General features: G+C 28.0%; 2 protein-coding genes across 3 annotated transcripts; one reads left to right on the top strand and one right to left on the bottom strand.

Moving 5' to 3' along the window:
* The first annotated feature begins 31,447 nt into the window (after window positions 1–31,447).
* On the top strand, window positions 31,448–35,852 carry dap (dacapo). The gene is made up of 3 exons (XM_065513917.1): window positions 31,448–32,003; window positions 32,100–32,512; window positions 35,640–35,852. The coding sequence occupies exons 1-3, from the start codon at window positions 31,849–31,851 to the stop codon at window positions 35,819–35,821; spliced, it is 750 nt and encodes a 249-aa protein (XP_065369989.1). The 5' UTR covers window positions 31,448–31,848; the 3' UTR covers window positions 35,822–35,852.
* A 6,460-nt stretch (window positions 35,853–42,312) lies between these two features.
* Window positions 42,313–134,256, bottom strand: sqa (spaghetti-squash activator). 2 transcript variants are annotated; one of them, XM_065510840.1, is made up of 10 exons: window positions 133,530–134,256; window positions 133,040–133,132; window positions 74,502–74,592; window positions 74,179–74,382; window positions 66,212–66,449; window positions 60,559–60,662; window positions 59,598–59,750; window positions 59,282–59,486; window positions 52,628–52,796; window positions 42,313–43,790 (listed from the first exon to the last, which is right to left on the bottom strand). In XM_065510840.1, the coding sequence occupies exons 2-10, from the start codon at window positions 133,071–133,073 to the stop codon at window positions 42,568–42,570; spliced, it is 2,421 nt and encodes an 806-aa protein (XP_065366912.1). In that variant the 5' UTR covers window positions 133,074–133,132; window positions 133,530–134,256; the 3' UTR covers window positions 42,313–42,567. The 2 variants fall into 2 exon arrangements, with proteins under 2 accessions (XP_065366912.1, XP_065366913.1); XM_065510841.1 differs by having other exon boundaries at window positions 133,040–133,123.
* Window positions 134,257–144,179: the final 9,923 nt, after the last annotated feature.

The following is a 144,179-nucleotide window of genomic DNA, read 5'->3' as shown; positions in this document are numbered from 1 at the left end:
AACATTGTTTGTTGTTAAATACACTTGTCAACACAACACAACACCATTCTCATTCTCACTCTCATTATAATTCTTACTTACTTTGTTGTTGCTCTTAAATATAATTATCCTTTCGCCTTGTTAGTTGTTTATCTGCTCAATTGTTTTTTGTTTGTTTATTTGTGTGGTATTTTGCGGTTTTAAACACATGTTGTTGTGGAAGGAGTGGGTCCTTTCAATTTGTTATTCTCTTAGTTGCAGGTAGTTTGAACTGCATGGGATTTGTTGTTTTTGCCACAAAACTCGTGCTATTTTTCTTTGAAATCGTCCTTAGATTGTCCTGTTTGTTGTTTTCTTTGGCACTTGTGCGGATGCCGATGCTGCTGTTATTGTTTTTGAGAGCATTAAGGATGTTTTCTGTCAAGATTGCAGTTTGGGCTTCTGTTTTTTGTTGGTTGTTTGTTTATATGTTGTTTTTCCTGAACATGACACCTTCATTCTCATTTAATTTAATGAAATACTCCCTTTTTTTTTGCTGCAGGTAGTAGCTGTTACTAAGTAACAAAGTAAATTAGTTTTAAAGTGTTTTAGTCACGTACTTGTTTCTTTTTTAACAAGATTTATTTGTTCTTCCTCAGAACAATTTCTTTAATTTAATCAAGTAGTAAAATTAATAAAATTACCTTGAAACTACATGTGTTTTGGAAGGGATTTTAAAGAAATTAAGTTGTTAGGCAACTAAATTATATTCTCAGCTTAAAATAAGGAAGAATACTGTATAAGTTTTATAAATCCTCAACCAAAATGCCAAATTTTTGCACATTTTAGTACAAAATTTGTTTTCTTTTACTAAGAAATACTCAATTTAATCAAGGTTCTCGCTTTTAGTCCCTGTTGCATCGATTTGGTCCATTTTCAATACCATAACTTTCTAAATCACCAAGAATATTTCCAACAAATTTCCGGTTCCTACATGCTTTCGTTTAGTTACGAACGTGATTTAAACATACTGACACTTGTTCAAGCTGAACTAAGTCGGAGCCAGCATAACAATATTTCGATATAATGTGTATCCACCATTCAAAACTGCTAATTTCTATAATTTCACAAAGATGTATTTAAATTTGTATGTAACAGTTAAAAAAACACATTTCTAAAGATTCAGAAGGATTTTTCTGCTTTAGCTAAAGTATTTTCTATAGAAAATCTTCAATATATGCGAAAAATTTTAAAATTTTTAACTTTTAGTTTCAAACATTTGTACAATATAAATTTATTTAAGGTATTGGTCATTGTTAGCTATGACCTTTTCCCATCTTTCTGACAACACATGGATTCCGAACCAAAAGAACTGATCATCATTTGATGATCGCATACTCTATTATAAAGTGAAGCGTATCCCAGAGAGAGCAATCTGCGTCGATCAAAATAAATAGTAGTCCGATGGGGCAAGGTCTGGATTATAAGGCGGGTGAGGCAAAACTTCCCAACCACATTATTCTAAATACATTTTAACATGTTTTTCAAAATGTGGCCGAGCATTGATATGATGGAATATTTCGGTTTCATGTCTGGACGCATATTCTAAGAGTTTTTCGGTCAATGCTCACTTCAAACGAATCAGTTGCGGTTGGTACAGGTTCCCTGTGATGGTCTGGTCAGTTTTCAGCAGCTCATAATAGATAGTACCCTTTTTCTCCCACAAAAGCCATGAATATTTGGCTTTGGTGTCGATTCGGCTGGTTGACCGGGATTCACATACGATCTCTTACGCTTCGGTTTATTGTAATGAATACATTTTTAATCGGAAGTAATGATTCGATGCAAATATGTTTTTCTTTCAAGGTATCTCGACTTCAATTCGTATGGTACCCGATTTCCCTGCTTTTGTATGAATTCTGCTGGAATTGCTGCTTGAGTAGCTCCCAATGATTTTGCAAGCTCTTGTTGACTTTAACAACAATCTTCATGGAGTATTACCTCCAAGTATTGGTCTTCAAACTATTTTGGCTGACCTGGGCGATCATTGTCTTCCGTATCAAAATCACCATCTGTCGAACGTTGAAACCGATGGAATACATTCACCATCAGCTTTGATGTGCTTCAGCTGTACATTTTTCAGATTAAAGAATTAAAGTAAAACTTCCCGCATATGACTTTGTTATTTTCATTATAATGTTCAATAAATAATTGGGAATAAATGACAGATATGTACCCTTCAAATTGACATATAAGCTATTAAAAATAAAATCCGCGTTTAAAAGATACGCCATCTATTGTGAATACCGCATTTTTAAGTCATCATTGTATTTCCTATAGACAATCTTGTGTATAATTTAATTTTCTATCAAAAATCTTGTCTTTAGCAGTATTTCCTATAGAAAATCTTGTGTATAAGAGTATTTTCAATAGAAAATCTTGTGGTTAACAGTATTTTCTATAGAAAATCTTGTATATATCTGTATTTTCTATTAACATTTTTGTGTTTAACAGTATTTTCTATAGAAAATCTTTCGTATAACAGTTTTTTCTATGAAAATCATGTGTATAACAGTATTATAAAAAATTTTGTGTATTTTCAGTGAAAAATCTTGTGTATAACAGTTTTTTATATGAAAATCGTGTATTTTCTATGAAAAATCTTGTGTATAACAGTATTTTCTTGTGTATGTCAGTATTTTCAGTGAAAAATCTTGTGTATAACAGTATTTTCGATAGAAAATCTTGTGTATAACAGTTTTTTCTATAAAAATCGTGTGTATAACAGTATTTTCGATAGAAATCTTGTGTATAACAGTATTTTCGATAGAAAATCCTGTGTATAACAGTATTTTCTATAAAAAATCTTGTGTATAACAGTTTTTTCTATGAAAATCATGTGTATAACAGTATTTTCTATAGAAAATCTTGAGTATAACAGTATTTTCTATGAAAAATCTTGTGTATAACAGTATTTTCTTGTGTATGCCAGTATTTTCAGTGAAAAATCTTGTGTATTTTCGATAGAAAATCTTGTGTATAACAGTTTTTTCTATAAAAATCGTGTGTATAACAGTATTTTCGATAGAAAATCTTGTGTATAACAGTATTTTCGATAGAAAATCTTGTGTATAACAGTATTTTCTATAAAAAATCTCGAGTATAACAGTATTTTCCATAAAAAATCTTGTGTATAACAGTATTTTCAGTGAAAAATCTTGTGTATAACAGTATTTTCTATAGAAATTTTATTTGAAAAAGGTAAGTTTTAAAAATTATTTAATTTTGGTCTTAAATTTAAATAAAACCATTGGTGACCTTAAATAAATTTTAATATTTCAAGTGCCACAGTGTATTTTTGTATCTTCCGTCTAGTTTGTTTCTTCCTTCCTTTCTTCCGCTTTTTCGTTCTATTTTTGACAAACAGGATGTCATGTCATTATAAATATTTACATATTTTTTATTGCAGCAACATTTGTTTATTATCATCCTTAAAACAATGGCATTTACAAAAAAACAAACAAACTAACTCCATGGGTATAAATAGAAAAATAATTAGTATTTTTCTTTCCTTAAAGGAAGGTGCAAAGATAAATTTTCCCCAAAAAAAAGTCACCTGCAATGTCTAAACAAATTTTCCACCCTCAATAAACATAAATTTTCAATTTCATCAAGAAATTCCAAAGACTTTTCCTTTCTTTTAGTTATGGAAAAACTAGTTCATCATTGTTTAGATATCAAAAAGAAAATGATGTAAATTTGTGCCTAAAATAATGATCGTCTGTTGCATTTAAGTACTCGTACTACATCTTACAACATACGTAGTATTTGTTTAAGGGATATTTTGTTTATATTTAAAACCTATTTCAATGTCTAGTAAGTATTAGTTAGTATACACAAAATATTTTCTTATTGTATAACATATAAGAATATGATCACTTTTCTTTATAGTTTTAGGGATCCCTTTTCAAGATTCTCCCTCTCTCTCTTTCTATTTTTATTTTAGTTTTATACTCTCTTTTTCTCTCACACACATTTTTCTTAAGAGTTTGTTTTAAATTTAGATTTTTTCCGTTAAAGATGCCAAGTCATTTTTAAAGGCTGTTGAACTTTAGTATTTTCGAGCTGTTGTAAATTAAATAAATAAAGGATTGTTAGAGTTTTCTTGTAAGTACTTTTCTTTTATACATACTTATTTATAATATTGTTTATAAACATTTTGAGGAAATTTATGTAGTGTGAAAATATTTTAAAAATAAATTTCAAGGAATTGGAAATTGGATTTTTTTTTGGTTTTGGAGAGGTGAAAGTAATATTAATATTGAAATATTGTAATATTTAGGAAGTTCGAGGTATTATTTTTTTAAAAATCTATATTTCTAAGTAATTTGAGAACAAAAAATGTGGTAAAATATTAAATATTTTGTCTGGTGTCAAAATATAATTAAATCATTTTCATATCTGATATTTTTTAAAAAATCGAAACTGTTATACACAAGATTGTCTATAGAAAATACTGTAACACATTTTCTATGGAAAAAATCTGTTATACAGAAGAATTTCGATAGAAACTACTGTTATACCAAGATTTTTCAAAGAAAATACTGACATACCAAAGATTTTCTGTAGGAAATACTGATTAACACAAGATTTTCTATAAAAAAATATTGTTATATACAAGATTTTCTGTAGAAAATACTGTTATACTGAAGATTTTCTATGGGTTTATGACTTAAAAATTCGGGATTTACAATAGATGGCTCATCTTTTGAAGCGGTTTTTGTTTTTAATAACTTCTATGTAATTTTGAAGGGTACATATCTGTCATTTATTCTCATTTATTTATTGAACATTATAGTGAAAATAACAAAGTTCTTTTTTGCTTCGAAAATGTCCAATTTTGTACCAACAAAGCGTCATATGCGAGAAGTTTAGCTTTACTTCCTTAATTTGAAAAAAAGTTTCTCACCAAACCTTATGGTGAATGTGTTTCATCGGTTTCAATGTGCGAGAGATGGTTTGTGTGGTTCAGAAGTGGTGATTTTGACACGAAAGACAAAGGTCTTGGGCCAACCAAAGAAGTTTGAAGACCAAGACTTGTAGGCATTACTCCATGAAGATTGTTGTCAAACTCAACAAGAGCTTTCAAAATCATTGGGAGCTACTCAAGCAGCAATTTCAAAACGTTTGCGAGCAGAGGGATTCATTCAAAAGCAGGGAAATTGGGTACCATATGAATTGAAACCGATAGACATTGCAAGATTTTGCATGTCCGAAATGCTGCTTGAACGCTATAAAAGAAAATTATTTTTGCACCGAATCATTACTTGCGCGGAAAACTGGATTCATTACAATAACCCGAAGCGTAAAAGATCGTATGTGAAGACCGGCCAACCAGCCGAATCGACACCAAAGCCAAATATCCATGGCGCTAAGATATTTCTATGTATTTGGTGGGAGCAAAAGGGTCCTACCTATTATGAGCTGCTAAAACCTGACCAGACCATCACAGGGAACCTGTACCAACCGCAACTGATTCGTTTGAAGCGAGAATTTGCCCAAATTATTCCCAGAATATGCGGTCAGACATATATAATATTCCATCATGACAACGCTCAGCTTCATTATCTAATACTTGTTAAAAACTATTGAGAATGAAGTGGTTGGGAAGTTTTGCCTCACCTGCTTTATTGTCCAGACCTTACCCCGTCCAACTACTATTTGTTTCGATCGATGCAGATTGCTGTCTCTGGGATACTCTTCACCTTGAACAGAGAATCCGACATTGGCTTAAATTGAATTGAAGCCGGGAGAACGTGAAAGACGATTTTGCATGTCCGAAATAATGATTGAACACTTTAAAAGAAAATAATTTTTACACTGAATCATTACTTGCGATGAAAACTGTATCCATTACGATAATCCGATGTGTAAGATATCGTATGTGAAGCCCGACCAACCAGTCGAATCGACAGCAAAGCCAAATATCCATAGCGCTACGATAATTCTTTGTATTTGGTCTATTATGAGCTGTTGAAGACATAAAACCGAAATAAAAAACCTCGCCCGACTTATAGTCTAGATTTTGCTCCTTCCGAATACTATTTCTTTCGATCAATGCAGAACGTTCTCTCTGGGATATGCTTCACTTTGGAACAGAGTATCCGAAATTGGCTTGTTTCGTTCTTTCCCTTAAAAGATGAGCAATTCTTTTGGCTCGGAATCCATATGTTGACAGAAAGATGGGAAAAGGTCAAAGGTTGACCGATATCACCGATCGTGATTTCAGTTTTAATTATATTTAAATATCGTTTTAAATCAAGCGCTTTTGTGTTAATTTTTTTTTTAAATATTAACAGAATTTGATCAGTATTGTATAAAATACCAAACTATATGGGGTCCGACAATAATATTTTGATGTATTACAAACTGAATGACGTAACCCCTAGTTTTTTGAATGAAAATGTGTCACAGTGCGTTGGTGTATTGTAAATTTGAAACAAAAACTCCTGCATGAGTCTGCTTAAAAACCTCTCTTACTATTACAATTACTCCTAATCCCATTGAAACACTTATGGAAATGTTTGTAGGTACTAGACCTATTATTACAAGTAAGTACTTGTATTTGTGTTAGTTTAAGGATCAGATTGTGTGATTTATGTTTGGAATCAACAATATTTATCGCAATAACAACAAAACTAAACTAAAAATGTGGAATACCAGTAGTCATCTAATTTCTTAAATAAACACAGACGGACAGACAGACAGACGAACAGGCCTAAGCATGTTTTCTTTTTCAAAAAAATACACGTGTTTTCCTGGAAGGACTTTATTTGTATATTATTTTTAAAGAATTTTTTTTTTATACACGTTTTTAAAAAAACAACAGAATATACTCAGCTTGTGTATGAATGAGATTTGGGAAAGTAAAGTGTTAGTAGAGGCTTCTGTGCTACTTAGTAGCAAATACTTGGCTGGTGGTTAGCAAGGATCCTTTATTGATCTTATAATCTTAAAGTCATGTTTGTTTACAAAATGTCTACAAAAGGAATTATGTTGTTTTTCTGAGGCTCTATAGATTTTTTGGTTAACTAATATTTAGGCGTCTTTTTTTTTGTTGGTAAAATGATTGATTGACAGACGGGTTAAAAAAAAGGATTTTGGAAAAAAGTAACATTTAAACAAGTGTTTCCTTTGTATTTTAGTGTGGGAAAGGAAACTACTTAGACTGTAACAATCGGTTATACAACTGATGTAATCAAAGCAGTGTCTCTAGATTTCAACAAATATTAAAAACACAAATAAATACCTAAAAAATATGATGTTTGAAAGCCAATTAAGGATATGGCTGAGATATTTGTTTAAAAATGTTGCCTTTGACAAAATAAAATGTAGCCATCAATCAAAAATAAATATCACTTGGGTTATCAAGGTTTCAACCCAGCAAACATCGTGATAATAACTTACAATTGCAGGACCCAGAGAAAATATTTATATGTACATGATTACTGTAACCATTTCAACATTTTTAAAAGCAATCATATATATGATTGTAGCAGGCGCGGATCTAGCTCAATGTTTTGGGTGGTGAAAATGGAATACTTTCTTCAATATTTGTTTTGCTTTGTGTATAAAAGTTTTAGAAAGGGAAATTTCATTTATTCCCTCCCCTTGGATCCACGCCTGGATTGTAATAAATAGTAATAACTTTGATGATCATCATGAATACTTTGAGGCTTGAGCAACTCTATCAATTTATCCAAATTTAACTCATGTACGACTGTTTTATCATGATAAATTTTTTTCTTAAAAATATTATTCCTCTGCACAGAGAAAACGGATTCGTAGTAGCAACCGAATTTGTTGCCAATCGAATGATTCGGCTGCACACATTGAATTTTTCGGTTCTATCAACAGAAACTCAGTTGATAAAGAAGAATTTCGGTTGAAGCAACCAAACTTTTGTTATTCCTTCTAAAGTTTTGTAGCCACAATTGTAAAATTCGGTCACTAAGGTAGTACCATTCGATTGACAACAAATTCGGTTGCTATCACGAATCTGTTTTCTCTGTGTGGTTCTAAGGTTTTCAATAATACCAACCAATTTTATATAGTGCTTATATCTACTTCAGGAGACTCACAAACCTTGCCTTCTATTGCAAGTATTACTACTTCTATGTAATGCAGACGGTATATAGTAGTAAGTCATTGAGTTATTGCGGATGGATTTAAAACTTAATTAATTTTCAATTTTTAATCTCTTTTTCAAGTACAGTAACTTTAATTGTCATACAAAAAAAAAAAAAAAAAACATCAATAACATTTCAAAAATTAAATACTTAAGAAGATTATAAGCTTATCTTATCAATTAAATACTCTTTCTCTCTGTCGCTCTCTCTTTACACTCTTGGGTACACAATGCAAGAGATTAAACAACAATTTCATTACAAACTAAATAGTAAAAATAAAACCCATAGTAAATTTAATTTACTACAATGTTTAACCAGTACAGTATTATCATTATTTACAATATATAAATTTCATAAAAATATATTAAAAGGTTACAAGGAGACGTTATCAAACATTGAAACTCCAAAAAGGAAAACTAATGAAAATAGTTGTTAAACTACAAGAAAACATCAAACTCCATAAATATTTCTGGCTTTAAATAAAACTTTATGTTTTTATAACAAAAACCAACAATAAATCCTTAAAATTAAAAGATTTTTGGATACATTTGTTTACAAGTCTCTAGAATCAATAAACCTTGTAATAAATTGTTACTGTTTAACCATTAAACTCAGGTGAAAAACTCTGCATGATATTAAAGAAATTAGGAGAAAACAAAAAACAAACGATCCTTTAAAAAACAACTCCTTAAACATGCAAGGGCCAAAGCAATTTAACATACAGACGAACGACCGGACGGACTGAATAAATAATGGATGTAAATAATTTTGAAGACAATAAATTGAATTGAAACAATCTTCAATAATCACAAACACCAAACAACAAACAGGTTTTTACTCCTATTATTAGTATTAGCTTAACACAAACAACAATAGAATCCTTTATGATCATTAGTCTTTTCGAAACTCAGACGAAGGAGTCTTAGAGCGTCCCGTGATTTTGTTAAACCATTAACACAGGTTCCCATTAGATAACGAGTAGAGGTTTCAATCATTTTTATGTCAGACATTGTCTTGAATAATTTAGTTTTTTAAGATTTGTATTTGTGTAAACTGACAGCCAACTAGTTTGGGAACAAAAGGCAGAAGGGACACCTTAAAAAGTACCTTTTGTATGAATACAGATGTATAAAAGAATTCATTCTTAAGATTTTGTGTTTCAGATTTAAAAAGAATTTAACTTAAACACGAACTAGAACTGAACTAGAACTGAACTGAAGTAGAACTGAACTAGAACTGAACTAGAACTGAACTAGAACTGAACTAGAACTGAACTAGAACTGAACTAGAACTGAACTAGAACTGAACTAGAACTGAACTAGAACTGAACTAGAACTGAACTAGAACTGAACTAGAACTGAACTAGAACTGAACTAGAACTGAACTAGAACTGAACTAGAACTGAACTAGAACTGAACTAGAACTGAACTAGAACTAGAACTGAACTAGAACTGAACTAGAACTGAACTAGAACTGAACTAGAACTGAACTAGAACTGAACTAGAACTGAACTAGAACTGAACTAGAACTGAACTAGAACTGAACTAGAACTGAACTAGAACTGAACTAGAACTGAACTAGAACTGAACTAGAACTGAACTAGAACTGAACTAGAACTGAACTAGAACTGAACTAGAACTGAACTAGAACTGAACTAGAACTGAACTAGAACTGAACTAGAACTGAACTAGAACTGAACTAGAACTGAACTAGAACTGAACTAGAACTGAACTAGAACTGAACTAGAACTGAACTAGAACTGAACTAGAACTGAACTAGAACTGAACTAGAACTGAACTAGAACTGAACTAGAACTGAACTAGAACTGAACTAGAACTGAACTAGAACTGAACTAGAACTGAACTAGAACTGAACTAGAACTGAACTAGAACTGAACTAGAACTGAACTAGAACTGAACTAGAACTGAACTAGAACTGAACTAGAACTGAACTAGAACTGAACTAGAACTGAACTAGAACTGAACTAGAACTGAACTAGAACTGAACTAGAACTGAACTAGAACTGAACTAGAACTGAACTAGAACTGAACTAGAACTGAACTAGAACTGAACTAGAACTGAACTAGAACTGAACTAGAACTGAACTAGAACTGAACTAGAACTGAACTAGAACTGAACTAGAACTGAACTAGAACTGAACTAGAACTGAACTAGAACTGAACTAGAACTGAACTAGAACTGAACTAGAACTGAACTAGAACTGAACTAGAACTGAACTAGAACTGAACTAGAACTGAACTAGAACTGAACTAGAACTGAACTAGAACTGAACTAGAACTGAACTAGAACTGAACTAGAACTGAACTAGAACTGAACTAGAACTGAACTAGAACTGAACTAGAACTGAACTAGAACTGAACTAGAACTGAACTAGAACTGAACTAGAACTGAACTAGAACTGAACTAGAACTGAACTAGAACTGAACTAGAACTGAACTAGAACTGAACTAGAACTGAACTAGAACTGAACTAGAACTGAACTAGAACTGAACTAGAACTGAACTAGAACTGAACTAGAACTGAACTAGAACTGAACTAGAACTGAACTAGAACTGAACTAGAACTGAACTAGAACTGAACTAGAACTGAACTAGAACTGAACTAGAACTGAACTAGAACTGAACTAGAACTGAACTAGAACTGAACTAGAACTGAACTAGAACTGAACTAGAACTGAACTAGAACTGAACTAGAACTGAACTAGAACTGAACTAGAACTGAACTAGAACTGAACTAGAACTGAACTAGAACTGAACTAGAACTGAACTAGAACTGAACTAGAACTGAACTAGAACTGAACTAGAACTGAACTAGAACTGAACTAGAACTGAACTAGAACTGAACTAGAACTGAACTAGAACTGAACTAGAACTGAACTAGAACTGAACTAGAACTGAACTAGAACTGAACTAGAACTGAACTAGAACTGAACTAGAACTGAACTAGAACTGAACTAGAACTGAACTAGAACTGAACTAGAACTGAACTAGAACTGAACTAGAACTGAACTAGAACTGAACTAGAACTGAACTAGAACTGAACTAGAACTGAACTAGAACTGAACTAGAACTGAACTAGAACTGAACTAGAACTGAACTAGAACTGAACTAGAACTGAACTAGAACTGAACTAGAACTGAACTAGAACTGAACTAGAACTGAACTAGAACTGAACTAGAACTGAACTAGAACTGAACTAGAACTGAACTAGAACTGAACTAGAACTGAACTAGAACTGAACTAGAACTGAACTAGAACTGAACTAGAACTGAACTAGAACTGAACTAGAACTGAACTAGAACTGAACTAGAACTGAACTAGAACTGAACTAGAACTGAACTAGAACTGAACTAGAACTGAACTAGAACTGAACTAGAACTGAACTAGAACTGAACTAGAACTGAACTAGAACTGAACTAGAACTGAACTAGAACTGAACTAGAACTGAACTAGAACTGAACTAGAACTGAACTAAAACTGAACTAGAACTGAACTAGAACTGAACTAGAACTGAACTAGAACTGAACTAGAACTGAACTAGAACTGAACTAGAACTGAACTAGAACCTGAACTAGAACCTGAACTAGAACCTGAACTAGAACCTGAACTAGAACCTGAACTAGAACCTGAACTAGAACCTGAACTAGAACCTGAACTAGAACCTGAACTAGAACCTGAACTAGAACCTGAACTAGAACCTGAACTAGAACCTGAACTAGAACCTGAACTAGAACCTGAACTAGAACCTGAACTAGAACCTGAACTAGAACCTGAACTAGAACCTGAACTAGAACCTGAACTAGAACCTGAACTAGAACCTGAACTAGAACCTGAACTAGAACCTGAACTAGAACCTGAACTAGAACCTGAACTAGAACCTGAACTAGAACCTGAACTAGAACCTGAACTAGAACCTGAACTAGAACCTGAACTAGAACCTGAACTAGAACCTGAACTAGAACCTGAACTAGAACCTGAACTAGAACCTGAACTAGAACCTGAACTAGAACCTGAACTAGAACCTGAACTAGAACCTGAACTAGAACCTGAACTAGAACCTGAACTAGAACCTGAACTAGAACCTGAACTAGAACCTGAACTAGAACCTGAACTAGAACCTGAACTAGAACCTGAACTAGAACCTGAACTAGAACCTGAACTAGAACCTGAACTAGAACCTGAACTAGAACCTGAACTAGAACCTGAACTAGAACCTGAACTAGAACCTGAACTAGAACCTGAACTAGAACCTGAACTAGAACCTGAACTAGAACCTGAACTAGAACCTGAACTAGAACCTGAACTAGAACCTGAACTAGAACCTGAACTAGAACCTGAACTAGAACCTGAACTAGAACCTGAACTAGAACCTGAACTAGAACCTGAACTAGAACCTGAACTAGAACCTGAACTAGAACCTGAACTAGAACCTGAACTAGAACCTGAACTAGAACCTGAACTAGAACCTGAACTAGAACCTGAACCAGAACCTGAACTAGAACCTGAACTAGAACCTGAACCAGAACCTGAACCAGAACCTGAACTAGAACCTGAACTAGAACCTGAACTAGAACCTGAACTAGAACCTGAACTAGAACCTGAACTAGAACCTGAACTAGAACCTGAACTAGAACCTGAACTAGAACCTGAACTAGAACCTGAACTAGAACCTGAACTAGAACCTGAACTAGAACCTGAACTAGAACCTGAACTAGAACCTGAACTAGAACCTGAACTAGAACCTGAACTAGAACCTGAACTAGAACCTGAACTAGAACCTGAACTAGAACCTGAACTAGAACCTGAACTAGAACCTGAACTAGAACCTGAACTAGAACCTGAACTAGAACCTGAACTAGAACCTGAACTAGAACCTGAACTAGAACCTGAACTAGAACCTGAACTAGAACCTGAACTAGAACCTGAACTAGAACCTGAACTAGAACTGAACTAGAACTGAACTTGAACTGAACTAGAACTGAAGTACTGACATTTTAATTTATTTTCTTAAATGTATCCACAATTTAAAGTTCTGTTTTAACACCACCAACTCCAAAAAAAAGAGACGTGTAATTTTGATTAAGGATTTTTTAATGCTTAAGAAAACCCTTTTATTCTTACTCTCTCTATCCTTCTTCTTCTCTCTCATATGATTTCTATATTTTTATTACTTGTTTGGGATAATAAAACTACCCACTCACTGTATTTGAGCCCTGTTCGATTTAAATATAGTGTTTGATTGCTTTTATCTCAAATTCTTAAAATCATACAAGTGCGCCTAGCATGCGCAAGGTAATTTCTTCTTTATTTTTCAACAGAAACGTTAAAAATAAGGCGCGTTTTTAAATCGAAAATAATATTGTCTCCTTTTTCTCTCAAGCCAGCGTTATAAGGGTATTAATTTTCAGTTCTTTTTTTTTACTAAATAAGAAAATGTTTGATGATGTCAGTCAGTTTCAGTTATCAGTTGGAAAATTTACACATTTGTAAATGTATGTGTTTGTGTATAATATTTGACTGTCCCTTTTTTCTATGACAGGTTTTTTAGGTTTTGATGAAGAAAAAAAAGGAACTTTGTTGGCTTTAAGAAAGAAACACGTGCATTTTGAGGCAAATAAAAAAATAAATAAATAAAACGTAAAAAACAAATCTAAATGATGTGTGTTGTATTGAGGTTTGTTTGTTGTTTGTATTCGTATCTGGAAAATGTTGGAAATTTTTTTCTATTTTAGTACAGTACAACGAAAAGGACGTACGTCTGTGTATGAGTTTGTTAGGGATCTTGGATTTTGTAACGTATTTTTTTCTAGATAAATAATAAAAAAGGTATGAGTGTTATAAAGAGATTTTGATAATAATGTATTCAGTTGCTAGTTAGTTATTGTAGTTAGTCTTGTATACTAAGTTATAAAACTACTGGCTAGTTTTTAATCAGTACCAATAATTTGGTTGTCTAATAAATTAGAGGCGTGTTTGTTATTAAAATGCCTACACAATTTGGTTAAAAGAAATATAATTTTTTCCATATTTAAATCATTTCAATAATATTTTGTTTTATAAAGAAAAATGTTCTACGATTTAAGAAAATTTGTTCAAGATATGGTCTAATTATGATATTTTAATCGAATTGTGTATGAATTAATCCAAATGAGTTCAAAATAGAAATTTTTAACACAAATTTTAAATGACCCAGCATTTTTTATTATTATCATGAAAAGCTAACAATTTGTATCTAAATTAAGCAAATACAATAATTTTAGTCCCAATCACAGATATGTTTCAAATACTTTTCCCGCAAATTCAGGAAATCTTTACTAAGCGAGAGAAAGGGGAAAAACTTCGCATCTGGCCAAAGGCCAGCAATGCATGAAATCGTTACTGAGCCGATTTTTGATACATCCGAGAAGTGAGAAAACCTTTGAGCTCAGCCTCAGCTTAGCTGTTTCACTTCTAATAAAAATTTTACAAAATTTATCGAAATTTCTTCAAATATCACCAGAGAATATATAAGAATTCTAAATATTCGAAAATTTTACCTAAAATGTTTAATGTTGTTAGAATGTTGGTAAATTGTTAACATTATTATTACGTTCTGGAACATCACATTCTGAAATGCTTTAAAATTAGTTCTAGTTCAGTTCTAGTTCTAGTTCAGTTCTAGTTCAGTTCTAGTTCAGTTCTAGTTCAGTTCTAGTTCAGTTCTAGTTCAGTTCTAGTTCAGTTCTTGTTCAGTTCTAGTTCAGTTCTAGTTCAGTTCTAGTTCAGTTCTAGTTCAGTTCTAGTTCAGTTCTAGTTCAGTTCTAGTTCAGTTCTAGTTCAGTTCTAGTTCAATTCTAGTTCAGTTCTAGTTCAGTTCTAGTTCAGTTCTAGTTCAGTTCTAGTTCAGTTCTAGTTCAGTTCTAGTTCAGTTCTAGTTCAGTTCTAGTTCAGTTCTAGTTCAGTTCTAGTTCAGTTCTAGTTCAGTTCTAGTTCAGTTCTAGTTCAGTTCTAGTTCAGTTCTAGTTCAGTTCTAGTTCAGTTCTAGTTCAGTTCTAGTTCAGTTCTAGTTCAGTTCTAGTTCAGTTCTAGTTCAGTTCTAGTTCAGTTCTAGTTCAGTTCTAGTTCAGTTCTAGTTCAGTTCTAGTTCAGTTCTAGTTCAGTTCTAGTTCAGTTCTAGTTCAGTTCTAGTTCAGTTCTAGTTCAGTTCTAGTTCAGTTCTAGTTCAGTTCTAGTTCAGTTCTAGTTCAGTTCTAGTTCAGTTCTAGTTCAGTTCTAGTTCAGTTCTAGTTCAGTTCTAGTTCAGTTCTAGTTCAGTTCTAGTTCAGTTCTAGTTCAGTTCTAGTTCAGTTCTAGTTCAGTTCTAGTTCAGTTCTAGTTCAGTTCTAGTTCAGTTCTAGTTCAGTTCTAGTTCAGTTCTAGTTCAGTTCTAGTTCAGTTCTAGTTCAGTTCTAGTTCAGTTCTAGTTCAGTTCTAGTTCAGTTCTAGTTCAGTTCTAGTTCAGTTCTAGTTCAGTTCTAGTTCAGTTCTAGTTCAGTTCTAGTTCAGTTCTAGTTCTAGTTCAGTTCTAGTTCAGTTCTAGTTCTAGTTCAGTTCTAGTTCTAGTTCAGTTCTAGTTCAGTTCTAGTTCAGTTCTAGTTCAGTTCTAGTTCAGTTCTAGTTCAGTTCTAGTTCAGTTCTAGTTCAGTTCTAGTTCAGTTCTAGTTCAGTTCTAGTTCAGTTCTAGTTCAGTTCTAGTTCAGTTCTAGTTCAGTTCTAGTTCAGTTCTAGTTCAGTTCTAGTTCAGTTCTAGTTCAGTTCTAGTTCAGTTCTAGTTCAGTTCTAGTTCAGTTCTAGTTCAGTTCTAGTTCAGTTCTAGTTCAGTTCTAGTTCAGTTCTAGTTCAGTTCTAGTTCAGTTCTAGTTCAGTTCTAGTTCAGTTCTAGTTCAGTTCTAGTTCAGTTCTAGTTCAGTTCTAGTTCAGTTCTAGTTCAGTTCTAGTTCAGTTCTAGTTCAGTTCTAGTTCAGTTCTAGTTCAGTTCTAGTTCAGTTCTAGTTCAGTTCTAGTTCAGTTCTAGTTCAGTTCTAGTTCAGTTCTAGTTCAGTTCTAGTTCAGTTCTAGTTCAGTTCTAGTTCAGTTCTAGTTCAGTTCTAGTTCAGTTCTAGTTCAGTTCTAGTTCAGTTCTAGTTCAGTTCTAGTTCAGTTCTAGTTCAGTTCTAGTTCAGTTCTAGTTCAGTTCTAGTTCAGTTCTAGTTCAGTTCTAGTTCAGTTCTAGTTCAGTTCTAGTTCAGTTCTAGTTCAGTTCTAGTTCAGTTCTAGTTCAGTTCTAGTTCTAGTTCAGTTCAAATGCGAGCCACTCGTGAGATAAAGAAAGGTCTCGGATAAAATTACGAACAGAGTAATCTTTTGATTGACTGGAGCTGCTATTTCTCTCTCTTAGACATTTTTGTGAGGTGCTGTAAAATAATAAACTAACGATCTGGACACTTAAGGCGGGGTATTCGGGAGATAAATATAGGTCTTGGGAAATTGGGTGGCACAAATGAATCACTACGAGCCAAGTCCAGGTAGCCTTGTGAATGAAATCAAAAATAATGGCAAAATTATTTATGATTTTTAAAACATTTGAGTTTCGATTTTGATCTGTTGCTATAACAAATGTATTTGTCTTTTTCAGATCGCTTTAACAATATTCACGTGCGACTTATCACCATTATATTTAGCGTACTGGAATTAAGTTCAACTGGTATGTGCCCATCCTGCTTTCAGTTCCACTGTGTTTTTATCGCTGTTTAAATAACAGCCAAAAATCTATGCATTTTTCAGAGCGCATTCAAGCGGGAAATACGGGATGTATTTGTTTAAGGTTTCGGTTTAATGATTTTGCATTCAAAAAGGGGAACAACAAGTTTTGCATTTTATTCAAACTAATAAATTGGTTGGAAAACAAATAAAAGTATTTCACTTTTTCTCGAATTTTTGGACACAAGTCAGCGATTTTGAATATGTTTTTAAAAATTAAATTCCCAAAAATGTATTTAGTTTTCTTCCCAAAGCCTTCTTAAATCCTTTTATTATTCCAAAATACCATTCTGTTTCCCTCAAATTATTTAAATACTTGATTAATGATTTATTTTTACAAAACTTCAATTTACCAATCAAAATAGTTGCACTCTTTATCTTATTGATCTTGAAAAACCTTAAGACAGTCTTCCAACACACTAAAGGCGTTTAAAGAAATGTTTTTTTTTTAACAACAGGACTCTCAACAAAACGTTTTAATTTTTAATGTTTAGTTTCAGAAATCCCTTCCAAATTGACTAATGACTTTGAGAATGCTCTCCTTGAGTTTTAGGTTTCAATTTGAGATTTCGATCATTAGTTAAATTGTATCCTTGCACATAATTAAAACCATTTTTGTTCGATTTTTCTTTTATTGTCTGTAGTATGTTGTAGTTTTGGTTTTCTACACTAAGATCCTGTGATAAAGCAGTTTTTCTATTATTGTTGTTATGTAACATTTTATAAAATAGTTTAAGGGTCAGTAGTTTTTGTTTCTTTGGCTGGAACAAAACACCTAATCATCATTTAAAATTATTAATTGTACTAAACAATATTTTCAATATAGAATTTTGGTTTTATTTCAAGAGTTATTTGGACTACTTTTTCAATAGTCATCTATTATTATGGTTGCTTTCTTGTTGTTAAATTTTTGTTTTTGGGGTGAGTGAGTAGAAATATATTAATTGATATTTTCATCTTTTATTTTTTTCACTTAAAAGTCCTGCCACACACGCAAATTCTTAGGAATCGTTTAAGGATAAAAAAGGCTGTAATAAATGTCTGAAAATGTTTATTAATTGTTGAGCATTTTCCAGTTTCCCATTAGGGAATAATAAGTTGTTGAAATTAATTGAATTTTGAAATTTTCATTTCAGGACATTCACCTCTAAAAATGCGAATTTCTAAAATATTCAACGTTTCATTTATATTAGGTATTAGATTATATTGCATTCTGGATACATATTACCAATCATAGATTATGAGTGATCACAGATGACCATAATTTTTGTTTAAAGACATCAAAGTAGTAAATTATTAGTGATCGAGATATAGATGATCGTCTCTAAAGCTCTAGGACCTCTATTTAATGAAATATGAATAATTTTAGACTTCTCATTTAAGCTCTAGTATCTCTATTTAACGAAAGTGATTTCTCATATAAAAATCGATTTTTGGTGGAAAATAAGAGTGATCACAGATTATCGTTATTTAAGCTCTATGACCTCTATTTATCGAAATATGAGTGATTTTAGATTTCTCATATAAAAATCGATTTTTGGTGGAAAATAAGAGTGATCACAGATTATCTTTATTTAAGCTCTAGGACCTCTATTTATCGAAATATGAGTGATTTTAGATTTCTCATATAAAAATCGATTTTTGGTGGAAAAAAAGAGTGATCACAGATTATCGTTATTTAAGCTCTAGGACCTCTATTTATCGAAATATGAGTGATTTTAGATTTCTTATATAAAAATCGATTTTTGGTGGAAAATAAGAGTGATCACAGATTATCTTTATTTAAGCTCTAGGACCTCTATTTATCGAAATATGAGTGATTTTAGATTTCACATATAAAAATCGATTTTTGGTGGAAAATAAGAGTGATCACAGATTATCTTTATTTAAGCTCTAGGACCTCTATTTATCGAAATATGAGTGATTTTAGATTTCACATATAAAAATCGATTTTTGGTGGAAAATAAGAGTGATCACAGATTATCTTTATTTAAGCTCTAGGACCTCTATTTACAGATTATCTTTACCTCTAGGACCTCTATTTATCGAAATATGAGTGATTTTAGATAAAAATATAAAAATCGATTTTTGATGGAAAATAAGAGTGATCACAGATTACCTTTATTTAAGCTTTAGCACCTCTATTTATCGAGTGATTTTAGATTTCTCATATAAAAAATAGATTTTTGGTGGAAAATAAGAGTGATCACAGATTATCTTTATTTAAGCTCTAGGACCTCTATTTATCGAAATATGAGTGATTTTAGATAAAAATATAAAAATCGATTTTTGGTGGAAAATAAGAGTGATCACAGATTATCTTTATTTAAGCTCTAGGACCTCTATTTATCGAAATATGAGTGATTTTAGATAAAAATATAAAAATCGTTTTTTGGTGGAAAATAAGAGTGATCACAGATTATCTTTATTTAAGCTCTAGGACCTCTATTTATCGAAATATGAGTGATTTTAGATTTCTCATATAAAAATCGATTTTTGGTGGAAAATAAGAGTGATCACAGATTATCTTTATTTAAGCTCTAGGACCTCTATTTATCGAAATATGAGTGATTTTAGATTTCACATATAAAAATCGATTTTTGGTGGAAAATAAGAGTGATCACAGATTATCTTTATTTAAGCTCTAGGACCTCTATTTATCGAAATATGAGTGATTTTAGATTTCTCATATAAAAATCGATTTTTGGTGGAAAATAAGAGTGATCACAGATTATCTTTATTTAAGCTCTAGGACCTATATTTATCGAAATATGAGTGATTTTAGATAAAAATATAAAAATCGATTTTTGGTGGAAAATAAGAGTGATCACAGATTATCGTTATTTAAGCTCTAGGACCTCTATTTATCGAAATATGAGTGATTTTAGATTTCTCATATAAAAATCGTTTTTTGGTGGAAAATAAGAGTGATCACAGATTATCTTTATTTAAGCTCTAGGACCTCTATTTATCGAAATATGAGTGATTTTAGATTTCTCATATCTCAATCGATTTTTGATGGAAAATAAGAGTGATTAATTGATCAATTGAATTGAATGTAAGTATAGTTTGCAGCAATGTGCTACGTAAAATTTTAATTTAGTTTTATTTGAATCAAATATTATTTAGTCCATAACAAAAGTATATATAAAATAACAAAGAATTTACCTAGTGTTGACATCTTTTACACAGCAACCTTTAACATATTTCTACATATTGCTTTTTTAATTTGTAAGATTTCACAGGTAAAATTGGAAACCAACACATTAATTATTTATTAAACAAAACCAAGCAGAAGAGAATGAGTATAAAAATGATCACATTTGATGATAGGCTCCACTCAAATTTATAAAAAGAAATATTAATTCAAACAAAAGAAAAAAATCTTCAGGTAGCTACAAGATCACGTCTTAGAAAAAATCATCAAGATAAAGAAGAAGTAGTATTCAAATTAATAAGCCACCCAATATTATAAAAACAAACACAGAATACATATAACAAATTCCATATAAATGGGCTTGAGAAATTAATTTGGGGCTGGGATGCTAATGGAACAAGCTCCAGATAATCTGTTAACAAATTCTAAAGCAATTGTGCTATGGATACATACGATCGCAGGGTTTGAAAAAGAAATTGTTATAGAAAAAGAACGTGATCTTTAAAGAAAACATTTACAATGCAACATATAAATACAGATGTATGTAATTTAAATTCTTTGGAATAAAATAATTATAGAAAATATACGTTACTTTAATTAAATATGCAATTTTTTGTATTGTTAAATAGGTTTTTCTTGCTCTGCTTTGACACGCGTTTTCCGCTACTTTGCTTTGAAAATTTCACTGACCAAGCCGTGCAAGAGCAGGGGTGTATTTTATGTAAATGATTCACAAGACATTTCCAATGTCCACTCCCTGTTTAAGGGCTTTTTTGTTGTTGTTGTTAGAATGAATACATAGGAATGAATATGTAGGAATGTATTACTTACATATGTTTGTTATAGAATAAATTCTTATCGCTGCTAAAGAATCATAAAGCGTAACGAAGAAAATTTTTTAATTTCTCAACTTTTAAATACGAGCACAAAACCTAAAGACCATAGTAAAAATTTTAACGCTTTGCAATCGTAACGTACAAATTTAAATAATTTCTTTTTGTTTATTTTTTATATTTTTTTGGAGGAAATTAGTTTTTTTATATGAATTTTTACCAGAAATTAGCATTTCAATACTGAAATTGTGCTGTACTTGTATGAAAAACTAAAACCATAAAAATGCAACAGTCTGTGACCACTTTGAACTTAGTGGGTCAATAACTTCTCTGTGTTGGGGGAGGAGGTGCTGTTTAAACAAAGCCAGCAGCTGATTTAAAGATTTGTGGTGAAACATAAGAAATTTGTTTACTCATTTTAAAGTACCTACTACTTGGAACTTTAATAATTTTAATTGTTCTTTTTAATAACTTGTAGGTTTTTTTTTTTTTAAAAATAAACTTTGATGAAGATAAACAAATTTTACTTTGTTTATGTTTTAAGTACAATAAATTTGATTTTAATTTGTTTAGGGTTTAAATCTTATGAAAAAAATCATAGAGAATTATACATAGAGACGAGACATTCCGATTTGTCAAACAAAAATACAACAAATCATATGTCTCATACAACAACAAAATACATTGAATAGTATGTATTTTGTTGTAGAAAGAGTTAGGTTTTTTACAATTACGTCTCGTCTCTATGTTACCCTATGAAAAAAATGTTTTTAAATTAAACATAAAATTATACTTAACCCTTTTATACCCTACACTACCACAGTGCGTTTGTGCTGATGTTTGTAACGCCCAAAAATATTAATATACGAGGGCGGGTCAATAACTCCGTGACTTTGTGAATGAAATACAGGTTTTTGGATAAAAAATAATTTTCTGTGAGATGATTTCTTCTTTGGAGTCAAATCTTTTAGCCATTTCTTCAGGTTTGGAAACAAGAAATAGTCACTCGGTGCTAAATCCGGAGAATAAGGCGAATGAAGGATTAATTCATAGAATAATTCATGGAGTTTTGCCGTGGAAACTTCACAACAACATATCGTGAATTTATTCAATTGTTTCGGGTGTAGAGACCTCAACAGGGAGACTAGAACGTTCGGCATCTTTCGCACATGTACGGCCACAACGAAATTCAATATATTAGCTATCAGGCTTAGTATTGAGCCTGATAGCTAATATATTGAGTAATGGTTTTTTCAGCAAAAAAATGAGTAGATTAAATTCACTTTTTTCCAATTTGTCCTCAAGTCACGAGGTAGTCTGCTACCAATGGCTGTCAAACACAAACTAAATGAGGCAGCTTGTTCAAATTTCGATAGGATTCTACTGACAGATTCCTGTTGACAGGAGCAGTTTTGCCCTTTCAGTTAAGAGGCGGGACATTCAAAAAGGCACGGACTTATTGACTCGCCCTCGTAATACCCAACTTATAAAAATTTAATGTAACGCTAGCTCACGCTTCATTTTTGTAGAAATAAAGTTTGATGCTGCCAAACGGTACATTTTTCTGGATATAATGGAGTAAGTAGGGCCAGTTGTGAATTGGTCTCACTCCATATGAGGTAATTTTGTTTATTAACAAACCCGTTAAGCCAAAAATGAGCCTCATTGCTGAACACAATTTTGCGATAATACAGTCTTCTATACGTTGCGCGAATCGATGACTGATTTTCAAAGTAAATTTGGATAATTTGGTAGCGTTGTTCAAGCATCAAGATATTGATGATGATTTGCCAAAGTACAATGATCATAAATGTCAAAAAGTGAGCGCAGTTCGTTTGGGAGTTAACTCTTTTGTAAGTTCTATCGGGCTTAAAAACAGCCTTTACAAACTATTTTTCGGAAATCCAGCAATTTTAACCCAAGGTCACAGTCAAAATTTGAAATACTTTATATTTTTCCTAATATTATAACGAAATTTTATGTATTTATTGGAAGATTTCGATTAAACTTGAAACAAATAATTCACTATGATATAATTTATGATAATTTTCAGAAATCAAGTAACTTTAAACAGGGGGTCAAAGGTCAAATTTTGAATAGTTTGTTTTTTTCAAAAAATTATAACGAAATTTTATGTGTTTATTGGAAGATTTTAAAGAAACTTGAGAAACTTGATATTAAATAAGGCCTAAAGACGAAATTTATTTGGAAAATAACCCTTTTAAGAAGTTGGAGTCAAACACTCCATAGAATAAAAATCTGAAAGAGTTAGTTCAATATTATTTGTAATTAAGCCGTATTTACCAAAATATGCATTTTTGGTAATTTAGTCATTCATAAATACCGCCTTGAAGTAATTGTGGGAAGTTTTGCTTTACTTCTTTAATTTGAAAAAAAAGTGCGGCTGAATCACACCGATTGCTCAATAAAGCTTATGGTGAATGTATTCCATCGGTTTCAACACTCGAAAGATGGTTTGTTCGGTTCAGAAGTGATGTGATGTGATTTTGACACGGATTGACAATAATTGCCCAGGCCAGACAAAAATGTTTAAAGAGCAAGAATTGGAAACATAACTCCATGAAGATTGTTGTCAAACTCAACATGAGCTTGCAAAATTATTGGGAGCTACTCAATCAGTTATTTCAAAATGTTTGCGAGCAGTAGGATCAATCCATACGAATTGAAGCCGAGAGACCTTAAAAGACGATTTTGTATGTCCGAAATGATGCCTAAGGCCACAAAAGAAAATAATTTTGCACCGAATAATTCATCGATAACCCGAAGCTTAAGAGATCGTATGTGAAGCCCGACCAACCAGCCGAATCGACACCAAAGTCAAATATCCATGGTGCTAAGGTAATGCTCTGTATTTGTTGGGAATACAAAGGTTATATCTATTATGAGCTGCTGAAACCTGACCAGAACATTACATTGTACCGAACGCAACTGACGCAACCCAGAACTGTAATATTCCATCATGACAGCACTCAGCCATATGAGAATACCTGTTAAAAACTATTTAGAATGAAGTGGTTGGGATGTTTTGGCTCGCCCGCTTTATAGTCCAGACCTTACACCGTCCCACTACTAATTGTTTCGATCGATGCAGAACGCTCTCTCTGGGATACGCTTTACTTTGGAACAGAGTATCCGATATTGGCTTAATTCGTTCTTGGCCTCAAAATATTGGCAGTTATTTTGGCTCGGAATCCAAATGTTGCCAGAAAGATGGGAAAAGTACATAGCTAATAAATAACTTTGAATAAATTTATATTGTACAAATACCCAATAAAATGTGGATAATGCAAAACTCATGCATAATTATACGAATAACTTGTTTCTACAGAGTATTTATTAAAAATTGTAATAGTAGTTTTCCCTGTAAGTTTTAATACTGAATTTTATTTGTGTGATCTTAACATTTTATTGCCAAAAATTTTCTCAATATCCATAAATTTTCCTTTTCAAATTTATGACTATGAATTTATGAAAATTTTATAATAATTTAGGACAAAATGACAAAAACCTCTTGAACTTGTACAAAGAACAAAAGCAAATATCAAAATAGTTATATGATTTTTTTTAAAACGACCATTTCCTTTCAAAAATGTTAAAAAAAAGGAAAAATATTGATTTAAACAAATAATTGTGCAAAATCATAAAAATTATAAATTGCCTTGAAATTTATGAAACTTATTGTGTAAAAAAGCAATTAAAATTTTTTGTAACAAAAAATCCTGAAAAAAAACTAAGGGTCAATATTAAAGATGCTATTTAATACAATACAAAAAAGTCTTAAATTACATAAATAAAATTATGCTCAATAAATTTTCAAAAACCTAAAAACTGCAAAGAAAAAATAAACCCTTATTTTTTACAAAAAAAAAAAAATTAAACAAGAAACAGTTTAGGGTCATAAAGTTATACAAATTTTAGACGTTTTATTTTTTGTGTGATGAAAACCAGCATCATTCTCCTGCTTACACATCATTGTCTGCAATGTAAAAGAAGATTGAATAGAGATGATCTGCGCAACATCAATGATTTTTTGTAGGTTATCAATCGCACGATCAGAATTTCAAATTGAGTTTATCAACCACACAGTAAAAGATCAGCACGTTTTTTGGGGTAAATTTTTTATTATATAACTTCTAAAAGGAAGAGATGCAGTTTAGAGATATGAAGCTAAAGGAAGAACAGAAAAAAAGGAAAATGCCACCACCATCGCCTTGGTAGAGTTGTGAGTTTGAGTTGGACGTTTCCAGTTCGCTGTATTTTGTTTATGAGACACACCCTCAGAATTTTTTATTATTCGTCACTTTTTTTTAGGGTTTCGTTTATAATTTTTTATTTATTTTTCTGCCTTTGTTTTTTAACAAGAAAAACTGAAAATGTTTCAGTTGTTTAAAAGGACTTATTTTTATTGTGTAAGAATTTTTAGAAATTTTATGGTTTATTTTCTGAATATTTCTTTTGTGGGTTTAAAAATTATGTACACAGTAGCTGGTTTGAGTTTTTTTCTACAAAAAAAGGATACAAATGTATTTGTTTTACATTTTTCTTCCTTTTTGAAGCAAGGAAGGGGTTTTGTTTACCGGAAAGATGATAGTTTTTGTTGGTTTTTGGAGTGTAAAAACGTGATCTTTTTATAGAAAAAAATTAATGAAATTGTTGCACTTTTTTTTATTGTGTCATCGTTGTTGTAAGGATTTGTTGTGTAAACATTTCTTTTTAAGAAAAGGAAAAAAAATTGGAATTTATTTTTATTTAGTTCAAGTGGTTTCCTTTTGTTTTATCCAAGTACTCCTAAGCGCGTACTTCTATCAAGGATGAGGATGTGTGTTTTTTATTTGTTGTTGTCACTAAACGTGCATGTAATTGTCAAGATGTTTGTTTATTCTAAGGTTTCATTTACACTTTTTCTCCATAATTATTTTAGGAAATTCCTTTACAGTCTATACAGGATATTGAACGATAAGGGATTCCAATAAAAACGTGCGGGTTTTTATTAAGTGTTTTCAATGATCGTTTTTAATTAGTTTGTTTTCAATTTTCCAAAACAAAAAAGGATTATCGATCGCGTGGAAACATGCGGGATTGTGTTTCAATTAGTAAGGATTTTCTATAGTTTTACAAATTGTCCCCATTTCAATGGAGAAGAGGCTTTCAAAATAGACAATACCTTAAATTGTAAAGGAATTTTTATAGTTTGTCTAAAGAAAAACTAACAATAGCATTTGTATTACGCTGTATTATTTAGAATTCGAAATGTGTTTTAAAATACATATGTACATACAATAAATAAAAAATGTGAATATTTTTTGTAATAAAAAAAATATAATCAAAATTATGCTGGATTGAGAAAAACATGAAGAGTTTTAAAACAGCGGTCGGCTCTGTTATAGACTCTTCACATTTACAGAAAACGAATGTTACGTTCACATTCAAATTATTAAAACTCGAGATTGTGCATCAAAAATATAATCAACGAATTTGTTTTACGGTCATTGTTAGCTATTACCTCTTCCCATTTTTCTTGCAACATATGAATTCCGAGCCAAAATAACTGCTCATCTTATGAGGCCAATAACCAATCAAGCAAATATAGGATACTCTGTTCCAAAGTAAAGCATATCCCAGAGAGAGCGTTCTGTATCGATCGAAACAAATAGTAGTGGGCGGGTTAAGCTTTGGAATATAAAGCGGGAGAGTCAAAACTTCCCAACCACTTCATTCTAAATAGTTTTTAACATGTATTGCATAATTTGGCATGATGGAATATAAGGGTTTCATGTCTGGCCGGTATAGGTTCCCTGTGATGGTCTGGTCAGGTTACAGCAGCTCATAATAGATAGAACCCTTTAGCTCCTAACAAAAAAGAGAATTACCTTAGCACCTTGGATATTTGGCTTTGGTGTATTTTCGATTGGTTGGCTGGTCGATCTCTTATGCTTTGTGTTATCGCAATGGATCCATAATTCATCGCTTGTAGTGATTCGGTGGAAATTTCTTCTTCTTTTATAGCATTCAAGCACCATTTCGGACATGCAAAATCGGCTTTCAAGATCTCTCTGCTTCGTATGGTACCAAACGTTTTGAAATTGCAGCTTGAGTAGCTCCCAATGATTTTGCAAGCTCTTGTTGAGTTTTACAAAAATCTTCATGGAGTAATGCCTCCAATTCTTGGTCTTCAAACATTTTTGCTGCCCTGGGCGATCTTTTAACAGCACAAACCATCTTTCATACGTTGAAACCGATGAAATACATTCACCATAAGCTTCGGTGAGCAATCGGTGTGCTTCAGCGGCACTTTTGTTCAAATTAAAGAAAGTTTACTTTATAATGTTCAATAATTAAGTGAGAATAGATGAGTGGTAAATCAGCTCTATGCAGCCTAAGTTTTACGAGTTTTTCTAAATTCATCCTTGACCAAAGGCAAGTCTCTGTGGATTTCTCATCTCTTTTGTAGCATGGAGCTCCCATCTGTATGAGATTTATAGTAATATTGCTTCCAGTTCCTCATAATTCATCGGACTCAGGCAAATCTGTGGTGTATAATAGGTACATAGTTGGTCCTAGAATGCTTCCCTGAGGTACACCAGCATTGATCGCATATTCGCTTGTTACATAATCGCCGTATTTTATCCTAAACAAGCGTCCGATAGGTAAGACTCTAGTATTTTGTGTGTACTAGAAGGCAGTAGGCATTTTATATTGTGTATTAGACCTTTATGCCAAACCTTGCCAAAAGTAACATCTAGAAATATTGCCGAACAGTACCTTTTTAGCTCGAAAAATTTTCGTATCTTGCTCAATTGTTCCGTGATGCTCGTGGAATCCGAATTGATGATCTGGGATAATGTTTTGACTATTTGAGAATGTTAAAATTTTCCCTTGGATTATTTTCTCAAATAGTTTAGACAAACAAGGCAATAAGTTAATCGATCTGTAGGATGATGCTAATGTCAAATCCTTTCCTGGCTTTCCAAGATGGCGTTGCATAATAATTTGAGCACAACAATTGCCACATCTGGTGGTAAATATTTCTGCAGTAATAGAGTTTATATTTAAATTCCTTGATATGGCAATGTATTCATGATGAATTGCCAGAGTATACTGAACATAAAAGTGAGCGAAGTATGATAAATTTCGTATACTACCTTCAATTGTTTCTTCAAATAGTTTAAACGCCAACTATTATCGTCAAATCGAGAACTTACTTGAAATTTCGGAAGTCAAACTGAATATTTCCTAACGCTTGCCCTTTTTTATCAGATGGTTAATTAATTAATTAATTAAATTTTTATTTTTGTTTACTCTGCAATCGGTCCCACTGTATAGCTGCTCTTGTCAAAAATGTATTGAGTGGGTGAACTTTTCTTATTAAATAGTCTATTAAATTAATGTTTATTGATTAATTAATGTATAATTGATTAAGTTGAATGCCAGTTTCCAATTACAATTTTAAAAATATGTAACAATTAATTTAATTCCCTTTCTCAATGACGTACATACATACGTCCCCCCCACACAAACATTCGTTATGCACAAACATTTTTAATCAAAAAGCTTTGCTCAATGACAATTTCAAAACAATGTGACGCGCTACACTCAAACATTAAGATTAGTTAGTGGAAACGGCAAAGTAAATAACGAAATTGTGGGTATTGTTTGTAAATAAAAACAAAATTAAACAAACAAATATGTAAATTGTCTGTTTGGAATACAAACTGTTTGTAAAAGTGTATTGCGTATTTAAAATTCATAAAAATTTTATTTAGAAACAAAAATGACACAAATAATTTAATACTGACATTTTATTGTCACAAAGTAAACAAAGAGAACAATGAATGGAGGCAAAATTTAAGTAATAATTTAAAGTACATTCTTTGTTATACCACCCTCCATAAGTTTGTCATTACGTTTGTAATTTATACATTTTTCATTTGCGATATTCTGGATCGTTATATATAGCGGAATCGATATAGCCATGTCTGTCTGTCCGTCTGTATATTGAAATCAATTTTCTAAAGCCACCCAATAACTTACATACATGATTCATACATCAATATAACCGCTATTGTCCCGGTTCAACCCAAAAATGGCTGAAATATAAACAAAAAAACCCCGACTACCCCGATTTTTGATATACATATATCTGGATTACTAAGTCATTGATATAGACAATATGGATTTCTATTGATTAGGGTTTATAATTTCCCGACATTTTTTGATGACCGGGAATCAAGAAATTTTTTTTCCCGAAATAGGTATACAATGATACTGTAAATTAGGAATATTATTGCCAAATTTCATATAAAAACTTAGTGTTATAATTATTAAATATCACAGCTTCGAATTAATTAATAAAATTTGAGCTTAATTCACTAAAATCTTAATCCGTAATTAAAGAATGTCAGCCTTTCATTCCATGAATCCATTTCTAATAGGTACCTATTTGATATTTATTTTACACAACTGTATTTTGTTATAAATTTTAATGTAAAAAATTTAGTTTTTAAAAATCTATTACTTCGAGAGTGGCTTTATTTTGTAGATTTAGAACAATATTTTATTTTTATCTTTTAGCTAAAGTACCTATAATTGAAAATACCTATCACATAAATTTAAAGTTGTAGAAACTTAAAACTGCTGGCATAATTTATGAATATTTTAAATTGTGATAAAAAGAAATGCTGACCTTTCCCAAAAAAATTTCTTTTCTTATTTACATATTTTAAATATTTAAAACTTACAATTTTCTTCTTTTGTATTCCTATTACTTTTTAAGTCTTCTGGAACCCGAAAAAACTAACTTGACTCTTTCTTTTGCAATAAGAAATAATATTTTTGTTAAAGGATGCTTGTTTTAAAATAGAATCCAAGAAGAATTTCACCAACAAATAAAACAAACTGTTTAGAATATACATAAGATGCATCAAAACAAAAATAAGAATTTTCATAATCAAAATAAACAGAAAACCTAGAAAAATGTACAACAAAATACTATGAAAATAACAAGTAAAAAAGATACAAACAGATTTTTTGTTTTTATTTTTGATAGAAAATTACACTCTCACACTCACAGAACAAGATAAACACAAGGAAAACTAGAATTAATAAGATTCGAAAGATCGTTTGGGAAAAAAAAGTACAGCAGGGTCAAAACAAAATATAAAATTAGAAGAAAAAAAGAGACAGACCGAAGAGAAAGAGAGGTAAATAGCTAAAGAAAATGTAAACAATTTTTAAATGGACAAAAATATATTTGGGGATAATATTCTATATGTATAAATGTAGATTGTGTGATCAAATGGGCTTGTTTCTGTTAAATAACAGAAAATACTTAATTTTGGTACCTAAACTAAGCAACTGTGCAGGGCACTGTTAAGTTATTACATGATAATCAAGGCGAATTTATACAAGGTGGAGTCAGTCAAACAGCTGATAATTTTTTTTTTCGCATTTTGGTTCTAACAATTGTCAAATCTTGTTTTTATATTTAAATATCTACATATTCTAAGCTTATTAACAAAATATTTATTGTTTACATAAATAAGTAAAGCCCTCATTATTCAATTATCTACACTATATTAAGTTTAAATACTTATTTGTTAAATTTTTCATTTTGGTTTTTTGACATTTGTTAAGACCAATCGTTGTTTTTGTAGAACTAACACCACCTTGTATTAATTCGCCTTGATGATAATGTTAAATTCAAATTGGTCTTCTTTTGTTAAAGATACATGAAAAAAATCCACCACCACTATTTATTTGTTGTTGCCAGGGTGTACGTTTATACGTGTGTGTTAATGTTTACTTTTATTTTTTTTACTTTTAATGTTTATTTTTTCTACCTACTACTGCTCTTTGCTTGTTTTTATTTAGTTTCTTTTATGCTGCTGCTTTGTTTTGCTCATGCTGCCGCTGCTCTGCCTGGTTTTATGCTGCCTTGTGTGTTAGTTGTTGTTGTTAGTAGTAGATGTGTATGTTTTTCATCACATTGCATTAGCTTCGTTCGTTAGCATAGTAGAGCTCTAGTGAGGTCATTATAATTTAGTTAAGAGAGACTACTCAGCCAGTAAACATCTAAACGTCTTATATTCATACGAGTGAAAACTGTGTTTAAATAAGAATCACGCAATATTATAAATACTTTGAAATTGTTTAAAAATTTATATTATTTTCTTGAAAAAAAATATAAACAAATTTATATTATTAACTTAATAACAAAGTGTAGTATAATAAAAATACAACCGTGAACTAAATAAAAACAATTAAAACAACAAAAGCTAAAGAAAAAAGTTTTTATTAAAACTAAACACAAACAACAACACTGTTACAAAAAAAGCTTTTCAACAATTCACAATAGACAAAAATAATAAAAATACGAGTGTATAACATAAACAAGAGAGTGACGACCAGAAAATTTCCTAAAAAATATACATTTTACTACAAAAACTTAAAAACTATTGAATAAATTTAATTAATAATATTAATTAACAACAAATTTAAATAAAATAAAGTCTATAAACAATTTATTTAACAAATAATTAACTCTACCTAACCTCACTTCATCTATTGTTTGTGAGAAGAAAGAAAGAAGAAAATACAACAGAATTTGTTTTTGTGTGTTGTGTTGTTTATTGGAGCAACTGTACTGGGTTGAGGTGGAGCAAAAAGCTTTTATTTTCTACACAAAGTGGGGAAATTGTCAGTTATTTTGGCGCCAAATTTTTGACAGTTGCCATAAGCAAAAGACGCAAATAAATAAAAAAAAAACATACATAAAAGTGAATAAGTTGGAGAACTGAACAAAAATATAGAAAAAAACAGACAAAAACAAGTGAAGGTTATTAATAACTACAAATAAAACATCTAAACAATAATAATAATATTACAAAAAAGATATTAATAAAATAATCATAAAAATGTCGGCTGCTCGTGTTTTGAATCCTATGCTTAATGAGTTCTGCAAAATGACCTCAAGTCCTCATGCCATGAGAGCAAATCTTTCCTGTGGCCGTCAATTGAATCGCATCAAAAGAGATCTCTTTGGACCAGCCAACCCCATTGAAACCAACAAGTAAGTTTTCTTTTCCCATAATATTGTTATAAGTTTTTTAAATATTAAAACCACTAAACTAACTATTTACCTATGTGTTATTATTTTTTATTAAAGAATCTTCAATGAGGAATTAGAAAAACACCAAGAGAAGGCTGCCAAGAAGTGGGGATTTGATTTTCGCAATGGCTCTCCATTAACTGCCAATCCTCAATATATATGGGAACGTGTTTCCTCACAAGAAAGTGGCATTGCTCCCGAAATGTACACTTTAACACGGGCCGCCCATGTCAGACCTTTAGCCGCTACCCCTGCACCCAAAAGCCACATGGAAATGTTAATGGAAGAACGTGCCGATCGTGAAAATAATTTCAATATATCCCAGTCAGCCACCGATACAGATTCCTGCGATGATTCACAAGATGAATCAATGGTGGTTTTCAAAGTTCCCGCTGGTCCCAATAATGCTGAAACCTCATTGGCAGTGCCCCGCAAAACACAATTGCGCAAAAGACAACCCAAAATAACAGGTAAGTGGAGAAATATCCAACTAAAAAAACTATTGTGGCTTAGATTTAAATTTAGTTATGTGATGAAAATGGGGAAATGTTATTGTTAGAGAAAGTGTTTATTCTAGAAGTTTGGGAAAAATGTAGGTTAATAAGAAAAATATAAAAATATTTTAAAAATTTCCACAGAAATGTTTAAAAATGTGTTTAAAATTTTCCTTAAAACTGTTAGATTATGCAAAACATTATTTTTGTTTGTTTAAAATTTATAGACTGTTTCACAATATCGAATGAAAGATTTCGTTGGCATTCTAAGCGAAAGAAAACTGATTTGGGAAACCAAAATTAGATTGCTTTCGCTTAGAATGCTAACAAAATTAGGAAATTTTTAGGTTAAACAAATCCATTTCATAATAATTTTCAAAATTTGGCCAAAAACTGTAAAGAAATGTTAGAAATTTTTAGAATTTTATTAAAACTTTTTGATTAGGTTAAAATTTAGTTGTAAAATTAAAGTTTCTAGGTAATCAAATCAATTTTCTAATAATCTGGAAAATTTCAGTAAAAAAGAAGAAAATATTTTGGAAAATTGTTTAAAAATCTTTAAATTTTGTTTAAAACTTTTAGAACATTATCTCTGTTTGTTAAAAAATTTAGTTAAATAATGAAAATTTCAATTTAATCCAATTTTATTTTCATTTTGAAAATTTGCAGAAAAAACTATAAAAATTCTTGGGAAATATTCGAAAAATATTAACTGTTCTTAATTTTTGTTTGGTGAATTTTAAACTGTTATCAAATCAACTTCCTGTTATTATATCACATTCATTTTAGGAAGAAAAAAAAAAGAATGAAAATTTACCCACTTTCCCACCATTACAAAATGCAATCAAGCCTTAAATTTTAACCATAAAAGCCAATTTCCTCGTTACTCAGCGAAACACTTGTTTCAAATAGAGAAATTATATTGGCCCAGAGCTTCTGGCAATTGTGGGAATTGTACGTTATTTTTATTTACATTTCACATGCAAACACAACCCAACCCAACTATATGAACATATAGTATGTAGATCAATCAATAAATTCACCCCCTAAACAAAGCAAAAGATTTTTCGTCATGGTTTCATACTCATTTTTAACGGACAAAACATAATAAAACTTCTATTTCAGTATGTATAATTAAAACTTGCCATGTAGTAGGAGAGTTTAAACAATTGTTAAATCAAACACGCCTTTTTTAGTCCTGGCTTTAGTTTCAATTTGCGGTTTGATTTTTTTTTTTAGTTTTGTTTAGCTTTTGATTAAAATAACTTCCGTTCTAGATAATTATAGGTATATTATAATGGTTTTGAAAAAAATCAAAACCTGATTTCATGCCAGATATGTTAAACAAAAGGGGTTGATTTCGGCTGGCATTGAAAACAAAAAATAAAGCACAAGTGTTTGATTTTTAGAGGACTAGACGGTCACAGCTGTGATCATTTTGGTTGTAATAAATGAACCCCCATATGTATAAAATATTACCTACCTTTATGGGTTTTAAGTTTTGCGTGTTTAATGAGTTTACAAACATCCCTTGTAACTATTGATGATCTGCATTTATAAATGAAAATTTTGCTAAAAGGGAAAATGTTAGATGTTTGATCATAACAGCTGTAAGTTTTTCTTTTTTTATAACCCATATCTTGATTGTGGATGTTTTTTTCTAGTAATTTGAATGATCTTTAGTTTGATAACACACGTGCCATAAATTTTGTTTAGTTTTTCAAAATTTTTGTCATTTGTTTTGCTATAATTTGGAATAACGTATATTTGAATGTTTTTTATTGACCCGCATTTTAGGAAATTTAAAACGTTTTTTTTCATATCAAATTCGGCTGCTGTTTTCTTTTGGTTTTATTATTTTAAACAAATCTGTTTTACAAGATGTGTCACTTTGAGTTCATTTTATAATGTAATCATTTAAATTAGTTTACATTTCTTTGTTTTTAAGTGTTACAGAAATTCCGTTTAATTTAAATAGTTCTTAAATAATTTAAATAAAAAGCAATTTAGTTATGATTTAATCTTCAATATAAAAATATGGAAATTTCTCAAATGAAAAAATAAATTTTGAGGTTAGTTTTTTAAAAATTTTCAAATTCTTTAGAAATAGTTAAATATTTCTGTAATTTTGCTATTTTTATAAAATGAATTAAATATTTAACAGGATTTGAATGATTTATAATTAATTAGCAAAAAAGGTTTAACAAAATTTTTCTTTTCTTAAACATTTTTATGTTATTTTATGATTTTAATAAAATTTAGGTGTTTAAAATTGTTAAAAATATATTAAACTCTTTAAAAATTGATTTTTGAAAAATTTTATTTTTGAGGTTAGGTTTTGAAATGTTTAAAATTTCATAGAAAATGTTAGAAATGTTTAAGTTTTTACAACTTTGTAATAATAAAATAATTATTTTCTTTAACTGCATACAAAATTAGTTATTGTAAATATAATAAATTATGAGAAATAAGCAATTAATTTGAAACAAAATTTTGAGGTTAGGTTGAAATATTTTTTTAAAATTGCAGTTTTGTTTTAAAAAATCTTACAATTTGTTAATTTAACTATTAATTTAATGTTTTAGAAAACTTTTGGGTTTTTCTTCTATGTTAATAACATTTAGTAGTTATTTTTAATTTGTGTAAGTCATTTCTTTAGTTTAATGATCAAGCAATCCTGTTTTTATCCCCTTTAACGATTTTAAGGGTTTATCTTTTTTTAATTTTACCTTAGAGTGTCTAGCTTGTTTGATTTATTTCCAAAGTCCTGTGCTAAACGCGTGCCACACCAAGATCAATAACAGTTTCAGAAACACCACCTTTTTCCTACATGTTTTTGTTTGAGAGGTTGGGTAAATAATTACTAAAACAACACACACAATTATTTAGGGATGCTCTCCCCTAAGAATCCTGTTTCACAGGGATGAAAACTCAAAACAGAAAAGGGAAAGTAACCAAAAAACAAAGAATAAATTTCTTATTAGAAATAGGAAACAAAAAAGAACAATGACCTTTCTCTTTTATCACATGCTGCAGGATTTTTCTGTTAATGTACAATAACAATTTATTAATTTCTCTATTTTCTCTTTTTGTTTATTTTTAGAATACATGAAAGAACGCAAACGTTTGGCTCAAACACCCAAAAAAGTATCTCCTGCTAAGCGTATGCGTACCTCTTCTGGATCCTCTTCAGCGTCATCATCTTCTGCATCACATTTCAACCATGCTGTCAATGCCAACAGCATAGCAGCGCATTTTTCTGTAAGAACACAGCGTCATAATTAGTTTTTATTACAAAAAAAACAAAAAACTAAAACTGAAATTTATGCTTAATTTTTACTAAATAACTTTGTATTTTTATAATAACTAAATTATAATTTTATATTTCATAAGATTTTTTTAAAAAAAGTAAAGAAAAAAGTTTTAATTTTTTCTTTACTTTTAAACATAACTTTAAAAAAAACACAGCAAAAAAGCAAAATGATTAAACAAAATGCCATAAACTAAGTTATTAGTTATTAAACAAATTAGTATATAGTTTAGTTTGTAAGAGACCCCCCCAGCCCCTCTTTCAACCAACCTTCACTAGCTATCCCTAACTAATTAACCAAAAATTTCTTTAAAAAAAAACATATTGCATTTAATATGAATTTAAATTTAACAAATTTCCAAAAAAAAAAAAATGTCAATATCTTTTTTCTCAAAACAAATAATTTAAAGCTTTTTGAAAGGTTTCTTAAAAAAGAAATGTTTCTTTAACCTTTAAATTGTTTGTAAATTTTATTTTTTAACCAAAAACAAATTGGAATTTTTTTAATTCTATAAAATTTAAAGCTTTTTGAAAAGTTTCTTCAAAGAAATCTTTCACTAACCTTTAAATTGAAACTTTCTTTATATAAAAAACTTTTAAATTTATGACAACTTTTATATTGCCTTAAAAAATAACCACAATTTTACCATTTTTTCTTGCTGTATAGAAAAAAGCTAATTTTGTGGCTATAGATATAAAATTTTAATTAGGTTTAAAAGCTAAGGAATTTTTTTTTTCTTTGCTACAAAATTGAAGTACAAACCTTGTAATTATAACTACATTTCCTTATGATAAACTAACACTAGCCAAAACCAGTGTTATCTCCTTAAGTTTAAACTTAGCAAAGGTTTATAAACAATATTTGTTTTATAAACCTTTAATAAATGTTAAAAACTAAGGCCTCTTCATAAAAACCAGTTTACAGAAATTCTAATTATAAGAATTTCTTTTACTGGTTTTTATTTTTAAAAATTACAAATAATTTCTCATAAATTTAAAATTTATTTTCTTTTTTATTTTAAATTTGACTGGAAATTGTTTGTTGTTGAAAATCTTTCAAACTAAATCTCTGCTTTAAGGTCTTTAAAATTATTTAAAGACTTTAAACCACAGATTTTTATTTTTTTGAAAACTCAAAACTTTTTTTTGTAAATTTTATTTTTTAAACCCTTTAGCGCCCCCACTTAATTTAGGCAGAGCCTTAATTGAAATCATCTTACCTTAATTTATATTTTATATACCTACAACTATTTGTATTTGCATATATAATAATTTAGGTATATAAAAATAACTTGTAATTTTCTTTATATTTTTTTAATTGTATACATTTTATTATTACTTTTGTAAAACTTTATTTTTAGTTTAGTTTTTAAATTCATTTGCATTTCATGTCATTTCACTCCAAAACTTTGCATATATATTACAAATTAAACATACATACATCCTTAAACATACAAGCATCTAATCCATTTAACTACAATTTCCTTTCTCATTTATTTTTTTTAAATCATTCATACATATTTTTTTAGCTGTAGCTTAAAACTTATAAATATATATTATAAAATACAAAAGAACAAACAACCACAAAACAATTCTTAAAAAAAATATATAACCTCAAAATTGAAAAAAGATCTAAAATACATACATTTAAACCATAATAAAAACTTAAAATCTATAAATAATAATAAAAAACTGTTTCAATTTAGGCTAAACCTACATATAATATACAACTGAAAAGAATCTGATTAAGTTCTTAATTCCATTTTCAAAATCAAATTAAATTTTATTTCTTAACCATTCCGTTCCCGAATTCATTAATTCATAGGCTTAATTCCTTTGTACTTCAATTGAGAATTCATTCTTTATAGAATTAATTCCTAATCATTGAAATTTTCTTTAATTTAAATCCTCTACAAAATAACTTTAAAATTGGATTTGAATTAACTAAAATTTAATAATTCAAAGCTTGAATGAATTATGTTATGGATTAAATAAAAGTCTTTGAATAAAGCTTATAAGCACAATTATGAATAAAAATTCCCCGGGAGTATTTTTCCCTTTTCCAATTTTTCCTATTCAAATTCAATAGGAAAAAACACCTAGGAATTTTTATTCATAATTGGGCTGTAAAATTAAATTTTTGGGAATGAATGGCTGACGTTTTTGAATTCCAAATTAAGATTTTAGTGAATTGAGCTCAAATTGAATTAAATAAAATATTTTACAATAGAAAATTTATTTTTACTTACATTTAATTACAGTATTTTGTAAATTTTTGTTATTGAAAATTTTCATTAATAACACATGTAAGAAATTAATAACAATGTAAGAAAATTGCATAATTCAGTAAACCGAATCGTAGAAACGTTTTCGTTTTTAAATCCACGTGATTTACTCGTTTTACTTTCGAGTAAATAAACAAATAGCACGATTTTCTATTAAAAAAGAAAACGTTACTTGGATTCGGTATATAGAACAGGGGCCGAATTACCGCATTCGATACGATAGAGTGTCGTATCGAAAAATAATTATAATATTGCTTGTTCGATATCAAATGCCTTAATTTCAAATATGAAAATAACGATAAATTTTACTGGATATCGAATGCGGTAATTCGGCACCAGGGTGGACTATCTCAGTTCCCATTCGTTTTAGACAACTGAGACGTTGTGGAAGTATGTCTGTTTAATCAGTTGATTCAGAAAAGCTTTAGAAATGTAAAGTAAGCGGTTTTATTATTTTTTATTTTTTTAAACTCAACTTATTGTAATGGTAGCTAAACGATTTACTGGTAATTGAGTTACTAATCACGTCCAAACGGTTTATATTTAAAGAAATACAGATTTTTAAATTAAAATCTACTTTTTGTATAGATTGGCGGCTAGATTACTTTTAAATTCGAATGAAAATGTATTAAAATAATCAACCCATCATTTTTGTTAAAGTAACAGATTAAAAAAGATACATATACTAACAAATATCAATTCTATTTTCACAGAAAACTAAAAGTGATTTCATTGAGTGAAAGAAATTTTTTTCAAACTTAACCTCAAAAAAATATTTTAATAAATTACTTGGATACTCAAAGAAATATAACTTCTCAAGCTTTTTAATGAAAATAGTAAACTGTATATACATACATTAAAATTAAAACTATTATTTTGAAAATATTTCAAACATAACCTCACAAGTATATATCAAAACCCAGGGTCCAAATTACCGCATTCGTGATCGAATGAGCTATCGTATCGAAAAATGATTTCGATATCGAAATTATGATAAAATGTACTAAATTTCTTGCTCGATGTCGAATGTCATAATCTCAAATAAGAAAATTACGATCAATTTTACTAGATATCGAATGCCGTAATTTGGCCCCAGTCCTATCTTCTACTTGATTGCTGGCGTATAGAAACCGATCTCAAAGTAATATGTAGTTTATGTATAATAGATAATATTTGACAAATTAAGTATATAACTAAGGAAATTTTAAGATTTTCTCACTCTACATGCAACAAAATTTTTTATATAAATTTAATATTTTTGAATACTTTATTAATTTTGTATAAAATGTTTACCATTATATTGAAAAATATTGAAATTCTATATAAAATAAATATTTTTTTTTAAACGTAACCTCAATTCTCAAGGGAGCGTCATAAGTAATTTGAAACAATACTCCAACGATTTCCATATAAAAATTGAATAGCAATTCTTCGCATCTCATTTTATGTTTCAAAATTTATATGAAGATTACTAAGTTCATTTTTTTTAATTTGATTTCTTATTTTTCATTTTGAGAACCTTAACCTTAACCTCAAATAAATCAATTTCTTTTCAATTCAATTAATATTTTCTTTAAACAGTTATTTTTATTTTGTTTTTAAGTTTGTGTTGTTTTGTTTTGGTATTTGATAAACTTTAATTTTAAATTTGTGTAATTTTCAAATTGTTTTTTGTTCAAAACTCTTGCTGTGTTTTTGTTTTATGATCTTGTTTATTATTTTTTTTTTAATTTTAAAAAATATATTTAGTTTTTGTTTTTTATGTGAATTTTTAATAAAAACATTTAGCTAAGAAAAACAATGGAATATATCGATGGCTTAATATAAAAAAGGTGTAACTCGAATTTTTGTTACTTTACAAGAGAAGGAAAAAACTTAGACACAAAATAAAATTTTAGACACAAAATAAGTTTTAATGCAATTTTTAATACGAAGAGACATCATATTTTATTTTTCATTTAAAATTTATTTTTTATTTTAATGAAGTTATTTAATATCAGCCTTTTTTCATTGATATTTTTGAAAAAAGAAAAATCAGTTACACCTTTTTTGTATTAAGCCATCGATATGTACTTTAATTAAATATTTAAAAATCAAAAAATCAAAATATATTTGTAGGTAAGTTCCCCATTAAACAAGGCGTTTTCTAGTATACTTACATTTGTATTGATTTCAAAGACCTAATAATTCAAGCACTTGAACATTTTAATGGAATTTGACTTGAATGCAAATTTAATTATGTTTTAAACTTGAAAAATATTTAAAAAAAATTAATATTTTAAATATAAAAAACATATTGCTTGATTTTATGTATCCTTTAGACTGGAGAATTCTATTGATATAAAGTGTAATTACAGCTACAATTCAAGGCTTGAATTACACTTGCTTTCCAGCAAAAATGCTTTTTGGTTAAAAAACTAAATTTTCATTTCAATATTTCGGATAAACCAAAAAAAGGAATTACATAATTCCACTTTCTATCGAAATTAAATTCTGTGACAGGGGGTATATATTAAAGAAACAAGTAAGAGAGCTATATTCGGCTGTGCCGAATCTTATATACCATTCACCAAATTATACTTCAAAATAAAAATTTTAAATATTTTTAGGTAAATCAATTTTTTTTTGCAGTTTTTTCATTTTTTGGAAAAAAAAATTTTTTGAATTTTTTTTTTTTTTTTAAGTTTTCAAATTTTTTGTTTTAAAAAAACTTTTTGTGAAAAAAAAAATTCGGGTTAAAAAATATTTTTTCCGATTTTGACCCATTGTAGGTCCTACTTACTATGGTTTTATATACGTCATTGCGAAGGTCTTTGAAATATCTATCATTAGATATCCATATTGTCTATATTAATGACTTAGTAATCCAGATATTGGTCAAAAATAGGTCAAAAATCGAGGTTGTCCTGGTTTTTTCCTCATATCTCAGCCATTTGTGGACCGATTTTAAATAGCAAACTTCTCGAAAGCATGTCTGACAGAATTATTGAAGATTTGGATCCCGAAGATATCTGGGGTCTTCAGAAAATTGATTTCAACTGACAGACGGGCATGGCTTAATCGACTCCGCTATCTATAAGGATCCAGAATATATATACTTTATGGGGTCGGAAAATTATATTGTGGAAATTACAAACGGAATGACAAACTTATATGCATAACCCTTCTCACGAAGGTGAAGGGTATAAAAAACATCACCAAATATCAAAAAATCTTATAGGATTCATAAAAAACCTTTTAAATACAGTTGCCATATCCAATGTATTCCATTAGAATTTATAAATTGCATATTTGGGAGTTGCCATTCCAAAATAAATGTCATATTCAACGAAATCCAATAATAATTTTTCAAAATAAACAAAATTATGTAGTCAATTCATTAAATATTTTGTCTTTGCTACATTTAGCAGATTCACAAACCATTTAGTATGTTCAAAAGACTAATATGGCGACATCAGGTATGGAAAAAAGAGTACTATAGAAACTACTATGAAAGAAGATTGACCGCTTACGATTATATCGAACTGAATAAATTCAGAGTCTTGTATCTTTAAATAAAATATTGCAAAATTATTTGAAAATAATAATCATATTAGTTGCTGAAGTACGAGTACTTTTTAATATGAAATAGTATCTAAAAGTACTATCGCATTAACTTTTCTATGCCTGGGCGACACAAGGCTCAAATCAAGGCGAATTTACCACCTTGTATGAATTCGCCTTGGCTCAAATGTAAACAATACATTTTTTTTCTCGTTGATGAGCAGAGATTCAGTCAAGGCTTGGTCGTCATTAAAATCGCTAGTGCAAAATCATAATAAACAATTAAATAATTATAATTGCAATAAAATTGTTTTATAAATCTTTTATTTTATTAATACATAAGTATATAAAATGAAGTTTAGTGAGCAAGATGCTGTAATTTGTGACATGGCTTGAAAAAGGTAAGTAGCATTTTTATTTTATAATTTTTTGACGACATCATTAAGAGACCGTAGCCGATATAGATTTGTCAGCCACGGCGGCAAACATTAGATAACATTGGCGGCGGCGGAAAAAAGCGACTAAGTCCGAAAAATCTACTTTTTGGAATGAATTGGAAAAGTAAAATTTGATTCGAACCGGTGGCTTCAATTTAGAATTTCTAATCAAATGTTTTAAATAACAAAACATCGCCACTCTTTTAAATTCACATATTCTTTATTAATAAATCATTCCATTATTATTTACAAATCTAACTAAAATAAATAATAAATAAAATATTTAATTAACAAAAAAATAAAATTGTAAGATTTGCTTAAGCATTAAATAACTTTTTTTTGGGATTTTTTTCTTCATTTGAGCATTATATTTCAATTAAACTATTAAAGACTAGGAATTTATTCATGCAAAATTAATATTCTTGAACAACACGTTGCTGTATTTAGTTTGCTCCATTATGAATCACCAGTTTTTTCCTTTAATTGGGCCTGCAATTGTTTCACCATGTCGCCATTATTGTTGTGTCTTTGAAAGAAAGCATTGATAGAGCTCATGGAACGATATTCCAAATTATCGCGCACATTGCAGTCGACACTGATGCTCTGGTGGCGTCCCAGGGGATTGCGTGTCTTGGTGTCATTATACTTCTCCAACAAATGTAGCAGACAATCTTTGGTATTGTTGGCGGCCTCTTCTAGGTTGACGGTCTGATGAGTGTCGGGCAGGCCAATGGGTACATCACGGCTCATTTGATTGATGCGGAATTTGGCTCTTCTTATGCTGGCTGCCTCATTGAATTTGTGTTCATTAGAGGTTTTAGCATTTCCCGTTGAAATAGTGCTGACTGAGGACTTTTTGGTGGTAGTTGTGGAACTGCTGGCTTCAACTGATTTATTGGACCAGCTGTTGGTATTCAATTTGGGAGTTTCTTCAATGGACTGCTGCAGACGCCACGATAAAGTACTAGTCCGACTTTTGCCGGGATTTAAATTACTAAAGAAACTGCTAGTAGTTGTTGCAGAGGAAGAAGTCGAGGATGATGATGTAATGGTGGTGCTAGTTGTCATTGAATTTTCCGAAGTTTTACTAGAGCTGGTAGATGTGCTGCTGGTTTTGCTGCTCACTTTAGCAGACTTACTCTCACCACTGCTGTCTTTTGTTTTAGAGGAAGTTGAAGTTTTCGTGGATGATTTCTTTTCAGCACCCGTTTCTTTAGGTTTCTTGGCTTTTTTCTCCTCTTTGTCTTGGCCTTCTGCCTCTTCGCCCTGTTGTTTGCCATCTTTGCTAAATTTAGTATTAATTTCGGCCAACATTAACAAATGATCGGATAATTTCTTAATCTCATCCGCCAAATTGACACGTTCTCCCGACGATCTTCTGCCCAGCAAATAATTTGTATCCGAATTTCTACGATCGAATGTATGAAGATACGATTTCAAAGAACGCTGTTGCAAATTCATGCTGCTGCCATTAAATTCATCCAATTTGCTGGCAAATGGATAACCGAAACTAAGATTTTGCGGTGTGGGCGTAGCGGAGCCGCTAGAGGAGGGGAATAGTTTTTCCCGGGACTCATTGATGGGTGTGGGTGGTTCCTCTTCTTCTTCGATTTCGGTGAAATGTGCCGATTCCTCATCAGTAATGGTGCCCAGAGATTCACAAGGCGAAGGTGAACAGACTGTGTTAAATAAAAAAGATAAGAAGAAAATATAATTATTAATTAATGTATAGTACATGGTTTATAAGTTTTGTGTTTGTTAAGCTTATTTAGCTTTATTAAAAATCTTTTTACTAAAAACAGTTATTAGCTTTTATACGTAGGAAAGGACACTTTTACAAAGGATACATTAAAGCATTTTACATACTAAAGAATTAAATACCAAAAAAATATGAACAACATTTATTTTTAATGATATATAGAGTGACAGAGAGAGATAGAGAACAAGAAATAGAGAGTAAACAAAAAGTAAAGTGAAAGTGATATTTTTTATGACAATATTTTTTAACAATTATGATTTTTTTCTTTTTAAACCCCAATTATTTATACCTACAGTGACATTAAAATTGCCTGTAAAATTTGCTATTCTCGGACCACATTTTCTAATTCATATAATATGTATTAGATAAATTAACACATTTTATAAAGAATTATTTAAAGAAGCTTTAAGTTTTAAATTCAAAGCTAAACCTCTCATGTCTTCATGTAAATATATTTACTTTATTTACTAATACCTAGTTTTTATCTGGAATTTTAAAGCTTCATTTTACAATTTCTAGATTTTAAAACATTTATAAAGTTATTTATAAAGATTAATAAATCTTTTTAATAAAATTTTTTAATTTTTCAACATGTAAATTTTAGCAAAAGCTTTTAAAGCTTTAAGAATAACATTTACTTTTTTGTTCAATATTTGAAAATATTAAAAACTTTAAAAGCTTTTTTTCTGAAACCTATTTAATATTTAAAAGTTTGATTATAAGCTCTTACAAAAAATTATTTAAATTTTAAAAGCTGACAAATTTAACCAAAAGCTTATAAAATATCATCTAAAAATGTCCAGGTGGTTAAACCAAATTATCTATAGTCTTTTAACGATATTTTTATTTAAAACTGCTTTTTTTAAGGTTTCAACCGAAAGTTTTTTAAACAACATTTAAAGCTTTGTCATATTTTAAACAAGTTTAAAGGAAACTTTGTTTAAAATAAAAAAGCTTTTCCAAAAAATATTCTAATTTTAGAATTTCAATCAAAAGTTCTTTAAATAATATTCAAATATCTCAAATTTCTACAGCATTATAAAATTTTATAGACACATTTTACTTGACGTTTATAAGCTTTTATTTAAAATCTCAAATATTAACAATTTTAACCAAAATGTTTTTAAATAATATATAAAAATTGCCAATTCGTTCAACATTATGAGATTTTACAGAAGAAATTTATTTAAATTCTAAAGAAGTTTAATAAGATATTTCAAATAAATATCTTATTAAATTTAAACTTTAACCAAAAGCTTTTAATGTAAAATGCAGAAAAATTAAATTTTTTGCAACATTTTAAGCTTTTGGAAACAAATTTTATTTAATTTTTAAAAGCTTTTGCAAAATTTTTTAATATTTAATCAAAAGCTTTTCAAAGTATTTAAAAATTAATAAAAAAAAATATTTAATTTTAAAAGCTTTTTTAAAAATAAACTTTATTTAACTTTTAAAAGCTTCTCAAAAAATTTAAAAATTAATCAAAAGTTTTTGAAAATATTTAAAACATCGTTATGAGCTTTTGTAAAAAAATTTAAAAGCTTTTTTGTAAAACCTATAAAATTGTTAAATCTTTACCCAATGCATTTTAAATAAAATACAATTAATTAAATTAGTTCATTATTATAAGCTTTATAAACAAATTTTGTTTCGTATTAAAAGCTTTTGTTTTTAAAAATCAAAAACTATTAAAATAATATTTAGAATTTCATAGACATAAACTTAGTCTTATTTTAAGCATCTATAAAAGAAAATTTATTTAACTTTAAAAAGCTTTTTTCAAAAATCTTTAAAATTTTAATTCTAATCAAAAGTAGTCAACATTATGGGCTTTTGTAAAACAATTATGAAAGCTACATATATTCTTAATAGCCTTCCCCAAATTATACTTTAAAATAAAATTTTAAATATTTTTTGTGAAACAAATAAATTTTTTTTTTAATTTTCAATTCAAAATTTTAAAAATTTTTGTGAATTTTTTTTCCAAATTTTTTTTTTTTTTTTTATTAATAAAAAAAATTTATGAAAAACAATTTTGTTTTATGAAAAAATTTTTGAGTTAAAAAATATTTTTCCAGATTTTGACCCATTGTAGGTCCGGCATACTATGGCGTTATATAGGTCGTTGAAAAAGCCTTTTAAATATCTATCAATATATGTATACATCCATACTGTCTATATTAATGACTTCGTAATTCAGATATACAGTGGTGGCCAGGAATTTAAGACAAAAATTCTTTGCTAAATTCCACGTGATTGTCAATTATTTTTTCAAATATTTCCACAAATATGTATGCATGAGGATTGTTTTAACACACAAGTGTGTTTTATTCGACTGAGTCAATTCATACATATTCACCACGAACACATAAAATTTTTCTACAACTTGACCAAAAAAAATTTTTTTTAAATAAACATATTTTCTCACATTTATATCATTATATTTTTATTATTATAAAATATTCGGACCAAATTTCGTATTTTTAGTTCCATTTATTTCGGTCATATCATGTTATTAACAGCGGATGTTCGCTGAGGTGGGTCAACGTATTTCCACATATCTTTGTCCATATATGTTTTACCGATTTTTCCAAACATTTTTCAGAAACTAGAAACATTAATAATAAATTTCATACCCTTAGAGGTCCTTTTATTTTGGCTCTATCGCACTTAAAATTCAGTTGATGAAAAAAATTAAAGTATTTGTCTTAAATTGGTGGCCACCACTGTAGATCAAAACTAAGTAAAAAATCTAGTTTATCCTGGTTTTTTCCTTATATCTCAGCCATTTTCTCGATTTTAAATAGAAATCGAACCGGGTCTATATCGGATATATTGTTGCCGTATGAATCATGTACGGAAGTTATTGTGGGCTACGAAAGTTGATTTCAACATACAGACGGACATGTTAATATCGATTCCGATATTTATAATGATCCAGAATATACTATATACTTTGTGGGGTCTCAAATGAAAAATTACAAAAATATACTATATAATAGCTGGCAACATATTTACTAGCAACATGTAGCTGGCAACTTATTTAGTAGCAACATGTAGCTGGCAACATATTTACTAGCAACATGTAGCTGGCAACTTATTTAGTAGCAACATGTAGCTGGCAACATATTTACTAGCAACATGTTGCTGGAAACATATGTACTATAAACATGTTCCTGGCAACAATTTACCACAATTTTTTAACAAATTTCACAGCAATTTCATTTATATTTTTTTTTAAATGATTTAAAATACAATATTTAAATTTAGAAATAAAAGCTTTTTTCAACAGTTTTCATTGAGTTAGAAAAATTCCAGCTTTTCTACTCTTCTTTCAGTTTATAAATTATATATAATGCTTTTAAACACGTTTATTTAACTATTTATCAGTTTCTAAAGCTTCTGAATTTTAATCTCCTTCGTTTTACAGACAATTTTGATGAATTTTCTTAATGACTTTGTATGCTTATGTGTGAATGAGAAAATATTTTTTATAATTTTGTGCATAATAATTTTGCTGCAAATACATACTAATAATGTGCTATTTAAGTATTATTTATTTATTTGTTCTAAAACACCTTATTAAGTATTAAGCTCATCTTACCTTGAAATAAGAGCAAAACAAAAACTTTCCTTTTGACCCTAATGCAAAGTGTACTTTGGTACTTTGTTCACTGTTAATCTTTTTGTTTGCTTCAATTTGTTTCAGTTTTGGTTTTTAGTTAGTTTTAGGAATTTATTTTTTATTTTTTTGTGATATTTTACTAGTACGACAGAGTACATTATTTAAAGATTATGTTGCAGTAGTATTTTTGTACCAATTTGTATACAAGTATGTTTAAAAACTTAAATACAGAGTGGAAAAAATAAAATAAAATAAAGAAAATGATACAGAAGATTAACGTAAGGAGAACAACAAAAAAAAAATATAGAAAAACATCATAAATACATAAACGAAAAAAGTGTGATAAAGAAAATTATTATTGAAAATACATAAATTGTATGATACACAAACCAAACCAAGACAGTACATAGTGGGGTCAATTGAAAAATAGTGGTAACTTATTTTAAAATTTTGAATTTGATTATTTTTCACAACAAGTCGGATTGAGATATTGCCAAAAGACTTTTTATGTCTTATTTCGTGATTCATTAGAAATCAAACCATGTTTCTTGAAAAATATTTGAACATCTTTAACCGAAGATATTTGAGAAATGCTAAATAAAGTCAGGGTAAAAAAATTAAAATTTAAAAACATAAACTTAAATATCTTTTAAACAATAATAAGCATTTTTACTTCATTATAATGATTAATTTATTAAAATCTGTCCATATTTGTTCAAGTACACAGTTTTCTAAACAGATGTTGCCGACTTTGACACCCTGCAGCTCAGCTTGTATGGTAACAGGGTAGTAAAAAATACAAGTTTCTCAAAGCCCATGTCCTTCTTTACAATTGTTTTATACATCATTTTGCAATCGGATCAGTAGTTTAGAAGATTCAAATTGATTACCACTTTTTTCGATTGTCCCCACTGTTTAGTGTAGAAAATAATAACAACAACAAAAGAGCCAGGATCAAATACTCATAAGTATGTTTGAGTAAATATGCATGTACGTATGTATGTATGAAGAGATGATATGAGAGCAAGTAACAAGAGACAAACAAGCAAAGCTGAGTTGAGCTTTTTAAACAAAAACACTGAGAGACTGAAGGTGATAGTTTTATGTCCCCCAAATTGAAAATAAACTAAACGGAAAAGCTTTCTGAAATAGCAATTCGCTGCAGTGTATCAGCTTGAAATAAATAAACGACAAATTGTAACGAAAAATAATAAAAACAAAATATAGGGAAAATATGTAGAATAAATCCTTGTTGCAATCAGTGTCCTTTCATAACGTTATATTATACAATATTTTCTTGTTGTAGCTGTTTGTTTTCTCTTAGTTTAAAGTATTATGTTGGTTGGTTGGTGGGTTGGTTTGCTTGTTTGTTTGGCAAGGATGCTGCAATATTCTTATTATTTTTGTTTTGATTGCAAGAGTACATTTACTACATGTACTATAGCATAGTAGTAGTTGCAGTTGTTGCTGGCGATTTTTATATCATCATGCTGTTGCAATGTTGTTTACTTGATGATGGGTGGAGATCTGTAGACGTTGGTTGCTGTATTTTTCTTTAGCCTTTTTGATTTTATTTTCTTTTAGGATTTTTTCGTATGGTAAAAGTGATATCAGTATATTTATGCTTAAGGCGCTTAAAAACAGCTTACAAGTATTTTATATAGTGGAACGACAATACTCAAACGTACTCATATATAAATATACTTAAACATATAGGAAAAATAATAGGATGTAGAAACAACAAGTAAGAGTTAAATACAAGGCTAAGACGAGTAGTTTATACCCTTCACCATTTGCTACAAACTAAATGACCTTATTTATTTAGCAAGCCTAAACGCATTACAAACATATGTATGGAAAATATTGTAATATTTAAAAGGAGAATTTATGAAATTATTGAAATTAAGGCAAAAGTTTGTAGTAACTAAAATGCTAAACAAACTTTTTTAAAAATATTTTAAATAATTCAAAGCTTTAGCAATGGAATTTATAAATTGTTTACATACAAACATTTATGAAATAAAATTAATCATACCTAATTTTTTTAGAAGACTTTAATAAATTTAAAATTTAAGGTTTTTTCACTAAAATTTTTAAAACTTTCTAAAAAATACCTACATTTTTGAACCTTAATAATTTTGTTTAATATTCATCATTTAATAAGCTACTTATATTAAAAAGCTTTTCCATTAATTAATGGTTTCCTAGCTTATGTTTAATACTAATCAAAATTACTTTTAGAAAAACCTTTTTAAACCTAAAAGCTTTAATAATATTCATAATTTGAAACAATTATTAGAAATTTTTTCACAAACTCTAAAGCTTTTTAATCACTCTTTTTTTTTAAAAAAGCTTTAGTTTTCTCCTTTTATCAATCAAAATTACTTTTCCATAAACCTTTTGAAACTTAAAAGCTTTTTTTTTACAATATTCATTGTAGAATTCACAAACTCTAAAGCTTTTCTATAAAAACGTTTGTGACAAAATATTTTTATTTTAAACTAGTTGACCTTATGTTAGTTCTTCAAGTTTCTCCAAATCACATACACCTGCCTGTTCTTATTTATTTGCAAATAAAATATCTAAATTTGTACTGCATACTTTAGGGAGCTTTTTTATTACAGTTGACTGGACTCAAAAAAAATCGGTGTTTTATCTGGAATTTTTGATTTTTTTTCTTTACAAACCATCTCCTGAAAATTTCAAATCGATTAAAAAAAAAATCAGCATCTCACGTGATGCTATTACATACATGGACCATTTCATTTTTATATATGTATATAGATTGAACAATAAAATTGCATATATTTTTAAAAAAAAGTTGTTAAAGCTTTTATCAACCACTTTAAATAGTTAAAGCGATTGAAAACTAAGATTTTTATAAAAAAAACAAGTAAGAGAGCTATATTCTCTTCACCAAATTATACTTCAAAATAAAAAATTTAAATATTTTTAGGTGAACAAAAATTTTTTTTCAGTTTTTGGAAAAAAAAATTTTCCATTTGTTTTTTTTTTAAATTTAAAAAAAAAAATTTTTGTTTTTAAATTTTTTTTTGGTGAAAATTTGGGTTAAAAATATTTTTTCCGATTTTGACCCATTGTAGGTCCAACTTACTATGGTCTTATATACGTCGTTGCAAAGGCCTTTGAAATATCTATCATTAGATATCCATATTGTCTATATTAATGACTTAGTAATCCAGATATAGGTCAAAAATCGAGATTGTCCTGGTTTTTTCCTCATATCTCAGCCATTTGTGGACAGATGTTGCTGATTTTAAATAGCAAACTTCTCGAAAGGATGTCTGGCAGAATTATTGAAGATTTGGATCCCGAAGATATCTGGGGTCTTCAGAAATTTGATTTCAACAGACAGACAGACGGACGGACATGGCTTAATCGACTTCGCTATCTATAAGGATCCAGAATATATATACCTTATAGGGTCGGAAATGAAAAATGTAGAAATTACAAACGGAATGACAAACTTATATATACCCTTCTCACGAAGGTGAAGGGTATAAAAACTTCTAAAATTCTGAAAAAGCTTTTAATTTTTCATTATAAATCTTTTTTATGTATAATTTGTTCATTAAGAGCTTTTTTAGATTATAAAAATATGAATACTAGAGTTGAAATACATTAAGCATTTTATAAATTGAAGAAAATCTTAAAACCTTTTAAGATTTTTAAGTAAAAAAGGCTGAATACTAAGGGAAAAATTAAATGTTTAGGATTTGAAAAGCTTTTTATTTTATTTAGCAATTTTTGTAAATCTTGAAAATTTTTAATAAAAATAAGTTAAAAAAAGCTTTCAAGTTTTTACTGTAAAAAAAAGCTTTTTAAAAGCCAACACAATTAGATATATTAAAAAGTATCCATAGAAAAGCTTTACAGTCAAAAATTAAATCCTTGTAACCTAAAAGCTTTGTGATTTTCCAAAAGTATCCATAGAAAAGCTTTAGAGTATAAAATTAAATCCTTATAATCTAAAAGCTTTGTGATTTTCCAAACTTTAAAGCTTCTACAATTTTTAGAAAACTAATATAATTAGAAATCTCAAATATCTACTATATAAAAGCTTTAGAGCTTTTTAAAATGTCTTTACATTCCCAAGTGCAGTACTAGGTAATTTTGTTTACTATAAATTCTTTAAGCTCGAGTATCTAATTAATTAGAAATTACCAACATTTTAATAAACCTAACACTCCTATTTCCCCCTAAGTAGTTATGGTGAAGAGTTTCATAGATTCATATCAGCATGGTAGAGTTTACAAAATAAAATAAAAAAATATGACAAACAACATCATGATATATTTCATGTGTTTTTCTTTGTTTTTCCACAGAAAATTAAAAAAAAAAATAAACAGAAAGAGATTTTTATAAAAAGACACAAACACAACAAAAAACAAATGTTAAAAAAAGAGGTTAAAAATCTATGACATTTTATTAATTTCTTAGTAGTTTTGTTTTGTTTTTCTTTCATTCTTTCGATGCTCAAACACAAATATAGAAAAAACCAAAAAAGAAAACAACAATACTTATCACAGTACAATAAAATGTAAGACATATTAAATAAAATTATGGTAAAAAAATTGTATTATAAAAATAAAAAATAAAAATAATATACAAAAGAAATATGTATTTAATTGGGGTTAGTGAAGAAATTTTGTAAGTAAATAAGTAAAAACATTGTTTAATTCTTTTTCCCAACCAGAAAAAATGTAACACAAATTAAACTTAATCTTTGGCTTAAGTTACTGATATACATAAGATTTGTATAGTTATGGTGTTTTTTGCTACAAAATAACAAACAAACCAAAACAAATTCTCGCTAAAACCAGTTTTTCTTAAAACTAGTTTAAATGTTAAACTTAGTTTAGTTATGATTAAACTGAAAAACTGGTTTTATGCTTTGCTTTGCTTTGCTTAGCTTTGTTTGTTGTTGTTGTATTATTTGCTTCTTATTAATTGTTGTTGCTGTTGTTGTCTCCTTTCAGTTGCTTCCGTTAAACTGGTGGACTGTGTTGTAGTTGTAGCTTTTGTTAGTGTGGCTGTTATTATTTTAGGTGTTGGTTTTGTTGTTGTTGTTTTTCTTGTAGTTTTTGCTGTCATTAAACAACAGTACTCACCTCTAGACGATGATATACTGTCAGCTTCATGAGGCTGTTTATATTCCGTTTCGCTGAGCGGCGCAATTACATTTCCCTCGACATCAAACACATACGGACTGTTGGGATGTTCCTCCCAGCGTTCTATGAAATTTTTCAGATTATCCTTTGTTGTGTCCAATTCCTTTGTCTGTTGTTGCAGTCAAGTTAAAGTTGAATATGAAAAGAGGAAGGAAAAAAGAAATAAGAAAAAAATCTACAATAGTATTAAGACAATATCTATTATTCTTTAAGACATGTCTGTGGGATATGAATTTTTAGCTAGATGCAAGTTTTTATTTTTTGTCTTTAATTAAAATGCAAGTTGTATATGTCCTGTGAGTCTTGTGTGATCCGGACAATAAGTGAGAATTTTAACAAAAGGCATCAAAATCTATGGCTGGCTGTATTAAGGAAAATATGCATGCATCAAAGGATTATAAGAGTTTTCTTTTTGCCACACAATACATGAGTAGTATTTATCAAAATGTGTTACTAAGAATAGATTTTTGAAGTAAAAGGTTTATGAAAAGGATATCATGTTTAAAAAATTGTATTTTGATTATAAAAAACTGAAAGCTTTGGATTTGAATAAAGCAGAGATCGAAAATAACTCATCCATATACCAAAAAACCCAAATATTGATTTATATTTTTGTGATAAAAATAAATCACTGAAAATAACCGTTATAAAATGATTTTTATTTAAATGGTTTGGTATGAACTTTAACAGAAATGAGATTTTTTTTTAAAATTGTTATAAATCTTTTGATAAGTTTTATATTTGCATCAAATGCATTTTTGCCATTTATTTTTCATGTTCGCAAATAAAAGTCACAAGCTCATCACTCATCCAGATTATTTGTGTTTGTTTCTTTTCTGTTTCTCTCAACCACAAACCTAAAATGTTCTCGAATAAATCACTCTCTCAGTGATATATCACAAAAAATTATTTTTAAATGGCTGCGAATGAGAATTTGCCATTGAAATGAAAGTGAACCCATTATTTTCGGTCTCTGCTTTAAAAGCAAATGAATTAAAAAGCTTGTCTTAGAAGCTTTAAAATATTTTTTTGTTAAAATATGAACTCTTCTAAATGAAATGATTTTTGTTTTCAACTAAATGAAAAAGCCTTCTCTGTTTTGAATTTTATATCAGTATTGTTACGAAATTGTACTTGAATTCAAATATAACTATTTTAACGGCTGATTTAAAAGTAGCCTAATGCTTTCAAATAACAGTGCTGTAATAGCAAACTGTAACATATCTGTGGGCATTATTAACATTGAATAAAAGCTTTCAGTTGACCATTGATCGTAAGTTGGCAACGCTGTTTGCAGCGACCGTATATTCGAATTCGAATATTCAGTTAAAGAACATTGTAGAAAGTACACCACAGATGGCGTATGTATTAGAAAGCTCTAGATAGTTAAAGAGCAATATAGAGTACAGATGGCAGTGTTATAAATAGTGGCAGAGGTCGCAGTCGTTAGTGAGTTTATCAGAGACGCTTTTCGAATAAACATCAACTGAGTGCCTTAAAGTGTGCTGTGTTTTTCAAGTGAATTCGTGTACATTATAAAGTGTCTGTATTTCTGAAAATTTATAAACGTGTATAAAAAAAGATTGAGTGACTATTTAATTCTGTGGTTGTTGTACATTTTAAATAAATAAAGAGTTGTTACAATTTTCAAACTGCTAAACGGCTTTTATTTGCAATCAAAAGTATCCGGTTTATTTAAAGGAAATAAACCAAGCGTTTTGAAAAGGTTAAAACGTAACAGTATTAAAGCTTTTTGGATAATTAGTTTATGAAAGCTTTTTTAATATTTTAAATATAATGTTATTATAAAATAAAATGAATGTAAAGCTTTGGTATCTTTTACAACGAAGGTATGTATTTTTATTTGTCAGTATTGAAGTTTTTTAATAAGTTATACATATGGGGGATTTCATGTCAAGTGAACCAACTTTTGAAATCGATGTCTTCCGATCGGGATGAAATTTGCACCAAGGTTAGCTCTATTGGATAGTAACTCAGACACAATTTTTCAACAACATCGGTCGAGAACTCTCTGAGTTATAGGGGGTAAAATTTTGACAATTTGGTCAAACAGGGGTTTTTTCTTATCCATGTAACTTATTACCTATTGTTCTTAGCAAAATGTGTTCCAAATAGTATAGATAGCTATTTCTTCGATCTTTCGAAAAAAAATATTTAAAAAAAAAAATAAAAAATTTTTAATATTTTTTTTCCGAAATCAAAAACTTTTTTGACTTTTTTTTAAAATACGCTATTTTTTTTTATTTTTTTTTTTTTCTTAAAATAAAGTTTAGATATTTTCCTTGAACACCTACTTGGTCGCTTAGTGGGATGCGAGTGGGATATCTATCAAAATAAATATTTTGTAAATCAAAACATAAAATTTTTGACTTTTTTTGCAAAATCAAAAACTTTGTTGACTTTTTTTTTTCAAAATGGGCCCTTTTTTAATCTTTTTTTTTAGGTCAAACAAAAGCTTAGATATTATCCTTGAAGACCCTTTTGGTCGCTTAGTGGGATGCGAGTGGGATATCTATCAAAATAAATATTTTTTAACTCAAGACTTACAATTTTTGACTTTTTTTTTTTCAAATACGATTTTTTTTCCAAATGGGCCCTTTTTTTTAAATTTTTTTTGTAGTCAAAAGAAAGCTTAGGTCCATTCCTTTAAGATATTTTTAGTCCCTTAGTGGGATGCGAGTAGGATATCTATCAAAATAAATATTTTGTAACGCAAGACATACAATTTTTTAATTTTTTTTTGCAAAATCAAAATTTTTTTCCAATATGGGCCCTTTTTTAATTTTTTTTTTTTGCTCAAAAGAAAGCCTAGGTCCATTCCTTTAAGATATTTTTAGTCCCTTAGTGGGATGCGAGTGGGATATCTATCAAAATAAATGTTTTAACACAAAAATTGTATGTCTTGAGTTACAAAACATTTATTTTGATATATATCCCACTCGCATCCCACTAAGCGATCAAAACCATCTTAAAGGAATAGGCCTAAGCTTTCTTTATAGCAAAAAAAAAAATTACAAAAAGGGCCCATTTTAAAAAAAAGTCAAAAAAGTTTTTGATTTTGCCAAAAAATCAAAAATTGTATATCTTGAGTTACAAAATATTTATTTTGATAGATATCCCACTCGTATCCCACTAAGGGACCTAAAATATCTTAAAGGAATGGACCTAAGCTTTCTTTTGACTAAAAAAAAATTTTTAAAAAAGGGCCCATTTTGAAAAAAAATTCGAATTTGCAAAAAAAAAGTCAATAATTGAATGTCTTGAGTTACAACATTTTTATTTTAATAGATATCCTACTCACATCTTCCTAAGTGACAAAATAGGTCTTAAAGGAAAAGACCTAAGCTTTCTTTTGAGCAAAAAAAATTTTTAAAAAAAAGTCCCATATTGGAAAAAAATTTCGATTTTGCAAAAAAAAATTAAAAAATTGTATGTCTTGCGTTACAAAATATTTATTTTGATAGATATCCCACTCGCATCCCACTAAGGGACTAAAAATATCTTAAAGGAATGGACCTAGGCTTTCTTTTGAGCAAAAAAAAAAAATTAAAAAAGGGCCCATATTGGAAAAAAATTTTGATTTTGCAAAAAAAAATTAAAAAATTGTATGTCTTGCGTTACAAAATATTTATTTTGATAGATATCCTACTCGCATCCCACTAAGGGACTAAAAATATCTTAAAGGAATGGACCTAAGCTTTCTTTTGACTACAAAAAAAATTTTAAAAAAAGGGCCCATTTGGAAAAAAAATCGTATTTGAAAAAAAAAAAGTCAAAAATTGTAAGTCTTGAGTTAAAAAATATTTATTTTGATAGATATCCCACTCGCATCCCACTAAGCGACCAAAAGGGTCTTCAAGGATAATATCTAAGCTTTTGTTTGACCTAAAAAAAAAGATTAAAAAAGGGCCCATTTTGAAAAAAAAAAGTCAACAAAGTTTTTGATTTTGCAAAAAAAGTCAAAAATTTTATGTTTTGATTTACAAAATATTTATTTTGATAGATATCCCACTCGCATCCCACTAAGCGACCAAGTAGGTGTTCAAGGAAAATATCTAAACTTTATTTTAAGAAAAAAAAAAAAATAAAAAAAAATAGCGTATTTTAAAAAAAAGTCAAAAAAGTTTTTGATTTCGGAAAAAAAATATTAAAAATTTTTTATTTTTTTTTTTAAATATTTTTTTTCGAAAGATCGAAGAAATAGCTATCTATACTATTTGGAACACATTTTGCTAAGAACAATAGGTAATAAGTTACATGGATAAGAAAAAACCCCTGTTTGACCAAATTGTCAAAATTTTACCCCCTATAACTCAGAGAGTTCTCGACCGATGTTGTTGAAAAATTGTGTCTGAGTTACTATCCAATAGAGCTAACCTTGGTGCAAATTTCATCCCGATCGGAAGACATCGATTTCAAAAGTTGGTTCACTTGACATGAAATCCCCCATATATGAAATGTATTCTATAGAAAGCTTTCAATAGAAATTTTTAATAGTTTTTAACTTCTAAATCTGTTTCAAATCTATGAAAGTTCAAAGTAAAAGCTTTAAGCACACAAACAATGTTTTAAAAATGTTTGGTAAAAGCTTTTTGAAAAAAGCTTTGAAGAATATATTTGTAGAAAAGGCTTTAAAGCTTCTATTGATAACAATTTCGATTAAAAGATGTGTAATCTTATACAAATACAATTTTTGAAAAAGCTTTGGATATTTTATTGAAGAATATATTTTTAGAAAAAACTTTATTTTCAATATAGACAGGTTTCTGTCCCAAGATAATAACAAAACTTAATATGAAAACATTCAATAATTCAGCTTTCTATTTGTATACTCTTTACAAAAGCTTCGACAGTCGAAAGCTTCTTAAAAAACCTTAAAAACTGAAATAAATACAAATTTTTTGTTTTTATATTAAAAAATCTGTTAAAATCATTTTAAACAAAGCTTTATATAGTCAAAACAAAAAGGCTTTTAATAATCATACTTTTTATTTGTATATTTTTTCTAAATGCTTTATCAAATATGTTTACAAATGTATAAAATCTTTTAATATATAAGAGCTTCATACTTATCATCAGCAATCAATATTTAAAAAACTTCTTAAAATAACCTTCTAAAGCCATTGTTCAGGTTACGATGATTTTCGTCAAACAACCCGAATGTGAACAAAAGAGCGTAATAGAGCGTAAAAATACACACATTTCATTCAGTTGCTTGATGTTGTTGTGGATATTGTATTTTTTACCTAAAAAAGCACACAAATTAAATGCCTCTATTTGCCTACCAATGTTCTAAAGTAAAATAAATATAGCTTCTTTGAAAAAACTTTAAATTTTATATGAGTAATTAATAAAGCTTTCTGTAATCTAGTTTTATAAATATATTTTCTGTCAAAAGTCCTTCTTCTTAAAACTTTTTATTATTAATTAGTCGAAAGCTTATAAAAGCTTTCAATACTTATGTTTTATATATGTTTAGATTTGGTCAAAATAGTAAAAGCTTTAATAAACTAGTAAAAGATATATATACCAAAATATTTACAAAAAGCTTTCAACGTTCTATAAATATTAAAATTTTTTGATATAAACTTCTTGGGTGAAGCTTTAAAACAATCTCCTTAAGGTAGCTAAAAGCTTTTTGTAGAAGCTTTCAATTGTCATAAATTATACAAATATTTATAGTTTATGAAACAAGCTTTAAAAGATTTAATAATCCAGTAAATGTCATTTATAAGCTAAAACTTGTACACAAAGCTTTCGAATGATCTATAAATATTAAAATGTTTTTATATAAACTTCTTTGATAAAGCTTTCAAACTATATTTTTAAGGTTGCTAAAAGTTTGTTGTAGAAGCTTTCAATTGTGGTAATATATACAAAAATTCATAGTTTTTGAAAAGAGCTTTAAAAGCTTTAATAATCCAGTAAAGTCATTTATAAGCTAAAATATGCACAAAAAACTTTCAAATGATTTATAAATATTTAAATTTTCTGTAGTAATATTCAAGTCAGCTTTAAAGCTTCAATAGTAATGCTAATAGTATCAATGGTAAAAAGCTTGTTGAAAAAAGTCTTTCAAAACAAGTTTTATTAATATTTCTATATTAAATTCTTCTGAACAATACTTTTTTAGGTTAGGCTTTATAAATTTATAAACAAGCCATCCGCAAAAAGCTTTTAGTATTTTTATTTTTTAATAAATATAGTTTTATGTTAAAAGCTTTTTGAATTAAATATTCAATAAATATATTTTTTTGTATTGAGAGATTTTTTAAAAAAGCTTTAAAATATCACGCTTATTTAAAAAGCTTTAGATAAATACATAAATTTTATCTTATCAAAAGCTTTTTCATTCAAATTTATAAAACAAAATATCAATTATTAATAAATGTGGAAAAAACTTTGTTAATATGCTATATAATTCTTATCTAAATATTCTTCTATGAAGCTTTTTATACATATATAAAAATTATTGTGTGTAGAAGCTCATTTCGTTGTTTTAAGTGAACATTTACATTGTCCAGCTTTTTAAATAAATATATACACAAAAGCTTTCTTTCTTATAAAACTTACCCCTGACAATTCCTCGTCCTCCTCATCATGTGTCAGCGACCCTGAACTATCATCATTATCGATATTTGGCGGTATGGGTGAAGGTGTGCTGGCTTTCAGCTGAGCCGCTGGTATATTTAAAGGTTTTGGAGCCACTTTGGGAGGACTTTTAGGACGTCTCTGCAACCATTTGTGTTTCATACATTGGGCAGCTGTCATGCGGGTGCTAAAAGAGCCAGCGAAATGAGAAACAACATAAATTAATTAACAAAAAACAACAGCAAACATTTAAAAAGCTATAAAAGCTTAGTGCACACATACATACACATTTACTCACCTCAAGTCTTTTACTAATAGTTTTGATATGAAATCAATACCTTCGGGCGATACATTGGCAAAGGATTCATCTTCAAAATCATACTTGGCAATGGTTACATTTGCCATTGTTTCTATATCGGTTTCACCCATAAAGGGGGACAGGCCGGAGATGCTATGTACGTTTAATATAGCAGTTACAGAACAGGAAAAGAGAGAGAGAGATAGAGAGGAAATAAACAAAAGCATTTCAGCATTTGCGGATAATGAAGGTTAAGTTGGTTGTTCATGTATGGTTTTTGGTAGCCAAGTTAAATGAAGTAACGTTCATGTAGTTGTTGGTGGAGGTGGTTTAACATGTTATGGAGGAGGTTATAATTATCATGTTGTTGTTTTTGTTGTTGGTACATATTACATGGTTGTAATTGTTGATGTTGTACGTCGTTCATTGTATTGTATTGTAGCAGCAGTAATTGTTGTTAAGTCATTTTTGGTAATAGTCATGCCAGCCCCAAAACAAGTCGTGGATAAGAATCCAACAATAATGAAGATTGTAGTTTTGTTGGTTGGTATGTTGAAATTATAGTTGAGAGCAAAAAGAAAGAAAAATAACATAACAATACAGAATTAAGACAAAATTAATTAAATGTCTTTAAGCTTAAACCTAAATGCTTATAAGACTTGTACTAAAAATAATAGAATTTTGGTGAGGTGAGTGTGAAGAAAAATCCCAAAAAACCCAAAAAAAAAGAAACAAAATAAATGTAACAACCAGTCAGTCTGATTTCTTTAGGGATTAATTAAGCCAAGTTTTTAATTAGTTTATACATGGCCACTGATTTCAATTGTTTTGTGTTCTTGATTTGTCTTTCACTCACTTAAAATTTCTGGCTGAAATTAAGGTGTTTTTAATTAAACTATTATATTAAACCAACAGTTTATAATTAAACCATTTTATTGTGAAATTTAAAAATAATACTTACAGCACATAAGTTATGACCCCCACACTCCACATGTCTGTGGCATACGATATACTATCAAAATTTACTACTTCTGGTGCTACAAACTCCGGAGTGCCAAAGAGAATCTAAAGGGGTTGAGAAATTAAAAAAAAATAAATACAATTTTTATTTTCATATGTATGAGAAAGAGAATTAAATTTTAATTGTGGCAATTTCACAAAGAATATTAACTTAAAGAAAGTTGAGATTAAAATGTTGCTTTGCTACACAGTGGGGATGATTTGCGATGGGGGCAAGAAAGATTTACTGAAATCATAGCAATTGAAGCTTTTGAGTTAGTTCAGTTCTAGTTCAGTTCTGGTTCAGTTCTAGTTCAGTTCTAGTTCAGTTCTAGTTCAGTTCTAGTTCAGTTCTAGTTCAGTTCTAGTTCAGTTCTAGTTCAGTTCTAGTTCAGTTCTAGTTCAGTTCTAGTTCAGTTCTAGTTCAGTTCTAGTTCAGTTCTAGTTCAGTTCTAGTTCAGTTCTAGTTCAGTTCTAGTTCAGTTCTAGTTCAGTTCTAGTTCAGTTCTAGTTCAGTTCTAGTTCAGTTCTAGTTCAGTTCTAGTTCAGTTCTAGTTCTAGTTCAGTTCTAGTTCAGTTCTAGTTCAGTTCTAGTTCAGTTCTAGTTCAGTTCTAGTTCAGTTCTAGTTCAGTTCTAGTTCTAGTTCAGTTCTAGTTCAGTTCTAGTTCAGTTCTAGTTCAGTTCTAGTTCAGTTCTAGTTCAGTTCTAGTTCAGTTCTAGTTCAGTTCTAGTTCAGTTCTAGTTCAGTTCTAGTTCAGTTCTAGTTCAGTTCTAGTTCAGTTCTAGTTCAGTTCTAGTTCAGTTCTAGTTCAGTTCTAGTTCAGTTCTAGTTCAGTTCTAGTTCAGTTCTAGTTCAGTTCTAGTTCAGTTCTAGTTCAGTTCTAGTTCAGTTCTAGTTCAGTTCTAGTTCAGTTCTAGTTCAGTTCTAGTTCAGTTCTAGTTCAGTTCTAGTTCAGTTCTAGTTCAGTTCTAGTTCAGTTCTAGTTCAGTTCTAGTTCAGTTCTAGTTCAGTTCTAGTTCAGTTCTAGTTCAGTTCTAGTTCAGTTCTAGTTCAGTTCTAGTTCAGTTCTAGTTCAGTTCTAGTTCAGTTCTAGTTCAGTTCTAGTTCAGTTCTAGTTCAGTTCTAGTTCAGTTCTAGTTCAGTTCTAGTTCAGTTCTAGTTCAGTTCTAGTTCAGTTCTAGTTCAGTTCTAGTTCAGTTCTAGTTCAGTTCTAGTTCAGTTCTAGTTCAGTTCTAGTTCAGTTCTAGTTCAGTTCTAGTTCAGTTCTAGTTCAGTTCTAGTTCAGTTCTAGTTCAGTTCTAGTTCAGTTCTAGTTCAGTTCTAGTTCAGTTCTAGTTCAGTTCTAGTTCAGTTCTAGTTCAGTTCTAGTTCAGTTCTAGTTCAGTTCTAGTTCAGTTCTAGTTCAGTTCTAGTTCAGTTCTAGTTCAGTTCTAGTTCAGTTCTAGTTCAGTTCTAGTTCAGTTCTAGTTCAGTTCTAGTTCAGTTCTAGTTCAGTTCTAGTTCAGTTCTAGTTCAGTTCTAGTTCAGTTCTAGTTCAGTTCTAGTTCAGTTCTAGTTCAGTTCTAGTTCAGTTCTAGTTCAGTTCTAGTTCAGTTCTAGTTCAGTTCTAGTTCAGTTCTAGTTCAGTTCTAGTTCAGTTCTAGTTCAGTTCTAGTTCAGTTCTAGTTCAGTTCTAGTTCAGTTCTAGTTCAGTTCTAGTTCAGTTCTAGTTCAGTTCTAGTTCAGTTCTAGTTCAGTTCTAGTTCAGTTCTAGTTCAGTTCTAGTTCAGTTCTAGTTCAGTTCTAGTTCAGTTCTAGTTCAGTTCTAGTTCAGTTCTAGTTCAGTTCTAGTTCAGTTCTAGTTCAGTTCTAGTTCAGTTCTAGTTCAGTTCTAGTTCAGTTCTAGTTCAGTTCTAGTTCAGTTCTAGTTCAGTTCTAGTTCAGTTCTAGTTCAGTTCTAGTTCAGTTCTAGTTCAGTTCTAGTTCAGTTCTAGTTCAGTTCTAGTTCAGTTCTAGTTCAGTTCTAGTTCAGTTCTAGTTCAGTTCTAGTTCAGTTCTAGTTCAGTTCTAGTTCAGTTCTAGTTCAGTTCTAGTTCAGTTCTAGTTCAGTTCTAGTTCAGTTCTAGTTCAGTTCTAGTTCAGTTCTAGTTCAGTTCTAGTTCAGTTCTAGTTCAGTTCTAGTTCAGTTCTAGTTCAGTTCTAGTTCAGTTCTAGTTCAGTTCTAGTTCAGTTCTAGTTCAGTTCTAGTTCAGTTCTAGTTCAGTTCTAGTTCAGTTCTAGTTCAGTTCTAGTTCAGTTCTAGTTCAGTTCTAGTTCAGTTCTAGTTCAGTTCTAGTTCAGTTCTAGTTCAGTTCTAGTTCAGTTCTAGTTCAGTTCTAGTTCAGTTCTAGTTCAGTTCTAGTTCAGTTCTAGTTCAGTTCTAGTTCAGTTCTAGTTCAGTTCTAGTTCAGTTCTAGTTCAGTTCTAGTTCAGTTCTAGTTCAGTTCTAGTTCAGTTCTAGTTCAGTTCTAGTTCAGTTCTAGTTCAGTTCTAGTTCAGTTCTAGTTCAGTTCTAGTTCAGTTCTAGTTCAGTTCTAGTTCAGTTCTAGTTCAGTTCTAGTTCAGTTCTAGTTCAGTTCTAGTTCAGTTCTAGTTCAGTTCTAGTTCAGTTCTAGTTCAGTTCTAGTTCAGTTCTAGTTCAGTTCTAGTTCAGTTCTAGTTCAGTTCTAGTTCAGTTCTAGTTCAGTTCTAGTTCAGTTCTAGTTCAGTTCTAGTTCAGTTCTAGTTCAGTTCTAGTTCAGTTCTAGTTCAGTTCTAGTTCAGTTCTAGTTCAGTTCTAGTTCAGTTCTAGTTCAGTTCTAGTTCAGTTCTAGTTCAGTTCTAGTTCAGTTCTAGTTCAGTTCTAGTTCAGTTCTAGTTCAGTTCTAGTTCAGTTCTAGTTCAGTTCTAGTTCAGTTCTAGTTCAGTTCTAGTTCAGTTCTAGTTCAGTTCTAGTTCAGTTCTAGTTCAGTTCTAGTTCAGTTCTAGTTCAGTTCTAGTTCAGTTCTAGTTCAGTTCTAGTTCAGTTCTAGTTCAGTTCTAGTTCAGTTCTAGTTCAGTTCTAGTTCAGTTCTAGTTCAGTTCTAGTTCAGTTCTAGTTCAGTTCTAGTTCAGTTCTAGTTCAGTTCTAGTTCAGTTCTAGTTCAGTTCTAGTTCAGTTCTAGTTCAGTTCTAGTTCAGTTCTAGTTCAGTTCTAGTTCAGTTCTAGTTCAGTTCTAGTTCAGTTCTAGTTCAGTTCTAGTTCAGTTCTAGTTCAGTTCTAGTTCAGTTCTAGTTCAGTTCTAGTTCAGTTCTAGTTCAGTTCTAGTTCAGTTCTAGTTCAGTTCTAGTTCAGTTCTAGTTCAGTTCTAGTTCAGTTCTAGTTCAGTTCTAGTTCAGTTCTAGTTCAGTTCTAGTTCAGTTCTAGTTCAGTTCTAGTTCAGTTCTAGTTCAGTTCTAGTTCAGTTCTAGTTCAGTTCTAGTTCAGTTCTAGTTCAGTTCTAGTTCAGTTCTAGTTCAGTTCTAGTTCAGTTCTAGTTCAGTTCTAGTTCAGTTCTAGTTCAGTTCTAGTTCAGTTCTAGTTCAGTTCTAGTTCAGTTCTAGTTCAGTTCTAGTTCAGTTCTAGTTCAGTTCTAGTTCAGTTCTAGTTCAGTTCTAGTTCAGTTCTAGTTCAGTTCTAGTTCAGTTCTAGTTCAGTTCTAGTTCAGTTCTAGTTCAGTTCTAGTTCAGTTCTAGTTCAGTTCTAGTTCAGTTCTAGTTCAGTTCTAGTTCAGTTCTAGTTCAGTTCTAGTTCAGTTCTAGTTCAGTTCTAGTTCAGTTCTAGTTCAGTTCTAGTTCAGTTCTAGTTCAGTTCTAGTTCAGTTCTAGTTCAGTTCTAGTTCAGTTCTAGTTCAGTTCTAGTTCAGTTCTAGTTCAGTTCTAGTTCAGTTCTAGTTCAGTTCTAGTTCAGTTCTAGTTCAGTTCTAGTTCAGTTCTAGTTCAGTTCTAGTTCAGTTCTAGTTCAGTTCTAGTTCAGTTCTAGTTCAGTTCTAGTTGCATTTTTAACTTTAATATATTTAAACTCTGCGTTTAACATAATATTGCCCAGTGTTTTTCAATTAAGACATTTTTCTTAAAATTTTTATTCCATTTTTTCCAACAATATTTCGTAGATATTGTTAACCCCAAAAACTGTTTAATTTAGTTGTGTTTTTTTTTTTGTCTTTTTATACTGTTAATAAGACAAGAAGTTTTTGTTTAACACCCTTGAACATAATAAAAAGAAAGATTACAATCAAAATATTTACAAAACATTAGGATGGTATATCAGAGTAATAAATTATGAATGAAAGCTTTTTAATTTTTACAAATATTTTTCAACAAAAAAAATTTAAAAACAATTGTGTTTCATTGAATTAAAGCTTTATTTAATTTTTAAGGAATTTATATCAGAATTACTTTACGAATTTTGTATCAAATCTTTTTATAACTTGGAAAAATTAGATTTCCAATGTTATTAAATCAAAGCTTTTTATGCTTTACTGAGCTTTTAAACTATTTATCATAGAATTTCTTTTAATGATTGTTATTGTAATTTTGATTGAAATTTTGAAGGTTTTTTATTAAAACTTTCTTGAAAAACTTGATTTTTAATTTAAATAAATAATAGTAGTTTTACTCAGTTTTAAAATAATTTATGAAAGAACCGCTTTTCCTGAGTCTTTTTTTTAATTGACAGAATATTTTTATTGATTTTTTATAAAAGCTTTTAGCAACTTTCTTGAACAAAAATAATTTTCAATGAGAATAAAGTATTATTTGAATGTTTCTTTAAAATTTAATATTAAAAGCTTTTTTAAGCTTTTTTTTATAAATTTTTATCTTTAAGATTATAGGAACAACTAAAGCTTTTGCAATGTTTATGTAAGACTTTACAAAGCTTTCAATTAGATTTTTGAGCGAAATATTTTTTTTGATTAAAAAAGAATTTATTCAAAATTCTAAAAAAATTAGCGTAAGCTTTTTGAAAGCTTTTTTTTGAAAACAAATGTTATATAGAAATTGAAGCTGGTTTTATATATTATTAACATAAAATTTAATTTTTAAGTTGTTTTGGAATAAATTTAACAAGTTTTTTATAAAAAGCTTTTTATATTATTACACAAATATGTAGGGTTTGTTCCACCCTAATACTAATAGTATTTCTTGTAATCTACTAATAGAAATATTAAAAACCCAGCGATATTTTTCTCTTTCAATTATGGCTTGTATATTTGGCAAAAGTTCTTTCAAAATGTTGCTGGTTTGTGTTTACAAACAATTGTATAAGACACCCTTTCTTGCAGCAAGAAACTTTTTAATTAGCTTTTTATAGATGGATACATGTGAATAAAGAAATAAAATGAAATTAAAAATACAAATTAAAGTCACATGTACAATGAACTACAGTCTACAAAAGTTGTAGTTACAAACAAAATACCAACAGTATTTATATTTTGCTATTTTCCAAGTACACATTAAAATCAAATTAAATAAAATTTCCACACAAGCATGTAATTAACAAGGTGTTTATTACAAAATAACAAAATATGTTAATAAGATTAACACAAACGAAATAAATAAAAAAAAGACAACAAACAACACTATTGAATTTTTTACCTGTAGTTTTTTGTCTGGATCAAATTTTCTTGCCAAACCAAAGTCTATGATTTTAATGCGATTACCCTCCTGGGTTAAACACAAAATATTCTCCGGTTTCAAATCTAAATGTAAAATATTGTTGCGATGTATAAACTCCATGGCCTCGCACACCTGACGTATGAACACCACACAAACACGTTCTGTCAAAACGAATTCATCATCCACCACACGATCAAACAATTCACCTCCTTCTACTCTGTAAAATTTTAAAATAATTTTTATAATAAATTAATTACATTTATAGTTCTAAGTTTGCATAGTTTTAAAATTGTTTTATAGTAAAATAGTTGAAGTAAATATTGTTTTATAATTATTTTCATTATGATTTTATAGGAATTCCAGAGAATAAAGTGCTGTCTTCCTTTTTCACAAAATTTCACCTGTTTTTGAAAGCTGAAATTTTGTTTAATTTGTTATTGTTACCATTTTGTTTAGTTTTTAAGGTAAATTTTTAAATATTTTTTAGATCTGTTTTCATTTGAATTTTAAGCATTTAAAAATTTACTTTAGTTTGCATTTGGTTTTTTAACTTATAATTTAATATAGTGCTTATATACAGGGCAGAGTGCAAGACATATAAAAAAGCATTGAAAAAGCTTTCACAGTGAATGGTTATGGTCTTTCATTTGAAAAATGTCTATTGCTGTACAATGTTTAAATATGTAAAATGTTTTTAAAATTATAACTTAAAGCAGGGAGAAGCAAATTGTGGCCCTAGAATTGATCTAGAACTGAACTAGAACTGAACTAGAACTGAACTAGAACTGAACTAGAACTGAACTAGAACTGAACTAGAACTGAACTAGAACTGAACTAGATCTGAACTAGAACTGAACTAGAACTGAACTAGAACTGAACTGAACTAGAACTGAACTAGAACTGAACTAGAACTGAACTAGATCTGAACTAGAACTGAACTAGAACTGAACTAGAACTGAACTAGAACTGAACTAGAACTGAACTAGAACTGAACTAGAACTGAACTAGAACTGAACTAGAACTGAACTAGAACTGAACTAGAACTGAACTAGAACTGAACTAGAACTGAACTAGAACTGAACTAGAACTGAACTAGAACTGGAACTGAACTAGAACTGAACTAGAACTGAACTAGAACTGAACTAGAACTGAACTAGAACGAACTGAACTAGAACTGAACTAGAACTGAACTAGAACTGAACTAGAACTGAACTAGAACTGAACTAGAACTGAACTAGAACTGAACTAGAACTGAACTAGAACTGAACTAGAACTGAACTAGAACTGAACTAGAACTGAACTAGAACTGAACTAGAACTGAACTAGAACTGAACTAGAACTGAACTAGAACTGAACTAGAACTGAACTAGAACTGAACTAGAACTGAACTAGAACTGAACTAGAACTGAACTAGAACTGAACTAGAACTGAACTAGAACTGAACTAGAACTGAACTAGAACTGAACTAGAACTGAACTAGAACTGAACTAGAACTGAACTAGAACTGAACTAGAACTGAACTAGAACTGAACTAGAACTGAACTAGAACTGAACTAGAACTGAACTAGAACTGAACTAGAACTGAACTAGAACTGAACTAGAACTGAACTAGAACTGAACTAGAACTGAACTAGAACTGAACTAGAACTGAACTAGAACTGAACTAGAACTGAACTAGAACTGAACTAGAACTGAACTAGAACTGAACTAGAACTGAACTAGAACTGAACTAGAACTGAACTAGAACTGAACTAGAACTGAACTAGAACTGAACTAGAACTGAACTAGAACTGAACTAGAACTGAACTAGAACTGAACTAGAACTGAACTAGAACTGAACTAGAACTGAACTAGAACTGAACTAGAACTGAACTAGAACTGAACTAGAACTGAACTAGAACTGAACTAGAACTGAACTAGAACTGAACTAGAACTGAACTAGAACTGAACTAGAACTGAACTAGAACTGAACTAGAACTGAACTAGAACTGAACTAGAACTGAACTAGAACTGAACTAGAACTGAACTAGAACTGAACTAGAACTGAACTAGAACTGAACTAGAACTGAACTAGAACTGAACTAGAACTGAACTAGAACTGAACTAGAACTGAACTAGAACTGAACTAGAACTGAACTAGAACTGAACTAGAACTGAACTAGAACTGAACTAGAACTGAACTAGAACTGAACTAGAACTGAACTAGAACTGAACTAGAACTGAACTAGAACTGAACTAGAACTGAACTAGAACTGAACTAGAACTGAACTAGAACTGAACTAGAACTGAACTAGAACTGAACTAGAACTGAACTAGAACTGAACTAGAACTGAACTAGAACTGAACTAGAACTGAACTAGAACTGAACTAGAACTGAACTAGAACTGAACTAGAACTGAACTAGAACTGAACTAGAACTGAACTAGAACTGAACTAGAACTGAACTAGAACTGAACTAGAACTGAACTAGAACTGAACTAGAACTGAACTAGAACTGAACTAGAACTGAACTAGAACTGAACTAGAACTGAACTAGAACTGAACTAGAACTGAACTAGAACTGAACTAGAACTGAACTAGAACTGAACTAGAACTGAACTAGAACTGAACTAGAACTGAACTAGAACTGAACTAGAACTGAACTAGAACTGAACTAGAACTGAACTAGAACTGAACTAGAACTGAACTAGAACTGAACTAGAACTGAACTAGAACTGAACTAGAACTGAACTAGAACTGAACTAGAACTGAACTAGAACTGAACTAGAACTGAACTAGAACTGAACTAGAACTAGAACTAGAACTAGAACTGAACTAGAACTGAACTAGAACTGAACTAGAACTGAACTAGAACTGAACTAGAACTGAACTAGAACTGAACTAGAACTGAACTAGAACTGAACTAGAACTGAACTAGAACTGAACTAGAACTGAACTAGAACTGAACTAGAACTGAACTAGAACTGAACTAGAACTGAACTAGAACTGAACTAGAACTGAACTAGAACTGAACTAGAACTGAACTAGAACTGAACTAGAACTGAACTAGAACTGAACTAGAACTGAACTAGAACTGAACTAGAACTGAACTAGAACTGAACTAGAACTGAACTAGAACTGAACTAGAACTGAACTAGAACTGAACTAGAACTGAACTAGAACTGAACTAGAACTGAACTAGAACTGAACTAGAACTGAACTAGAACTGAACTAGAACTGAACTAGAACTGAACTAGAACTGAACTAGAACTGAACTAGAACTGAACTAGAACTGAACTAGAACTGAACTAGAACTGAACTAGAACTGAACTAGAACTGAACTAGAACTGAACTAGAACTGAACTAGAACTGAACTAGATCTGAACTAGAACTGAACTAGAACTGAACTAGAACTGAACTAGAACTAGACCTGAACTAATATAAATTTTCATCAACAATTTGATTCCAAAAAAAATCAATATTTTTTTTTTTATTTTCATTAAAATTAATTTTCGTAAAAAAAATTTTTATTTAAAAAAAAAAAATTTTATTACTTTGTATCGCAGAGAAAGCCATTCCTGATTTTTATAATTTTTTTATATTTTAATTGAACAAAATACTCTAATAAACCAATAAAGGAATGAAGATGCTTTGTTTAAAAAAAATAGAGTCAAAAGACTGGTAAATGATTTAATATAATAAAAAAAGCATAATTTTCTAATAAAAACTAGAAGGAACAACCTATGCATGTCCTTTTATTGCAATTTGGTCCTGCTTAAAACTGTAGAAATTGTACATACATGTCCTTAAAAAAAACACAATCCTTACTCCTTTAATGTCTGTGAGAGACTATAAACATAAAGTTTACGTCTTGAAAGCTTTTCAATTTAAATGAATATTAAATTTTCTTTATTGTATAAACCATACAATTTAAGAATGTTGTTTTTAATTTTCCTACAAAAATATTTTTATTAAAGACAAATTGTTATTTTCTTTAAAATTTATTATTCAACTTGCTTTTTAAGAACTTTCTAAACGAATTTATTAATATGCCATAAAATGTATATGTTTGTAAGTGTGTTTCTTTTGCTTGCTTTATAAAATTTATAAACTTCAATTTCAACAACTTTCAACTTTTATTTTCAATACATTTTCATGTTTTCTTTCTTTCTTTTTTTTTTTTTTGATAATAAAATTCCAATAACAAGAACAATTTTGATTTTAGCTTCATTCCTTTATATGAAGAGAGTGATAGGGAGAGAGAGAGCAGTTGTAACAACAACAAAAACAATATTTATTTTATGGTCACCATTGGAAAATTTATTAAAATTAAATTTGTCCATAAAGAATTTGCCCAAACAAAAAAAAAAAAGAAGAAATTGCAAAAAATATTGTTTTATTATTTTTACAATATTCATAAGTTTATATACAATTGGGTCAAGGTTGGTAAAATTTAAAAGTCCATCAAGTTTAATGAAACAATAAAAGTGCAATAATATTTTGATTTTATAATAAGTTTTAGCATTACATTGAATTTGTATAATAAAACCCAGCGGAATTGATGGTTTAATTTGTAATAAAATAAAATATATATAACAGTAGATTGATAGAAAATTCTGCAAATATTTTCAATATTTAAACAAAATATATTTCAATATAAACTGAGCTTAAACTTAGTTTAATCTGGTTTAGGTTAAAAACTTTTAATAAGAGATGATTTCCTACAACTTAATACAATTTGCTGGGTTATTAGTAATTTAGAAGTTTAAAAATATAAAACTTATTGGTTTAAACAAATAAATTTGCATTTAAATAGAATAGAATTATATTTTTAAGTAATTAAAATATTTGGTAAAAACGTTAAGCAAATATTTTGATTTGGAAAAACACTTGCTTATCAAATTCCTAAGCAGAGTTAAAAACACAAAGTATAGAAATATTTTAGCTTTAAAACCAATTATAGTTATTGGTTTTTAATTTAAATAAAATTAAAATTTCAAAAATTTAGCTTAAATATTAGCAACTTACATTTTTATATTAAACTATTATAAATACTAATAACAGGTTGATTTACTAATTTCTATTCTATCAATGCAAGTTTTTATTAAAGCTTCTTTTTTTATATTTAATTTTTTTCTTCACAATGTCTCTTTTATTGGTATTTTCAATATACTCTATACGTATCACCATAAAGGGTGCAAATCTTATGTTCACATGGTGCAAATCTTATGTTCACATTGAAGGCAAAGTGTATAATTTTTCTCAATGTTTCCGCCACAATTTTAAAACACATTTTTTTCCACTATTCAAATAAATGGAAAACAACTTGAAGGCTTAGGTGACACACAACTAATGAGTTGATTATTCTACAATATTTAATAGAAAACCAAGAACTTTTTTTAAGCAAGAATTTTTTTAATTTATAAATTATTCATTAAATGTTTAAGAAACTCAGGCAATTTGTTTACTAAATATATAAGATAGTACTAAAGAAAGCTTATTAATAAAATGAAAGCTTTTTGTAAGCAAATTCATTTTAAAAGACTTGTGTTTTTCAAATGGAATCTAAAACAGGTTTTCTTTAGTCAAATTAAGTTCAGTAAAAGAGCTATATTCGGCTGTGCTAAATCTTATATACCCTTCACCAAATTATGCTTTAAAATATTTTTAAGTAAACAAAATTTAAAACAAACAATTTTTTATTTATTTTTTTTTTCAAAATTTTGTTTAAATTTATTAGTAAAAAAATTATGAAAAAACAAATTTTTGGTTAAAAAAAATTCGGGTTAACAAATATTTTTCCCGATTTTGACCCATTGTAGGTCCGACTATACTATGGCCTTATATACGCCCTTGCAAAGGTCTTTGAAATATCTGTCAGTAGATATCCATATTGTCTATTTCAATGACATAGTAATCCAGTTTTTAATCCTCTCTTTCGAAAAGCAGGGGGAACTAAGCTTTATGTGGGACTTATAGAGTAAGTTTTCAATACAAAATATTTAGTTATTTTTATTAAATAAAGCTTAAATATTTGTTTTACTTTTCTTGTTGTAATTAAGGTAAGGTATGTTCTCTAAAAGCTTTAAGTGTTTATTTAAAATAAGAGTACTAAAAATGTGTGTTTGTTTTAAAACAATTTGTGTGTTAATATTGTTAAACATTGATTGAACCAATATCTAATTATGTAAAAAGTTAATTTAAATTCGTAGTAAAAACAAAAGTTTTTGCTAATTATCAATGCAAGCTTAATTTACAAAAATTAAGCTCTTAAAAGCATGATTAGTTTAGAGTTTAATTTAATATCACAAAATCTTGTATTTCAAAGCTTTAAAGTAAAATTTGACATTTATTTAGCCGTTTTTTCAAGCTTTAGAAAAAGCAATTCCACAGAATACTAAGAAACCTTTTATTTAATAAAAGCCTTAAAATCTTTCTAATTAAACTTTTTTAACGTTTTTTAAGGAATAGAAAGCCTTTAATAAAAGCTCTTAAAAGCTTATTACTAAATGCTATTAAAGGATTTTTAAAAAGTTTTTCATTAATAGCCTCTAAATGCTTTTTAATACAAGTTTTAAATTATTTTTTATAAGATATCTTAAAAGCTTTTATTAAAAGAACTTAAGAGCTTATTAATGAAATATTCTAAAAGCTTTTAAATAAAATCATTCCTAATTAGAATAAAACTCATCAAGTCACATTTGAGAAATGTTAAAAATAGTCTACTTAAAAGCTTTAACCTAAAATTCAAATTGAGTTTAACATTTGTGTAAGCTTTAACTTAAAATAAAATTAATATGAATTTTTCTGAGAAAAAAAGCTAAATATTAAGTTTTTGTTTAATGAAATGTTGAAAAGCTTTTTTAAATAAAATCTATTAAAAGCTTTTTTGAATAAATGCTGTTAAAAGTTTTTTTAAATATAATCTCGTAAAGGCTTTTTTCAATAAAAGCTGTTAAAAGCATTTTTTAAAAAAAGTTGTTAAAAGCTCTTTTAAATAAATCTAATAAAAGCTTTTTTAAATATAAACTTATTTTAAATTAAATCTCGTAAAAGCTTTTTTAAATAAAAGTTGTTAAAAGCTTTTTTAAATAAAAGTTGTTAAAAGCTTTTTTAAATAACACATATTAAAAGCTCTTAAAATATTTTTAAATAAAAGCTCTTAAAATCTTTTTTTAAATAAAACCTCGTAAAAGCTTTTTTAAATAAAACATATTAAAAGCTCTTAAAATCTTTTTTAATAAAAGCTCTTAAAAAACGTATTAAAAGCTCTTAAAATATTTTTAAATAAAAGCTTTTAAAATCTTTTTAAATACAATAAAAGCTCTTAAAATTAATTTCTAAATAAAGATCTTTTAAAAGAAAATCTCTATAAAGTTTTTAAATACAAACTATAAAAAGCTTAAAAGCTCTTAAAATCCTATGAATTAAAAGCCTAAAGGTGCTTAAAATCCTATTTATATATCTGAAACATTTCTTAAAAAGCCTCTGAAAGCTATTAAAAGCATTTCAATAAAAGTTCTGAAAAGCTTTTCATTAAAAGTTCTTAAAAATCTTTTAATGAAAGTCTTTAAATAAAACCTATTAATAAAAGCTATTTAAAGTTTTTCAATAAAACTTTCTACAAACTAACTTTCATTTAATAAAAGTTCTATAATTACGAAATTCGATATACGTATTAAGAAATATATAAAAGCTTATTAAAACTGTGTTTCAATAACAAATGCTATCGAAAGTTTTCTATTTGTTTTATAATAAAATTTAATAAAAAGCCAAGTCCTTAAAAATTGTAGATTTTTGTGCATGTAAAAATCGTACTGCATTATTGAAAAGCTTTTCTAAGACATTTTTCTAAGTTGTTCTTTTTCATTAGCTTTTTATATGTTTTACATCTGCTTTGAGTGCTATTTACAAACTTTTTTTTTATAACAAAACAACATAAAAAAAAGTTTATTTAATTTTCTTACAATTCTTGGACGACACACATCATTTTCTGATATTCATAGGCCGCATATAATTGTATGATAAGATGATGTTGCAAAGAATTCATAATTTCCACTTCTCGCTCTACATTACGGCGATCTTCACGTTTGGGTATGGGCACAAATTTGGCGGCCAATTTGAGGCTATTGCTTTTGTCCTGACATTTATAGACAGTGCCAAATTTGCCTCTGGAACAAGGAAACAAACAAATTAATACAAATTACACAAAATAAAAGTAAAAAAAAACATAGTGAGTCACTGAAAAACTTTTAAATTATTAATTTTCTAAAAAAAACTTAAAACTTACCTGCCCACTTCCCCTAAAATTTCATATAATTCATTAGCATCCACTCCTCTTTGTATGGTCACATCTCTATAGGGAAAAGCTGGTTCTAATTCTAAAAAAATATAAACAAATTTATGAATTAATAAGAAAATAGTTTTTTTTTTTAAATAATTTTAATAAAATTTATTGAATAATTTGCTTTTGCAAATCCCCAGAAATATCTTTTTAAATCTACTAATTGTTCAATGATAAATCATTCGAAAAGCCATTTAATATAGTGGTGGCATTACAAATTCTTAATGCCAAATCTATTGCCACCAAATTATCTATTATCTTTTAAATCTTTTATACAATTCAATAAAATTCCTTGCTAACAATTTAGTGGTCTGACAGTTGGCTAGCAATTGCCAATTAATAGAGACGTTTAAAAAAGAAATTAATCAAAAATATTTTAGTAATTGTGAAGCAAGATATAGATAGAGAAAAGAAATTAATCAAAAATATTTTAGTAATTGTGAAGCAAGATATAGATAGAGCGTGTAAGTGTTGTGAGAGATAGACATGATAAACTATTTGGTTAAGATTGTGTTTAAATGAACCATGAGGAATTTATTAATTTAGACAGGTGTTTTATCAATATTTTTGGTTTATTTTGTTTTTGCTGTATATCGATTTTACAAGTGAAATTTTCAAACAAATGATTAATGAATCTTAACAAATTATAAGATTAAACTTTAATTAGTTTTATGAAAGCTTTTAACAATTTGTCTTTGAATTTGTTGTTTTTTAAACAGGAAATTGTTTTAAATTGTAGGGGATGAAGCAAACAAACATATTTCTACTTTTATTTTTATTACTGATAAAATTTTCTGCCAATCATCCCTAAATTTCCCACTCATGTGACCTTTCTTTTTCTTGATTTCTTAATACCATTCCACCAGTACATTCTTTTTAATTTAATTTCACCTGAATTTGTTTAACATTTCCTTTTCGCATTACGAATACGTTTTGTGTGGCTGTTAAAGGCAAAAGTTTTTGCATGATTTTCTTAAAGTTTGTTTGTTGGTTTTTTCGTAGGAGTTTCGCTTTATTTGTTTAACTTTTATGCTCTTAGATGAAGAAAATTTGTAGCTTTATTAATTACAATTCATATAGGAATGCAAAGGAGCGTGAGGAAGAGAGTTTTAATGGATTTACTAAACAATAGAGACATGCCGCATGTATGTACAATACAGGGGAAAATAATAGCAGTAACTGAACTAGAACAGAGCTAGAACACAACTAGAACAGAACTAGAACAGAACTAGAACAGAACTAGAACAGAACTAGAACAGAACTAGAACAGAACTAGAACAGAACTAGAACAGAACTAGAACTAGAACTAGAACAGAACTAGAACAGAACTAGAACAGAACTAGAACAGAACTAGAACAGAACTAGAACAGAACTAGAACAGAACTAGAACAGAACTAGAACAGAACTAGAACAGAACTAGAACAGAACTAGAACAGAACTAGAACAGAACTAGAACAGAACTAGAACAGAACTAGAACAGAACTAGAACAGAACTAGAACAGAACTAGAACAGAACTAGAACGGAACTAGAACAGAACTAGAACAGAACTAGAACAGAACTAGAACAGAACTAGAACAGAACTAGAACAGAACTAGAACAGAACTAGAACAGAACTAGAACAGAACTAGAACAGAACTAGAACAGAACTAGAACAGAACTAGAACAGAACTAGAACAGAACTAGAACAGAACTAGAACAGAACTAGAACAGAACTAGAACAGAACTAGAACAGAACTAGAACAGAACTAGAACAGAACTAGAACAGAACTAGAACAGAACTAGAACAGAACTAGAACAGAACTAGAACAGAACTAGAACAGAACTAGAACAGAACTAGAACAGAACTAGAACAGAACTAGAACAGAACTAGAACAGAACTAGAACAGAACTAGAACAGAACTAGAACAGAACTAGAACAGAACTAGAACAGAACTAGAACAGAACTAGAACTAGAACAGAACTAGAACAGAACTAGAACAGAACTAGAACAGAACTAGAACAGAACTAGAACAGAACTAGAACAGAACTAGAACAGAACTAGAACAGAACTAGAACAGAACTAGAACAGAACTAGAACAGAACTAGAACAGAACTAGAACAGAACTAGAACAGAACTAGAACAGAACTAGAACAGAACTAGAACAGAACTAGAACAGAACTAGAACAGAACTAGAACAGAACTAGAACAGAACTAGAACAGAACTAGAACAGAACTAGAACAGAACTAGAACAGAACTAGAACAGAACTAGAACAGAACTAGAACTAGAACAGAACTAGAACAGAACTAGAACAGAACTAGAACAGAACTAGAACAGAACTAGAACAGAACTAGAACAGAACTAGAACAGAACTAGAACAGAACTAGAACAGAACTAGAACAGAACTAGAACAGAACTAGAACAGAACTAGAACAGAACTAGAACAGAACTAGAACAGAACTAGAACAGAACTAGAACAGAACTAGAACAGAACTAGAACAGAACTAGAACAGAACTAGAACAGAACTAGAACAGAACTAGAACAGAACTAGAACAGAACTAGAACAGAACTAGAACAGAACTAGAACAGAACTAGAACAGAACTAGAACAGAACTAGAACAGAACTAGAACAGAACTAGAACAGAACTAGAACAGAACTAGAACAGAACTAGAACAGAACTAGAACAGAACTAGAACAGAACTAGAACAGAACTAGAACAGAACTAGAACAGAACTAGAACTGATCTAGAACAGAACTAGAACAGAACTAGAACAGAACTAGAACAGAACTAGAACAGAACTAGAACAGAACTAGAACAGAACTAGAACAGAACTAGAACAGAACTAGAACAGAACTAGAACAGAACTAGAACAGAACTAGAACAGAACTAGAACAGAACTAGAACAGAACTAGAACAGAACTAGAACAGAACTAGAACAGAACTAGAACAGAACTAGAACAGAACTAGAACAGAACTAGAACAGAACTAGAACAGAACTAGAACAGAACTAGAACAGAACTAGAACAGAACTAGAACAGAACTAGAACAGAACTAGAACAGAACTAGAACAGAACTAGAACAGAACTAGAACAGAACTAGAACAGAACTAGAACAGAACTAGAACAGAACTAGAACAGAACTAGAACAGAACTAGAACAGAACTAGAACAGAACTAGAACAGAACTAGAACAGAACTAGAACAGAACTAGAACAGAACTAGAACAGAACTAGAACAGAACTAGAACAGAACTAGAACAGAACTAGAACAGAACTAGAACAGAACTAGAACAGAACTAGAACAGAACTAGAACAGAACTAGAACAGAACTAGAACAGAACTAGAACAGAACTAGAACAGAACTAGAACAGATGTAGAACTGATCTAGAACTAGAAAAGAACTAAACTAGTGTAGCTTTTGTTGACATTGTTTTTTATTTAAGTGAATTGGTGTGCTATTAATTTATTCTCTACTAATTCCTTTTGTAGCAATTAGAATGCGGAATACTTTGAGCTGCAAAGTTTTCTACCAACAAATATTAAATACTCTTATGAGTAATTTTCTTAAGAATTTTCACAGGTTGGCTGGGTGTTAAGTAAATGAACAAAGTTTTGCTGTATTTTTATGCTTAATTTAAATATTCAAAACGGAATTATAACAAAGATTTTACATAAAAATTAATAAGAAATGGCTAAAGTTTTCTGAGGCGTATGAGTGATATTTATTTATTTATAAATAATAATTAAATAACTTCATATTCAATGAAAAATTCAGTTGTCAATGATTTGCTTTAATTTAAGCTGCAATTTAACAAGATAAAATCATTTTAAACTTTGGAAAAATAAACAAAATAAATAAGAATTTTTCAAGATTCCAAAGATATTAACCTGCATATTCATAAAAAAATTTAAATTTAAACAATCTTTTAAAACAAAATTTCTGTACAAAATGTTGATGTTGTTGAAATTTAATAATTGTTTATGAATAAGGCCTAGGGATATAAGACATTTTTAAGTTTCCTTTGACGATTGATTGATATTTATTTTCAAATAATAAGTATACGCCTTCATATTCAGTGTGCTTTACTTTAAGGCTTGATTTAAAAATCTAACAATTAAACAAACTTTTTAAAGTACGTAGCAAAACTTCATTTCCTATAAAGTCCTTTGCCTTTCAATGAGATTTAAATGGAGGCAAAATATTTGTATTTTATATTGTTAAGGTTATTTCAAACAACAACTGGTCGAAAGGTTTTTCAACAACTTTTTAGTTTTCTAAACAAAGAATAAAGTTTACCTTTCCTGTTTTTTATTTTTATAAATCACAGCGAATATCGTATATAACTAACACAGAGTTATCAAATAACAATTGTTTGATTTACTTACTAAAGAGTAAAAGCAAAACAATGTCATTAACTTTAAAAGAAAAAATCTATAAAAAAAATCTGTTTTCCTTTAGAAAAATTCAAATGCTTTCCCTACTCATCCCTTAAGCCCTCATAGCTTTTAAATAAAGCCTTTTGTAGATTTTTTTTTTACATAAATAGTTTTATATGGGGTTATAATAATAAAATAACTGTTACATAACATTTTTATTTAAGCCTTTTTTTGTCATGGCTGTAAAGTTTTGCCCTATTCATATTTTTTAAAAAAGGTTAAAATTACTGATTTATCAAATTTTAGTTTTATGTTAAAGTATGTACAACACATATGCTTAAAACAATGCAGACAGAATATTTTATAATATTAGCCAGGGTTATAAAATAAAATGTGTAAGAACTAAGTAGAAGTAATGGTGTTGAAAATCTGAATAAATTTAAGGTTCAATAAACTTTTATGGACAATCAATTTATAATATAAATTTCATATTAAATAAAAAATAATTTGTTAAATTTTCTATTTCAAAATAATAAAATGTTTATGTACATATTAACAACCACCATAATTAATTAATATTTCCTAAAGTAATAGAAAATTTTTATAGACAATTTTATGGTCGTCGTTATTTTTTATCTCTTACACTTCCGTTTATAATTTCAACTCATTTAAAACTCAACTTTTTCCTTCTTCTTTTTTTTAAGAAAAAGCCACACAGCTTTTTAGTCTATTAGAAACATATGTAGTCATTTTACACACCAAACCACACTCATACACACACATTAATTTACTTATAAATACAAAAAAAAACAACAAAAAACAAATGAATACTGAGAACTAATATGAGTATCCACAACCACACAAACACTCGTTATAACTGTAAGAGAGTGTAAGTCTCTCACTCTCCTGTAAAGTAAGCTTAAACTTGTATGAGCATTTTTCCGTTATTCTTTTTTTATTAGTTTTTACACCATCAAGTAATAACAACAAAAACACCACACTCTTACTCTTATACAAACGAACATATATGGAGATTCTCCCAAAAAAAAATAAAGGAAAGTATGATAAAATATGTAAAACTTTTAACTGCAGCTTAACTCAATTTCATACAGGGGTTGGTTGGTTGATATAAAAATGTATTTAAAAAATATAATACCGCAGTCTGCAGTTTAATATAGTTAAACTGACAACATACTACAACAACAAGTTTTACAACAAATAGGAGAAAAAAAATATATATGGAAAATTCTAAAGTTATTTTTACTCTTATTGAAAAATATTAGGGGAAACGTGTAAATAAAAATCATTAATAGACATAATAATATATATACGATTTTTATATATATTTTTCTGGAATATAAAGTAAGATCTGGAAAAGCCAGCCATATTTAGCCAGGAAATTTGGTATAATTTTTTTATATTTTTTTATAGTCTTCCCTAATATTTGACAGTGAGTAGTTGCCATTGGTGATTAACTATGTGTTGCTGAACAAATTGCTAAATATAAACTGATAGCGGCATTTTGTATGTTTTTGTTTTTTTTTCCATGCAAGTATCAAAATCTCACATTATATTGACTGCTGATAACTTAAATATGACAGTTCAAAAAGATCAATGTGAAATCAAGTTAATATATTTTGCTATTGAGAAGAACAGTCACAAATACATGGGGAGGAAAAGTAAGAAATATTTATTTTTTACTGAAATTAAATAATGAACTCGCTTATGTTCCAAAAATAAAATTCAGTGAATTTATCCAAATAATATTTATACTTGAGATGAAAGCACTTTGCTAAATAACAAAAACTTACTAAAATAAAACTTTTTGAATCATTTGGAATCATATTCGTTCAAATCAGAAACCAATAAAAAATTAAGGTTGACAATAAAGTAATCTTAAGAAATGAGATCAGCCACAGGAAATTGGAAGCACAATTAATAAAATTTGTCTTTAAGAAAATCCGTAAAAAAGTACATTCTAAAATTACAACGCCATTTTAATCTGTTTGCAAGACTTCTCCCATCTGTATGATGCAGAAATCGTTTGGCAGCAATATTTCGTCATGAACAAAAAATTATTAGTCACGAGTATGGTTTTTATCCCGGGAATTCCCGGTACAAATATCCCGGGAATTTTGCCAATTTTTCACTACCCGATTCCCGAAATTTTTAGTCGGGAATCCCGGGAATTAAAAACTGACGAAAATACATAGAAAACGAGTTAGAACTCTATTTTTTTCACCAAAAACCAGTAAAAAGTTTTTTAAATTTTTTTGTTTATATCTCGGCAATAATAGACCGCTTATTATTATTTTTTATTTGGGGTTTTTCGTATGAAAATTTATAACGTGAATTCATTATTTATAGAATTTATTTCTTATTGAATCATTCTAATTTCTTCTTCAAATCCATAACAAAAAATTTAAAAATTTATTAAATGATTAAATTTTTCTTCAATTCAAATCTAATACAAAAAGGCTTAAGACAATTTTTTCAATTAATTTTGTAAATGATTTGATTTAACAAAAATTTAATCATTCAAAGTTTGAATAAATTCTGTTATTAATTAACTTTAAAATTAATTCAGTTTAAACAAAGGCTTTGGAATGAATCCAAAAAATTAAATATTAGGAATGGATTTATGGAATGAAAGGCTGACATTCTTTAATTACAGATTAAGATTTTAGTGAATTAAGCTCAAATTTTATTAATTAATTCGAAGCTCTGATATTTAATAATTATAACACAAAGTTTTTATATGAAATTTGGCTCTAATATTCCTAATTTACAGTATCATTATATATTTCGGGAATAGCCAGGTACCCGGGAATGTAGAAAAAATTTTCCGATTCCCGGGAATCAAAAAAGTTTGGGAAATTAAAATCCCTAGTCACGAGGTGATACCATGTGACCATCGATATCTTCTTTATAAAATTCTTCAATGAAAACTGAATTTTTTACATGGATGAGAACACCTGCTTGGCCAAAATGTCAAATTTTGAGAGTTCAGAGAGATCTCCACCCGATCGCAAGACATCAATTTCAAAAGTTGGTTCACTTGACATGAAATACCCCATATATATTCTGGATTGTTATATATGAAAGTTGGATTTTGACCATTCTCATCCCCAGTTTGATGAACATTTTTAAAAAAGTCACCTCTGAAGTTTTCAGATGCATTTACAAGGGGAAAAAATGCATTTTTTTCAGTTTTTGTAAAAATTTTGCCATTACTTTTGCAATTTAATTTAAAAGAATAGAAATGTGTACGTAATTGTCGTTCTAATGAGACATAAAAAATAGAAATTGGTCAAAAAATTTTAAAGTTATTAAAAATTCGCCACTCCATTAACGTGTCTCAGGCAACTAGAAGAAGAAATGTACGAACAAAATTAACATATTTTGATAAATATTAAAATAAAAGCTCATTTTTACTTAAAATATATCCATATTTACTTGTATATAAGTTTTTGTCTTCGCAGATATGACAAAAAAATAAATTTTTTTTAACGGCAGTTCAAAACTACATTTTCAAATTTTTAAAAATTTTGTTAAACAAATTTCCGAATTTTTTGATAATTTCATTAGGATTTATTGAGGATATAATAGGGAATTAAAATGTGAAAAAATTATGAAAATATCTCTTATAGTTTTTCCGTACCCGCGATTTAAATTTTAAAATTTTCGAGAAAAACCAATTATTTGGCAATTTTTTGGCGAATGAGCTAAATTTCCTTACTGTTATAAATTTTAAGTAAAACCTATTCAGAATGTTATAGTCTAGATAATTATAAATACACTCTGATAGTTTTACTAAAATTGGAAAACCCTAAACCTTAAATGTCAAATTTTTCAATATTTTGAATTTCTAATTTAAAGAGCGAAATGTTATATATTTTTGGGCCGATTTTGATGAAACTTAACAAAAATATAACACAAAGCCTAGTATTTACAAAAACAGCAGAAAAATTAAAATTAACCCTATATAGCACTTGGGGTTAAAATGAACCCAAACTTTTAAAATCATATTTCACCAAACTGTGGGGAATGGCAAAAAACCAACTTTCGTTTATTAAGGGCCACCCTAATATACATATATTCTGGATAGTTTAGACAGCGGAGTCCAAATAGGCATGTCTGCCAGTCCGTCTATATGTTGAAATCAACTTTTCGTAGCCCCCAAATAATTTACATACATGATTCATACATCAATATATCCGCTCGATTCGATTTCTATTTAAAATCAATAAAATCGGCCCAAAAATGGCTGAGACATAAGGCAAAAAAACAGAATAAACTCGATTTTTTACCTATTTTTGATCTAGGTATATCTGCATTACTAAGTCATTAATATAGACAATATGGATATCTAATGATAGAAATTTCTATTTCAAAGGCATTTGTTATAGTAAGTCGGACCTACAATGGGTCAGAATCAGGAAAAATAATTTTTAACTTGAAATTTTTTTCAACAAAAAAATAGTTTGTCATAAAATTTGTTTCACTAATAAATTAAAGAAAATTGTTTTTTTTTTTTAAAAAATTTCCACAAAATTTTTTTTCACAAATAAATTTTTTTTTTTTGTAAATTTGAAAAATATGGTTTTGGCATAAAAATTTGTTCACTAATATGAGAAATTTCTATTTCAAAGACATCTGCAACGATGTATATAACGCTATAGTAAGTCGGACCTAAAATGGGTCAGAATCAGGAATAATTATTTTTAACCTGAAATTTTTTTTTAACAAAAAAATTTTTTTGTCATAAAATTTGTTTCACTAATAAATTAAAGAAAATTATTTTTTTTTTAAAAAAAAATTTTCCATAAAATTGTTTCACAAATAAAAAAAAAAATTTTTTATTAAATTTGAAAAATATGGTTTTGGCATAAAAATTTTTCGTTTACTAATAAATTAAAGAAAATTGTTTTTAAAAAAAAAAAATTTATAAAATTTAAAAAAAAAATTTTCCATAAAATTTTTTTTCACAAATAATAAAAAAAAAATTTTTTATTAAATTTGTAAAATATGGTTTTAGCATAAAGATTTTTTAACTAATAAAAAAAAATATTTTAAAGTATAATTTGGCGCAAGTTTTACAAAAACTAGAATAGTTTTCAATAAAACTTCAATTTATGTAAAAAAAATGTAGTTTAATTAAAAAAGGAAAATTTCACAAAATTTACAAAGCTCCGCAAGTCAATATCTTTACAATAAAAGTAAAATTTAACTAAAAATTGCAAAACTAAAATTCTTATTAAATACATATGAGGAGCCGCAGAACAAAAGATACTTTTTCGAATTTTTTACATATTGATTTTGGTATTTTTATAATATTTGGGTTGAAATCTTCTAGAAAAAATTAATTTCCCAGCATTTGTAAATTTTCAAAAAGTACCTTTTGTTCTGCGGCTCCTCCTTCAATATCACAGAAATTCGCTAGATTTATAAAAACAAATTAAAATTTTTACAAAAATGTTTATGTTTTTAAAACTTAGTTTGTATATAATCCTAAAAATGTCTGTGATTGTTGCAATATCTGTATTTAAATAATTGGTTTCCTACAAATTGTTGTAGTTTTAAAAATATTTTCGCTTAATTTTACACCCTTCATTAATTATTTAAATACACAAGATTGTTTTAAATAAACGAAAATTTTAATTTTTTTAATAAAGGAAAAAATAAAATAATGAAAACAAAATCAAAACCAACAAATACAACACCTTGACTTTGTGTTTGTTTTTCTTTTAAATATATTAGATTTTTTTGTTTATTTGTTTTAAGTAATTAGTAGAATATTATAGACATACTATGGTTAATTACTAAGTTACAATGAGAAAAATTTAAAGCTGTGTTATAGAAAAATTATAAATAATAAGTTTAAACTATATAGAATAACTTTCGTTTCAACATTGATGACTAATAAAATTTTAAATTTAACATACTTTTCAAAAAAAAAAAAAACAAACAAATTAATTACTTTCGAGTAAACCTATCTTCTATTTAGGTTATTCCTGCTTTTTCACTTTAAATATTTTAAAAAAATACACCAAAAATACATTACAATAACAAAATCATCGCCAAAACCATTGTTGGATAAAAATGATTCATTAAAAAAATCAAATTTTTTGGAGATTGTGTCAGAATTTATTTTATAAATTTTTTTCTATTAAACCAATTTCTCTGATTTTCAATAACAAACTGCTTAAGATAAAGATACATATTCTAGATGAATTTTATTTAAATCAGTTTAGTATATCCAAAGTGAGCGTGATTTACACACACCAATTTGCAGTTTTCATTGATAAAGACTAGTTATTATAGTCTTTATAGGCAACCAATAGATTTAATGACTTATTCAGCCTCCTATTTATATGGCTGAATGGTAGTTGCTTCCACTGACATATCTGCCAATGTTTTAGCCATTCTGTTTAAGTAACTTTCTCTCAGTGTACTTTTTATGTTATTTTTATAGTATAATATATTTGCTCGGCTGTTATCCAAATATTATGCTTGCCAACTAGTACTTTTTGTTAGTGTACTTTTATTCTTTTGTTATTCTGGTGGTTTTTTGTACTTTTTTTTCTATATATATATTTTTGTATTGTTACGAATTTTAGTAGCATAGATAAATTACTACAAACAGAAGAGCTACACAGAGTGACAACAAACAAAATGAGGATGAAATAAAAAACAATGAAAAATGTGCGTTTAAATTCACACATAAACTTGACATTGACTTTAAGGCGAGATAAAAGAGGCAAGAGATTATAAAATAATAAAACAAAATATAAATAATAAGAAAGTAAAAAGAGACAGATAAAGAGAATGTTATAACTGTTAAATATGATACGTAAACGTATACGTAATATTAGAACAAAATTAATATTAAGTATACTTACTAAATGTTAAGGAATGTACAGGTTTAGTTAATAAATTCTAAGAATTATTAAATAATAATACAGGAAATAAATATAAAATTTATTAATTATGCTTACAAATCCCATACACTTCTTATATTCTATTTTTTTAAATTATTTTTTAAACTGTTTTTACATTATGATGAAAAACATCTTCTAGAAGTTTCCTGAATTATCTAACGGACAAAGCTAGAATGTTTTCACAATGATCATCTAGAACGTTTAGCAGTTTTAATGTTAATGTTAGCAGCTTCAACAGTTAATGTTGTCATACTTATAAACAATGTTTAGAAGTTTCTGCTAATGAAAATGTTTATAAACATGATGAATGTTGCAAGCAGCCGTTAAAGAACATTAATTTAATATTGTTAATGCAATTTCCTAACAATATGTTTTCTACATGTTAAGTCAGATTAATTTCATTAGAATTATTTTTTAATATATAAAATTCAATATATATGTATGTTCTAAATAAATTTATTTGATTTTTGTTCCAATATTTTATTTTTATTTATTTGATTTTTTTTTGGTTATTCTCCTTAAACCCTTATAATAGTTTAGCTTTTTATTATTAGCCCTCAACATAAAATCTCTATTACCCAAAAATAAATGCCTTTTCAAATTTGTTTGCCATCCTCATAAATAAATACTCATAACTAGCATTTGAAATGGTTTTCCAAAATATTGTACCAAAACTACAAAAACAACAACTAAATCTTTAATCAGCATAAGTGCAATCATATCACAAAAATCACACACAAACAAATCATAAAAAACTATTATAAAAACCCAAAACTACAAATACTTGCAACATATTTGGGCAAAAAAAAAAAAACAGAATGGCCACATAGTGTCCTAAAAATGAAAAAAAGTCTAGCTATGCAGGATATTTTTCAATGTATGGAATCATGTTACATTATGATAAAAAATAAAAATCTGCTAAGTGACAGCATTGGCATACAATGACAACATCATCAGCAGCTGCAGCAGCTTACAAATGGAGAGTATTACTGACTGAGTGATAGAGGAGGAAAAGAAGAGGGGCAACTAATGAAAGCCAATTGGAAAATTAAGATAAACTTAATCATATATCATTCTAGATATATATTGTTACGTTTTAACCTTTTCAAAACGTTGGTTTATTTCCTTTAAATAAACCGGATACTTTTGATTGCAAATAAAAGCCGTTTAGTAGTTTGAAAATTGTAACAACTCTTTATTTATTTAAAATGTACAACAACAGAATTAAATAGTCACTCAATGTTTTTTATACACGTTTATAAATTCGTGTACTTTATAATGTACACGAATTCACTTGAAAAACACAACACTCAGTTGATGTTTATTCGAAAAGCGTTTCTGATAAACTCACTAACGACTGCAACCTCTGCCACTATTTATAACACTGCCACCTGCACTCTAGATTGCTCTTTAACTGTCTAGAGCTTTCTAATACATACGCCATGTGTGGTGTACTTTACGATCATTGGTCATACTTAAGATCAATGGTCAACTAAAAGCTTTTATTCAATGTTAATAATGCCCACAGATATGTTAAAGTTTGGGCACTGCTATTTGAAAGCATTATGCAATTTTAAATCAGCCGTTAAAATCGTTATATTTGAATTCAAGTACAATTTCGTAACAATGTGAAAATGAACCGGTTCATTTCGAATAACATGAAAAATTAATCGGTGTATTTAGAATAGTATGGAAAATGAACCGGTTTATGTCGAATAATATGAAAAATTAACTGGTTCATGTCGAATAATATGAAAAAAGAACCGGTACATTTAGAATAATATGAACAATTAACTTGTTGATGTCGAATAACTTGAAAAATTAAACGGTTCATTTCGAATAATATGAAAAATGAGCCGGTTTATTTCGAATAATATGAAAAATTAACCAGTTAATTTCGAATAATATGAAAAATGTACCGGTTCATTTCGAATAATATGAAAAATTAACCGGTTCATTTCGAATAATATGAAAAATGAACCGGTTAATTTCGAATAATATGAAAAATTAACCGGTTCATGTCGAATAATATGAAAAATTAACCGGTTCATGTCGAATAATATGAAAAATTAACCGGTTCATGTCGAATAATATGAAAAATTAACCGGTTCATTTCGAACAATATGAAAAATGAACCAGTTCATTTCGAATACAATGAAAAATGAACCGGTTCATTTCGAATACAATGATAAATGAACCGGTTCATTTCGAATAACATGAAAAATTAATGGGTTCATGTCGAATAATATTAAAAATGAACCGGTTCATTTCGAATACAATGATGAATGGACAGGTTCATTTCGAATATTATGAAAACTGAACCGGTTAATTTCGAATAATATTAAAAATGAACCGGTTCATTTCGAATACAATGATAATTGAACCGGTTCATTTCGAATAACATGAAAAATTAACCGGTTCATGTCGAATAATATGAAAAATTAACCGGTTAATGTCGAATAATATTAAAAATGAACCGGTTCATTTCGAATACAATGATAAATGAACCGGTTCATTTCGAATAATATGAAAAATGAACAGGTTGATGTCAAATAACATGAAAAATTAACCGGTTGAGGTCGAATAACATGAAAAATTAACCGGTTCGTTTCGAATAATATGAAAAATTAAACGGTTCATGTCGAACAATACGAAAAATGAACCGGTTAATTTCGAATACAATGATAAACGAACCGGTTCATTTCGAATAATATGAAAAATGAACAGGTTGATGTCAAATAACATGAAAAATTAACCGGTTGAGGTCGAATAACATGAAAAATTAACCGGTTCGTTTCGAATAATATGAAAAATTAACCGGTTCATTTCGAATAATATGAAAAATTAACCGGTTCATTTCGAATAGTACGACAAATGAACCGGTTCATGTCGAATAACATGAAAAATTAACCGGTTCATTTCGAATAACATTAAAAATTAACCAGTTAATTTCGAATAATATGAAAAATGAACCGGTTAATTTCGAATATTATGAAAAATTAAAATTAATTTTGAAAAGTATGAAAAATCAACCGGTTCATTTTGAATAGTATAAAAAATTAATCGGTTTATTTCGAATAATATGAAAAATGAACCGGTTAATTTCAAATAACATGAAAAATTAACGGGATCATTTCGAATACAATGATGAATAGACCGGTTCATTTCGAATATTATGAAAAATTAATAGTTTTATGTAGAATAACATGAAAAACTAACCGGTTAATTTTGAAAAGTATGAAAAATCAACCGGTTCATTTTGAATAGTATAAAAAATTAACCAGTAAAAAATTATTTCGAATATTATGAAAAATGAATAGCTTTATGTAGAATAATATAAAAAACTAATCGGTTAATTACGCATACTATGAAATCCCAACCGGTTTATTTCAATTAATATGAAAACTGAAGAGGTTTAGTTCGCATAGTGTGAAAAATCATCCGGTAATTTTCGAATATCATAAAACCTGAAACGATTCATATAGAATAGCATGAAAACTAAACCGGTCCGCTTGGAATACTATGAAAAATTAAGCAGTTCCTTTTCAATAGCATGAAACTGAAACAGTTAATTTGTAATAGCATGAAAACTGATGCGATTCTTTTAGTACATCATAAAAAATTGCTTTACCTTCATCCACAAAAATTCCTACCAGAATTTAAAATTAAAAAAATATAAAAACCAACATAAATGGCCCTGAAAACAAAAAAAAACTCTTAAACTAAACAAAAAAACACAAACAAAGAAGAAACTGCAAAAAATGAACTCATAAATGGAAAATTGTTGGGTTATGCAAGTTTCAACAAATAATAAAAGACCAACTAATTCTTCTAGCACTGCCTGAACTATACTCTGAATATGTGTTTGTCTGCAGACATATGGCAATAGAAAAGATGAACAAAATTCACATAGAAAAATTTCCCCAAAAAAACAAAAAAACCAAAGTAAATGTTGATTAAAACTTAGCAACAAACTCATGCACTTTAGGGGAGTGATATTCATAACATTTATAGAATAAAAAAAAACCTAGATTCAACATATAGTTACATGTAAATTTGGTTAAAAGCTAGAAAATCTCTATTAAAACTGTGTGCTTATGCAGTTGTGGTTTTTTATTAAGGGTTTTTCATGCAAACCAAATTGAAAAATATTTTATAGTGACTGAACGTATGAGTATTATTAATAGAATACTTAATTACTCATACGTCATAAAGAACATTAAAGAGACAGAAAATTGTTAGTTTTTTTTAGGGGGAAATAAAAGAAAAATTGAAATTAAATATAAAGGAATGTGAAGAACTATTAGATATGATTTATGTGTGGAAGAGTTATTAATAGAATTTTAATTGGTTACATAAGCTCTTGAAAAAATCAGATTTGTTATTAGAAGTAACTTGAAAAAAATATATATCAACTTGTTTAAAAGTGATTATCAGTTATAAAGAATTAGGAAATCAATTTTTTAAACTAAACAAATTGTAAACGTGTTTTATAAAAAAAAAAATTTCACAAAAAGTCATACATATTTTTTTTTAGCAATTTTTATACTCTACCTCGAATCTTATACGATTGTCACTCTCTTTGTAATGCTTAGAGATATTCATTCAACAAGAAACTTTAAGAAAACATATGTATATTATTAAATTTTAAGTCGATTTATTTTTGCCCATTTGTTTGTGTGTGTAAATCACTCTCTTGTCCAAAATTCTTAACTTAAATTGATTAGAATTACCTCAAATGTTTACCATTGTCCTAAGTTGTTTGGTATTGAAAATCAGCAAAATCGGATAAGTAGCAAAAAAGTTATAAAATAAAATTTGAAAAAACCTAGAAAAAATTTTACGTTTTAGCAAAAATGGCGTAACTTTTGAACGGGCTTTTTGTTTTTAATAAATTATATGTCATTTTGAAGGATTTATGTCAGTCATTTATTCCCACTTAGTTATTGAGCATTATTGTGTACACAACAAAGTTTTTTTTGCTTCGAAAATGTTGAATTTTATTCCAACAAAGCGTCATATGCGGGAAGTTTTACTTTATTTCTTTAATTTGAAAACAGTGCCACTAAAGCACACCGATTGCTCACTAAAGCTTATGTGAATGTGTTCCATCGGTTTCGAAGTGTGAGAGATGGTTTGCGCTTTTCAGAAGTGGTGATTTTGACAAAGATCGCCCAGACCAGCCATAAAAGTTTGAAGACCAAGAATTGGAGAACAAGATCTTGCAAAATCATTGGGAGCAACTCAAGCAGCAATTTCAAAAGGTTTGCGAACAGCAGGGAAATTGGCTGCCATAAGAATTGAAGCCGAGAAAACTTGAAAGATGATTTTGCATTTCCGAAATGATGGTTGAACGGGATAAAAGAAAATCATTTTTGCACCGAATTATTAATGGCAATGGAAAATGGATCCATTACGATAACCCGAAGAGTAAGAGATCGTCCGGCCAACGACGAATGGACACCAAAGAAAAATTACCATGTAGCTGAGATAATTCTCTGTATTTGGTGGGAGCAAAATGCTCCTGAAGAAATCTGTCTAGAACAAGAATTGGCCGAATATGCGGCCAGACATGAAACCTTAATATTCCACAGTAATTGCATATTTTTGTAGACCTTCTCAAGGACTATCTATATTTAAAATTTCAGCTCATTCGGATCATAAATGGCTTTTTGGCGATTTTTTTTTAAATGTGTGACATTAAGGGTCCACTCACTGATTCCCATGCCGAACACCTCAGCCGAGTAAATAATACAGCACAACATTTACTATTTTATCAAAAAATGATTAAAAACGAAAATTGTTAAGGTACAAAGTGATCTTTATGTGATATTTAGAGTGACTAGTCACGTTCAGAATGCATTAAAATGTTCTCAAGAGTTGTTCTTCATCTTTACCGTAGCTACAGCTTTGCTAAATATTGTTAGTGAAAAATTAGGAGACCCTGGAAGTTATTCTAAAAAAAGTAAAACTAAATTTTCTTCCTATATTTTTTTTAACAAAAATGCACGGAAAAGCTATTTTTTGGAAAAAAATTTTAACAAAATTTTTTAAGCGGACTCTTAGATATATTATTGTTATATAAAGTTAAGCCGTATCACAAAGTCTTAATTAGCTGTTAACCAAAAACTGATGACGGCTTTTTTAGAGGCCTCACTGATTTTCAGAAACTTTGGGGGCCCATAAAAAAAATCGGTCACCAAAATGGACATACTGAGTATAGGGTTTTACTACCCTTTGGTAGTAGAGTCGAATCTATATAGTCATGATCGTGTGTTTTCTGTTGCACAGTGTAATGAAGTGGTTGGGAAGTTTTGCCTCATACGCTTTATAGTCCAGACTTTGCCCCCTCCGACTATTATTTGTTTCGATGGATGCAATCAGCTCTCTCTGGGATACGCTTCACTTTGAAACAGAGTATCCGATATTGGCTTGATTTGTTGTTGGCCTTAAAAGATGAGCAGTTATTTTGGCTCTAAATACATAAGCTACCAGAAAGATGGGAAATGTCATGGCTAAACAAATATTTAAAACTAGTTGACCGCCCCGGCTTCGCCCGGTAGCATTTACTAATGTTAGTTAGTAATGTTTTATTTGCAAATAAAATATCTAAATTTGTACTGCATACTTTAGGGAGCTTTTTTATTACAGTTGAGTGGACTCAAAAAAAAAAAATCGAGTTTTACCCGGGATTTTTTAATTTTTTTCCTTCACAAACCATCTCCTGAAAAATTTGAATCGAATAAAAAAAAATCAGCAAAATCGCTCCAGCCGTTCTCACGTGATGCCATTACATACATGGACCATTTCATTTTTATACCCTTCACCTTCGTGAGTAGGGTATATATAAGTTTGTAATTTCTACATTTTTCATTTCCGACCCTATAAAGTATACATATTCTGGATCGTTATAGATAGCGGAATCGATATAGCCATGTCCGCCTGTCTGTCTGTTGAAATCAATTTTCTGAAGACCCCAGATAACTTCGGGATCCAAATCTTCAATAATTCTATCAGACATGCTTTCGAGAAGTTTGCTATTTAAAATCAGCAAAATCGATCCATAAATAACGGAGATATGAGCTAAAAACCGGGACAACCTCGTTTTTTGACCTATTTTTGATCTATATCTGGATTACTAAGACATTAATATAGACAAAATGGATATCTAATGGTAGATATTTCAAAGTCCATTGCAACGATGTAGATAAGGCTATAGTAAGTTGGACCTACAATAGGTCAAAATCGGTAAAAATATTTTTTAACCCGAATTTTTTTTTCATCAAAAAATTTTTTTTCTCATACAGTTTTTTTCCAAAAAAAAATTTAAAAACTAAAAAAAAAAAATTTTAAAAAAATTAAAAAAAAAATTAAAAAACTATTTCAAAAAAAAAAACAATTAAGAAAGTATGGTCGGTCAAGCCCGACCATATAATACCCTACACTAAGTAAAAGAGCAAAAAAAATTTCTTTTAAAATTTCAATAATTTATATTTTTGAGTGATTTTCGGAAGTGGGCCTTATATGGGGGCTATGACCAATTATGGACCGATCACCATGAAATTAGGTCTTGTGATTTATGTTTATATTAAAGTTAACTATGTTGAATTTTGTGTGTTTACCAACATTTTTAAGCGATTTATGCACGTTAAAGTGATTTTCGGAAGCGGGTCTATATGGGAGCTATGACTAATTATGGACCGATCGTAACAAAATTTGGTGACATGAATTTTGTGTATATAAAACTTATTTGGAGAAGAATTTGTGGAGATACTTATATAAATTAAACATTTATGACCGATAAAGTCCAATTTCGGGAGAACATTTGTATGGGGGCTAGGTGAAATAATGGACCGATTTCAGCCAGTTTCAATAGGCTTCGTCCTTGAGCCGAAAAAATAATATATATCAAATGTCATTGAAATATCTTCAAAATTGCGACCTGTACTCTGCGCACAAGGTTTACATGGACAGCCAGCCGACCAGACGGACGGACGGACGGACAGCGCTTAATCGACTCAGAAAGTGATTCTAATGTGCTGTTTTTCGATAGCGAACGATTGCTTTGAGTGAACGTTTTACATGTATTTGGTTTTTGTTACAATAACAAAACACATGTTAAATTTCCACTCAAAGCACACGTTCGCTATCGAAAAACAGCACATAAGTCGATCGGTATACTTTAATTGAAAAACAATTAAAAAAAAATTAAATTTTGTTTACTAATTTTGTGAAGGGTATATAAGATTCGGCCGAATATAGCTCTCTTACTTGTTATAGTATAACATGTATTTTTGAAGCTCGAGTAAGTGTGTGCGAATATTCATCAATGTTGAATCAAGTGAAATTTCTATTACAATTGCTTAAATTTAACAAAAATTAAACTGAATTGTTAAAATTTGTACTCAAATATTTATTAATCCAAAATAAACATTTTATAAAAGTTACTAGCCTACAATTAGGTGGATTTAAAATCCCTTCCATATTTTATTTTACAACAAATCTTTACACAACTTAGTCACTCAAAACTACCAATTACTATCAATCTAACATAAATTGTATCACTCAAATCACCATTATTGTACACTTGACAAAACTTTACGACACACGAAAACATACAGGCGGATAGTCAGTCAGACAGACTCTCTCAAGTAGGTGTTGCTGTTTTAATTAGTAGATAATTCAACATATTACAATTGTTATGAATTCAATGAATGTGTATATTAAACTATAGATAGTTATAATTATTCTCTATAAGAGTAAAATATATAAATGACAACCTTTAGCTACTCTACCATAAAGCATTACAAACACTTTATGCCAACAAATACATAGACAGACAGACTGACAGAAGGACAGCCAAATACTTGCATAAATTTTGTTGTCGACAAAAAGTGACATTACAATATTATAATGACGTTTTGTGTGTTTAATATATGTATGTATGTATATAAATTTATGTAAGTATAAATGGGTGAGTGTCAGTTTAGATTCATAACGAACCAAAGTACTTGACAATTGCATAATTTTGCTCATTAACCATTATGTTACATTTACTACAACACAACACACTCTCTATCTCTCTACCTCAGTGGGGGCCAATGACCGGCATAAAGGGAACATGAAATTGGATTATAATACTGTTACGTTTTAAACTTTTCAAAACGTTGGTTTATTTCCTTTAAATAAACCGGATACTTTTGATTGCAAATAAAAGCCGTTTAGTAATTTGAAAATTGTAACAACTCTTTATTTATTTAAAATGTACAACAACAGAATTAAATAGTCACTCAATGTTTTTTTTATACACGTTTATAAATTCGCAGAAATACAGACACACTTTATAATGTACACGAATTCACTTGAAAACCATAGCGCTCAGTTAATGTTTTTTCGAAAAGCGTCTCTGATAAACTCACTAACGACTGCAACCTCTGCCACTATTTATAACACTGCCATCTGTATTCTAGATTGCTCTTTAACTGTCTAGAGCTTTCTAATACATACGCCATATGTGGTGTACTTTCTACAATGTTCTTTATCTGAATATTCGAATTCGAATATAGGATCGCAGCAAACAGCGTTGTCATACTTACGATCAATGGTCAACTGAAAGCTTTTATTCAATGTTAATAATGCCCACAGATATGTTACAGTTTGCTATTACAGCACTGCCGTTAAAATCGTTATATTTGAATTCAAGTACAATTTCGTAACAATACATTATGCTTTTTCTTTTACTAGATAATAACCCATAATGTTCAGCCCCTGGTGGCTATGAGTGCCGTTCACTGCTTTGTTTTGGTTTTATTGTTGTATGTGTACATTAACCCATACGCCAGCTAACATGTCCATAACATTTTATGGCAAATTATCACTTAAAACAACAACTATATTAACACACCATTATCATTGAACATGGACAACAACTACAAGAACAGCAACAGCAATTACTGATTTGTAATGAGTGAACTCAACATCAACAGCAACATCAGCAGCAGCAGCATCAATTATCAGGGTCACAAAACATTAAAAGCCAACATGTTCAAGCAGTTTAAAGTCACGTTTATGGTTGCTTTACTAATGTGTATGAAATTTGATGGTTATGAATTGAAACATAATAACCTAGTGTCACTTACTAATTTTTAAATATAAAAAAAACATTTATGTTTCTCTTTCATTTTCAAATCCTCTGCTAGATTTTCTTTTAATTTTTATTCATATATTAGTTGCAAGTTTAAGATTTATATCTTAGTTTTGATTTCTTTTCTTTTGCTGTGAAACACAAATATTTATTCTGATGTTTTTTTAACTCTTCTCTGAAAACTAAACAAGCCTTGTCCTTGTAGCATTTTAAAATAATAACTTTCTTTATGTTTTCATAAAGCGATAAAGCATAGAAATTTTGCAATATAAAAAATATTCTAAATAAAAGCAGCTTTCTACACATTATATTTATTCAAAAGAAGTAAAGGTTAAAATAATAATAAAATAGAATATACTATTATTTACTTTGTGAAAAGAAAAAGTGAAGAAAAGGAGTGAAAAATAAGATAAAAGTTTAAGGTTTTTCTTTGACAAAGAGCAAACTATTTTCTCTTTGGGCGATTTATATATAAAGAGGTTTATAATGCAAATTATGAACACTTGATGTATTAATTTAAGATGCTATAAAGTATAGTGTGTTTGTGTAAATCATGCTCATGTCTAAAATACGAAACTAGAATTAATAAGATTCATACAGAATATTTAAAATTGACCTAAGTTGTTTGGTATTGAAAATCAGCCAAATCGTTTTAGTAGTAACTAAGTTATGAATCAAAATTTAAGACAATCTCGAAACAATTTTATATTCTGCACAACAAAACTTCATTAATTTGAAAGTGTTTATTGCTTACGATTTAGTCATAGGTGTTTATACAGGCGTATTTTATTTCAAGCGTAGGTGTTTATTAGGGTATTCAATCGATTAACCGGTAATCGGTTAACCGGTTAATTCTGGTCGGTTAACTGTTCGAATAATTCAAAATTGATGATTTTTAAATAACAAATAAACCGATTAATTTGCATTGATTAACCGATTAACCGAAATTTGTTTTTTTTTGCACTTTATATAGAAATATAGTTTTAAACACACAAAATTTATTTCTCAACTCGTAAATATTCCCTTCTAGCAATAGTATTTTTGAAGTAGTACGAAAACTGACACTAAGGAATTTGCAAATGACCCTTTTTTCTAGAATATTCTATGATGAACTTTGTCCTAATGAGTTGGAGGACGATATGGTAATAGACGAAACTGAAGACATTACTGAAACTAGTCCTTTATCACAGCTTAAAGAAACTATTAAAGTATTAAAAATCTAAAAAAATCTAAAAAGGACTCCCATGGTATAATGGAGAATGTTTATGATGATTACAAAATACTACAAAAAAGAACTGAGAAATTGGATATTCTTTATCATACTATACTTTCGATTTCTCCAACACCTACAATCAGTGAGAGAGTTTTTTCAATTCAAGTTTTATTAAAACTAAAAAAATCGTTTAAAACGAAATCATTTAAATTATATTCTTTTTTTAAAATATTATTTCAGAACACAATCATATTTTTTTGATTCATTGTAGGTCTGTATGTATTTACATAGTCATATTTTAGCTTCAATTGAAGGTCTTTTCAAAGTCATTTGTTAGCTTCAATCTTAGGTCTATGCAGTCATTTGTATTTTAGCTTTAATCATCATTATTTATACATTTATATTTTAGCTTCAATCATATGATTTTAAATTAACGTTCTATAACGACTGATTTCAACATTCATCATGTTTATAAACATGTCCATCAGTAGAAGCTTCTACTTATCAATAGTGTTGATAGCACGCAGTTAATAGCATTGTTTGTAAGTATGACAACACTATATGTTTAAGCTGCTACCATTAACATTGTAGCTGCTAAAAGCTCGAGAATTCGAACATCTTAGTTTTGTCCGTTAAGATCATTCATGAAGCTACTGGAAGGAAGATGTATTTGAATTTAGATAGTGGCAGCGGTTGCAGCCGGTAGTTAGTGAATTATGAACTTGTATTTGAATAAAATCACAAAGTGACTATTTAAACTGTTGTTGTGAAAATTTTAATAAATAAAGAGTTGTTACATTTTTTAAACAACTAAACTGATTTTACTTGCAATAAAAATTATCCGGTTTATTTGAAGGAAATAAACCACCGTTTTTAAAATGTAAAAACATAACAATGTCTATAGCTTTAGTTGTAGGTATTTCTACAGTATTAATATAATCACAATTAGGTTTTAATTGAGGTCTTTATATAGTCCCAAAGTATATTTGTTTCAATTTGTACAATATTATCAATGGCGTTTTAACTATATCTCTCTGTGTGTGTGTAAATCTCTCTCAAGTTTGAAATACTAAACTTATAGTAATAAGCTTCTCCTAATATATTTATCGTTGTGCTAGGCAATTTGGTATTGAATATCAGCAAAATCGGTTTAGTGGAAAACTAATTATGAAGATAAATCGAAACAACATCGAAAAATTTTATATTTTACAAAATAAAATTTCATCTGTAATAGTTTTTACTGTTTATTTTTTCTATTTTAGAAGTCTTAGAAGAATATTAGTATTTTTCATCATTAAATTTCAAATATGTTTGTGTAAATAATGTTAATACAGAACCGAAATTCATGAAATTAACCCAGAATAATTATCAGTGTCCTAAGCAATTCCCTATTGAAAACCAGCACGATCGCATTAATAGAAAAAAAGTTATAAGCCAAGATTTTAAATAAAACAATTTTCAATATTGCCATATGAGGAGCCGCAGAACAAAAGGTACTTTTTCGCATTTTTCAAAAATTGGTTTTTTAGAATTTTTATAATATTTGGGTTGAAATCTTCTAGAAACAATTAAGTTACCAACATTTTTTTAATTTTTTTTTCTAAGTAAACGGGTTTTAAAAAAATGTATGCTTAACAAAACGTACAACACAAGCTACTTACTATATTCGGCTGTGCCGAATCTTATATACCCTTCACCAAATTATACTTTAAAATAAATTTTTTTAAATATTTTTAGGTAAACAAATTTAATTTTTTTTTAATTGTTTTTCAAACATTTTTTTTTAAATTGTTTTTAAAAAAAGTTTTTTCCAAATTTTTTTTAAAATTTTTTTTTTGGAAAAAAAATGTATGACAAAAAAAATTTTTTGATGAAAAAAAAATTCGGGTTAAAAATATTTTTCCCGATTTTGACCCATTGTAGGTCCAACTTACTATAGCCTTATCTACATCGTTGCAATGGACTTTGAAATATCTATCATTAAATATCCATATTGTATATATTAATGACTTAGTAATCCAGATATAGATAAAAAATAGGTCAAAAATCAGGGTTGTCTCGGTTTTTTGGTCATATCTCCGTTATTTATGGACCGATTTTGCTGATTTTAAATAGCAAACTTCTCGAAAGCGTGTCTGACAGAATTATTGAAGATTTGGATCCCGAAGATATCTGGGGTCTTCAGAAAATTGATTTCAACCTTCTTTTTTTGATACCCTTCTCACGAAGGTGAAGGGTATAAAAATTATTTAATTACAATGTGTAATTTTTTTATATATTAGGTCAGGATTAAAAACATTCATTTAAAATATTATCGTTAAAAAAAACGCATAAAAAACATACTTTTTAATTTTGTTTTTAACAAAACGTACTTTTTTTTCTTTATTTTTTAACAAAAGGTGCTTTTTAGCAGTTAGATTGATAAGTAAGAAACTTGTTACCATTTCCAGGTTCATGCTTTTTTTTAAGGGGGCGAAATAAATAAAGCTCATTTTCCCAAAAATTTTAAATGTGCGAAAAAGTACCTTTTGTTCTGCGGCTCCTCATATATGCTTAGGTTGTTGTTATAAAAAATGTATGAGGTAAAAGTACGAAGTCAAAAATGTTGTTGTTGTTTTGTACATTGACATCAATATCGAAACGAATTTGAATTTTGTTTGTGTAAATCAGGCTCACGTTATAAGTATCAAACATTAGTAAATATGATTCAACCAGAATGTTAACTATTATTGTAGGAAGGTTGGTATTGAAAATCAGAAACTTAGCTTTAGTAGAATAAAAGTTATGATGTAGTTTATGCAGCAACTTAAGAACATTTTTTAAATGTTTAAATAAAAAATAAAAATTTTTAAAGATTCTTTGTGGTCTCTTGATTATGCAAATAAATTCCTTGCAGTTCTCTTGACATTTACCTTATTCAGTTTAATAATAATCCATCAAGTCTTTAGTCGTAAAGCTGTTTATCATTTGTTTACTTGTTTTCTACCAGTCCTGTTTATTGCTGGTTTTCTTAAATTAAATTCCTGATGGATAATGGTCATATGCATAAAATAAACATTTATTTATTCATTTATTGATTTATATTTTTATATAAACGAGTTATTTATTGATCCTTTATAGCATTGTGTCTTTCATATGGAGTAACTTGCATATTTGCACGTACACAGGAAGTAAAAAAATATCTGAAGATGCGGGGTAATTAAAGCAAACACGCAACAGCAAAAAAAAATCATACAAAAAACTCATACATGAACTTAAAAGGGGTGAACCGAAAGAGAAAAATTTAAATATTATGGAAACTAACCCTAAATCCTATTTCATTTTATGAAATTTTCCAAAAAAAACGATCAAAAAGTTACTTGATTTTAAATATATTAACTGAGAAATATTTACTCAATTCATCAGCTATGCTGAAACTTAAATTTCCTGCAACTACATCTACAATTACACAAAATAGCCTTAAATTCAACTTTAAGGCTCATTTACACACATACTCTGGCATACTTTTACACTAAACAACAACAACAGAAATAACAACTACAACAACATGCTTCATAATAGGTATGCATTAAACCTATATATATATATATACACATTACAACAACAATCAAGCAACATACTTATTGTTGAAATCAGTTTCCGTAAAAAAATATCAAATTTATTTTAGATGGTCTTACATTTTGGTTCATAACTTTTTTCTTATTACTCAGATTAAGCTGATTTTCAATAGTGAACTGCCTAGGACAATGATAAATATTGAGTATTAATTTTATAAAATTCCGGGAAGTATTTAGAGAGTGAGCGTGATTTACACAAACATATAAATATTCTTAGCTTTTTAACCGATTTGGAGTATCTTTGGAATCAAGAATATGTACATATAAACTTTATTAAGTCTTAGATGAATATTTTTATGTATCCTTGTTTACCACTAGTGAATTCTTAATTCATTTTCAGACACCCTAACCAACATTTGTGTCTGCAGGCATGTGTATATAATGGTATTCCAAAAAAAAAAAATTGTATTGTCCAAATATCAGTGATGGTGGTAAATATAAAAATTGATTTGTTTTATTCATAAAACTTTAACAATGGAGTAGTAAAATCCAAAAAGAACATGTATTGAAAGGCTCACAAAAGATAAATAAAGTAAACACAAATGAAAAGGTAAAAACAAGAACAAAAATTGCAAACAAAATATATGTAGAAATTCAGGATGATTTAAGTTTTTCTTTTCTCTTATTTATACATTTATTTATTTGTATTTTATAATACATTATACTGTTGCATGTGAAGTGCTGTTGCGTTTATATAGGCGATATTGAATTTCAATTAAAATGGCAGAGAGTTGAAACGTATTTAAGGCAAACTGTGCCTTCAGTTATGTCAGTATGGTGCGTGAAACTGTCATTAAGTTCATTTAATGTCTGGGTATTTTTATTTGTCAATATTTTGTTTAATACACATTACTTTTGTTCTTTTTTTTTGTTCATAAATATATGAACGAACAACCATAAAAATGTTTAAGTTTTCGGTGTTGTTCATGTTATACATAATTGTTCTTTCATGTGTAATTTATACAATATTAATTTGATGACATTTTAATATGTTGTTGTGTATGGTTTAATTTTCGTTATGTTTTTTGGGAGTGAGGGGTTTCTTGTTTTTATGTTTCAATAAAATTATACAAGAATATTAAATATTTTCCTTTTAGATTCCTGTTTGATGTGAGTTCGTGTAAGTGGATTTTGATGATGACACTGTTGTAGCCATAAATATTTATAAGAGAAATTCACTTTTATGGGTCTATTGTATTTTTATGTTATTTCATCATCATTTCTTGCTTACGTTTAAATAAAATAAAAGCAAAAAAAAATAAAAAAATTCAATTAATATTAATCATACGCTAGCAAGTTCAAAATTCAATTTCAAAACAAAATGTTACTCATATGTATAGGCTAAAGAAGGGAATTGGGTTAAGTTAATTTACGCATTATTACCTCTATTCTTATTTGACTATAGAAAAACTAAGATGGGTGTTAGCAAGTAGCTATTACTGTGCTAATTTTTAAGGTGTCTTAACTTTAATGATGATTGCAAATATGTCACATAGTCAGTATTTTATATGTAATATTCTTTATAAGTCTTCCACTTTAAACACATTTGCATAATTTTTATTAATATTTACTAAATTTGTATACCCTACACCAACATTTGCACTAAATAAAGCAATATAGGTTAAACGTTCAGTATGCATCACTAAGAAATATTAAGCTACGACCCCACAATACCCAGCAGTTAAGCAAGTAGTCAATGTATCCCTTATTGAAAGTGATTGCCACTAATGTCTGATCACTTAGCTGACTCCAATTTATATATTTTCGGTTATTTGTTACGTATGTAAGTGCTCTTTGCAGGGCAGTGAGAAGTCATTTGTCACTTAAGTGTCTCCAAGTAGCCTAGAGAGTAGTCTAGATTGCTTAGAGACATTACTTAGGGACACTTGACACGTATTGTAGGCAAAAATCAAATGGTTACTTTATACATCCCAGGTAATCTAGTGGGAAGACAATTGTCACTTAAGTGTCTCTAGGTAATCTAAAGTGTAGTCACTTTAAAGGTTTATATCATACTGCACTTTACAAAGTAGTTATTTTACTAACCAGAGGTAATCTATTGAAGAGTTGTGGGACGAAAGTTGTTAATAAACAATCGGTTATTGAACTGTCTACGAGATGTAATAACTTAATAACTTAATAACTTAATAACTTAATAACTTAATAACTTAATAACTTAATAACTTAATAACTTAATAACTTAATAACTTAATAACTTAATAACTTAATAACTTAATAACTTAATAACTTAATAACTTAATAACTTAATAACTTAATAACTTAATAACTTAATAACTTAATAACTTAATAACTTAATAACTTAATAACTTAATAACTTAATAACTTAATAACTTAATAACTTAATAACTCAATAACTTAATAACTTAATAACTTAATAACTTAATAACTTAATAACTTAATAACTTAATAACTTAATAACTTAATAACTTAATAACTTAATAACTTAATAACTTAATAACTTAATAACTTAATAACTTAATAACTTAATAACTTAATAACTTAATAACTTAATAACTTAATAACTTAATAACTTAATAACTTAATAACTTAATAACTTAATAACTTAATAACTTAATAACTTAATAACTTAATAACTTAATAACTTAATAACTTAATAACTTAATAACTTAATAACTTAATAACTTAATAACTTAATAACTTAATAACTTAATAACTTAATAACTTAATAACTTAATAACTTAATAACTTAATAACTTAATAACTTAATAACTTAATAACTTAATAACTTAATAACTTAATAACTTAATAACTGACTATTTGAGGTCATTTAGAATCCGTAAATGTTAAAATGATTAGCTATGTAGCTGATCAAGTAACCAATTATGCAGCTGGTAAGGTAACTGACTCTATGTAACCTGTATGTGAATCCAATACGTTGACTATTTTAGGCCAGCTATCTGAAAGCCTTATTGTAATCAAAGAAAGTTAGTTGACCCCCTGCTTAGGATAGAAACGTGTTAAAATAACTAGTCACGTAGCTAGTTATCACCCCATATGATAGGAAAAATCACTAGTTCGGGACAGTCTCCTAGAACTGCTGGGTATTTATAAATTCTTGATTTTTATGAAATCAAACTGTGTGTGTAAATCACTGTCATAACTAAACGACAACACTGAAATTAATAAGATTTTCTCAGTTAATCTATCATTGATGTAGGCATATTGGTATTGAAAATTAGCCAAATTGCTTTAGTAGCAAAATGCTATGAATCAAGTAATAAAAATTAAACAAATAATTTGATTTTAATGGAATGAAAACTATTCTTAACAATGTTATTGTTGCTTAGCTTAATTTTGTTTTTATATTTTCTTGTAATTTCTGTAGAATTGTATGTGTAAGCGAGCATCAATGTTGAAACAAGTGTAATTTGTGTTATTCTAGTTTAAAAAGTAGAGGATTTAAAATTTTTCCGAAAAGTATACAATATTTAAGCTTGTTTTTATACCACCTTCGTGAGAAGGGTTATACATATAAGTTTGTCATTCCGTTTGTAATCTCCACAACATAATTTTCCGACCCTATAAAGTATATATCGATGGCTTAATATAAAAAGGCCCTAACTCGTGTTTTTTTAAGTAGAGATTTTTTTTGGATAATTATGATATATGATCGGACCATTTATCGAAATAAAAGAAAATCTGGACTTACCAAAACAACACGAGTTAGGGGCTTTTTATATTAAGCCATCGATCTGTGTATTCTGGATCCTTATAGATAGCGGAGTCGGTTAAGCCATGTCCGTCTGTCTGTCAGTTGAAATCAACTTTCCGAAGCCCCCAAATAACTTACATACACGATTCATACATCAATATCTACAGAAATCTTCCGGCTCGGTTGCTATTTAAAATCGAGAAAATCGGTCCACAAATGGCTGAGATATAAGGAAAATACCAGGACAACCTATATTTTTGACCTATATCTGGATTATTAAGTCATTATTATAGACATTATGGATATCTAATGATAGATATTTCAAAGACTTTTGCAACGACGTATATAAAACCTTGGACCTACAATGGGTCAAAATCGGAAAAAATATTTTTTGACCCGAATTTTTTTTTCACCAAAAGTAATTTTTTGTATAAATATTAAAAAAAATTAAAAAAACAAAAAAAAAATTTTTTAAATTTAAAAAAAACAATTCGAAATTTTTTTTTACAAAAAATGAAAAAAAAAATTTAGTTTACCTTGGCATATAAGTTTCGGCACAACCGAATATAGCCTTCTTACTTGTTTTTTATAATTCTTTTTTATTACTCACTTTTTTTATTGTAATTATTTGCCATTTTTTTTCTTTTATTATCAACAATTATCTCTACTTAAAAGTATAGAGAAAAAAAGAAAAGAAAATTGTTAAAAAATTCTAATTTAAAAACATCTTTAAAATCGTTTCATTATTTTCTTTTGCTAAATGAGAATAAAGCTGAAATTTAAGCAGCCATAAAATTTTGCCATTTATGTGTGGAATATTTTTAAATAAATGATGAAAATATAATTGTAAAAGAATGTGCAAAGTACTTTTTATGATGACGTTTGCAAAAATTTGCTGTTTGAAGGGAAATAAAGAAATAGAAATAAACGTTTATGAAAATTCTGCTAAATATGTTAAGGGGAAGGAGGCTGATAAATACTTTTGTGCTCTCTTAGTCAGCAGCAGGGAATTGTTAATTTTTTTTTTGAAGCATACTTAAAGGGATGAGGTTTTTTTTCTTTGAATTTAGGGCATAAAGAACCCAGTTTTATTACAAAAATTAGGAAAATTGATTTTTTTTTTAAAAAAATTTATTTTTTATGAAAGACTGCTCATTTTTAATATTTTTATTTTAAAAAAGTTGCTTTTTAAAAATTATTTTTTAGAAAAAATACCGTTTTGAAAATAAAAATCTAAAAAAAAATTTAAAATTTCTTTAAAAATCATGCCTCTCTTAATCAAAGTAATAAAAATTACAGATTTTATTATAAAAATGTTTAATGTTTTTGACATATATGTCTGGTTTTTTTTTTAAATGCTTTCTCTGCAAATCATTCTATGATGCAGTTTCATATAAAAATAATTCTTCAATTTAATTTTTTGCAAATGTAATGGCTGCTATGTATTTGCTTTTTACACATGCATATAGTGTTTTGTTGTTGTTTTTTTATATTGTAAAATACATATTTTTGTGCATTGTAATCAACAACATGAAGCATCAACAGCAACATTAACATAATCGTAGCTGTCAGCATAAACAATATAAAATCATGTTTGTGCCACATGAAAACACCCTTCAAACCATTAAAATTTTACGCACACAGACACACAGCTATACATACAAACAATTTCTCATTTGAAAAACAAAACTCATACATACATAGATGCATTCATACATTCATAGATCTAAACAAATCTACAAATAAATGTACATAAGTTAAGGAATATTTAGAATGATGAATGTATAAATGTCTGCAGCAACCACATCAATGGAAACAGACAAACTGACAGCTATACATTCATATATGTACTTATACAGCAACTCATTCATACTCATACATAATGAGTTCAAACTATATTTTCAGACATTCTAAAATGCAGTTGAGAGTTGCAAAATACCGGGAAAAATATAAACAAAAAATTCAAATTAAATACATAAACATCCTGAAATATTCACAATTTTTAACAAATTTTAAAACTCATTTAAGATTTGCAGCATTAAATTCGTTTTCCCTTTTTAATAATGTTGGAAAAACTAAAAAAATATTGCAATTTCCTTAAACCCTTCTACAAAATTTATTGTTACAGACAAAAAATATGCGAAATAGTAACAAAATTTGTGCTCATTAAATTAATTAAAAAAAAGAGTAAAAACATCATAATAATGTTACATTTTTTAAGTTTACTCTCGCACTCTCATTAACACAAGCTTAGTATTTATGTAGATATATATGTATGTAAGTTTATGTATGAGTTTACAACAATCTCTTTGTCAGTCCATGTGTGTTCTATTTTGTTTAAAATTTTTATAATTTTTTGTATCAGATTAAATTTTGTGAGTGTGTGTGCGAGAGTTTGTACGGAAATATTTTGTTTTAATGATGGCGTCGTAAGTCTAGTAAAAAATTGTATTTTTATTTATATTTTTTTATAATTTTTTTTTTTCATTTACATTTACATGACAATTAACAAATGTTGATGAACTAGTTTCGTGAATATTTACGCAAAAAAAAACTATAAAATAAAATAATTTGGTTTGGATTTTAGGCTTTATTGAGAGGGAGACATATTTGCTTTAAATTGTGAGATTTGATAAGATAACGAGGACAATATAGCGATGTCCGTTCATACGTCTGTAATATATCCGCTATATCCCCGATTCGGTTGCTGTTTAAAATCAAGAAAATAGGCCCACAAATAGCTGAGATATCAGCAAAAAAAAAAACCACGACTACCTCGATTTTTGATATATATATGGATAATGGCAATATCCTGTTTAAAAAAAATCTAAAAGAAAATTTTGTTATTTTAAAGGTAAAAGTATTCTTAGGACAATAAAATGAAATTTTAAAGTTTTTTTAAGAGTTTTACTTTCTTTAAAGTTTACTTAATTCTTAAAAAAATTTGGTATTTCTGTCTTTCTTTAGCACTCAATTTAATTGAATTAATTTAAGATGTAATGACAATCAGTTCTTACCACTTTTCTGTTATAAATTTGATTGTGTTTACTCTTTAACACATAAGACTGATAAAATGTCAAATTGTCTGTTAAAGTTAAATCAATACAAACTCCAGAGAAGGACAGCAATTCACAAAAATTGTTATAAAAAGACAGCAAAAATAATGTTAAGAACAACATGCAAAAGAATTTAAAATACTTTAAATAGAAAAAGAAAAATCAATTCTACTAAAGAAATACATACTACCTTTTAAATAAGTTGAAGAAATACTATTTTTTTAAAAAGTAGTAGAAATAGTACTTTTTTAAAATAGTGGTAGAAATAGTACTTCTTTAAAATAGTAGTAGAACTACTACTTTTTTAAACTAGTAGTAGAAATACTACTTTTTTAAAATAAAAGTAGAAATACTACCTTTTTAAAATGGTAATAGAAATACTACAGGTAGTAGAAACACTACTTTTTTTTAAATAGCAGTGGAAATACTACATTTTTTTCAAATAGTAGTAAAAATAATCCTTTTTTTAAAATAGTAGTAAAAATACTACCTTTTTAGTAGTAGAAATACTACTTTTTAAAAAAAGTAGTAGTAATTTTACTTTTTTAAAATAGTAGTACAAATTTTACTTTTTTAAAATATTTGTAGAAATACAAAATTTTTTTAAAAAAAGTAGTAGAAATACTACTTTTTTTAAAAACAAATATTCCTTTTTTAAAAAAGGTAGTAGAAATAATACTTTTATTTAAAAAAAGTAGTAGAAATACTACTTTTTTTAAAAAAAAATAGTAGTAGAAATACTACTTTTTTTAAAAAGAAATACTCCTTTTTTTAAAAAGGTAGTAGAAATAATACTTTTATTTAAAAAAAGTAGTAGAAATACTACTTTTTTCTAAAAAAAAGGTAGTAGAAATACTACTTTTTTCTAAAAAAAGTAGTAGAAATACTACATTTTTAAAAACGTAGTAGGAATACTACTTTTTTAAAAAATGGCAGTAGAAATACTACTTTTTTTAAAAAAAGGTAGTAGAAATACTACTTTTATTAAAAAAAGGTAGTAGAAATACTACTTTTTTCTAAAAAAAGGTAGTAGAAATACTACTTACTTATACATATTACTTTTTTAAAAAAACGGTAGTAGAAATACTACTTTTTTAAAAAAAGGTAGTATAAATACTACTTTTTTAAATAGTAGTAGAAATACTACCTTTTTTAAATACTATTTTTTTAAAAAAAGGTAGTAGAAATACTACTTTTTTTAAAAAGAAGGTAGTAGAAATACTACTTTTTTCTAAAAAAGTAGTAGAAATACTACCTTTTTGAAAATAGTAGTAGAAATACTACCTTTTTGAAAATAGTGGTAGAAATACTAATTTTTTTTAAAAAAAAGGTAGTAGAAATACTTCTTTTTTTAAAAAAAAGTAGTAGAAATACTACTTTTTTCTAAAAAAAAGTAGTAGAAAGACTACCTTTTTAAAAATACTACTTTTTTTAAAAAAAGGTAGTAGAAATACTACTTTTTTTTTAAAAAAGGTAGTAGAAATACTACTTTCCTTTAAAAAAAGTAGTAGAAATACTACCGTTTTAAAAAGGTAGTAGAAATACTACTTTTTTAAAAAAAGGTAGTAGAAAAGGAATTTAAAAAAAGGTAGTAGAAATACTACTTTTTTCTAAAAAAAGTAGTAGAAATACTACTTTTTTCTAAAAAAAGTAGTAGAAATACTACTTTTTTGAAAATAGTAGTAGAAATACTAATTTTTTGAAAATAGTAGTAGAAATACTAATTTTTTTTAAAAAAAAGGTAGTAGAAATACTTCTTTTTTTTAAAAAAAGGTAGTAGAAGTACTACTTTTTTCTAAAAAAAGTAGTAGAAAGACTACCTTTTTAAAAAAGGTAGTAGAAATACTACTTTCCTTTAAAAAAAGTAGTAGAAATACTACCGTTTTAAAAAGGTAGTAGAAATACTACTTTTTTAAAAAAAGGTAGTAGAAAAGGAATTTAAAAAAAGGTAGTAGAAATACTACTTTTTTCTAAAAAAAGTAGTAGAAATACTACTTTTTTAAATAGTAGTAGAAATACTACCTTTTTAAAAAGGTAGTAGAAATACTACTTTTTTTTAAAAAGGTAGTAGATGTACTACTTTTTTTTAAAAAAGTATTTCCACACTACTTTTTTTAAATAGTAGTAGAAATACTACCATTTTTTAAAAATGTAGTAAAAATACTACTTTTTTAAATAGTAGTGGAAATACTACCTTTTTAAAAATAGTAGTAGAAGTACTAACATTTTTTAAAAAGGTATTGAAATACCACTTTTTTTAAAAAAAGGCAGTAGAAATACTACTAGATTACTACCTTTTAAAATAGTAGTAGAAATACTACCAACCAACAAACTACTACGTCAAACACTAACAAAAGTGATAGAAATACCTTTAAAAAAGTAATTTTAATAAAAATAAAATCCATGAAAAATGTTTGAATTAAAAAATTATTTCATAATATTTTTTTTTAACAAATTAAAAAAAAAATTGAATTTTTTTACATTATAAATATTTTTTATTTAAAAAAGTTTTACGAAAAATAAGTTTCCTTTTTGTAATGTTTTGTAAACTATTAAGTTATAGCTATTTTGTTGAGGTCTGAAATTTTAAATAATCTTGTTTAAAAGTCCCACTGTTCTTCTGAAAATAAAAAAAAAATATCATGAAATGTTTTGACCACAAATGTAAACATGACAACCTTTAAGAATTAAAGCAAAACGACAAAGACATTTAACAAAAAAATAAAAAGAAAACCAAGAGATAGACTAGAGAAATATTTCTAAACCAACAATCAGTAATTTTATTGACATACACCGACTGTTCTACTGTTACTAACACAACCCACACACACACACTGATTTTACTTTAGCCCATAAATATGCTACACTTACTCTTACTCTTGAAAAGTAAACAAGTAATTGCACCAAGTTCTTGTTGAGTATTTACTTATGAGAGAGAGACAGAGAGTGGAAATGTTCTTTGTTATATTGATAAACATCCGGTTTAAAATGTTATTGTTGTTGTTGTTGCTACTTTGTGGTCGATTGTTTATTTGGCAAACAATTAATTAATTTCCGGTTTTCAACGCAAAAGCTTAGTAATAGAAAATGTTTAAAGATTTCAAAGTTTTTTTTTTATATTTTCTTATATTTTTAATCTTATTATTTATTTAATACAATATTTAAATTTCTTGTCATTCTACATAATAATTTTTTGTTTAATTTTTATATTTAAAGAGCAATGGCTGATTTTCATAATTGATTATTGCGGTTTAAATGAATGTATTAATTGCTGTATGTTTTTTTCTTTTGTTGTTATTATTTTACTTCATTTATATTTAATTTGTTGCTGTAGGTTGTAGTTTGTAAAAAAAAGTGCTTGAAATTCAATTAATAAATCATGAAAATCATTTAATTGCATAAAATGCAATATATTTTTATATTTTTATGTGTGTAAATCTTTTGTATAAAATACTATAATTGAAAACTGGTTGATGGTTAATTCAATTTTTTTTTTTTACATTTTTTTTGTTGCAAAACTACCTTTTGGTCACAATATTTATACAAGTAGTATTTGTATACATGTTGTGGAAGCAATGTAAGAATGAATGACCTAAATATAAAGGTATACAGCAGTGGGAGTCAATTTGGCATTAAAAAAATTAAAAAGAATTGTTAGAAAATTTAAAATGTTTTACATTTAGCCTTAAGAGTCCCAAATTTCTTTTAGAATTTTTTCCAGGTTTCCAATTTAAACATATTTTTTCCGCAGATTTGCCTGCCACTGTTTTGTTTGTTTGTTTATAGATATTTTACCACCCGGTAATTGTGAGATTCTTCTTGCTGTTTATAAAAACTCTGCTATAAACTGTATAAAGTTTATAAAATGTTGTTGATATTAATGTTGTTCCTCTCATGTTAAATTGTTGCTATTGCAGGGTTCATCATGTATTTGGTAATGTAGCTGTTGCTGTTGCTGTCGTTGTTTAAACTCATTTGTTATGCACGCACTCACGTAATCGTGTGGTTTTTTACACAATTTTAATATTTTTTTCACAAATTGCAATGAGCTGCATACAAAAAAGCAGTGGCTAGATAAAAACTAGCACTATTTGTAACAAATTTAAAAATTTAAGAACAGAAAAAGTTAAGAAACTGCTTATTTTAATACTTCAATGACTAACGAAACTGCCTTTCCAGGTTTTAAATTTGTTTTTTAGTTATTTAACAGGTTAGGCAGTGCTATTTTGTTAAATCCCATTGTTTCCTTTATATCCCCTGTATTTCTTGTTGCTGCTGAATTTTTTAGTAAAATTTACTTCATGTTTTTATCAACGTCTGACTGGCTGGTTTGCAAATTTGATATGTGACTGAGTCAATTTGTAGATTTGTGTTTTTTTTCGTTATAATTTTTTTTGCTAAAACTTTTTTTTTCCTAGAGGGAAATCAAAATTATTTTATTTTTGCTGACAATTTGAAATGCCACTGCTTTAGTTTGTAGTTATTTGTAAAAAAAAAGATTATTTTTCATTTTGGTGTTCTTAGATTTTTTGTTATTTTCTAGAGTATGAGTAATATTTGCTAGAAAAATATTAAGTATACGACTCAAAGATAAATTTATTTGAGAAAATGTTAATATTTAAACGAATATAAATTAAAAATTATTATTAAATTTGTATTGTAAGACATGGCACAGTGGGACAGATAAATCTAAAACTTTTAAATTTGATTGATTGTTTGTTTAAAACGTGATACGGTTGTAGGTTGCAGGTTAAAAACTTTATAAAGTTTTATTTTAACACAAGGGTGGTCCCGAAAAGAAATTGTACGTGTTCTTTACAAACGTAAAGGTTTACTATGCTTTTAGATAGCATTTCTCAAAACAAGTGGTTTTGTGATTTTTCTCATGTTTGTTCGAAAGTCAGTCAATTTGTTAATGTTTTCAAATAAACTGAATGTTTACTTCATTTTTAATTATTTTTCATTATTTGTGTTCTAGCATTAGCCAGTGATGAGCTGGGTTAAAAGATAAAAATTAAATTTTTTTAGATTTTAGTAATTATACCCTACACCACCATAGTGGGTCGATTAAACGATGTCCGTACGTCCGTCTGGCTGGCTGTCCATGTAAACCTTGTGCGCAGAGTACAGAAGATATTTCGATCAAATTTGGTACATATTATTTTTTTCGGCCCAAGGATCAAGCCTATTGAAACTGGCTGAAATCGGTCCATTATTTCACCTAGCTCCCATACAAATGTCCTTCCGGAATTGAAATTTATCGGTCATAAATGTTTAATTTATATATGTATCTACACAAATTCCGCTACAAATAAGTTTTATATACACAAAATTCATGTCACCAAATTTTGTTACGATCGGTCCATAATTAGTCATAGCTCCCATTATAGAGCCGCTTCCGAAAATCACTTTAACGTGCATAAATCGCTTAAAAATTTGTATATACACACAAAATTCAACATAGTTAACTTTCATATAGACATAAATCACACGACTAATTTCATGGTGATCGGTCCATAATTCGTCATAGCTCCCATATAAGGCCCAATTCAAAAAATCACTCAAAAATATAAATTATTGAAATTTTAAAAGAAAAATGTTTTTGCTCTTTTACTTAGTGAAGGGTGTTATATGGTCGGGCTTGACCGACCATACTTTCTTACTTGTTTTCCATATACATATTTGTTCCACAGAAACTACATCAAATATTGGTACCATATGAAAGATATTTAAAAGACGTATCGAATGACATAAAATAAATTTCAAAAGAAGTGTCATCTTTTGTGAATTTATCAGTTTATTGTACATATATATGTATTTTAGCTTTTATATATGTATGATTCATATGTAACGTAAAGCTATTTGTGTTTTTTACCGCTCAAAATAGCATACAGTTCCTTTAAAATATGTATAAGAAAAATATTAAAATTCTGAAAAACTTTTTATATGTTTGTGTAAATCACGCTCAACGTGAAAATACAAAACCAAAGTTAAGGAGATTTAACCAAAATGTTTATTATTGTCCTAAGAAGTTTGCTATTAAAAATCTGCAAATTCGGTTTAGTAGAAAAAAAGTTATGAACTAAAATGTAAGACAACCTTTAAAAAAATGTGATATTGGGTGTATTTACAATAGATGGTGTATCTTTTGAATGCTATTTTTGTTTTTGATAACTTATATATCATTTTGAAGGGTATATATCTGTAATTTATTCTCACTTAATTATTGAATATTATAGTGTAAGCAACAAAAGTTTTTTTTCCTCGAAAATGTCGAATTTTCAGCCAAATAAAGCGTTATATGAGGGAAGTTTTGCTTTACTTCTTTAATTTGAAAAAAGTGCCGCTGAAGCATACCGAAGGCTTACCAAAGCATATGGTGAATCTGTTCCATCGGTTTCAACGTGCGAGATGTGATTTGTGCGGTTCAGAAGTGATAATTTTGACACGAAAGACAAAGATCGCCCAGGCCAGCCAAAAAAGTTTGAATACCAAGAATTGGAGGCATTACTGCATGCAGATTGTTGTCAAACTCAACAAGAGCTTGCAATCAATCAGCAATTTCAAAAGAGACTTTGAAAGATAATTTTGCATGTCCGAAATAATGCTTGAACGTTATAAAAGAAAATCTTTTTTACACCGAATCATTATTAGCGATGAGAAATGGATTCATTACGATAACAAGAAGCTTAAGTGATGATATGTGAAGCCCGGCCAACCAGCCGAATCGACAGCAAAGGCTAATATCCATGTTGCTAAGGTAATTCTCTTTATTTGGTGGGAACAAAAGGTTATTATCTATTATGAGCTACTGAAATATGACCAGACCATCACATGGAATTGTAGGCACTATTCCATGAAGATTATTGGCAAACTCAACAAGAACTTGCCAAATCATTGAGAGCTACTCAATCAGCAATTTCACTACGTTTGCAAGCAGAAGCGTTCATCCAAAAGCAGGGAAATTGGGTTCCATACGAATTGAAGCTAAGAGACATTGAATGTCTGAAATGCTGCTTGAACGTTATAAAAGAAAATAATGGATCCATTACGATAACCCGAAGCATAAGTGATTGTATGTGTGATAAGTGATCTATGTTAATTATTTAGAATCAGATCATATGGATGCAGGTAGCATACATGATAAAATAGTTTCAACAATATTAATTTTTTCTTCTAAAATGTTGAAGCCGTAATTTTTAATAATAATAACGGATAATAATAATAATTCATAATAATGGAAATATTGATAACTTAATATGCTCATTAAAATTGGCTATTGGTTCGACGGATTCTTTGGAATCATGAATCTATCGATTTTGGCACAGAATTTGAAATGGAATTACAAAATATAAAAATGGTGGAATGTGATCTAGAAATTTTAAAAGAAAATAGCTTTGTACTTAAAAAGCTTTTAAAAGAAATGCTTAAATTGTTACCAGAAAATATAATGAATTTTCAATTTTGAAATGAAAGGGAAATTACGGTAGTTCAAAATTCATTAACTTTATTTTTCAATCCAAAAGTATCTGCAGGGGAATATGAATTGCAATGGTCAAAATTAGCATATATCAATTGGACTCAGATCTTTAAAGTTGAAATTCCAACAAAATTTGTTAGATTTTTGGCCACAGGTTTACAATTATTGAGATGCAGGTGGAACATTTCACTTTAAAGACTTAGCATTGGCCGTTCTTAATATGTTAATTTTACCAACCAGCAACGCTTGCTTAGAAAGGGAATTTCAATATGAACTTTTAGATGCGTTAATAAGAATATTAAGTTATATGAATGTAAATTTTATTGCAATTCATTTCAGCCTACAGATAAAATGTTAAAAAAGAATAATTCTGATACAATATATACTTTTGATATCAATTTAATATAAATAACTAATGCACTAGATTTAAACCGAAATAAATTGACTTTATAATACATAAAATTAGTAAGTATGTGTTTTACATAAAAAACTCAAAAAAATTATTTTGGCGATATTTGGCGATTTTTCGTTTAGCTTTTGGCGATGGAGGTAAAAAAATCTGACAACCCTGCGCTAGGCCACAAGTTGCAATACCTGTTATAAACTATTTAGAATGAAGTGGTTTTGAAGTTGAGCTTCACCCGCCTTATAGTTCAGACCGTGTACCATCCGACTAAGCTCCAAAAGAGAGAGCTCTTTTGGCTCGGAATCCATATGTTGCCAGAAAGATGGGAAAAGGTCATAGCTAACAATGATTTATACTTTGGATAAAAGATAAAAATTAGACAATTAATCTACTTTTTAAAGTTATACTATACACCCAATAAAAATGAGAAGAATTTTAAAATTCCTAAAAATTTTCTAAATGTTTGTGTAAATCACGCTCACGTTCGAAATACACATCCGAAGTTAAAGAAATTTAACTAAAATATTTACCAGTATCCTAGGTAGATTGGTAATTAAAATTATTAAATTCTTTTAGCTACAACAAAAGTTATGAACCAAAACGTAATACAGCTTTGAAAAAATATGATTTGTTTCAAGAAATTTAGTTTCAATATTAACACTGTTGCTTATACATATATTGTTGTTGTTATTCTTAGAAGCTTACTGTATAGATATGAACAGGCATGTTGCTGTAATTTTGGTTGTTGTTGTAATTTGTATGAAAAAATAACAGTAACAAAAGCTGAATGTGTGAATATTTACTCTTGAATGGGTAAATGGTCATCAGTGTTGAGGCGAGCGTATTTTTTTTATTAATTGTTTTAGTTAGAGCTTATTTAAATATATAAATACAATTTTATCTGGATTTTAATGTATTTTTATGAAAAACATCGCTATAACTCTCTCTGTATTTAAATTTTAAAGTCATTAGTTTAGGCATTCAGAAAAACTCTATGACAAACAAATATGCTTTAATAATTGGCATAAATTAAAACTAGTTGTTTCATTTGGCATTAATTTAACAAATTTGTCACTATTTTTTATTTTTTTTTGAAATTTTTGCAACAAGTGTTAAACATGTCTATGCAGGCAGGCTGCTAAATACTATAAATATTCGGCCTGGTAAAATATTCCATGATATTTAGTTTGAGATTTTGTTTCGTGTATATTTATTTCCATTTAAAATATTCCATGAACAAAAAAAAAATAAAAATCATAAACACTCCATGCAGCATAATAGTGACAACAAAATATGTTGTTGTTTTAAAGATTTAAAAAATTTATTTATTTATTTTATGAATAAATATTTATAAAATGATTTTCATATATTATTTTTTAACAATTATGAGGATTATTCATATTTGCTCAATGTCTGGTTATATTTTTAGATTTTATAAAAAAAATTTAGTTTAACTAGCAGCATTTAGAGTCAAAATCGTTAGTTAGACTGAGAGAAACTGGTGCTTAATCTGTTGTTATATTTTTAAGCTTTGGTTTTTTATTTAAATTCTAATAAATATTTTTATGATTTAACACAATTCCTTGAATTCCTATAATTAATATTAATTTAAAATTCATATACATATTTCAAATTTGATATTTATAAAGTTTCCGTTTTGTTACTTGTTGATGAGAGGCGGGCATTTATAGGTATTTGATTATTATTATTATTTTTTCTTATAGAAACATCATTTCAAATATTTTTTGTATCTAAATAAATAAAAATTTATTTTTATACTGACGTCATAAACACCCACCAATAGACATCATCATTAGTAGTGGGGAAAAAAGGCTAAGAGAAAGACAGGGAGTGGAAGACTGAGAGAGAGAGCTAGAGAGTGTCTATGTGTATTGGTGTGTAAAACGACCAATATTCATCAATCATGTCTGTATGGAGGTTTTCTTCTTGCTATTGAACTTTATTATTTTAATTTTCATCAGGTGAAGGTTAAATATCATGGATAACCACATTTAACTACTAGATACATTTGTATATATGTATATTTGGTTTTTTTTGGTTAAAAATGTATTCAGTGTGTTGTTGTTTTTTTAATTTTATTTATTTATTTTGTAAAATGTTTTTAATTCGTTTTCTGTCAAGAATTTATTACGAGACGAAAACAAGAAATGTATTAAGATTTTTTTTTTATATTGTACAAGAAATTTATATCATAAATTAGGATTTTTTCCATTCACGTTATTGTTTGTTGTTTTTATATTGATAGTAGGGTGGTTGGTTTTTTTATACTCTTCACCTTCGTGAGAAGGGTATATATAAGTTTGTAATTTCTACATTTTTCATTTCCGACCCTATAAAATATATATATTCTGGATCCTTATAGATAGCGGAGTCGATTAAGCCATGTCCGTCCGTCTGTCTGTCTGTTGAAATAAATTTTCTGAAGACCCCAGATATCTTCTGGATCAAAATAATTCTGTCAGACATGCTTTCGAGAAGTTTGCTATTTAAAATCAGCAAAATCGGTCCACAAATGGCTGAGATATGAGGAAAAAACCAGGACAACCTCGATTTTTGACCTATTTTTTTTACCTAATGATAGATATTTCAAAGACCATAGTAAGTTGGACCTACAATGGGTCAAAATCGGAAAAAATATTTTTTAACCCGAATTTTTTTTTCAACAAAAAAAAATTTAAAAAACAAAAAGAAATTTTTAAAATTTAAAAAAAATAAACTAAAATTAAAAAAAAAATTTTAAATTTTTCAAAAAATTTAAAATTTAAAAATAACAATTTGAAATTTTTTTTTTTTTCAAAAAATGAAAAAAACTGAAGAAAGAAATTTTGTTCACTTAAAAATATTTAAATTTTTTATTTTGAAGTATAATTTGGTGAAGGGTATATAAGATTCGGCACAGCCGAATATAGCTCTCTTAGTTGTTTTGGTTGAAATTAAAAGATTTAAATGTTTTCATCTAAAATTTAATTTTTTTTTTGAACCAAGAAGTTTTTTTTTTAATTTTTTTTGTTTCAAAGAAATCATATGCACTTTTATTAACACATGGAACTATTTTGAAAGCAGCATCAGATAAGATGATAAATATTTTCGAGCAAGATCAATCATTAGCAAGTTTTCAGAATTCCTTATTAAAATTTCGATTTTTCTATGGACTATCAATATCAGGGTTGCGAGTTCGATTCCCACCAGATACTCTGGGTATATCTGCATACAAGCAAAACGCTACGCAGTTTATATTATTTTTTTATTATTTTTCCATTTTTGCATTGCTAAAACTGGTAGCCTGAAATGTTTACTGTAAAAATCTGCTTTTCATTTTAGTCAAAATCATAGTTTTGTATTTGTTTTATAAATATGAACTAGAACAGATTTCAGAAAATGGAAAACCCTCAATTACTCTAGAAATGAAATTGAGGGTTTGTGGAACAAAAACTTCAAAAAAATATGTCAAAAATTTTAAAAATATTTTTGAAAATTTAGATAATTTTGTAATAGTTTGGATCTTTTTGAAAACATTTCTTATACCATTCAATAAGTCCTTCAATTAGCTTTCATTTGATATCAAATTTGTATATGGTTTCTTTGGAAGAAATAATAGAACAAGCTAAATAGTTCTAAAGAAAGAGTAACAAAATTTCGAATATTTTTGTGAAAAATTAAAAAAATGAGGTCATGTTTCATCTTATTTTGAAATTTAATTTATGCCGTTTAATACTCACTTTAAGGACCTTTTATTTGATATGAAATATGTATACTACCACTTTGTAGAAAATAGCAAAAAATCTTATAAGAGTAAAGAAATTTAAAAAAATGTATGTGAAAAATAAAAAAAATTCGAGGCTGATTCGAGGCTGATCTTACTTGGACATTTGTTTTAAGCCATTTAATAAAGCTTTCAATTACCTTTCATTTGACATCAAAGTAGTATATGATACCTTTGGAACAAGTAGCAGAAAAAAACTAAAAAATCAAAATAAAATAGTATAGAAATTTCAAACATTTTTTGAAAAATCTTAAAAGATCGGGTTGGTTGATCATTCTTGAAAATTTCTTTCATGTGTTTTAATATACCTTTTAAGACCATTCATATGATATCAAACTTGTGTATAGTTCCTTTGGAAGAAATAGCTAAAAACTCTAAAAAAATCTATAAAATAGTATAGAAATTTCAAAATTTTTGTGAAACATCCTAAAAAATCGGGTTGAGTTGATCTTGCTTGGGAATTTTTTTCATGTCATTCAGTACATCTTTCAAATACCTTTCATATGATTCCAAACTTGTATATAGTTTCTTTGGAACAAATAGCAGAAAATCCTGAAAAATCCAAAAAAAAGAGTGAATAAATTTCTAAATGCTTAGTGAAAAATTAAAAAAAATCCTTCTGGAAATTTTCTAAACCTTTAAAAAACCATTCATTTGATACGAAACTTATATATGATTTCTTTAGAACAAGTAGCCGAAAAACCTAAAAAATACTAATAAAAAAGTATAGAAATTTCAAAAATGTTTGTGGAAAATCTCAAAAAATTTGTTTTGATTGATTTTGCTTGAGAACTTCTTTCATGTTATTCTGTACATCATTCAAATGCCTTTCATATAATACCAAACTTGTATATGGTTTCTTTTGGACAAATAGCAGAATATCCTTAAAAATCCAAATTAGAGGTTAAATAAATTTTTAAAAGCTTTGCGAAAAATTAAATAAATCAGCCTTGGTTGATCCTTCTGGAAAATTTTTTTCTGCCGTTCATTTTACCTTTAAAAGACCTTTCATATGATACCAAATTTGTATATGATTCCTTTGCAACAAATGGCTGAAAAATCCAAATAAAGGCGTAAAAAATTTTCAAAAACATTTTTGGAAAAATAAAAAAAACAAGTAAGAGTGCTATATTCGGCTGTGCCGAATTTATATACCAAATTATACTTAAAAATTTTAAATATTTTTAGGTAAATAAAATTTAATTTTTTTTCCAGTTGTTTTTTTAATTTATTGTAAAAAAAATTTTTACGATTGCTATTTTAATTTTTTTTAAATTAAATTTTTTTTTTTTGTTTTTTCAATTTTTTTTGTGAAAAAAAAAATTCGGGTTAAAATTTTTTTTCCCGATTTTGACCCATTGTAGGTCAAAAATCGATGTTGTCTTGGTTTTTTCCTCATATCTCAGCCATTTGTGGACCGATATTGCTGATTTTAAATAGTAAAATTCTCGAAAGCATGTCTGACAGAATTATTGAAGATTTGGATCCCGAAGATATCTGGTGTCTTCAGAAAATTGATTTCAACAGACAGACGGACAGACAGACAGACGGACATGGCTTAATCGACTCCGCTATCTATAAGGATCCAGAATATATATACTTTATAGGGTCGGAAATGAAAAATGTAGAAATTAAGGGGTATACAAATCGGGATTGGTTGATTCTGCTTGGAGATTTATTTTATGTCATTCAATGCACAATTCAAAAAACTTTCTTAGAATTATATTTTTATATGCAGTTCTTTTGAAAGAAACAACTGAAAAATTGTATTAAAAAAGTTAAGAAATTTCTAAATTTTTTAAAAAAAAAATCAAAAAAAAATCGGTGATTTTGGAATTGTTTCTAATAGCATTTAATATGCCTTTTGGTAACCTGTGAAAATCCTAATAAAAGCGTAAATAAATTTCCAAATTGTTTTTGCGTTTTGGCAATTTCAAATGACACTAAAATTTTATTTGATTCTTTTGAAACAAATAGCAAAAAAATCGATTTTGTAAAGAACTTTTTGTAAATGTTTCAATATGGATTTCAATTAGCTTTCATATTGTACTAAATTAATATATTAATCCTTTAGAACAAATACCAGAAAATCCTGAAAAAGTAATGTAATTTCTAAAAACTAATTTCTAAACCCTGGTGAAAAAAGGCTTGTTTGATCCTGCTTGGACATGTCTATCATATAATTCAGTACACTTTTAATGGACCTTTCATACGCTACAAAAATTATATGTGATTCCTATGGAACTAATAGAAGAAAAGTTTAAAAAAACTAAAAATTACTTAAATTAAATCTTCTTTTAGTTCTCAAACTTTTTTTTTGGGTGACCTCCCTAATAAGCATGTTTAAATTTCCAAAAGCAAATTAAAATAAACAAATCTTTAAAATGTTCATAATTTTTATTGTCAGTCTGGAGACAGTGGTAAGAAAACTAAAGTCGGATTTTTTTTTAAATTTAAAACCCAAAAAATTCAAGATCCTTGGCCATCACTATAAAATTTTAAATCAAACTGAAATATATTTAAAGATTTCATTATAAAACAGATTAAAATTAATTAATTTTCATAATGAATCATTAACACTCACCATTTATAAGTAGAATTATACAAATTATTCTTTTTTCATTATTATTGGACTTTTACACATCCAATCAAGCCTTTAAACATTGAATATGTTATTGTGGCTTTTTAAATTTATCCGTATTAAAAAATACAACAACAATCAAAACTACAACATATGCCTTCATGTTTTTAAACTTGTATATACATTACAACAACAAGCTAAGCAATAGAGTTCATTTTGATTTGTTTTTTGGTAAATTATGAATAAAAATTTAATTTTGTCTTACATTTTGTTTTATAACTTTTTTCCTATTGCTGCGATTTTGCTGATTTTAAATACCAAACAACCTAGGAGAATAACAAATATTACTGGTGAATATCATTAACTTGGGTTATATATTTTGGCTAGAGTCATGATTTACACACACACATAGAAGTAGGCAGCTAAATAAACTTAGAATTTTATAAAAATCAAAATTATTTATACTTGCTGAGGCCAGATATGAATATTTCTAAAGTCATATTCATATTAATGAAATATTTGAGGAAAAAAAAGTAATATTTCGAACCTTAGAACAAATGTTTATTTAAATAAACAAGATTTAGTTTAGAAAATATCAATCATTCAATCATTATTTTAAAAGTTGATGTCATTTGCTCATGTCAAAGTCATCTTGGATCAAACAAAAATTTATTTGTCAAACAGTGGTTAAGTTTTATAGTTCAATGTGAATTTTGCAAGTGCTGAAGGTTATAAAATCTATTGTTACGATATTGTACTTGAATTCAAATATAACGATTTTAATGGCTGATTTAAAAGTTGCATAATGCTTTCAAATAGCAGTGCTGTAATAGCAAACTTTAACATATCTGTGGGCATTATTAACATTGAATAAAAGCTTTCAGTTGACCATTGATTGTAAGTATGACAACGCTGTTTGCTGCGATCCTATATTCGAATTCGAATATTCAGTTAATGAACATTGTAGAAAGTACACCACAGATGGCGTATGTATTAGAAAGCTTTAGACAGTTAAAGAGCAATCTAGAGTGCTGATGGCACTGTTATAAATAGTGGCAGAGGTTGCAGTCGTTAGTGAGTTTATCAGAGACGCTTTTCGAATAAACATCAACTGAGTGCTGTGTTTTTCAAGTGAATTCGTGTACATTATAAAGTGTGTCTGTATTTCTGCGAATTTATAAACGTGTATAAAAAACATTGAGTGACTATTTAATTCTGTTGTTGTACATTTTAAATAAATAAAGAGTTGTTACAATTTTTAAACTACTAAACGGCTTTTATTTGCAATCAAAATTATCCGGTTTATTTAAAGGAAATAAACCTACGTTTTAAAAAGGTCAAACGTAACACTATATTATTTTTGTCATATATTGCCTTTTATGGTAATTTCTGTGTTAATTGTTCTTAAAACGCAATTCATTTATTATTTTGTGTACTTTTTATTCAAATACAAACACTGTGCAGTCTAAAATATGGCAACAAAATATTGAGTTGTTAAATAATGATGACGTTAATGAGCAAAAGTAATGTGGTTTTTAAAAGGCAGCAATATTTAATTGGAACTTCACAGCTTCTACATTTTGACTTTATTTCTTTTATTTCTAAAGGTCTTTTAAAGATTTGTTTCCTTTGTTACATAAATATTTCTTCATTTAGCATTTGAAATTAATACTTTTTCAAGGTGTTTATAATCATAAAATCTCTCTGCCACAACAAATACTGTTATAAAAATAAAACATATTTATAAAAATAAAAAAAATAAATAATAAATTTCCTATAAGAAACACGTGTTTCTGTTAGAGCAACAATTAAAATGTTTATTAACAACGACAAGTAATAAACAAATAATTTCTTTTAATAATTTCTAAATAGTTTTTGCTCGCCACACACAAAAGTTGTGTCATCTTAAAAGAATTTTTATGAAAATTTATACAAAATTTTAAGAGGATGAGTGTTGTTATTCTTTATAACTAAAAATTTTGTCATTTAAAAGCATTTTCTACAATTTGTTTTATTTACAAAATTTTTTTTTTTTTTTTGCATTTGTCATTTAACATTGAGTAAGGCCTTTTGAAAAAAAACAAACAAATAAATAAAGCAAAAACTATTTAAACACCCCTACAATGTCTTCTAACACTCACTTCCTACTTTTGTTGTTATGTGTGCAGAAATGTGTCATTCAAAATGTCGGCTGCATGCGTTCGTTCATTTACCCGCTCTTTTGAAATGCGTTTAAATATTTTTGATTGTTTACATTTGCATTAATTTTTATGTGTAATTTTTGTTAATTATTGCAAATTTTTATTTATAAAAAATTCGTCTAAATAATGAAGGATTTTTTGTTTTGTTTTTATACAAACAAATTTTGTTAAATTTACTTAAAAATTTTTGATTTGTTGATTACTTGCCAATTATTAAGTATACAAAATATATACAATTTATTGCTTAGTAATAAAAAGTAATAGTTAAATTAGTGCCGTAAAATATACACAAAGCCTCAAAAATGAGTAAACACCAGCGATTTTTTTAAGATTACGAAAATCGTTATAGTGTGACTTTAATCTTTTTTTTCACAACCGGATCTATTATTCAACCCAATCTCCAATAAACCGAAACTTTAAAATTTTAAACGATGGATAAATTTTAGGATTTTCATTATCTTAAAAAAAAAATCAAATAATTTTCGGTGTATACTCACTTTTGAGGCTCACTGTATAAGCATGTATAAATTAAATTCAAATTAATAAAATGATATGACTTAAAAATCCGGGAATTTTTCAAATTATTAGAATTTTCTTTTTAATATTTGCACAATATAAATTTATCCCAAGTATTGGCCATTGTTAGCTATGACCTTTTCGCATCTTTCTGACAACATATGAATTCCGAGCCAAGATAATTGCTTATCTTTTGAGGCCAAGAACGAATCAAGCCTATTTCGGGTACTCTGTTCTTCAAAGCTAAAGCATTTGTCCATATTGTAATGGCAACTGCTAGAAGCCTTCCATAAAAGCAATTTACAACAACAAGCTAAGCAATAGTATTCATTTTGATATGTTTTTTGTTAAATTATCCAAAAAAAAATTAATGATGTCTTACATTTTGTTTTATAACTTTTTTCCTATTGCTGCGATTTTGCTGATTTTAAATACCAAACAACCTAGAAGAATAGCAAATATTTCTGATGAATATCATTAACTTGGGTTAAATATTTTGGCTAGAGTCATGATTTACACACACATAAAGAAGTAGGCAGCTAAATAAAATTACAACAACAGTAAAAATTACAACAACACATTAAAATTTAGTGCATTGTTGTCTAGTGACTAAAGTCATTACATATTACAACAACCAACTTAGCTGGAGTATTAATGTTGCTACTTATTTTGTTAAAACATATATTTTTTTTTTCAAGGTTGTCTTATATTTTCGTCTATAATTTATTTTGCACTGAAGAGATTGTGATGATTTTAAATAAAGAACATTCTAGGACTATGAAAAACATTTTGGCTGAATTTTAATAATTTCGTTTAAATATCTTGGACGTGAGAGTGATTTACACACACATTTTATACAATATAACTACATTTATATATGCAGGATATTAATAACTTAATTAGAATTATATTATTTAAGTGCTATACATTATTTCAAATTGTTAAATTGATCAGTATAGATAATAAGCCTTCATTACTCAACTACTTCTTGGTAATGAATTTAGTAGATTTTATAAAGTACTGGCATTTTCCGGTTAAACAATGATATGTTGTCAAGAGCATTCGTTAAATCAAAAAATTCATTATATCGAGAATTACACTCTGCTACAAAATTACACTTTTTGTCAGAACTTGAAAAGCTACCTAGTGGGGGTTATAGGCTTAGGTGATTCAAAGATTTTGAAACAGCCTTAAAATTTTGAGTTATTTTGAAAAAACTGTTTTAGGGTAGGTCGTAGTACTTTAGTACCTCTAACTCACACATTTTTAAACCAATTTCAAAATTTTAAACAACTATGAATAGTTGAATAATTGAGCTTTCATTATGTAGGCATAAAATGTATAATCCAAAAATTGTTTAAGTTTTTATAAAAAGTTTAGAATTTTATTTTCTTCGTAATTTTTCAAATTCAATAATAGTTATTTTAAATTTTTTCTATGAAAACCAATTTTTTTTTGCTCAGTGTTTTAAAGACAATTTTATAATAGGCAAAAACGTGACATTACTTATTAAAAGCGGTTTATATTTGCAAAAGTTATTAAACTTTTTCGAAAAAAGTTCAAATAATTTTAAAAATTTTGCAAATATTTTGTTTTTGTTGGGGGAGAAAATACTAAAAAAGTTATTAATAAAAAGTTGAATAACTTTTGCAGTTTTCATCCGATTTGAAAAATTAAAACCATATCTTGTTAAGAACAAAATTTTTTTTATACATTGATATACATTTTTATAAGCTTTCATCGCCTTTTTTATTTTTTTAAATTCAAATGCATGTAACTTTGGACTCTTTCTTTATTTGATATATACATCTGTTGTTAATCCTATAAAAAAAAGTAGAGAAAATCGGGAAATATTTGGAACCGCGGTCATCAGAAAACTGGAGTAGGGTGGGTAAAAATCTTTAATTTAATTTTCAAATGCGAATATCTCCTAAGCTATAAAAGATAATTGATAGCTATGACGAGGTTTTATGTAGAGCCCGATGAAGAGATTCTACATATGTAAGTTTTTTGAAATCGGAACACAAACGAAGAAATAGAATCATTTTTAAAATTGAACATACCCGAGGCACAGTGTGGTAGATCGCAAAGTAGATCAAAATTAATAAATCACATTGGGTTCACTTCTCACTTATGAATCATATAAAAAATTAGTTCAAATATATAAACGATTATAAAAAACCAACTTTTTTTTCGCAATGTATTTTGGGAGTTTTTACCCATTCTTCAAAAATTTTCTTTCGTGAAAAAGTCATACTGGAAAAGTGAAAAAATGTATGGCGGTCGCAAGATGTTTTTGATTTACCTTGAAGTGAACACTTGAAAGATTAACTCAAATATAGTTTTACACCGGAACTATCCGGAATAAACAGCTTTAACTCTACTTGAAAAAAGGAAATATTTTATTTTTTCTTTGTGTAGGTCATACTGGAAAAGTGAAAAAAAAATGTATGGCGGTCACAAAAATGTGCAAGATTTTTTTGATTTACCTTAAAGTGAACACTTGACAGATTAACCCAAATATAGTTTTACAGCGGAACTATGCGGAATAAACAGCTTTAACTCTACTTGAAAAAAGGAAATATTTTATTTTTTCCAATTTCTGATCTTCTCACAAAAAATAGTTTTTTTTAATAGTTACAATGGAAATAATTAAATGAAAATTGTTGCATATTTCCCTGAAATAGAGCTTAATAATAATATAAAAAAATGATGACAATAAAATCACCGTAGCTTTTTTAATCATAAACCAAAGTCACACAAAAAATTCACTTCTCTTTGAAATCTTAATGTACCTGTTGACAACAACTGACTTTAAAGCTTAGTTTTTCCTAATCGGAGCTAAAAACCAAAAAAACAAAATATGAATTACAGTTCCCTATTGTATTGAGAAGCTCATTAAATGATCAGAAGGAATGTTGCCAGACATTTATTTTTAATTTTGTCCAGCTAGATTTGTGATTTACCACAGTGTGCGAGGTGTCCTACTTTAGGGACCCCTGGTCCCGCTCGTGGTGGGGTGATGAGGTCCAAATTCAAAACTTAAACTCGACAACACTTTCTCTTTACGCATGTGAAATTCCATTCAAATCGGACGAAGGATTTAGAAGTTACAGATTTATTTCCATCTTTTTTTTTTCTCATACCACTGTGCAACAGTAAAAAAAGCAACAACACTCAAAATCACAATACATGTTTTAAACTCAAATACATATATATATTATAACAACAATTAAATCATCATTATTAAGGTTGAAATTAGTTTTGTTTAAAAATCATTACTTTTTAAGGTTGTCTTACATTTTGCTTTATAACTTTTTGTTCAGTGGACCAAGAGTGATGACTTTAAATACCGAACTTTCTATGGGCTTGGTAAATATTCTAGCTGAATCTTGTTAATTTTGGTTTATGATTATGGACGTGAGCGTGATTTACACACACACAATGCGATAAAAACATATACTACGTACGATATACTTAGCTAAATGTGATTAATATTACATATTGCTATTTATTATTGATGGTTGATGGGTTCATAAAGATAGATTATTACCAATCATTACCAAACAACATCCTGGTAATGCAAAAGGTATTTAGTAGCGTTGACAAATTATGATAATCAATAATGCCATGTCTTTACTTAATTCTTGGGTATAGGATGATATGAATAAGTTATTTTGCATGTTTTTGCTCATGTGTTTATATATTTAGAAATTTAAAATTTATTAAACTTTTTAATCAAAAGTATGCAAAACAATTTATTGTCTTTTCATACATCCTTCCTTCCTGGTTTTAAGCCAACTCTTTTTCTGGAAAAAAAACTTTTTCAAAAATTCTTTTGTTAAAAGTATTAAATCAAAGAGGCAGCAATACAAAAATTTTCATAAACAAATAAAACGGAAATTGGCTTTAACACATACAATTTGTTGGCCAAAAGAAAGAAAGAAACAAATAAATATTTTTGGCGCTTATTTTTTGTTTGGTTTCTTAAGAAATAAAAAGGTTTATTTTCTTTATGTTTTTTTTTCTTGGTTTATGGCTGTTAAGGGCCTTAAGAAAATGTTTGTGAAAGTTTTTTTTTTTTTTTTTTTTTTTTTAGAAATTCTTTATTTTGCCACTTAATGGCTGTTTTATTGTTTTAAAATGGATGTTACGCCACTAATCTGAGTTTTGTTTAGTTGTTTGCTACAATTTTGGAAATTATATTATTGTCGTATTCATTTGTTTGTATCTTATTTTCTTATTTATTGTTATTTTATGTATGAGTTTGAGTACAACAAGGTGTAGTAAATTATGTGCTAAAGATATACCCAGGTGATTTGTTAAAATAATTTATTATTACAAAGGGATTTATTAAAAAAAGTTTAAAAAAATAAACAAAAACATTTTAAAGATTTTATTGCCAGGATTTCTCAACAAATTGCAAATTTATGCAAAAGATAAAAATTTAACAAAACTATTTAATTTATTTATGTTTAGCTCAATCCCTTGTAATTTTCATACAATTTTAATTAAATAATTTCTTTTATCAATTAAAGCTGTAACATCATAAACAATTTTCTTCACTAAACACCAGCTATTTCGTAATTTTCTCATTAAAATTGAATAACAATTGTTTTGTTTTGCATAAAAGCCTCAATAATTCTTTTGTATTTATGATTGTAAAGAAATAGTTTCAAAAAATGTTTCATTTTTGAGTTTTAAATTTCTTTCTTAGTCAGAAATAGAAGAGTATGTATTGTAGTAGTTTTTGTGTTATATTTCCAATATTTGCCTTCATCATCATCATCCTCATGATGTATATGTATTTCACATGAAATTTAACAATAGTGAAATATTTATTCAAGTTTTCCATATTGATTTTCAAATATACAAATTTCATTTTTTGGAAAAATGCAAATATTTATGTAAGAAATTCAAATTTAAGTGTAATTGCATTTTACATTTGATCGAGCAATTATTTTTTGTTGTTGTTGTTATGTGAAAATGTATTTAAGTTGCAACATATTGCAGCTACACTAAGAGTGGTTGAGGTAGGTTTGAAAGAATATTTTTGCAAACAGATATTTTGGCAAATCTTTAGGAATAATGAACTGAATGTTATGTTCAGATGTTTTTATTAAAGTATAATGCAATCTTACTCTTTAAAAGTTGTGGAAAATTTTAATGTATGTTGCAAAAATGGAAGAAAAAGACAAAAAGATGAATCGTAAGTTTGTAGTTCCATTTGTAATTTCTACAATATTCATTCGCCAAATTCCTAAGAAGTAAAAACCATAGTTAAATTCACATAGTTCGGAAACTCTCCTGTCAAAGACCTCACTCAGTTGTCGAAACCCTAAATGATGAGATTGTATTAGTTAAAAAAAAACTATAAAAACAAAAAAAACTCACATACGAGTTTGGTTTTTTTTTAGTTTCCGCTCTATGTGTAATTCTCAATGTATAATAATGTAATTATAACGATGTTCGTTTATCAGTATTGTTACGTTTTAACCTTTTCAAAACGTTGGTTTATTTCCTTTAAATAAACCGGATACTTTTGATTGCAAATAAAAGCCGTTCAGTAGTTTGAAAATTGTAACAACTCTTTATTTATTTTAAAATGTACAACAACAGAATTAAATAGTCACTCAATGTTTTTTATACACGTTTATAAATTCCCAGAAATACAGACACACTTTATAATGTACACGAATTCACTTGAAAAATACAGCACACTTTAAGGTACTCAGTTGATGTTTATTCGAATAGCGTCTCTGATAAACTCACTCACGACTGCAACCTCTGCCACTATTTATAATACTGCCATCTGCACTCTAGATTGTTCTTCAACTATCAAAGCTCGTATATTCTAGAGCTTTCGAATACACACGCCATCTCTGGTGAACTTTCTACAACTTTCACAGCAAACATTCAGCGTTACCATACCTACGATCAATGATCAACTCAAAGCTTTTATTCAATGTTAATAATGACCACAGATATGTTACAGTTTGAGAGGCACTGCTGTTTGAAAGCATAATGCTACTTGAAATCAGCTGTTGAATTCAAGTACAATTTCGGAACAGTATGTAAGTTTAAATCAGGTTTCAGATATGATACATATCCAAATCTTATATTAATAGACAATTTTCTATAGAGAAAACAGTAACGCAGACTATTTTCTATAGAAAAAAAAACTGTTATACAGACAATTTTCAATATAGAAAACTGTTATATACAACATTTTTAATATATAACTGTTATACAGAAAGTTTTCGATAGAAAAATCTTTTATACATGGTTGACTCTGCTATAGAAAAAAGTGTTATACGCAAAAATGTCTATAGAAAAACTGTAATACAGAAAATTTTCTATAGAGAAAACTGTAATGCATACTATTTTCTATAGAAAAAAACTGTTATACAGAAAATTTTCAATATAGAAAACTGTTATATAAAACATTTTTAATATATAACTTTTATACAGAAAGTTTTCTATAGAAAAATCTTTTATGCACAGTTAGTCTCAAAAAATTGTTATACCGAACATTTTCTATAAAAAAAACTGTTGTGTAGAAAATGTTATGTATTAAAAACTGTTATACTGAACATTTTCTATAGAAAAACTGTTATGCAGAGAATTTTCTACAAAAAAAGCAGTTATTCAGAGAATTTTCTGTAGAAAAAACTGTTATACAGAAAGTTTTTTATAGAAAAACTGTTATACAGAAAACGTATTACAGAACACTTTTACACTTAAAGGTTTCTTTATATAAAAACTGTTATACAAAAAGTTTTCAATATAGCAAACGTTTAAGTTAACTGTTATACAAAAGTTTTCTATAGAAAAATCTGTTATACTCAGTTTGTCATAATAAATTATTATACCGAAAATGTTCTATTAAAAAAACTGTTGTATATAAAGATTTCTATAGAAAAACTGTTATACAGAGAATTTTCTATAGAAACAACTTTTATACAGAAAGTTTTATATAGAAAAGAAACTATTATACAGAATGCTTTCTATAAAACACATGCACAGATGATTTTCTATATAAAAAACTGTTATACAGAACGTTTTCTATATAAGCAACTCTAATACAGAAAGTTTTCTCTAGAAAAAACTGTTATACACAACATGTTCTATAGACAAAACTGTTATATCGAAAATTTTATATAGAAAAAACTGCTATACTTTAAGTTTTCTATAGAAAAACTGTTATACAGGGAAATTTCTATAGAAAAAATTGTTATACAGAGAATTTTATACAGAAATAAACTGTTATACATAAAATTTTCTATAAAAAAAACTGTTATACAGAAAGCGTTCTACAAAAAAACTATTATACCGAAAATATTCTTTAGAAAAACCTGTTGTACAGAAAAATTTGTATAAATAACTGTTATACTTTAAGTTTTCTATAGAAAAACTGTTATACAGAGAAATTTCTAAAGAAAAAACTGTTATACATTGAATTCTATACAGAAATAAACTGTTATACAGAAAATTTTTTATAGGAAATACTGTTATACAGAAATTTTCTATAGAAAAAACTGTTATACAAAAGGTATTTTATTGAAAAAAACTATTATACAGAAAGTTTTCTATAGAAAAAACTGTTATACCAAAAATATTCTTTAGAAAAAACTGTTATACAGAAAAATTTTTATAGAAAATACTATTATACATAAAGTTTTCTAGAGGAAACTGTTATACACAAAATTGTCTGAAGAGCAAACTGTAAAACAGAAAATGTTCCATAGAAAAAAATGTTTAAAGAATATTTTCTATAGAAAATATTGGCTTACATAAAAATTTCTATAGAAAATACTGTTATACACAAAAATTTAGTGTGCTCTTATAACCTTCGACGGAAAATTTCCTCAACCAATATTTTTCTTCAACAATAATTTTGTTGACCAACAATATTTTTCATAGATAAATCAGCAAATTGTAATAAAATTTGTTTTTTATTAAAATTTAATTTTTACCAAAAAATATTTTTGTTTTTTGTAAAATAAAAAAAGTTCATGGCAAGCCAACTTTTTTTTATAATTATATTCTGCAAAATATTTTACAACAGGCGCCATAAAGCTAATTTTTATTTCATTTAAATCCCACCAAAAATTGAGTTTGTCATCACATCTTGAAAAACAACAACCATGACCTCCAGCTGGCGACAAAATGTCTAGATAAGTTCAAGGTTATTTGGCCGGCACGTTTTTGGCACTATCTCTAAAACTGAGTTTTATAAATTGTTTCAGTTTTCTAACACTTTTTTTATGGTTTCGGTGTTAAATTCGTTATATCGCTATTCAATAATGAAATTTTATGGTGCTGCTAGGCCGCCTGTTATCATTATCAGTACTAATTTTCTAACTATATACGAAATGTTTTATTTTTACATTATTTGTCAAGTATCTATATGAGTTTGTACGATTAGAGGTATTTATGGGGACTTTTGCACTTGATTGATTGAATTTATATTGATTGGTTAGGTGTTACTTACCCCCTTCCGGTTCTGAATCATCGATATAAATCATTTTGGTTTTATGAAGAGTATGTTCACGCAAACGGGTACCTATGTTGAGGGCTGTTAATCCTTACGAGAAATAGAAAAAGGAATTTGTTGAGATTGTTGCACTAGAAATTTATTAAAACACTTTTTAAAAGCAGATTTTCTTTTATTTTGTTTTGCTTTATTTATTTTTCTTAATTGACCACTATTTGCGTTTTAAATAAATAATATTAATTTATCTTTTTCCTTTTCTTTGTTAAGTTATAAATACATTTTATTTTATTTTATTTTATGCTATTAGATATTTTTAGCTTTTTTTTATTAGCCTCAAAACTTTATTTTAAATATTTTGGATGAATTTTATTTTTGGCAATTTTTCTTTATTTTTTTAAATTTCTTTCTTTGCTTTATTTTTTATTATTTATTTGGTTGGTTTTTGAATTAATTTTTTAATTTATTTACAACAACTTTTATTTATTACCTTTATTTAATGAATTTTTTCTTAATTTCTTTTTTCCCGTTTAAAAATTTTCAATATTATTATTTTCTATTAATTTTCACAAGTACAACCGACGAGTATTTTTTGTTTTCTTTTTCATATAGAAAAGTATTCCATATAATTGTTGTTATTGTTGGTTTTGTTTTCTATTTGAGTTTTAAGGTAGTGAGCAATTTCTTCTTGTTCTTAATTGTGGAGAGAGAATGTAACGGTGCCTAATGGCTCCCTGGTACAAATTGTTTTGATTTGTCTCTGCTCGTTGTTTGGCTTGTTTAGTGTGTGAGCAACTCAGATTGGTATAAATACCTTGTTGTTGTTGTTGCTGTTTTTTTGTTGTTCTGTAACAATAACATTAAAAGAACGAAAGCAAAATACATACGATTTGTATAGACACGATGATGTTCTTCTTCTTTTTTATTTATTCCTAATTGTTGTTGTTGCTGCTTTTGTTATTGTTATTATTTTGTGCTTGTTTTGTTATTGCTGTTGTGTTCGTGTTGTTTGCTTTTTTATTTAGTTGCTGTTGTTGTGTTTTTGTGTGATTTTATTTGATTTTATTTGTTTTGCCGTTGTTATTATTATTGCTGCTGTTTGCTAGCAACTGTCCGTTACGTTTAAATTTCTTTCTGTTATTTTATCTTTTCGTTTTTGTTGTACAATTCTATTTATTTTCGTTTGGTTGTTGTTCTTTAGCAGCGCAAAAAATAATCTAAAAATATATTAGAAAAAAAACAGAAGAAAAATAAACAATTTGCTGTTAAAAATATATGTAAAGAGTAGGGAATTTTTTTAAGCTTTTTATTAAAGAAATATTGTTATAGAGTAATAAAGTAAAACTAATATTGATAGGAGTTTTAAAAACAAATTGATTACATTTGTAATACTTCAAAAAGCTAAATTAAATACAATTAAGCTAAAAGTAATAAAACATTTATACAAAAGATAAAGAAACAATAAAAAACTCACAATTTCTAATACACATATTTATTATTTTTAAATTGTTAAAAAAGAAAACTTATTTGAAGAATCTTTACCATTCTTTTTTAATTTCTGCTATTTTTCTTTTCCTCGCTGTTAAAAATAATCTTATTAGTATTTTTTATTAGCTCTTGTTAGTTTTTAAGCAGCTTTTTTCTACATGTTTGGTATTTATTTCCTAAAATTGTGCTGCTTTTTGGTTTAAACACACATTTGTCTAGTAAGTGAAACACGTCTCAATGGTTTGAAAGAGTTTAGCAGCTGAACTGCAACTACAAAAAAGTATACAGATACAAATGAAATAGCAAATTAGAAAAAATAGAATCGTATAGAAAACCACACTAGACAAAATGATTTCAAGCACATGCTTCAAATATTTAAAAGCAAAAAAAAAAAAAAAAAACTAAATACAAAAACTGAGAAAAAAGAAAAACTAAATTCATACAAAATAGAATAAACCAGCCAAGAAATAAAATAAAACACAACTAGATAAAGATTTTATTTGTTCTATATAGAAAAAATGTTTCTAATGTATAACCAAATAAATTTTAAAATATATATTAAGTTTTGCTACATATAAACATTTATACATGATCATATATACAAAACAAAGAGCAATATACTTGTGTAGTGATATATTTTGTTGTATTTCAGAAGTATTTGAAAAGTATTGGACTAATAAATTTTGTTAAAATACTCGTGCCAAACCACAAGTAGAAAAACAGGAAAAGAAACAAAAATTTTGTTTGCAAAAAATATTTTTAAATAAAGGAAAATTTAAGGAAAATGTGGGAGAATATTGAACTAAATTATAACAATGTGAAAATAATTTTCACAAAATTTAAAAAAAAGACTACAATTAGATACGACAAAAATTCTGTATAAAATGTGTGTCTAAACTAAGATCCAACAAATTATATTTAATCAACACCAGATCCGACAAAGTTTTGACATGAAATGATTGTCTAGCAACAGATCCGACAAATTTTCTTTAGAAAAAGTCTGTCTAGAACCAGATTCGACAAATTTTCTTTAAAAAATGTCGGTGTGGACATACACCCGACAAATTTTTTATAGAAAATGTTTGTCTGGGCCAACACCCGACAAATTTTCTATAGAAAATGTTTATCTAAAACAAAAACCGACAAATTTTCTATAGAAAATGTCTGTCTGTACAAAGACCCGACAAATTTTCTCTAGAAAATGTCTATCTAAAAAAAACCGACAAATTTTCTATAGAAAATGTGTGTCTGGGCCAACACCCGACAAATTTTCTATAGAAAATGTGTGTCTGGACAAAGACCCGACAAATTTTCTATAGAAAATGTCTGTCTGGACAAAGACCCGACAAATTTTCTATAGAAAATGTCTGTCTGGACAAAGACCCGACAAATTTTCTATAGAAAATGTCTGTCTGGACAAAGACCCGACAAATTTTCTATAGAAAATGTCTGTCTGGACAAAGACCCGACAAATTTTCTATAGAAAATGTCTGTCTGGACAAAGACCCGACAAATTTTCTATAGAAAATGTCTGTCTGGACAAAGACCCGACAAATTTTCTATAGAAAATGTCTGTCTGGACAAAGACCCGACAAATTTTCTATAGAAAATGTCTGTCTGGACAAAGACCCGAAAAATTTTCTGTAGAAAATGTGTGTCTGGACAAAGACCCGACAAATTTTCTATAGAAAATGTGTGTCTGGACAAAGACCCGACAAATTTTCTATAGAAAATGTGTGTCTGGACAAAGACCCGACAAATTTTCTATAGAAAATGTGTGTCTGGACAAAGACCCGACAAATTTTCTATAGAAAATGTGTGTCTGGACAAAGACCCGACAAATTTTCTATAGAAAATGTGTGTCTGGACAAAGACCCGACAAATTTTCTATAGAAAATGTGTGTCTGGACAAAGACCCGACAAATTTTCTATAGAAAATGTGTGTCTGGACAAAGACCCGACAAATTTTCTATAGAAAATGTGTGTCTGGACAAAGACCCGACAAATTTTCTATAGAAAATGTGTATCTGGACAAAGACCCGAAAAATTTTCTGTAGAAAATGTCTGTCTGGGCCAACACCCGACAAATTTTCCATAGAAAATGTGTGTCTGGACAAAGACCCGACAAATTTTCTATAGAAAATGTGTGTCTGGACAAAGACCCGACAAATTTTCTATAGAAAATGTGTGTCTGAACCAACACCCGACAAATTTTCTATAGAAAATGTCTGTCTGAACCAACACCCGACAAATTTTCTATAGAAAATGTCTGTCTGACCCAACAGCCGACAAATTTTCTATAGAAAATGTCTGTCTGAACCAACACCCGACAAATTTTGTATAGAAAATGTCTGTCTGGACCAACATCCTACAAATTTTCTATAGAAAATGTCTGTCTGGACAAACACCCGACAAATTTTTTTATAGAAAATGTCTGTTTGGACCAACACCCGACCAATTATCTTTAGAAAATGTCTGTCCAGACATCGGATTTGATTCTAGACACACAGGAAATGTCTGTCTAGAATCAAACCCGATATATTTTTAATAAAGAAAATTCTGTCTAGATCAGATTTGAAATTTTTTCCATAAAGAAATATCTGTCTAGAATCAGACCCAACAAATTGTCTTTAGGAAATGTCTGTCTAGAATAAGCCACGACAAACATTCACAAGGAAACATCTAACTAGATTATAACATGACAAATTCCTGTAGAAAATGTGTAAATAGACATAGACCCTAAAACTCGTGTCTACATACAGAGAAATTTTATATTTTAGGACTCGATAAATTTATTAAAATATGTTAATTAATTTATTATAAAAAAATTCTTTAATTAATTTTAAATATCAAATAATTACACAAGACTTTTAAGCATACTTGTCTGCAAATTCAAAAAAAAAACAAAAAAATATCATGATGCAGTGGTTTTTCTGATTAAAATCTTATAAATTCTAATTAAGGCAACAACAAATAACATCACGAAAATCATTTACATTCAACATTTCTAAAAATCTACAAATTATTTTCAATTAAATCCGTCAAAATGACCACAAATTTGACTGAAGAAAGATTGAAATTCCGACAAACATCTAGAAATGCTTATAAATAAGTGTAACATTTCCGGCCACATAAATACTAGTGGTGACAGCACTTAATTGTTTAATCAACAATTAATTCAATTATTGTTTTGTTTGAAAATTTTCCACTATAAATCGAAATCTTTGTTCTGTTTTTCTTATATATAAAAACAAACAAAACAATGCAAAATTGACGTAATATTTTAGCCAATTTCCATAACTGACCTCTGAAATCTTATTAACCACAATACAAAATTATTTGGGCTTTAGTTTGGCCAAACGCTTTGCACTTGGCCCCCTTATCCAATCAAACCTTAACATTTTTGTAGTGCAAAATGATTTCATCGCTCGTTTTGTTTTGTTTTTATTTAAAAAAATTAATTGTTTTAACAAATGATTTCATGATTTTACTTTTACTACGTAATCGAATGTCATTAACAAGTACAAAGAAAACAAAAGCCCCAACAAAAATTGTGAAGAAACTACTGCCAAAGTGTATGTGTTTATCGCTGTTCAAAAGTAAATTAGAGATAAAAACAAATTTCTTATCATTTTATTTTGTTCAAATAAGAAAAAAGTGTTAACAAAAACATGTTAAATTTAGTGTCAATAAATCGAGCTATATTTGTATGAAATCGCAATAAATAAAAAGTTATTTTTAATTTTACACTCAGGATTTTAACTATAAGAAAAATTTGTTCCAAAAAAAAAAAAAATTAATTTAAAAATAAACTTTAGAAAATATTATCTATAGAAAATGTGTGTCTGGACAAAGACCCGACAAATTTTCTATAGAAAATGTGTGTCTGGACAAAGACCCGACAAATTTTCTATAGAAAATGTGTGTCTGGACAAAGACCCGACAAATTTTCTATAGAAAATGTGTGTCTGGACAAAGACCCGACAAATTTTCTATAGAAAATGTGTGTCTGGACAAAGACCCGACAAATTTTCTATAGAAAATGTGTGTCTGGACAAAGACCCGACAAATTTTCTATAGAAAATGTGTGTCTGGACAAAGACCCGACAAATTTTCTATAGAAAATGTGTGTCTGGACAAAGACCCGACAAATTTTCTATAGAAAATGTGTGTCTGGACAAAGACCCGACAAATTTTCTATAGAAAATGTGTGTCTGGACAAAGACCCGACAAATTTTCTATAGAAAATGTGTGTCTGGACAAAGACCCGACAAATTTTCTATAGAAAATGTGTGTCTGGACAAAGACCCGACAAATTTTCTATAGAAAATGTGTGTCTGGACAAAGACCAGACAAATTTTCTATAGAAAATGTGTGTCTTGACAAATTTCTGTCTGCTCCCAACTGTTATCAAGATGTCATTGAAGTATATTTCCTGTGGTCTTCAATTGCTTGCCAACTTTTACATGAAATGAAACCACTTTATTCACAGATTCAAGTTAAAAGCTTCTTCTGATTTTTTTTTGTCTGACAGAAAATTTATTGATCTCTTATTGGCGACAGCTTAATTGAAAGCTTGTCCATTACTGAGATTTTTGTAGATTTTCAAAAATTGGGCGCCTACACTCAAATCAATGTTATTCCTTTGAGTAAATACATACAACACTCGCACAGACATATAGAAATTCATACAGCCAATTAAGCAGACACTTGTATTTATGGCCCACATACACAGTTATGTGAGTGAGCCAATTTAACACACATGCATGTTTTTTTCTGTATGTGTATTCGTATTAAAGATTTGTAAACTCTCACTCATGAATACTTAACATTCCTTTTTGTGTGTTTTTTTTGTTTTCTGATTTCAAGATTATTCTTTTTGTTTTATATTCATATTTGTATTGTTTGTTGTAGCTGTTATTTATGCCTTTTTAACATAAAAATGAAATTCTTTACGAATGATTGATTTGCTTTTAAATTTTTCAGTTTTCATTTTTATTTTACTTTTTTTTAAACTCTTCTTACTTAATGTTTTTTTTTTTTGAGAGTGTTTAATAAAGAATGTTTAATGTAGGATTTGTAGGAATGAGCTGTATCTTTTTATGATTGTAATTGATGGAGTATGCTACATTAGTCAGTTAAAAAAATTAATACAAGAGTATTTTTAAGGCTTTTAAATGCCGCTAAAATTTTTAAAATGCACTGCCTTGATTCTAATATTTAATAATCTTTTTGAGAATATATTAAAAAAATGCTTTATTGGGCAGTAGGTGGTATGAGTGATATTTTTCTTAATAGAAGTGTGGGAAAAGGTTTTCAAATGGCTCAAGATCTGATCTGGCTTAAGCAACCAATGAAATGCACATAAGAACTAGCTATCCAGCAACAATAAATTGCAGAGAATTTTGCAATAATTAAATTGGGAATTCAAATTTTGTTTCCCCAAAATTTGCAATACTTTATTGTAAAATTAACAAGTTTTTGTGAAATTGTTGACTTTTTGAAAAATTTTTTATTGTAGCGATTTTAAAAAAATTTCCGATTTTTCCTAAAATTTTTTTTTGGTTTTTTTTTTTTATAAATTGAAATTTTTTTCTGATTTCTTTTTTATTATAGTGCAGATTTTTATTTATAGGTATGAGATTTTAGAAAATTAAGATTTTAATATGGATTTTATGAGAAATGTCTGATATTAGTGAGTTTCTGTAAAATTGGGTTTTTCTTAAATATTTTTTTAAAATTGATTAATTTGAGAATTTTTCTCGTTTTTAGCGATTATTTATAAAATCGATTTTTTTTTTAAATTGTCGATTTTTATCAGCCCAATTATGAATAAAAAATTCCGCGGGAGTTTTTCCCATTGAATTTGAATAGGAAAAATGAGAAAAGGGGAAAAACTACCGGGGAATTTTTATTCATAATTGGGCTGTATATGAATTTGAGATTTATGAACTTTTTGATTCAAGAGATTTCTGTGAATTTAGCATTTTTTTCGAAATTTATGATTTTAGCAAAATTAAATTTGAACACTTTCAATATCATTTGCCAATAAATAAATAATCTTTAAGAAATGCAAAAATAATTCAATATTTTTGAATATTGTTTAAGCGAATTCTATAAAATTTGCATTGATTTTGTTGTTTAATAAACTGTTAAGTGACAATTGCGTTTTCTATTTAAATGAAACTTTTTTAATTTTTTAGCGATTTTTTAAATTTGGCGTTTTTTTCAAAACTTTTTTAAAATTGATTTTTTTTTAGAATTTTTCACTAAAAATTGTTACAATAGATTTTTTTCTGAAATTTGCGATTTTTATTTTTAGCGATTTTTTTTAAGCGATTTTTCTAAATTTTGCGTTTTTTTTCAAAACTTTTTTAGAATTTGTCGCTAGTAATTTTTTTATTAGATTTAAAAATTGTTTAAAATTGATGTTTTGTGAAAGTTTTCACAAATTAGCGATTATTAATAGATTGGAAATTTTTGGAGATTTATTTTTTAAATTGGCGATTTTTATATAAATTTTTGATTTAAGAGATTTCTGTGAATTTGTGTTTTTTCCCGAAATTTATTACCTTTTCAAAATTAACTTTTAACACTTTCAATATCAACTACCATTTATTTTCAAATTAAATCAAATTTTTTAAGAGATTTTTAAAATAATGTGTTTTTTCTAATCTTATTGAAAACTGATTTTCTTTTCTGGAATTAGCATTCTTTTGTTTATAAAATTACTTTTTTTACAATACGTTTTTTTCTAATTTTCCGTTTTTTTTGAATGAAATTAGCGATTTTTATTTTAATTAAGCGATTTATTAAATTTTTGCGTTTTTTTAAGATTTTTTCTGGAATTTGCATATTTTTTTAAAAAATTAGCAATTTTTTTTTATAAAAATTTAAGCGATTTTTAGAAATTTGCACTAACAAATTGTTACAATAGATTTTTGAAGAGTTTTTTTCTGAAATTTGCGATTTTTTTCTTTTTTCTTTTTGGCGATTTTTATTTTAATTTAAGCGATTTCTTTAAATTTTGCGTTTTTTTTTCAAAACTTTTTTAAAATTAATTTTTTTTAGAATTTGTCGCTAGTCATTTTTTTATTAGATTTAAAAATTTTTTAAAATTGATGTTTTGTGAAAGTTTTCACAATTTATTTATTTTTTAAATTGGCGATTTTTATATAAATTTTTGATTTAAGCGATTTCTGTGAATTTGTGTTTTTTTCCCGAAATTTATTATTTTTGCAAAATTAATATTGATATTGAAAGTGTTAAAATTTCAATATCATCTGTCATTTATTTTCAAATTAAGTTTTAACTTTCCAAAGTTTGAAAATTTTTAAGCGATTTTTAAAATATTGTGTTTTTTCTAACCTTGTTTAAAAATTGATTTATTGAAATTAAATAAAATTACTTTTTTACAATAATTTTTTTTCTAAATTTTGCGTTTTTTTTAATGAAATAGCGATTTTTATTTTAATTAAACCATTTCTTAAAATTTTGCGTTTTTTGAAATTTTTTCTGGAATTTGCATTTTTTTTTATAAAATTAGCAATTTTTTTTTATAAAAATTTAAGAGATTTTTAGAAATTTGCACTAAAAAATTGTTACAATAGATTTTTGAAGAGTTTTTTCTGAAATTTGCGAATTTTTTAAATAAAATTAGCGAGTTTTTTTTTGGCGATTTTTATTTTAATTTAAGCGATTTCTCTAAATTTTGCTTTTTTGTGGAATTAAATATTTTTTTTCATAAATTAGCTATTTTTTTTTCCTAAAAATTTTTTATAATAGATTTTGAGAATTTTTCTAAAATTTGCGTTTTTCTGAAACTTATTACCGATTTTTGTTTGCACTAAAAAATTGTTACAATAGGTTTTTGAGGAGTTTTTTCTGAAACTTGCGATTTTTTTTGGCGATTTTTATTTGAATTTAGCGTTTTTTGTGGAATTAAATATTTTTTTTCATAAATTAGCTATTTATTTTCCTAAACATTTTTTAAAATAGATTTTGAGAATTTTTCTAAAATTTGCGTTTTTCTGAAACTTATTACCGATTTTTTTTGCAATAAAAAATTGTTACAATCGATTTTTGAGGAGTTTTTTCTGAAATTTGCGATTTTTTTTTACATAAAATTAGCGATTTTTATTTTAATTTAAGCGGTTTCTATAAATTTTGCGTTTTTTGTGGAATTAAATAATTTTTTTTCATAATATTATTTTTTAAAATAGATTTTGAGAATTTTTCTAAAATTTGCGTTTTTCTTATTAGCGATTTTTGTTAATGGGCGATTTTTATTTTATTTAAGCTATTTTTTTATTTATTAAGAAAATAATCTTTAAAAATAATAAGAAATTGAACAAATTGAGTGTAGAACTTTAAAACCATCAATATTTTTTTAATTATTGAAATTTTTTCCCCATTTTCTCATATTTTCCTGTTCACACTTACATATTTCAGGGTTCTTTTTGTGTTTTTATCAAAAATTATAAATCTATAAAAAGTATTAAAAGGTATAAAGAAAATAATAAAGCCGCATTAAAATCTCACTTTCATTATACAATATAAAGAAAATAAAGGAGAAAGTTGTAAAAAGTGAATCGAAATTGAAAACAACAGTAAAAATATTGTATAAAAAAAATAAACCTTAAACAAATTATTGAAGTGTAAAAAGCAAATCAAGTTGAAATCCTTGGGAAATAAAATAACAAATAATCATCATGAGCCAAAATAAAAAAGTGGCTACAAAAAAAAATTGACAAAAATTAAATGAACACAGAGAAAATGAAAACGAAAACAAAATTAATTGGTAAAAGGGTTAAAAAAGTGTTTCAAGTTAAACAAAAGTTTGTATTTCAAATAATTGTGCAATAATTTTTCATATTTCAAATAAAGAAAATTTGAAATGTGAAAAGGACATTATATGTTTTTATTGCTTTTAGTTGATGTTGTCGTTAGAGATTTGTGTTGTTAAATATTTTATTATTTCCCTGATAAAGGAGCAGGAGGTAGGTGGGTGGTTGAGTGTAGTAGTCGAATGAGAGAGTTTATTATGTAAATAATAACAACAATAAACTTGAGGAGGCAAGCATGAGCATGCATGTGCAGGTATGTATATGTAACTGTATAAAATGGCCATTGTTATTTGCAGTTGTAGCGAAAGCATTAGTATTAGTAGTGCGCAGGGTGGGCGGTAGTAGTAAATAGTTGGTGGCTTATGTTTCTATAGATGTATGTTAGTAGTGCTGGTGTTGTGTTGCTACTGAGCTGAAGGAGTAAAAGAGAGGAAGAATGAGAGAGTGTATTTGTAGTAGAGGTAGGAAAAAAATGAATTGCACACCTGAAACTTGTTAAGTGCTGCCATGAAATTCATGGAATTTTTATGCAAAACTACAACAATAAAACAATTCTTTGGAAAAAAAAAATATCGAAATTTTTTTTTAAATATTGCAACAAATAAAACTGTTAAAGTTAAACTAAACTTCCGGTTGATGGTGTTTATTTTATATTTATAAACGAACCGTTCACATTTATATAAATTCATACGTTTTAGTTTTTATTTAAGCACCCAATGCATATGAATAAATACGTATTATTTTAGTTATTTAAAATGTGTTACAGGGATGAATCTAAAGGATGTAGGAGACATTGAAAATTACTA

This window comes from Calliphora vicina, chromosome 5 (genome assembly GCF_958450345.1).
Source record: "Calliphora vicina chromosome 5, idCalVici1.1, whole genome shotgun sequence".
Classification (NCBI taxonomy): Eukaryota; Metazoa; Arthropoda; class Insecta; order Diptera; family Calliphoridae; genus Calliphora; species Calliphora vicina.
The sequence above is the reverse complement of the archived record's forward strand: the minus strand, read 5'-3'. Positions and strand labels throughout refer to the sequence as shown.

Excerpts from the sequence above, each read along its gene's own strand:
- dap (XM_065513917.1), top strand. The coding sequence starts at position 31,849 with ATGTCGGCTGCTCGTGTTTTGAATCCTATGCTTAATGAGTTCTGCAAA. Across the intron at positions 32,004-32,099 it reads AACCCCATTGAAACCAACAA|AATCTTCAATGAGGAATTAG; the intron begins GTAAGTTTTCTT and ends TTTTTATTAAAG. Across the intron at positions 32,513-35,639 it reads AAGACAACCCAAAATAACAG|AATACATGAAAGAACGCAAA; the intron begins GTAAGTGGAGAA and ends GTTTATTTTTAG.
- sqa (XM_065510840.1), bottom strand. The coding sequence starts at position 133,073 with ATGATTTATATCGATGATTCAGAACCGGAAGGGG. Across the intron at positions 74,383-74,501 it reads ATTTTAGGGGAAGTGGGCAG|AGGCAAATTTGGCACTGTCT; the intron begins GTAAGTTTTAAG and ends TCCTTGTTCCAG. Across the intron at positions 52,797-59,281 it reads AGGACGAGGAATTGTCAGGG|ACAAAGGAATTGGACACAAC; the intron begins GTAAGTTTTATA and ends CTGCAACAACAG.